Source organism: Mytilus galloprovincialis, chromosome 3, assembly GCF_965363235.1.
Source record: "Mytilus galloprovincialis chromosome 3, xbMytGall1.hap1.1, whole genome shotgun sequence".
Lineage (NCBI taxonomy): Eukaryota > Metazoa > Mollusca > Bivalvia > Mytilida > Mytilidae > Mytilus > Mytilus galloprovincialis.
This window is the reverse complement of record NC_134840.1, coordinates 73,203,310-73,332,113: the sequence shown is the minus strand read 5'-3', so window position 1 is coordinate 73,332,113 and position 128,804 is coordinate 73,203,310. Positions and strand designations below refer to the sequence as shown.

The 128,804-nt window shown below is 32.4% G+C and overlaps 6 protein-coding genes and 3 long non-coding RNA genes across 9 annotated transcripts; 4 read left to right on the top strand and 5 right to left on the bottom strand.

The window, feature by feature from the left end:
* Positions 1-31,231: 31,231 nt before the first annotated feature.
* Positions 31,232-33,744, bottom strand: LOC143068883 (uncharacterized). The gene is made up of 2 exons (XM_076243228.1): positions 33,601-33,744; positions 31,232-33,032 (listed from the first exon to the last, which is right to left on the bottom strand). The coding sequence occupies exons 1-2, from the start codon at positions 33,662-33,664 to the stop codon at positions 31,252-31,254; spliced, it is 1,845 nt and encodes a 614-aa protein (XP_076099343.1). The 5' UTR covers positions 33,665-33,744; the 3' UTR covers positions 31,232-31,251.
* A 3,611-nt stretch (positions 33,745-37,355) lies between these two features.
* On the bottom strand, positions 37,356-38,355 carry LOC143068884 (uncharacterized). Its single transcript, XR_012976267.1, has 2 exons — positions 38,223-38,355; positions 37,356-37,747 (listed from the first exon to the last, which is right to left on the bottom strand). It is a non-coding gene; the product is annotated as an uncharacterized LOC143068884 (long non-coding RNA).
* A 6,257-nt stretch (positions 38,356-44,612) lies between these two features.
* Positions 44,613-46,495, bottom strand: LOC143066562 (uncharacterized). Its single transcript, XR_012975670.1, has 2 exons — positions 46,349-46,495; positions 44,613-44,934 (listed from the first exon to the last, which is right to left on the bottom strand). It is a non-coding gene; the product is annotated as an uncharacterized LOC143066562 (long non-coding RNA).
* A 2,346-nt stretch (positions 46,496-48,841) lies between these two features.
* Positions 48,842-49,808, bottom strand: LOC143066561 (uncharacterized). The gene is made up of 2 exons (XM_076239449.1): positions 49,690-49,808; positions 48,842-49,272 (listed from the first exon to the last, which is right to left on the bottom strand). Exons 1-2 carry the CDS (start codon positions 49,748-49,750, stop codon positions 48,857-48,859), a joined length of 477 nt encoding a protein of 158 aa, XP_076095564.1. The 5' UTR covers positions 49,751-49,808; the 3' UTR covers positions 48,842-48,856.
* An 8,729-nt stretch (positions 49,809-58,537) lies between these two features.
* On the top strand, positions 58,538-62,342 carry LOC143068882 (uncharacterized). The gene is made up of 2 exons (XM_076243227.1): positions 58,538-58,634; positions 59,718-62,342. The coding sequence occupies exons 1-2, from the start codon at positions 58,595-58,597 to the stop codon at positions 62,315-62,317; spliced, it is 2,640 nt and encodes an 879-aa protein (XP_076099342.1). The 5' UTR covers positions 58,538-58,594; the 3' UTR covers positions 62,318-62,342.
* A 3,363-nt stretch (positions 62,343-65,705) lies between these two features.
* LOC143066796 (uncharacterized) lies at positions 65,706-73,977 on the top strand. Its single transcript, XM_076239604.1, has 6 exons — positions 65,706-65,718; positions 69,473-69,743; positions 70,032-70,282; positions 70,422-70,910; positions 71,993-72,011; positions 73,857-73,977. The coding sequence occupies exons 1-5, from the start codon at positions 65,706-65,708 to the stop codon at positions 71,998-72,000; spliced, it is 1,032 nt and encodes a 343-aa protein (XP_076095719.1). The 3' UTR covers positions 72,001-72,011; positions 73,857-73,977.
* A 3,426-nt stretch (positions 73,978-77,403) lies between these two features.
* On the top strand, positions 77,404-101,703 carry LOC143066795 (uncharacterized). Its single transcript, XM_076239603.1, has 17 exons — positions 77,404-77,502; positions 78,447-79,493; positions 80,002-80,046; positions 80,637-80,981; positions 81,426-81,497; positions 82,188-82,247; positions 82,779-82,829; positions 83,215-83,238; positions 94,018-94,080; positions 94,315-94,371; positions 95,435-95,563; positions 95,942-95,983; positions 96,371-96,421; positions 97,402-97,452; positions 98,045-98,095; positions 99,823-99,882; positions 101,515-101,703. Exons 1-17 carry the CDS (start codon positions 77,436-77,438, stop codon positions 101,604-101,606), a joined length of 2,307 nt encoding a protein of 768 aa, XP_076095718.1. The 5' UTR covers positions 77,404-77,435; the 3' UTR covers positions 101,607-101,703.
* Positions 101,704-103,365: 1,662 nt separating this feature from the next.
* LOC143066559 (complement C1q-like protein 3) lies at positions 103,366-105,832 on the bottom strand. Its single transcript, XM_076239448.1, has 3 exons — positions 105,760-105,832; positions 105,479-105,535; positions 103,366-103,790 (listed from the first exon to the last, which is right to left on the bottom strand). Exons 1-3 carry the CDS (start codon positions 105,830-105,832, stop codon positions 103,381-103,383), a joined length of 540 nt encoding a protein of 179 aa, XP_076095563.1. The 3' UTR covers positions 103,366-103,380.
* Positions 105,833-107,341: 1,509 nt separating this feature from the next.
* Positions 107,342-109,482, top strand: LOC143066558 (uncharacterized). The gene is made up of 2 exons (XR_012975669.1): positions 107,342-107,513; positions 109,120-109,482. It is a non-coding gene; the product is annotated as an uncharacterized LOC143066558 (long non-coding RNA).
* The last annotated feature ends 19,322 nt before the right edge of the window (positions 109,483-128,804 follow it).

Below are 128,804 nucleotides of genomic sequence, written 5' to 3'. Positions count from 1 at the left end.
TTATCACATAACTTTAAATATTTACGTTCAACGTATTTCTTTTTTCTTTCGAACAAAAAATTGCAGCAAAGGCACATTCTAGAAATATAAATAAATATATGCTAAGAGCAGTGAAATGGTAATGATTAGCGACTATGTCGTGAACCCTTTTCAGAAAATAGCGTTAACACGTCATTTCTTTAGATTGTAACATAATAGCTGGACATTAAAAAAATTCAGGTGTTCAGTCTGGACTATCGAATCATTCATATTTTGCAGATTATTTAAAACCTCTGGCTATGCACATTTGGAATACCAAGTTATTTAGAAAATAAAAAGATTACAATTACATATTTTTTCTTGTCGATTCTTCCATTTCGATTATTAGTCCTTCCAAATTACTACTTCTTACAAATAACGAAGATCATTCCAAACTTATCTACCATGATAGTTTTTGATTTTTAGACGATGAATTTCGTGTGGTGTCCGAGTCCGAATCCGAACAATTTTTTTGTACGAAAATGCAGAAAAATATGCTGAATTTGTTTAAGTTTTAGGTCAAAAACTCTAATTTATGCTTATTTAATGTTACATCGTCAATGGCTATAAAATGCACATTTTTACTGTCTTACATTTAAAAAAAAAAGGAAGTGTTGAGTTCTTCACTGGTAATAAACTGCATATTCAATGCACAGTTATATTTGATGTTTTATATTTTAAAACTTAGGCAGTGATCAAAGTTGTTTTAGAGCTGTTATTGTATAAACAAAAGTTAAATTTGAATATAGATAGTTGTAAAAATTTAAATAATTGGTTTTATCTTTCACTGTTTTATGTTCGTATTGCGTAATAACAATTTAAAAGTGAGTTTTAAACTTTCGTTTCCCTTCAAATTTCTGTTTTACTGCATCTTTTTTCTTGCAACTTGAAAATTTCCACAAAATTTGTTGAAATCTTTTGATTTTGAGCAAAGTGACTTTTAGCGCTTTATAATACTGTTGGTTACAATTTCAATACACTTTTTGGATTTTGATTTTTATGCCCCACCTACGATAGTAGAGGGGCATTATGTTTTCTGGTCTGTGCGTCCGTTCGTCCGTCCGTCCGTCCGTTCGTTCGTCCGTCTGTCCCGCTTCAGGTTTAAGTTTTTGGTCGAGGTAGTTTTTGATGAAGTTGAAGTCCAATCGACTTCAAACTTGGTACACATGTTCCCTATGATATGATCTTTCTAATTTTAATGCCAAATTAGAGATTTTACCCCAATTTCACGGTCCACTGAACATAGAAAATGATAATGCGAGTGGGGCATTCGTGTACTGAGGACACATTCTTGTTTGTAATATTTTGCATCGAAGTTCACCCATAATCAAAATCAATACATTGCTTTCTAAATGACAATAAATGGCGTTACATTCTCTAGGGCTGTGATTAAGAAATTATAATTTAATAAATGCTGGAAATTTGCTCAAATCTTTCTAATTTTTAGTTTTGATCCATCTTGAAACATGATTTCTTTTGGCTGCGTATTCAGAGATACGACATAATTTTTGTTACAACCAGAGGCTTCATACAAACGCACGAAAAGATTATATATATATTTTTTTATTTCTGTGCTAGCAAGACGGTCGTGATCAGAGACTAAGCTGTTGGTTATCGGTAGGTATCGGGAATTTGAAACATTCTGGTGTCAATACACACACGTGTGACCAAGACATTATACTTTGTTGTAAATATTGAGGATGGCTTTATATTCATAAATGAAACCATTGTTATAGTGAGATGTCTTCATTATATTCTTTGGTCAGGCTAAATGTAATATATCCCTTTTTTGAATCATGATCCAAAGGAATCAAACTGTTTTCAACGTTTTTTTTAAGTAAATTTCATTGGAAAATAAAGGCAACAGTAGTATACCGCTGTTCAAAACTCATAAATCCATGGACAAAAAACAAAATCGGGGTAACAAACTAAAACCGAGGGAAACGCATTAAATATAAGAGGAGAACAACGACACAACACTAAAATGTAACACACACAGAAACGGACCAAGCATCAAACAAAATCCCACGAGAATAACAAATATAACATCAAAACCAAATACATGAAAATGGGATAGACAAGTACCGTGACACGTCTTATCGAAATGTGAAATTACACTAAAAAATAAGAGAAAACAAACGACGCAACGTTAAAATGTAACACACACAGAAACGAACAATAATATAACAATGGCCATATTCCTGACTTGGTACAGGACATTTTTAAAGGAAAAAATGGTTGGTTGAACCTGGTTTTGTGGCATGCCAAACCTCGCACTTTAATGGCTATGTTAAATATAACATTGAAATGACAACATAATATTACAGGACTACAATACTAATAAATAGGAGAACATATTAGACAAAGAAACACATGATTAATGAATAACAAAAAGCATCAGGTTTAAAATTCAATACGTCAAAAACGCGCCTCGTCCACACAAGACTCACCAGTGACGCCCAGATATAAAAGATCGAAAGCGAAAAAAAAGTGCAAAGTTGTACAGCACTGAAAATCAAAAGTTGAAAAAGGCTGTGTCAAATACGGCTATGTTTTTATGCTTGGGATAAGAACATCCTTATTATTTAGAACAATTAATACTACTAGTATTGCAAACAGTAAATTTTATCAAATGAATATAACAGATATACATAATGAAACTGAAGTATTAACTCATTACAGAAAACAAACACGAATACATTATGCACAGACCAACACAGAATAGACACACCCGACTCAGTCCAGGCCTCAACGCAGTAAATCGTGAAAATGACGTCACATACGATTGTGAAAAGGCATTAAAAATTACGTCACATTTGAATTTATGAAATTTCTGAAACAGCAGAAGAATGACGTCCCTTATGAAAAACTATATCTCAAAAGTAGGTAGAATTAGGATTGATTAAAGATTATAATAGAACTAAATACTGATATTGCATTTAAACACAATGCATATTGCAATACTTATTAATAGCAATTAACTATAATATATATGTCCAGTTTGTTATGAATCCAACTTCAAACGTAAATTATCGTACAGATTACTTTGACCAAAATTAAATCTAATAAATGACGGCGGTGATTAATTTTTCTCTCCATAACACATTTTTCTCTCCATAAAACATGACATCAAAAGGTGTCTAATTCATTAAAAAAACAATAACCGGAGACTCATATACGCATGTTTTACGGAGTAGATTTAAACAAGTTTCTTACAGTACGTTTTATATACGGAACCATAATTTTAAAGGGGCTCATTGTTGCCCCAAACATGTCAACCGAAACCAATATTTCAAATACCGCCACTTCATTGTTTAAACGGACTTTGGTTTTGTTTCCTATTGGCAAGTTTGGATAAATTTTAGTGTAAACAAAATTTTATTATGAAAAATACAAGTAAAATTATAAACACATTCACAATTAGGATTCAGAAACAAGCAAAAATTGCTTATTTTAAAATAATATAAATTTTATCCATGCTTAAAAAGTTTGTGTGAGACCTGATGTCAACCAAATAAAAATATAAAATAAAATAAAGATCCAAGTTGAAAAGAAATATTCTTCAATATTATTTCCACTGAAACAAATATTACACTTTTCGTTCGTAACGAAATAAAGAGTATAGAATATTTGTTCCAACAGGAAACACATTATTGCATCGTTTAAACAAGTTTCCAGGGGACTTCTTGTTAGGCGGAACAGAGTGACATCGCCAATAGCTATAATCTGAATTTTTAATGTATTGTCGTTATAACTGTCTTTCATTTTAAAACAAAAAGGAAGTGTTGAGTTCTTCATTAGTAATAAAATGCAAAATTTATGCACAGTTGTTTTGATGTTTTACATTTTAAAACTTGGGGAGTGAGATTAAAGTTATTTTAGAGCCGTTATTGTATAAACAAAAGTTAGATTTAAATATTGACAATCGTAAAAAATTAATAATTGGTTTTACCCATCAGTATTTTATAAATCGTATTTTGTAATAACAAATTCAAAGTAAGTTTAAAACTTTTGTTTCCAATAAGATTTCTCTTTTATTGCATCATTTTTCTTGCAAATTGAAAAAAATGCATTTATTTTGATGAAATCTTTTGATCTTGAACATCAAAGAAGCTTAGTGGTATAAGATAATGAAATATATTAAGTACACATATTCATAAAAACAAAGGTGACTTTCAGATGTTCACATTATTACTGCTGAGTACAATTTCGATACACTATAAAAAAAAAAATGTATCCTTCTTGAAACATATATTGTTTTGGCTGCTATTCAGAGGTACGAAATGATTTGTTTTACAACCAGAGGCTCAAAGCAAACGCGTACATATGTACACTTAATTAAAATAACATAACTTGTAGAAATTTAATATTGTGTATACAAAGAAATACAGTTTGAACGTTACTTGTTATATATATTTTTTTAAAGTCCGTTACAATTTTTATTATCGTTCTATCCCGACGGATGAAATTGAATATACTTGTTCTAAAATCTTACGTCATTGTTGATGGCACAAAAACAAACATGACAAGAAGTTAACAGTTTTTCAAAATATATTGATAAATTATTATGAAAATAAAAATAAATATAAAGTAAAAAGAATAGTATTGAATTCTCAAACGAATCAACTGCGTACAATATAAAACAAAATACCCTTTGCATGGTCACAAATAGTAAGAGTGATATCAAAGCAACGTTAGAAAGATTTCAGAAATAATTTATAGGAGTCCTTGGTTTTTTTATTTTCTTCCGATTTTATCATGGGTAGGCGTACACCGAGTACAAAACATTATACCGATGATAACAAGTTCTATATATACTTTATCACAGTGTTTAAGAATACATTGTAAAGAACTTCATTGGTGTCTATTAAAATCCAAGTCAATAGTTTAATACTTTTATTGCAAAATGTAACTAAGAAAATTATAAGCAATGGCCGATTTGCTAATGGGTCGTTATCAAAAATTTTGCTTACTTGGTACCTTACGCAATTAAGCGTTACACATTTTTGAATGAGTGACCAAACTGAATGCTTACAGATATTAAAATTCATTTCAATGAATTTCTTGTAAATCGTATCTTTGTATAATTGAAATATATTCCAAATTTTATAACTATTTCATTTTTTTCAAACAAATTTTAAAAACACAATATCCGTATTTTCATGCAAAAAGCAAAGCACTGGCAAATGGGTGGGTGATACTCTTCTTGACTAACAGTTCACCAGCAGACGTGTCGACCTATAGTGGTCGTGGGAATATTAACGATACAAATTTCCTGCACCAGATGTGCATATGTCTTCAGTGATGTTTAAGGTCAAAATACGGGACAATTCAAAACAGAAGAACAGCTATTTAAAACGGCGGACAACGAAAGAAACTTTTTCATGATGGAGATATATTTCTTAATTTCAAAAACTTTGTAACAGAAAATGTCAAAAACACAATATTCGTATTTTTATACCAATACTTACGTACTGGCTACTGGCTTAGTCCTTCTCTAACCTTGGACAGAGGTGTAAAAACATAACATCTAAACCATCTGTAAAAATAAGTACATATAAAGAAACAAAAAGACTGAAGACAAAAAGTACTGAATTTGTTATCCTCAATGCTCTTCAACTTCGTACTATATCTTTTGTAAAGACGAAACGCGCGTCTGGCGCAAATGCAAAGCTTCAATCCTGGTATCTATGATGAGTTTATTTTATATTCAATTGTGTATAACTTCTCCAGAGTTTACACATAGCCGATTCTGTTGATTCTTTAATTTCTATTTCTGGTGAATATATAAATGATCATAAATGAAACCCAATCAGAAAAGTTTGGATTGTTATGTTCAACATCATCAATGTATCTGAATGTGGAATTAAATGATCTGGCTCCTTTGATTTTCTTGTTTTTGACAAGTGTCTGAGGGAACGCCGACTCATATGAAAATAAGAAGATGTCGAAAAAGAGAGGCGCATAGTTCATCCCATAGGAATGCCGACAATTTGTCGAAAGAAAAAAAAAGATTCACTCGTTTCTTTTTTTTTTATTCGGTCGTAATTTTACTGTTGTTCTATTCCGACAGAGGAAATTCTATTTTAATTTACCTCTTCAAAATCTAACGTAATTGTTGGTGGTTTAAAACAAATAGAACAGAAAGATGAATGGTTTTGAAAATTAAACAAAAAATCGTTTATATATAGTTATAAAACGTATTTAATTCTAAAACGAATGGATTGCGTACAATATGAAACATTATATCCTCTGCAGGGTTACACATGGTAAGAGTAATACTAAAGCAACGTTAAACAGAATTAAGAAATAATTTATTTATGTCAGTCCTTTGGTTTTTTGGAGATTTCATCAAGGGTAAGCTATATTTTCATGAAAATGTTACCCATGATAGTACAAAACAATCTAACCATGATTAAATTTCTGTACTTTATGAATACATTGTAAAGAACTTCATCGGTGTCTATTAAAATTGAAGTCAATAGTTTAATACTTTTATTGCTAAAAGTAACTAAGAAAAATAAGCGACGGCCGATTTGCTCAAGGGTCGGTTTCCCAAAAAATTGCTTAATTCGCAACTTGAGCAGTTTAGTATTATACATTTATGAATGATAACAGGTGACATTAAACTTCATTTCAATAATATCTTATAAATCAGATCTTTGTATTAAGGAAATATATTCCTAAGTTTTATATAATATCCATATTTTTACGCCAGTGCCGATGAACTGGAAACATGACTGGTGATACTAAGCAACAGTCCATCAGCAGAGGTATCGACCTTAACTGTACAAATTTTACTATACCAGATGCGCACAAGTCTTCAGTGATAAGATCAAAATAGAGGGAAATTCAAAATAGCACAAAAGGTACATCAAAAGGCGGGCAAGGAACGAAACCTTTGTATGATGGAGATATATTTCTTAAGGAGGTTCCTGGGTACAACAATTTCAGCAAAACATTAAACCTTTATTTTTTCATTGCAAATTTTATTTATTACACTATTAGTTATTACTTTATGATATGGTACAAAAATCAACCAAAACATCGATTCGGTTTGGCCCAAGATGACTTTTAAAATGTTTATATCATTGAAAAAGCTCCAAATTATCTCCCTTTGGTGCAAACAATGTCATTTTTATGCCCCACCTACGATAGTAGAGGGGCATTATGTTTTCTGGTCTGTGGCTCCGTTCGTCCGTCCGTCCGTCTGTGGTTCCGTTCGTCCGTCCAGGTTAAAGTTTTTGGTCAAGGTAGTTTTTGATGAAGCTGAAGTCCAATCAACTTGAAACTTAGTACACTTGTTGCTTATGAGATGATCTTTCTAATTTTTAAGCCAAATTAGATAATCACCCAATTTCACGGTCCACTGAACATAGAAAATGAAAGTGGGAGTTTCAGGTTAAAGTTTTTGGTCAAGGTAGTTTTTGATGAAGCTGAAGTCCAATCAACTTGAAACTTAGTACACTTGTTGCTTATGATATGATCTTTCTAATTTTAATGCCAAATTAGATAATCACCCAATTTCACGGTCCATGGAACATGGAAAATGATAGTGCGAGGGTGCATCCGTGTACTTTGGACACATTCTTGTTTGGCAATACATTTTAATTATCTTTTTGAACTCATCGGTGACCTATATTTTTTATTATTGTTTACAAATAAGCTGTACATAAACTAAATAATTGTAAAATTTAAGCGATTTCTGTAATTAGGTTATTTTTTTTATTTCGATATTACCTCTATTTCTCTTATTAGTTCAACAGAAAAAAGGACATTAACAAAACTGTATGCTTCTTCCGGAGGCAGATTGTGAGCTGAAATGAACGGTGACACAATTTTTTTATTTCATTTTTCTATTAAGTATCGGATAAAGTTCATTTATAAAAAAAATATAGCGAAATCCTATATTAGAGAAAGGAAAAAAAATTATACCCAGAAGCCCCCTTAAGTTAAAAAAAAATCAAAATCTTTGTAACACAAATGTCAACAACACAATATCCGTATTTTCAAACCAATAACTAAGTACGTGTTACTAGGCTAAGTTCTTCTCTAACCTTGGACAGAAATGTAACAACATTACATCAAAACTATCTGTAAAAATAAGTGCATGTAAAGAAACAAAAGGCCTTAAGACACAAACCACCGGCTCGGAGTATTTGCAGTTGCTAAAAGCTATAATTCAATGCCAATTTTCGACTTTATAACATAAAAAACACCAAAAAGCAACCACATGTTTTATTTGTAGTAAAGCATTATCAAGACAAAACGAAAACTGTAAAACAAAAATAGAAACATATCCACAACAAAATCAAACGAAAATAATGATCAGTATGCAATTTGAAAAAGTCTACATAAATAAATGAATAATTTTGATCTTGAGCATCAAAGAAGTTAAGCTATCAAATATATGAAGTACACATATTCATAAAATCAAAAGAGACGTTCAGCGCTACACATTACTGTGTAGTAAAATTTTGATACGTTATTTTTATTTTACAAATTTTGTTAGATTTTGCATCGACGGTTCGATGTTTGAAAGACAATACATAGCTACGTAGATTAGATAAGATTTTGCCTGTGGTAAAGAATGTCTTAAATTTTATTTAGAATAAATGCTCAAAGTTTGCCAAAATCTTTCATGGTTTTAGTTATGCATGATTTTAAAGGGGCACTAGCTGTCAAATTCATTGTAACCGATTTGACTCAAATTCTCATATTTGGTTTATAACAATGTAAAACATTTATCCAAACTATCAAAAGTCTAAAATAAACAGTTTACAGAGCATGGGGTAGATAATATATAGGTTCGTTTCGTGTGTATTTTAGTCCAGACGCCATCTAATTAACTATCGATTTGACCTCAGATGACCATATAAGCGATGTAAACAAAAATAAAGATACGAATAGATTAAACCAACACGTGCAATTGCATTTTTATAGGTCTGTTTGATTTTATTTTATAGATTAAAAATAGATGTTTCTCATTGTTTTTAACCATATAAGAATGATTTTATATGCATCGAATTAGTAATCAAATGATTTACCGTAGTTTCACTTTCATTGTTGACATTCTTTTTCTTTAAATAACCAGTACACGTACAATGCATGCGTTGTCAATCTCTAGCTAGGGGTTAACTTGAAGTTCACATGAATACCGGTTAGAATGATGATGACGTTTTCACTTGCAAGTGAATCAGTCAAAAATTATGTTAAATCGCTTATTTCAACAAAATTAAAGGAAATTGATTGCTAAAAGCAAATTATTATTTCATTATTCCAATTTGATTAATGATTGATCTAAAAAAAATCATACTTTATTTTTTTATATATATCGTAGCTAGTGCCCCTTTAAAGGATGCATCAACATTTGCTGCACATTCAGAGGTAAGACACGATTTTGTTTCAAACGGAAGCTCTAAGTACACGCATGAGGGGATTGTACAAGGTCAAGTTTCTGTGACAATATGACGGTCGTGATTCCATTGTTGTTTATCAAAAGATTACGGGAATTTGAAGCTTGCTGATATCTATTCGGATAACTCTTAAACGTAGTTTCAGTTGTGTATAACTTTTCCTGAATTTACATATAGTGAAGATCTTTTAGACTTCTGATGTATTTCATGTCGTTTAATAATGAAAGCAAAGCAAAATATGTTTGCATGTCGGTTTTGAAAGAAAATAATTTTCATTCGTTTTTTTTTTTTTATTATTTATTTTAATTTTTTTGAACTCAGTGGAAATTGAGTATAAATCTTTAAATATAACGTCATTGTTAGATTGTTGGTGGCACACAAAAAAGGGACAGAAAGTTAATAATGTTTCAAAATATATTGAAGAATTCTGAAAATTAAACAGAAGACGTTTAAAAAATAGTTGTGGAACGTATTTTATTCTTAAACGAATGGATGTGCGTGCGATATAAAACATAATACTCTCTGTCTAGCGACAGTATCACAGCAACGTTAAACAGAATAAAGATATAATTTATGTCAGTCCTTTGTTTTTTTCAGAGATCTCATTTTCATGAAAATGTTACCCCGAATTCAAAACATTCTACCCATGATGAAATGTTCTCTACTTTATGAACGCATTTAAATCAAAGTCAATAGTTTTATACTTTTTTTGCTAAAGGTAACTAAGAAAATTATGCGAAGGCTGGTTTGCTCCAAGGTCGTTTTAAAACAATTGCTGATTTCACCCCTTTAGAATTACACTTTTTAGAATGTTTAACCAAATTATGAATGCTTGCAGATGACATTAAACTTCATTTTAATAATGTTTTCGTAAATCGGATCTTTGTATTATGTAAATTAAAAAAAATATTGAAAGCAAATTTCAAAAACACTATCTCCATATTTCCATGCCAGTACGGTTTGTTGATACCTTCCGTGGCTGACAGTCCACCAGCAGAGGTATCGACCTATAGTAATCATGAGAATATTAACGATACCCATTTCCTGCACCAGATGTGGACATGGCTTCAGTGATGTTTAAGGTCAAAGAAGTGGAGTATTCACAACAGGAAAAAGGTATACCAAAAGTCGGGCAAGGAATGAGACCGTTGCATGACGAGAGATATTCCTTAATTTCAAATAATTCCAAAAACTTTGTAACAGCAAATGTCAAAAACACAATATACGTATTTTTCATACAAATACCAAAGTACCGGCTACTCGGTTCGGCCCTTTCCTATCCTTGAACAGGGATGTAACGACACAACATTAAAACCATCTGTAAAAATAAGTGCATTTAAATAAACAAAAAGACAAAAGACACACAGTACCGACTGAGAGTAACTGCAGTAGCTTACAGCTATAATTCAAAGCCCAATTCGACTTAATGATATAGAAGCAACACAAATCAACCGAATGTTTTATTTGGAGAGAACCATTATCAAGACAAAAGGAAAACTACAAAATCAAAAACATAAACATATCCACCACAAAAATCAAACGAATATAAAGATAAAGCAATTTGTAAAAGTCTACATAAAGGTATCGGTGAAGGTGAAAATATATAAAACTGCTTTAGCAATCTAAGATGTGTACAGGTAGAAATTCGAAGCTTTTTTGTCTGAACTCTCCTATATTTCGATTTGAAAATACATACGTCATTTCAAACCAAATGGGCTTTCTTTTGAAGTGCTTTCTAGCTTTCCTGTCTTAAACGGCCATTATGGGTTACTCCCATCACTAGGCGTCAGTCATGTGGGTTTTTGTTTACAACAGCATCTTTCCTGAAACTACTGGACTAACAGAACAAAATTTTGCCACAATCATCATGTGTCCGATGACCCAAACTGCCAACCAATATGGCGGACATGGATAACAATAGAACATAGAAGTTTGGAAGTATCTTGTTGGGTTTTTTTTGGGGGGTTTTTTTGTTGTTTTTTTTTTTGTTGTTTTTCTTTTGTTTTTTGTTTGGTTTTTTTTTCTTCATCTCTAACCGATATAGATGTTCAGAAAATTTTGAGCTCTACCTACTGTACTTTTACATGAAAAGTGTTGGACGACTTTTTATAGTTATTGCCCCTAAATGAAGAATTTGAACTTTCTTTTTGGCCTATTATCTTGAAAACTAAAATAGCAAGAGAGAACCTGTATGCTGCAACATTTACCAGAATGACAAGATTGACAAATAAGTAACCATGGCAGAGAACCTGATTGGGAGCAAAAGATTTGGCATCTTCAAACGCAGTAACATCAGGTGCATCGACTGGTCGTCATCTCTTGTTATGCATACATCTCTTATCCCTTACGGTCCTACATCCAGTCCATGCTATCGACTAGTATTTTGGCATAGCACAATGACATGCATTTTTGAAACTGTTAATGACCTCATTCCTGTACTCTTAGATCGGTACTTGATCACTTATATTTGTATGTTGGTAGTTTGTCGTGCTTCGTTCTTTTCAGTTCAGTTAAGCTGTTCCTCTATATTCCTATTCAGCGTAGAAAATACGAGTACAAAGGGAAATTATATACTAGTAAACTACTGGTATTGTAATATCGTATGGATAAGGGCAAGAACCCATTAAATGAGCGAAAATTAGTATAACATTTAAAGAGTATTTACTTAATACTCCAGCTTCTCAAAGAAAAATTTAAACGAACATAAAATAAAATAGGAGGACGATGCTCCTAGCGACCTTGACTAAAACAAGTACAAAAAGGGTACTTGCCTTCTTTATTCCATTACCAACGATGCGAATTAAAACTTTAATAAATTTTAAAGATAGGTATTTAGTATTAAAATGTTTATTAATCCAACACGTTCTTTTTATATTATTTCAAAATGGGATTGTAAAAATTTGACATATGAATTTTTGTTCTGTTATGCATGTATTCATAATTTTAGCGTAAACTGTTTTTTTCTTCTTGGTAATTTTGAAAGTGATAACGTTTTCAGAAAATAATTCATTAGAAAATACAAAATCCTTTCAAAATATGGCCATTTTTCCAAAAGTCAATAAAACCGCATCTTTACCTCATCAAAAGGCAGTAATTGTATAATATCGATGATAATAACTAATATCAAGTAATATCAATGATATCCATAGAAGCTAGCTAATATTGGCAATTATCTTACCTCCAATACATTTCTATGAATATGATTGGTTAAAAGCGTCCTCGTGGAAACCGTGTATATTTAATAGTAGGTTAGTTGGGAGGCGGGGCTTATTTCATACACGTTTAGTAGTGGAGTTAAGTACCTTTATATTCCATATAAGGTAATAAGGAGGCGGGGCTTATTTCATACACGGTTAGTAGTGGTGTTACGTCCCTTTAAGCCCCAGTCCCACTAGACCACGATCGCACCACGCTCAACGCGATCTAAAATAAATTCAGATCGTGGTGAGGTCGCAGTATGAGAAAATGTAAATTTCCATTGCTTTCACGACGCTACTACGTCCTCAGTATGCTTCTACAACGATCCCGCTACGATTATACGACGTTTTCACCACGCTTATTCTGCGACCTCACTACGCTTATCACGATCTTGAAGACCTCACCACGACCGTGCTACGACCTTACTGCGATCTACACGATCGTACTACGATCATCAAAATTTGCATTTTTTTCGCAGATCGTAGTGCGATCGTGGCCTAGTGGGACTGGGGTATTAGAAAAACAAAACAGTACCAAGTCAGACTCCTTACCTTAAGCCCCAGTCCCACTAGACCACGATCGCACCACGCTCACCGCGATCTAAAATAAATTTAGATCGTGGTGAGGTCGCGGTATGAGCGGCATGAAAATGTTAATTTTCGTTGCTTTCACGATGCTACTACGTCCTAATTACGCTTCTACAACGATCCCGCTACGATTAAACCACGTTCTCACCGCGCTTATTCTGCGACCTCACTACGATTATAAAGATCTTTCTACGCTCTTCACGTTCTCACTACGACCATACCACGAGTTTTCCGATTGCAACACGATCTTACTGCGATTATAGCACGTTCTTACCACGATTATACTACGTTCATACCGCGATCTTACTACGTTCTCAGCAATACCGTCAATATCGTGTTTCATATCAATATAGTTCCATTTCTTCTATTTCTGATTAAAAACGGAGATTTCTCGGAAACAATACAGTCATGCCACCAAAATCTACTAGAACACGTGGGCGTGGTGGTAGGGGTTGATGTAGAGGCAGAGGGAGCAAATTATGAACGCCACACTAAACTCCAAATAGTACACAAGAAACTAAAATTAAAGATAGTACAAGATTAACAAAAACAAGAGGCTCCTGACTTGGGACAGGCGCAAAAATAGTGGGGTTGCTAGAATCGTACTATGGGCGTGAACAGCGTGGTAAAGTCGTAGTGGAAGCGTAGTTGGGTCGCGGTGAGAACGTGATGGTCGTAGTAAGGTCGTGATAACGTCGGTGTGAGATTGTAGCGCAATCTCTCCGAATAGAATCACGCTTTCGCTACGCTCTCGCTACAATTGTACAGCGACCTTTGCGATCTTACTACAATCTTAGTGCGCTCTCACTACGCTTCTACTACGAACTTATTTCGCCACGACCGCACCACGATTGTTTTGAACATGTTCAAAGTTGGCCACGCTCTTCACGATCTTGAAGACCTCACCACGACCGTGGTACGACCTTACTGCGACCTACACGATCGTACCACGATCATCAAAATTTGCATTTTTTTTCACAGATCGTAGTCCGATCGTGGCCTAGTGGGACTGGGGTATTACATGAAATTCATAAGAAGAACAAATAAAAAGACTGAAAGTATTTTTTGCCCCTCCCTCAAACTCCTTTAGAAAAAAAAGCCGGACGAATAGCCACTGCCTATATTTAAAAAACAAGATATATACAGTACTAAAACGAATCATTAATATTCTCATGATTCAGACTATTGTACTACTTTCAACGGACAGTGACCCCTTTTACAAACCTCGCCATTTACGTACAGCTAAATGCATTGAGTTTGTAGGTAAAGGTAGTTAATATAGAATGAAATTCAAAACAGTGTGGCTGTGTCCATTGATTGACACATTAAATTCATCCATTGACTGGGACAATTTAGGTGAACGTTTGTATGTAACGACCACTGCTCACTATGTACTTTTTAAAGACACTTAAACTATGGGGTCACCAAAGGTTCTCAACACCTTAATAACGTAATTCGAAAAATTAATCAGAAATTACACGATGTTTTGATTGATATCAATTATATAAATCAAAACATAAAGGTTATTCCTGATTAATTTTTCGAATTATTTTATAATTAAAGGTGTTAAGAAACCTTTGGTGACCCCACAGTTTAAATGTCTATCGTAAGTACGTCGTGAACAGTGGTCGTTACAGACAAACGTTCACGTAAATTGTCCCAGTCAATGGATGAATTTAATGTGTCAATCAATGGCCACAGCCACACTGTTTTGAATTTCATTCTATTTGGCTAGCTTGCTTGTTAACTGAACTGTGAAGATTTTAAGGTTAATTATACTACCCTCCTTTAAGTATTGTCTAATTCTACAGACAGATAGGTCAAGCTAGCAAGCAAGCTAACTAAAGATATTATCTTTCCCTCCAATTAACTCAATGCATTTTGCTATAAGAGTATACAAGAAATCTTCTTGAATAAGCCCTATTGTATCGTAAACTAGTGAGTGCAGCCATGCAAGTTTGAATTTCACTCGAAATAGCTGTACTGGATTTGAAAAAAATATATATAAGGTTGTCATGGAAATTTCTTTAATCAAAAGAATGTCTTCCGATGATATATATCGTTGATACAATTTAAAAATGGTTTTAAACTTACACTAGTACTCGTTTTGTTATTATGAAGAATTATATGTGTTGTTGTTTTTTGGTATTGATGCTGGTTGTTTTTTTTTTAAATTTTATGTGAAACTGATGCGTTGGTTGTTGTTTGTAGATCATATTTTTCCGTTTGTTGTTTTTTTTACAAAGACCAGGCCATTGTCTTTTAGTTTGAAATGTTTTGTTATATTGTCATGGATAGAGCTTTTGTAGTTTGTACCTTCTAATAAGTGCGAATTGTGTTCATTGTTGAAGTCTAATAAAATTGAGAATGGAAATGGGGAATGTGTCAAAGAGACAACAACCCGACCAAATAAAAACTAACAGCAGAGGGTCACCAACAGGTCTTCAATGTAGCGAGAAATTCCCGCACCCGGAGGCGTCCTTCAACTGGCCCCTAAACAAATATATACTAGTCCAGTGATAATGAACGCCATACTAATTTCCAAATTGTACACAAGAAACTAAAATTAAAATAATACAAGACTAACAAAGGCCAGAGACTCCTGACTTGGGACAGGCGCAAAAATGCGGCGGGGTTAAACATGTTTGTGAGATCTCAACCCTCCCCCTATACCTCTAACCAATGTAGAAAAGTAAACGCATAACAATACGCACATTAAAATTCAGTTCAAGAGAAGTCCGAGTCTGATGTCAGAAGATGTAACCAAAGAAAATAAACAAAATGACAATAATACATAAATAACAACAGACTACTAGCAGTTAACTGACATGCCAGCTCCAGACTTCAATTAAACTGACTGAAAGATTATGATTTCATCATATGAACATCAGGCACAATCCTTCCCGTTAGGGGTTTATTATCATACCATCATAACATATATGAGAAGAACATAACCCGTGTCATGCCAACAACTGTTTTTAGAATAAATGTGTTTAGTTCCGATGCAAAGACCTTATCAGTGACTCAATATTAACGCCAAAATATGCAATCTTTAATGACTTGACAACAGTATCGTAATTATATCCCTTCTTAATAAGTCTATTCAAAGGTTTTGTAAGTTTCTGAGGTGAATACTGACACCTTTGTGCTTTATAAAGAATATTTCCATAAAAAATAGGATGTGAAATACCTGAACGTATTAGAAGTCTGCATGTTGAGCTATATTTACGAATGATGTCTTTATACCGATGAAAAAATTTAGTAAATGTTTTGACTAGTTTGTGATATCGAAAACCCTGGTGTAATAATTTTTCAGTAATACATAAATTTCTCTCGTTAAAATCTAAAACATTGTTACATACACGAGCGAATCGTACAAGTTGAGATATATAAACACCGTAAGATGGTGACAAGGGAACGTCACCATCTAAAAACGGATAATTAACGATAGGAAATGAAAAATCATCCCTTTTATCATAAATTTTAGTATTCAGCTTTCCATTAGTGATATAGATATCAAGATCGAGAAAAGGGCAGTGGTCATTGTTAGTATTAGCTTTATTTAAAGTAAGTTCAACAGGATAAATTTCATTAATATACATACTGAAGTCGTCATTATTGAGAGCCAAAATATCATCCAAATATCTAAAAGTATTATTAAATTTGTTTATCAGATGTTGTTTCGATGGATCTTTGCTTATTTTTGTCATAAAGTGTAACTCATAACAATACAAAAACAGGTCCGCAATAAGTGGTGCACAGTTAGTCCCCATTGGAATTCCGATAATCTGACGATATACGGAATCCCCAAAGCGAACAAAAATGTTATCTAGTAAAAATTTAAGGGCATATATAGTATCAAAGCATGTCCAATTAACATAGTTTTTTTGTTTATTGCTACTAAAAAATGACCTAAAAGAGTTTGAACATATATATTCACATTCTGATTTTTTGAATACCCATTTAATTAGGTGTGTGAATTTTTTCTTAATGAGAATGTGAGGCAATGTGGTATACAGTGTAGAAAAATCAAAACTTTGAACAGATTCAAAATCACCAATATAAGTATGCAATTTATCAAGTACTTCCAACGAGTTCTTGACACTCCAAAAGTAATTTATTCCACTATTTTCGAAGGCCTTATTTGAACAATTTATAATCAGGTTTTTAATTGTACCAAGTGTGCTGGTAAGAAGAACCTTGAACCCACAGTTGCCAACATCTCTATTGTTTAATTTCTGATGGATATATACTTTTCTAATTGGCAATCAAACTACATCTCTTTACTTGTTTTTAACGGAATTAAATTGGGACAAAGATAAACCATGGATTAAAATAAAACCCCAGAATTTTAGTGAATTTTGCCTCAAACATATATGTCGGGTATCGAAAAATGCAATCTCAGACTTGCGGGAACCGCCAGAATTTAACCAAGTATTGTTGTACACTGATTAAGTTAACACATTTGCCAGCTTAATTATTAAGAATTTAGTCGGTGAACTGGAATGTCGAACGTAGTAAAATTATATTTATATTGTAAAATAGGATTAATGAAATTATATAGGATAATGATATTTATAGAATGTCATTTGTTAAAAAGAACAATACTTGAATTTATGATTTATAATATAGATTTAAAATGAAAGTGTTTATATAAATTAATCTTAGCGACCGTATATACAAACAGTGAGCACATGACTACAGTAATTCCAATGTTTTTAAATTTTGCAAATATTTAAAGGAGTGAGCTTAAAATCTTTATCTGATGACCGAAAAAGGGTATCACTCACACCTGGGTACAGTATATATTACAAAGTCAATATATATGTTCCTGCTCACACATACCAACCAGATGAATATACACATTTTTAAAATCCTGTCAAAATTTACCATGATCTTCCGAAATTGAAAATAAAAATCATAAATAATACTGAACGTGTATAGTTTTTAACTTTTTCTGTTTATATATGTCTTTATGCGGTATCTGGTCTATCGGGGTCCGTCCTAGATTTCTTAAGTATTGATTTTGGTTTTTTAGTTGTACCTTCGTCCTCCAGTGGAACAGAACAATAGCCGAAAAATTCTGAACTGTTTCCCATCATTTTAAACGAATCAGTTTTCCTTAGAACATGATTTTTATCTGCATATTTTCTCTTTTGTTCATTCACTTTTGGTATTTTTGATTTTACATGTTCTGTATTTGAGATCTTGTTTTTTGCTTTGCTAATTTCTGATACATCACTTCTGTCCGTTTTTTGTGTATTGAACTTAGAATTTTTTTGTTTGGTTCTGTCGTCTGAAATTTTATTATTTTTTCTTCCATAAGTATTCCCTTCAACGTTATTATCTGTCGTTTTTGAAAATGAGTTTTCCAACGCCACTGTGTTATTTGATTTGGCGGCTTTTTGTTGTTTCTTTGTTGACGGCAACGAATCAGATTTAGCAGCATCGTTTAATTGAGAATTAGTTTGTTGTCGGCTGTCCCTTTTCTTCACTGGTACTTCACTTTCAGGTTTTGTTCTATCAGACACAACCATTGTATCAATTTGTTGTCGGCTATCCCTTCTCTTCACTGGTACTTCATTTTCAGGTTTTGTTCTATCAGACATAACCATAGTATCAGTAGTTTGAGCAGCTTCATCATCCTTTCCGGAACTCTTCTTGTTTACACGTTTCTTCGAACGATAATGTTTTAAAGCGGGAGATGCAGTTGTAGTAGAAGAAGGTACCGAGTGAACAGAAAGTGGTGTTTCGTTTTGTTTCCTTGAAATCTTGCTCATGGTAGACTGACGACTGTTGACCGTCGAGCTTTTCCTAGAAACTGTAAGGTTCGTATCACGCGATGGATGTCTTTCATGTGTGCGCGCCAAATTCATATTTTGGGCTAATTCTTCATAATTTATCTTGTCAATTTCATTTCCAGGTTCCTTGGGAGCAACTTTCAAAGATTGTTTAGATTTTCGTGACATCAATGGATGTTTCTTATCTTTTTCATTCACAATTAAGTCATCCAGAGTGATTTTTGAGTTTTTCTTGACCAACCGCCTACCGTTGTATGAAGCTTCCCTTTTATTGCTGTAAGTCTCCGTTTCATCTGGAATGTTCTCATGACCGTTATTTACCTTTTCTAGAATTTCACGATTTTCTGATCCTATGAAATTGTTCGGATCGACTGAATTTCGTTTCACTATATTGTTAGGAAAGCCCGTTTTTGCGTTGTAAGTTACGGGAATATTTTGACTCGCAAAAGATGGCGGTAAAACTAACGGATTTACGGTCTCCATGTGCATTTGTGATACATTTGATTGTTCATAGCTATTCAATCTGACTAGAGCATACCTTGCTTTACCCCTGGCGGTATCCAATGTTTCAGGGATCTGATAATCATGGTCGTTCCTATCCATGGGCATATCTTTCGGAACCCATACGTCCTCAGCATTGGGACCTCCATTTTGATAATTTCCCTGTCCTTTGTTGGATTTGTTATTCTGCTTACTAAACAAACTTGAATATGACTTTTGAGGTTTTTGAAAATCATTCACACTGTTATGCTTTGACATCACTTTGTCTTCTTTGTATTGTGTTTTCACAGCCTCGGTCTTGTGACGGCTGATGATGTTCTTTTGGATTCTCATCCTGTTTTCTAAATACAAGGCTTTGTCTAAATAATCATCTCCATACTGATTATACATCATCATCGGAGCCTTCTGAGAACCGTATGAGTCTCGGGCACTTAGTGGCATATATGGTTCATCGTGTAATATCCGAACGTCCGAATATGAATTGTGACGAGAATTCCGTAAATCCATTTTTAGTTATTTATTTATTTTCTTTAAATAATTATTCCTACGAATAATATTTTTCTTTAATCATTTTATAATTGTATATAATTCACGGTTGATTTTGACAATGTCCAGATTTCGAAAGATATAACCACAAAACACTATATTCGAAATGTCACATTAGACCTAATTATATGCACGATATTCGAAACGTTACATCCAATTCATTTCTTTCTATTGCTACTTTTTTAACAAGCTATGTAGGGGTATTACAGATTAATACTATAATACTCTACGTCAATCATATTAAAGTTATAAAGGAATTAAATGTATAATAATTTTGGCAAATATTATTTTTCTTCCTTTCATTAACAATAGAAATACCATGAGATTTAATTTATTGGGAGCATAATACTGTTTGTACACCCGAAGGTTAGAATTTCTTATGTCAAAAAGTAACATTTAAATTCAATCTAAAAGATAAATATGTTAATGTTGCAGTGTTGATAGAGGTCAAATTTCTTTTATTCCAAGTTTAAAAAACCTTTTTTTGACAAATTACTGTGATTACATACTAATACTGATAAGCCGCACTAGAGAAAAAGCAAATATAATATTGATCTTAACACTCATTCCCTTTCTCAGATTAGAAGTGATTGATTCGTCAGCACTTATGCAACTTTGCGTACACGTACTACGGTATCATAACAATTCCAAATTGTCAAAATATTAACTATTAAAAATATCTTATATATAGATATAAGAAGATGTGTTATGAGTGCCAATGAGACAACTCTCCATCCAAGTCACAATTTGTAAGTTAACCATTATAGATCAAAGTACGGCCTTCTGCATGGAGCCTTGTTAGAAGCGACTGTTGTATTTTAGCTAACACGAGATATCATAGATGCGACATTAACTGCATGATAAAACAATTTTTTTTTAAATTGTTCGAAACATAGAGGTTTTTACAATCTGTGGTCATAATCGTGCTGCTACTTTAAAAATATTTGGTTTTCAGTTTTCTTTAATTTCGTTATTTTATTCAGCTCTCCGATAGAGACGAAGAACGCTGTTCTACCGAGTTTTACATGATAAACCGACCTGGTAATTTTGATGGACAAAAAAAACCCCACATACTTAATAGTATGTTTAGTAATACTTGGCACGGAATGAAAAACGATAGAAGTAAAAGGACAAGGTTTTCCATAAAGCCAAACCAAACCAACAAAATCACGTGCACAGAATTCAATTTTAGCGTATTGGAGGAAGGATCCTAGATATTTCACTCCAGGACAGGATAATTTTGTAAGCTGTGTTGTTTATGGGTACAACGTGCATATGCTACTTTAATTTTAAGCATAGATATACAGGCTTCCCTTTCAACTATGTATATACCTGTAAGTCTTAAAAGACACGAGAAATCTATATGAATTTAACTTTATGTTTATTCAAAAGAAAATCTGACATTACAAATCAAAGGCAACAGTTTGAACGTTATTAATTTTCAATAATATCATAAATCCACTTTTAAAACACTGTACTGTATTAGATTATTTGAAATTAAACATGTACCCGTTCTGGTAAAATAACACTATCTTTGAAACAATTTCTTTTTTCATTAGTTATAAAACCCGCCATTTCATTGTAATGTAATTCCTGCTTTTACTAAACATTTGTCAATTTGTCAAAACAAAAACAGAAATCAAGGACAATCTATGAACCAACGGAGAAAACAAGAGACCTGAATGATATTTTGTGTATCAACATTCACAGGAAATGAAAATAAAATGTCTCTATGCATTATAATTGAAATTCAATTATGAAATTTAAATACAATCAGACAATGAAAACTATCGAAGAATGATACATTTTGCATGCACTCACCTGCAATACAAGTAATTCTTTTAACTTGCCTTAATGTGAGGACTAACGACAACATGTATTTTTGTCCATCTGATGAGTTAAGCCTTTTTCAACTGATTTTTATAGTTCGTTCTTATGTTGTACTGTTATACCACGGTCCCAGGTTAGGGGGAGGGTTGGGATCCCGCTAACATGTTTTAACCCGCCACATTATTTATGTATGTGCCTGTCCCAAGTCAGGAGCCTGTAATTCAGTGGTTGTCGTTTATTTATGTGTTACATATTTGTTTTTCGTTCATTTTTTTTATATAAATAAGGCCGTTAGTTTTCTCGTTTGAATTGTTTTACATTGTCTTATCGGGGCCTTTTATAGCTGACTATGCGGTATGGGATTTGCTCATTGTTGAAGGCCGTACGGTGACCTATAGTTGTTAATGTCTGTGTCATTTTGGTCTCTTGTGGACAGTTGTCTCATTGGCAATCATACCACATCTTCTTTTTTATATTGTATGTCCTAAAATATATGTTGCATTTAGCCCTGGGTGTTTATGAAGTAAAGTATTCAAAACTTATGAAATAACATCATTGCATTGTTATTCTTTTTCAGAAAAAAATATTTACTGTACGTTTTAGATATCGAGTTCTTTTTGTTTTAAGTTTTTAGAAACCAGGTTAAACTTTTTTCAACTGATTTTTATAGTTTGTTCTTTTGTTTACTGTTATACCACTGTCTCAGGTAAGGAGGAGGGTTAAAATCCCGCTAACAAGTTTAACCCCGCCACATTATTTATGTATGTGCCTGTCCCTAGTCAGGAGCCTGTAATTCAGTGGTTGTCGTTTGTTTATGTGTTACATATTTGTTTTTCGTTCATTTTTTTTATACAATTGAGGCCGTTAGTTTTCTAGTTTAAATTGTTTTACATTGTCATTTCGGGGTCTTTTATGCGGTATGGGCTTTGTTCATTGCTGAAGGCCGTACGGTTACCTATAGTTGTTAATTTCTGTGTCATTTTGGTCTTTTGTGAGAGTTATCTCATCGGCAATCATACCTCATCTTTATTTTTATAAATATACATACTGTGACATTTTGAATATCTTTAATGAGACAGACAACCAGACGCTTTATATAAATATATCCATGGGTCATTAAATAGATATATATTTACTTGTAAATCGTCTTTAACAATATACCAGTGTCTCTATACTAATACGTTAAGCTCTAAATCGCCACAGGCCTAAAAAGTTTTAAATTGATTTAACAGATACTAAAACAGAACGAGTCTTGATAAACCACATATTTAGAGGAAACTGTTTATCTAGACTATATCCTAATAAAAAGCAAATCATAAAATATCTCAAGATGACCTTGCGCCCGTCACTTTGACTGAAAAAAATATTAGCCATTGGTTGAAATCTATGAGAATATATAACCAATAAGAATATGTAACCACTTGTAAAATTACACAAGATTTTTATCAACGATTAAGCGAGTTACGATTCAAAAAGAATCGAATGGTTGCCAGATTTCAAAGATTAAAAAAAGAACACAAAATACCGCCCCCACCACCCTCACAGTATTAAATTCGCCCCCCCCCCCCAAAAAAAAAGGAAACAGGATCAATCAAAGGAATAATTGAATGATGACTGTCAAATTTCTACTGATTTGGAAAATGACGCCAAAAATAAAACAAAGGTTGAATAAAGAAACTAAAAACTTATTCTTTAAGTGCCGTCTCTCAAATGGCCTTTAACAAAGATGACAGATAGTGCATCATGTAATGAAAATTCTGCACCAGACTTAACCCGTAATTTTTATTCAAATATCCATAAACGTATTTTGTATGAATAGATTTGCATGTTTCATTGAAATACTTGATAATGGTAAAAATTGCTTGTTGAATGTTTTACCACATTTTAAATCAATATCAATTCTTTAATATTGGTATTTAAATTGTAATTAGATAGGATTTCTCAACTTAAACAATTAAACATCGATGCTGGGGACATTTATGCTGTGAATTAAACATTTGTGTTGATGAAGATTAAAGATTTTTCGCTAAAATTTTCCAGATACGAAACTCACTGCTCTTTTTAAACGCCTTTTTCTTCGATGTGATGTTGCCCTTTTGAAATATGCTATATTATATCCAAAACATGAAATGAAATATTTCGGAAGTTAAAAACGTTATACCACCTGGGAGATTATTAAACAAAAACATTCGTTTATTAGATAAACTCGTTGAACTTTTAATTTCAGTACACGCTTTGACAATTTTCACCGGAATGACTCGGCATACCATCTGGTATTTTATATACATAGTATACTTTAAACTTTTAATTTTCATATCATTTGTAAGAAAAACAATGACTCTTTAAAGGGAAACTTCGCAAAAAAATCAAAAATTGATATTATGTTCATTCTGTATAAAAATGCTCAAATTCATGAATATTAAAGTTTTATTCTGCTAGATAAGAGATCACCATCGATTTTAAATTTAGAGTATCAATTCTCTCCGGTCAGCCATTTTGTTACCTTCTCCGATTTGCACCCAAGATATGTCTAAGGACCAAAACTACAGTAACCCGATGTAGTCGGAATTGCGTGTCGATATCTTGTCAATCGTACGGTTGTTTTATCCGACTAGTTAACTATAACTAAGTTGATACGGAAAATTTTCTTATCTTTTTTTTTTAATAACCATGATCTGTTATTTTTAACAATAATGATAATATTGGAATTAGTTAAAAAGTAAAAATTTCAAATCATAAATAAGTGTTCCGTGAAACTTGAATTGTTTTCGGAAATCTAATTAGTTCATAATTCTTTTATGTAATAAACTTTATTCAAATAAATTAGTATCTTCGCTCCACTGATCACCTGCATGGCTAAAGGTATTACTCCCAAAGGTATTGCAGGGGGTGTGACACGTCCAGGTATTCAAGCGATTTCCTGTCGAGCTTGCAAATTCATGCATCGTTTCACTTCTTAGGGTATTGGTCAGGGTACACGGCCGATAACTTATAACTTTCCATTTTGAACTATTAGGTGTTTAATATGCATCTCTATCTTGCGTGTCCGAAAGTGATATTATATACTAGTCATTACTAAACTCGTACGCTTGTTTGTGAATAACATTTCTGATGCAAAGAAAATTATTTATAAAAATATAGATAATACCTAAAAATAAACTACAGATTTGATGAAATAAAAATCTATATACATATTTTTTGTCAATGGTGAAGGACAGATCGGACCATACCAGAAATTTTGATTTAAAAAAATGTACGCACTTGTCGACCATTTGTATATACGCCAGGATTAAAAGTAACGGAACTATAGCGAAAATTCAAATATATACATGTATACATTGTACATAAGAAAGAAACATGCATTTTTTGTAAATTGGGGTAAAAGTTTTGTTAGTAGACTAGTCCACGTATGCCAACAGTATGTAATCATCAAATGTCGAAAGACTATTGTATACCAAAAGAAGAAGAAGAAGAGATTTAAATACTGGTCGATATATAACTTTCTTTGGCTCATCGAAGTTATGGACATTTATATATCAATTAGATTGTTCTCGAATAAAGGAAGAAATTCATCATCACAATTGTTCCGACATGCATGTTATATGTACGCAACTGGACGTACACTAATAATCCCTAAGGGATGTGAATATTTTCCAGGAAATCTATAGAGTATCAAAGTTTCAAATCAATTTCGGGATTTATTTTCTTTCTTGATATTCAATGACAGCAATTTAAAGAACAAACTGCTTGTCCGCTTTATGGGTATTCTTGTCAGTTGAAACAGACTTATAACATTAAACAATAGGGAAAAATGACATTAAATTCGTTCTGGGTTTTTTTTATACATTGTTGGTCAAATAGCAAAAGTATTATATATATATAGTTGGGCCCGATATAGTTACGGTGTGAGACGAAGACTATTTTGCTAAGGACATTCCCGATTATGTATAAATTTTGATGATGTTTTTCACACTTCAAAAGCATATATGTTCGTAAATTTCGAGTCCATTCCAAAAAGATTCTTAAATTTTCTGTCAATTTTTTTTAAAAATTTATCAAATATTTGAAGTATTCGTGCGTTGTGAGATTTGAAATATTTTGATGAAAACATTAATTCCTATATAAATAGGTAATTAAAGATAACTTTGGATGGACTAAATTATATAATTGCAATTGTTAATGATCTGTTTGAAATATTTAAGGCCGATCCTAATCTAAGATAGTACAATTTTTAGTTCATACACTCGTGATTAGAAGGCTATTTTTATTTATGAATTTATACTTCAATTAAAATAATTAAGTATTTTATCGTTACTGAATTAATCAAAAGTCAAAATGTTAATTTTTTTTTTTTTTATACATTTCTGCAGGGACGTCTATATAAGTCCTTGATTTCTGTGTCTAAAACTTTGACTGACTCCCGTTTTCAATTCATACGAAATGTTGTTCACACCTTCAAGCCAGTAAACCGTGACGCCTAGATTTCACTGAATGAGGATCAAAGGATTAGAATTACATAATGCTAATCCTTTAATTACCTTGAGTTAACCGACGCACTCAACATTCTTTAGGTGTCACAAAACAATACACATATTATTTCCACCGTACAAGCAAGTGAAAATGTTTGCTGGAATGAAGCAAAAAGGTCAGAATACAAACGTGTATTTTTATTACACTACTGATCATGTCAATTTCATATGTTTGTTGAAAGTATTTGTAGAAAAAAATCATAAAAATGTTCTATTGTATGAATTAATTTTATTAATAAAATTCGTTTTAAAATATCCACACGATCTAATTTTAAAAGTTGCATGGCTATCACTTATTTTTCGTTGGTTAATAGCTACACCAAAAGTCGTCGATGCGCTTTAAATCGCGTTATTAGATGGTTAACGAACAAGACTTAAATGAGATATTTTCACTCCCGGCATGCATCAAAGACTTAAACTACGTCACATAAGTCAGGAAGTTTCAAGAAATAAAATTAATAATTCCCAATTTTCTCCTTTATTAGATTTCATATCAAAATAAAACTTTGTGAATATGTTTTTTATGGTATTATGAACATAATAAGATGAAAAGTGAAAAATCGCGAATTATCCCTTTAATGTTTGTGTAACCATAACGTTAAGTGTAAAACTCTTTCTTATATTATCTGTTTAACAAAGATTTAAAGCTATCTTTTCATAATCTTATAGAATCTTCGATACACCATTAATCTTCATCAAATTGCTTTTTAACAAATTAAAAAAGTAAGTCTAGGTATTTATTACATTCAATGATACTTGTTAAAAGATATCTCTACAATGAATCAATACGTAATAAGCTAGAGAAATAACGCCACCCTACGTTTCACTGATTTTAATAAAAATATATTCAATGAATTTCTGTTGATTCAGTCATAGTGTCGTACAAATATGTAATTATAAACCAACTGCGATCGAACAAGTGTAAACACAAAAATCTTCTCAGTTCGTCAATATTTGAACGGAAACTTCAAACTGCGAAAAGGCTTATTCCTTTTTATGAAAGACGGTTGACTTTTCAGAAGATTGTCTTTTATACAAATTTACATAAATTGTGATTCGAAGAGGAGACAAAATCATTACCGTTAGCATGACAATATTGATTTTAAATAACACAAAATGAAAATCTGCAGATTTCAAAATTGTTAGCGGAATTATGGAAGATTCGTTTTTAAATTCAGCAATATTTCAAGAAGGAGGTGGATTGACCGTTGCAGCGCCGCCTATAAACAATGCGTGCTTGCCGACTATTTATGATAAATTGGATGCTGAAGCGAGGTCAAAAGTCAAAGTGATAAATCGAATGTTAGACAAACAATTACGTGTTCAAGAAAAAATAATATACAAGCATAAACATGATGCTTTACGGATCGGTCAAAGTAGAAAAGACGTGGTGGAAAGGGACCTTGAACGAATTTTACGGAGATATCCAAATATGGACGAATTACCGTTTCTTTCTTTGAGACTGAATGTTACAAGGAAAAAAGAAACGCAAAGTTTGGGAAAGTTTAAAGCATATTCTACAGAAGCCATTGGGATAAAAGGAATACCATCAACTCGATCAGACGATCCATTCTGTGACCGCTACTATTGCCATCACCTGAAAGGATTCAGAGGTCGGAGAAATAGGAAACTAGCGCCGTTAGAACCACTACCTCAAACAGAGAAAGCAAAAACGCCACATATTTCAAGGTCATTAATTCTTTCAAAACGATTAAGTGTAAGTGACCATGTCCTACACAACAAACTTCAGATGTTTTATAAGCGTGAACCAATTGAAGAAGATGCCATGACGGTTTGAAATGAACATGCATATATATTTCATTGTTAGAAGTGGTGCTTTTTTCATTTAATGTTGTAAGGATATTGCTGAGAGACACAACCTTAGTTATTGCATTACGGCATATTGTTTGTGCGATTCTCGTAGTATTTTGACATACCGTCAATCTCCTATAAAGACTTATTTTGAAATGTTAAGATCAGCAAGTCGTATGTTCCGAGTAGCACAAGGCAATTATGGCACTTTTTGATGTTTTCGAAGGATACAATATTTAAGATATGCCAGACAACAGATATAGGAACTAGATTATAAAACATGTCGAAAAACTTGTTTAAATATGATCAGTGGATATATATGGAAACGCAATGACTAAAAGAAAATAGTAGAGAATAAGTATTATTCATTATAAAGGCGAATAACTCTTAAGTCTGAAAGTATTATTTGATATTCATGAAAACCATTTTTATGAATAAAAACAGGTATTATTTATAAGATGAAGCATCATATGGAAGGATAACGGCTTTTTAAATATGTGATTGATTGAAGTGAGCAATTAAATATATTTCATTTTAGCATTTATATTTGCAAATTAATTTAATTTATTTTATTTTAGCATTTATATTTGCAAATCAATTTTATTTATTTTATTTTAGCATTTATATTGGAAACCTACATTTTACTTATGTTTACGTCAAATAAAATTTTATCTTGATATATAAACTGAATTTATTTTCCATTTTATATGCGTACGTAGACTAGTTGTCAATGTCTGTCAAATCTTTAAAGGACGCATTAAGTTTTGCTCGCATTGTATCGCCAAGGCTGATAATATTCATCGAAAAGGATGACGTTTATAAATCATTTTACAACGATATATTGTATTATGAGTGTAAAATTACATGATGTCAGCAATTTAGCTTGTTTCCAGTAAAGGAAAGGCGAAAGATACCAACGTGACATTCAAACTCAAAAGTCGAAAATAGACTAACAACACAATGGCAAAAAAATAAAATACCAAAAGATAAGCAATAGTTCACGAAACATAAAAAAGAAGCAACACGAATCCCACCAAAATCCCAGGGTGATCTCATGAAGGGTAAGCAGATCCTGCTCCTCAGCATTCTTTGACATGCACGATGTAACTTTCAACTATTGTTTTTTTTTGTGTGTGTTTTTATTTGTATTTATTTTTGTCTTTTATGACTTCATTGCAGAGTAATTATTTATAAAAGGGGATAACATGAATTATTATAAAAGGGGATAACATGAACATCAAAAATACCACACATTACAACTGAACACATCAAAAACAACAACCGACCCTTTAGAGATAACAGACATATATAAGCAAATACGATCAACAACGTACACCACAGGGTTCAGATAGCCCGACTCATATACCACACACTGATATTCTTAAACCCGTTTTACGTTGGGACAAATCTCCCTCTTTTACCTTGCTAGACCATTTATCTTAAAACGAAAATATACAATAGGATAAAGGCACATTATTTCGAAACCGGTTCAGAGTATGTGCTAGGTACTGGATGCTAGACATAAGGAAATAAGATACCACCGCTCAAAATGCTTTTGGTCTAAATAATTCGTTGTATGTTTTTGTATGCATGTTGATGGTATGAATCATGTCTACATAAATGTATAGGGTTGATATCTTCAACATCTAGTTAATCCATACACATTCGATAATGCATGCCAGGATTTTTTTCAGAGGTTGTCTTGCAGTAAATCTTGACTTTTTTTGCCGTTTTTGGCATATGCAACTTTGATAGCTAATCTTCGATAGCTTTTTAAAAAAATATATAAATAATTTTTGAAAATTCGGTACGATTAAGCAGACTTTGATATATTATAGACACCTGTCTGAATTATAGGAACTTTAGGTGTCTTTTATATTCTTTTTTGTCGATGGGTGGTGTCATATTGACCGTATGTATGGAGTATATGGTCAATTAGACACCAACCATTTAATATGAATAAAAGGGGATATGGAGTATATGGAGTACATCTCCATTTTTCCATTTAAAGAACGCATTCAATGGCTAGAGTTAAATCACTCGGAAATTATAGTTTACTTTTTATCAAGTTAAAAAATATACATTGGAAATTTAATTTAGTTACATTAAAATTTTCACTGTTTTGCTTGTGACTGTGTATCGAGTTTTTATATTTTTCTACTAGTATTTGTCAGACGACCCAAAATCGAAACACTTTATTGCATAAATATAAATATTTCATTTCTATTGAACACACAAGTTTAGGTTTTCACAGCAAGCTGTTTATTAACAGTAAGTGTACGTTTTATGAAAATTTTTGATTGAAATCAAAATGAATTTTTAAATCCCAATATATTAAAGAATTATATAAAATGAAAAGTAAATTTATTTTACTGTTTAAAGGTCCTTTAAGAGACATGCACCAATAGTATACTTATCCTTATGATATATCCGATCTACATGTTCATTTAATGCCATTTAAAATGTAAACATGACATTTATTTGTCAATTATCAATGCAGACATATCATTTACATTTTGATCAACAAAAAAGCCTCTATTAAAATTGTCATTTACATATTATCGCATTTTGAAACGTATGTTTAAGATTATTTAGATACGGTATATGGAACACTGGGATTATATTTTTCACGATAACACCAATCGATTTTCTTCAAAATGACATTTGATTGATGAATTGATTGATTGTTGTTTAACGTAACGTGTGCACGGAACAGCATGTATCGCGACGAGAGACTACAATTTGACCGTCATGAATAATTTACAAATCTATATAACTATGAAGAAATAAGTTTTTTGTTACTGTAAGTGTCGCAGCAGATCGATCAGCTTGTTGGTAATTAGTTAACGAAATGTACTGCATGTGAGCTGACAAAATGGCATACAAGACATTTAATTTAATCTCAGCGACTTCGCAAATGACGTCTTTGTCACTCAGCAACGTTTTTAAACAATATATTCTCCACAAGTCAAATAATAATAAACCTAATACTATTAAATGTACTTTTAAAGTTTTATTTTCCAACAAATTTATTTGGATTAAACAGATTGTACTGAAGATCTTTTCCCATTGATCCGGAAGATGCTCCTGCATTTGTTCCACTCATAAACTGAGAAGGGTTCATCATATTTGATTGAGACATCATCTGTTGATTCAGCTTATTTGGGTCAAAACTTCCTGTCGATCCACCACTGGAACTTCCACTCTGAGAGCTACCGCTTGATGAACCCCCAGATCCGCCTGAACTTCCACTCTGAGAGCCACTGCTTGATGAACCCCCAGATCCGCCTGAACTTCCACTCTGAGAGCTACTGCTTGATGAACCACCAGACCCACCTGAACTCATCTGTGAACTTCCAGAAGCCATCTGCGACCCTCCAGATCCCATTTGTGATCCTCCAGAACTCGTCTGTGATCCCATTTGTGAACTACCAGAACCCATTTGTGAACCACCTGAACCCATCTGTGAACCACCCGAACCACCACCTGAACTCATTTGTGATCCTCCAGAGCCCATCTGTGAACTACCAGAACCCATCTGAGAACCTCCTGAACTCATTTGTGATCCACTGCTAGAACTTCCACTGGAACCTCCATTCATCTTATTTGTTAAAGCATTTGTTCCACCACTCATAAACATTGACGGATCTATCTTATTTTTTTCTGGACTGTTAAGTGCATTTGGATCAAATCCTCCTGATCCACCACTTGAACCACCACTCATAGAACTACCGCCGCTGCCCATGGAGCTACTACCACCACTGCCCATAGAACTACCTCCTCCACTACCCATAGAACTACTACCACCACTGCCCATAGAACTACCGCCACTACCCATAGAGCTACCGCCACTTCCCATTGAACTACTACCGCCACTACCCATAGAACTACCGCCACTGCCCATAGAACTACCACCACTTCCCATAGAACTGCCAGTTGGTTTACTGTTGGCGATTTGTTTCAGATTCTGTTGTAACATTTGATTGTTCAAAGCTGAAGGATCGAATCCACCACTACCCGAAGACTTTCCACCTCCACTACTACCTGAAGACATTCCACCTCCACCGGAACTTTGTGATTGTGCTCCTCCACTTCCAGCACTTTGCTGTTGCTGAGGCATCTGACTGTTCATGGCATTTGGATTAAATGTTCCTGTTGATCCGCCAGAACTTTGCGGTTGTGATCCACCAGAACTTTGTGCCTGTGCTCCACCACCATTAGCACTTTGCTGTTGCTGAGGCATCTGACTGTTCAGGGCATTGGGATTAAATGTTCCAGTTGAACCACTTCCTGACGACTGTTGTGATCCACCAGAACTTTGCGGTTGTGCTCCACCGCCACCAGCACTTTGTTGTTGCTGAGGGATCTTACTGTTCAAGGCATTTGGGTCAAATGTTCCCGTTGCAGCACTACCAGACTTCTGTCCGCTGATGGTCTGTGGGGACTTTTGTTGTGATGTCATTGTATTTACAGCATTCGGGTCAAAAGTTGCACTTCCGCCACTTGACTGTTGGCCTGATGAACTACCAGATGACTGTTGTGAACTACTTGATAATGCCTGACTTGTTTGTTGTGATTGCTGTTTGAATAAAGCATTTGGATCAAAAGTACCCATAGATCCACTACTTGACCCTCCTGATTGTCCAGAACCACCAGGTGATGCCACACTTCCGGAACCACCAGACGATGCTACATTTCCGGTACCCTTTAGGTACGATTGTACCGACTGTGACTGTTGTTGATAAAGTGCATTTGGGTCGAAATTTCCGAGATTAGTTGCTCGACGTGCATAGTCTGAAAGAAAGATAAAATTGAACATATTTACTTATAATAAAGGGAACGGTTATAGTAGCAATAGTCTTATATAGTCTGAAAGGCACACCATTAATAATAGTCTTACATATAAAAAAAAAAGATGTGATATGATTGACAATGAGACAAATCTCCACAAGAGACCAAAATGACACAGAAATTAACAACTAAAGGTCACCGTACGGCCTGCAACAACGAGCAAAGCCCATACCGCATAGTCAGCCATAAAAGGCCCCGAAATGACAATGAATTTTCTGATTCAGTAAATAACTGTGAGGTATCTTGCACCCATTAAGCTTTTATACCCTTTCTATCATAGACCAAAGTTCCAAATACATGCAGTTCGAAAAACCGGTGTCTCGGTTTAGTGAAATTGCAATTACACGTAGATAATGATGTACGTCTCCAAACTTTATAAAGTAAAACAACATCGGTTGTGTTTATTTCGTGGGGTTGTTATCTCATTGACATATACACTGGATCTCCTTTTATTAATCATCTATAACAAGCAGACATTACGAGAAGTATTGACTACAGTACAAAAACTCACCTCTATAAACTGGAGATCCTTGTGCGGTACATACTACCAGTAGTACAAATGTAGCCGTCTTCATGACGATAAAAGAGGGTGAACAATTTTAAACTTTGTCTTAAATTATATTAACCAAACATCTGTCATCCCACGGAACCCTAATCTTGGACGTATGACATTAAAATAAAGATAACTGATAGATGACCTTTCAGGACATGAAGATATAATTTAGTTAACACAGCAACAATTTGATTCCAATTTTCTATTTAAATTCAACAAAATCCAGTACAGATATTTATTTCAAAATCGTGATTCGGAAAGGAATGACGTATTGTATTCACATTTTTCTATTGCTGAAAACCATATGATGTATCTCATTTTTGTAACTCGCATGCTATTTTACTTGTTTTCTTTTTCCCATTTCTTCACTTGTAAATACGATCATATCTATGGCACGCCGTTATTATATTTATTCAATTTCGAGATATCTTATTTAGTTAAATAAGATATCTTATAAACTAATTGAGATATCTTAATAACAAAACGAGATATCTTGTATATTAATTGAGATATCTGATTTATTAAATAAGATATCTTATATATTAAATAAGATATCTTATTAAAATGTTTAAAAAGATATCTTATTAAATATATAAGATATCTTATTTAAAATATAAGATATCTCTATTAATTTATAAGATATCTTATTAACTATATAAGATATCTTTTATATAGTTAATAATAGAGATATCTTATTTACTTAATAAGATATCTCTATTAGTTTATAAGATATCTCTATTAATTAATACGATATCTCTATTAGTTTATAAGATATCTCTATTAATTAATAAGATATCTTATAAAGTATGTATTTAAAATATATCTTTATAAAGAAGTAAGATATCTTATATACTTCATAAGATATCTTATTAATTAATAGAGATATCTTATTAACTTATAGAGATATCTTATAAACTAATAGAGATATCTTATAAACTTTTAGAGAATTCTTATTAACTTATAGAGATATCTTATTAACTTATAGAGATATCTTATAAACTAATAGAGATATCTTATAAACTTTTAGAGATATCTTATTAACTTATAGAGATATCTTATTTAATTGGTTATAAAGATATCTTATTTAATATATAAGATATCTCCATAAGTTTATAAGATATCTCTATTAATTAATAAGATATCTTATAAAGTATGTATTTAAAAGATATCTTTATAAAGAAGTAAGATATCTTATATACTTTATAAGATATCTTATTAATAAATAGAGATATCTTATAAATAAATAGAGATATCTTATTAACTTATAGAGATATCTTATAAACTAATAGAGATATCTTATAAACTAATAGAGATATCTTATTTACTTTCAAATTAAATAAGATATCTTATAAAAATTAAAGATATCTTAATACTTAATAAGATATTTTGTTAAATAAATAAGATATCTTCAAATTTCAATAAATATAAAAACGGCGTGCCATACATATCATCAATCAACAAATTTTACCACACACGTGTAGGGCACGCCGTTTTTATATTTATTGAAATTTGAAGATATCTTATTTATTTAACAAGATATCTTATTAAGTATTAAGATATCTTTAATTTTTATAAGATATCTTATTTAATTTGAAAGTAAATAAGATATCTCTATTAGTTTATAAGATATCTCTATAAGTTAATAAGATATCTCTATTTATTAATAAGATATCTTATAAAGTATATAAGATATCTTACTTCTTTATAAAGATATCTTTTAAATACATACTTTATAAGATATCTTATTAATTAATAGAGATATCTTATAAACTTATGGAGATATCTTATATATTAAATAAGATATCTTTATAACCAATTAAATAAGATATCTCTATAAGTTAATAAGATATCTCTAAAAGTGTATAAGATATCTCTATTAGTTTATAAGATATCTCTATAAGTTAATAAGATATCTCTATAAGTTAATAAGAATTCTCTAAAAGTTTATAAGATATCTCTATTAGTTTATAAGATATCTCTATAAGTTAATAAGATATCTCTATTAATTAATAAGATATCTTATGAAGTATATAAGATATCTTACTTCTTTATAAAGATATCTTTTAAATACATACTTTATAAGATATCTTATTAATTAATAGAGATATCTTATAAACTAATAGAGATATCTTATTAATTAATAGAGATATCTTATAAACTAATAGAGATATCTTATTAAGTAAATAAGATATCTCTATTATTAACTATATAAAAGATATCTTATATAGTTAATAAGATATCTTATAAATTAATAGAGATATCTTATATTTTAAATAAGATATCTTATATATTTAATAAGATATCTTTATAAACATTTTAATAAGATATCTTATTTAATATATAAGATATCTTATTTAATAAATCAGATATCTCAATTAATATACAAGATATCTCGTTTTGTTATTAAGATATCTCAATAAGTTTATAAGATATCTTATTTAACTAAATAAGATATCTCGAAATTGAATAAATATAATAACGGCGTGCCATACACGTGAGGTCACACGTTATGAAGTAGTATATATCGTTTAACGTTGTTGTTTACGAAACTCCAGAAAATTCGCATATTTATAGATAAAAGTTACCTGTGTACCAATATCATGAATATTCATGATTATTGACCAGGCAAAATCTAATTGCTAAAATAGAGAGGACAAATCCGATACTCTACGGGATTGAAGGACATTTACTAGGTTTGGATTGTCCTAACCAATCAATAAACTTTGATTATTCACGTCTCGTAATATCTTCCAATCAGGTAGCAAGAAAAATTCACGCACTGATTGTCCATCGTTCAATTGTAATATCGACTCCTATGAGTCGATAACAAGAGATTAGGGTTATACGTAAATGAGGAAGCAACTCAAGTATATCAAACATAAACTTATAAGGATAACCGGATTCGCAAGAAAAACCACTCAGTACAACAGCCCTCATCAACCATCAGCACCCAACGGCTCCGTGAAATCAGATACTAGTATACAAACACCCACGACAGGCGCGGATCCAGGGGGGTCCGGGGGTTGGAACCCCCCCTGTTTTTGGACGATCAATGCATTTGAATGGGGACATGTAGTTGGAACCCCCCCCCTTTTTAAAATGGCTGGATCCGCCCCTGCACGAAGAACACACGTATGGTATAGAATTGGAACAGGTACACTATATGTGTGATTAGGTTAAACCAGATTAACGGGTGCAAAAAGGCCACCCTTTCCCCGCTATCTATACCATCGGTCATAAAACGAAAACACACTATAAGATACCTTCATAATGCAGCTACAAACAGGATGACCAGTAGCATAAACAAGAAAATAAAACAGCACATAATTTGGAATGCAGGGTCAAAATGTACTCGCTACTACAGACAATTAAGGTACCAACTTGAGAAGAAATCTAACTTCTGGAATCAATCCATTAATTCAATATTCTTCAACTTCGTACTTTATTTTGACTTTTATAGTTTTTGATTCGAACGTCACTGAAGAGTCCTTTGCAGACAAAATACACACCTGGTGTTCTTAAATCGTAAACTTGTTTGGCGTTTTTGAAGAGTGGTTCAATCGAAGCAGGTGAGTATCTTCCTATACATCTGTGGTTTACAATGGCCACTTGAATGCGAGTCTTGTTTAGTCCCTATGTTTAATTCATTATGGCCTAATTTAGAAAAAAAGAATATTTCAAAATGTTGATGTCGGTCAGTAAAAAGACAGTGGTCAGTATTTAGCTTTTTATTGACACACGATTGAATGATATCATTTAACTGTCCTTTTTCCGATAAACTTTCCGGGGTCAATGAAGCTAAAACTGGAACTATTTCCACCAGAACTGAATGGATTGATAAACTGCTGCGGAGAAAAAATACCACCGGAAGTTGATGAACTGTTCCCAGATGAACTACTACCACCGGTACCTCCGGTCCCTTTAAAGAACTGTGAAGGATCGATGAAACTTGGCATGAAATTTGGGTTGGTGTTGTTGCCATTCTGTTGGAATGATGGATTCAAGAATTGCTGTGGCTGAAAATTAGTTCCACTGGATGTAAAGTTTGGACTAATAAACTGGTTTGGTGATAGTTGTGGATTAGTGTTGGCAGTCAGTCTTTTTTCTGTGAATAAAACATGAAATACGTTGTTAGCTATTTTATTGGACTATTGTTTTCCTGGTTACTTTTAGCCATGTAAATGGCCTAAGTCGAAATCAACTGATCGATTATTATTCGAACGCCACTGTGAAGTCTTGTGGAAACGAATCTGTAACCAGTATTTATTGTTGTATATAGATATTGGAACAAGTGTTATGAGTGCCAATGAGACAACTCTCCATCCAAGTAACAATTTATAAAAAGTAAACCATTATAGGTCAAGGTACGGCCTTCAACATGGAGCCTTGGTTCACCGTTTATCTGAAAGTGTTACATATCAGTTCTTATTTTTTTATGCATCACATATACTTTGACAAAAGAAACATTTATTCATAATAGTTACAGTATTTGAAAAGTCCTTAAATGTTTTAATAGATATAGTCTACATGAGATCAATATAAAGTAGGAGTAAAAAATGTTTAAAATTATATCCACCTACCTACAGATGGTCTACCCGTTACCACAGAAAAAAACAGAAGGAACATTGCATAAGACGACATCTTCCAAGTCTATCCAGGGACAATAGTAAAAACATGAAAATACTAGTATCTTAACATGTTGTAAAATAATCTTTGCAGCTGTCAAAGCTGCTGGCCCAGTGGTCTATAATATCATTCATTTATATTTCAAACGTCAGGTCGTGCATTTGAAAAAAAAAGAAGTAAAATCGATTATCTCAGGACGCCAGAATTTTTCTCTTCATTTTTAAAACAGAAAAGAAGGAATGTGAGGTATAAATCCTAGATCCATGATACACAATCGCTAAATAGACTAGAGGTATGGGCTTTGCTCATTGTTGACGGCCGTACGGTGACCTATAGTTGTTTTAATTTAAAATTTCTGTGTCATTTTGGTATCTTGTGGATAGTCGTCTCATTAGCTATAATACCACATCTCAGTCTTTTTTTATAGGCACACACACACAAGCTTTCATTGTTGTTTTTTATAATAAGGTAACAATGATGTTTTCAACTCAGATCGAAATCATACACCGCGCTAAAACGTAAAGATTGTCCTTAATACCCCAGTCCCACTAGGCCACGATCGCACTACGATCTGCGAAAAAAATGCAAATTTTGATGATCGTAGTACGATCGTGTAGATCGCAGTAAGGTCGTAGCACGGTCGTGGTGAGGTCTTCAAGATCGTGATGAGCGTGGCCAACTTTAAACATGTTCAAAACAATCGTGGTGCGGTCGTGATGAAAACAGGTCGTAGTAGGAGCGTAGTGAGAGCGCACTAAGGTCGTGGAAAGATCGCAAAGGTCGCTGTGCCATCGTAGCGAGAGCGTAGCGAAAGTATGATTCTATTCGGAGAGACTGCGCTACGATCTCACAGCGACGTTATTACGACCTCACTACGACCATCACGTTCTCAACGCGACCCAACTACACTTCCACTATGACCATACCACGTTTACACCACGCTGTTCAAGACCACAGTACGATTCTAGCACGCCCTTGCCGTCCTCATCACGCTCTTCTTACGACCTCACTACGTTCATACTACGACTTTCATTCTTATTGTCTCAGTGGCGGATCCAGAAATTTTCATAAGTGGGGCCCCTGACTGACCTAAGAGGGGGCCTGCTCCAGTCACGCTTCAATGATTCCTTATATAAGCAACCAATTTTTTTCACAAAAAGGGGGGCCAGCCCCCCCCCCCCTAAATTCGCCTCTGATTTTCACATAAAATATATGAAATCTCTCAAGGTTTTGTTTGTCTGTTTGTAATAAGGACTTCTTGTCCATTTTCCCAACCATGATTCTCGTTTTTATATAGATTAGACCGTTGGGTTTCCCGTTTGAATGGTTTTACACTAGTAATTTTGGGGCCCTTTATAGTTTGCTGTTCGATGTGAGCCAATGTTCCTTGTTGAAGGCCGTACCTTGACCTAGAATGGTTTACTTTTATAAATTGTTACTTGGACGGAGAGTTGTCTCATTGACTCATACCACATCTTCCTATATCTACTAATATTGACACATGTGTGTCATCTCTGCTATCGTTCACTAAAATATCGTCATTTGAGCTTGACGAACCAGCAATAGGTTGTAATTTAGGTTGCCTTGATCGGTCCGTCATCTCTGCTGGATCAGGATTCGTTACTATCAGAACTCCCTTTGCCTCTACATCAACCCCTACCACCACGCCCACGTGTTCTAGTAGATTTTGGTGGCATGACTGTATTGTTTCAGAGAAATCTACGTATTAATCAGAAACAGAAGGAATGGAACTGTATTGATATGGAACACGATGTTGACGTTTTTGCTGAGAACGTAGTAAGATCGCAGTATGAACGTAGTATAATCGTGGTAAGAACGTGCTATAAACGCAGTAGAAACGTGGTAAGATCGTGTTGCAATCGGATAACTCGTGGTATGGTCGTAGTGAGAACGTGATGAGCGTAGAAAGATCTTGATAAGCGTAGTGAGGTCGCAGAATAAGCGCGGTGAAAACGTCGTATAATCGTAGCGGGATCGTTGTAGAAGCGTACTGAGGACGTAGTAGCATCGTGAAAGCAATGGAAATTTACATTTTCATGCCGCTCATACTGCGACCTCACCACGATCAAAATTTATTTTAGATCGCGGTGATCGTGGTGCGATCGTGGTCTAGTGGGACTGGGGCTTAAAACCAGTGGGGCAGGGCAGTAGTGCGAACCTTATTGCTTTTTTCTCTCTCGATAAAGCTACACATGTGCATTGGAGTCTGACACAGAAGCGTAGTAATAAGAGTAACTTTGTCATCGACTTTTAAGTCAGCATTTAGCAGGACCTGTGCTCAACACTACATTTTGTTCTTTGAACCCCTTCTCAAATTGCTTTCCCTAGTCATAAGAATTTAGACCGGATTTCTTTTTCGTCAGATATGCCCAATCTGAATCATCCACTATGATAAAACAAATTCTCATGATTATATTAACTTCTTGAAAAGAAATTCGCACGCACTATCTCTAAAGAGTGTCATTTCCTTTTTTTTTTTTTTAAATTACTACTGTAAAAGAAGATCTCTATAGAATGTATAAATGATATGTATGCACATACACTGTCAAACTGCAAATGACTTCTAAATACATAATAATTATTTAAATAATTGTAGAAGAATTTTAACCTAAATAACACCTTATTTATATTCAATTGTGATGAAACCTTTAACGTATAAACCTTCTATACGTTTAAGTACTTCGTTTTAGGTAAAGAAAATCAAAGTATAACGATTGTAATTTGAGTCATAGTTTAGATGCAATGGAAATTTTAAACTAACAACCTTTATACTTCGCGTAATGAAAGTGCTGCATAATTGATGATGTTCTCTCACTAAATAATTCAAAATTTGGTGACTATGTTGAACAAATCTATTTAGACGAACTTGAAATAAAGCCTTATGATACAGCAGATACAGTTAAGTCTGCCTCATATCTTGACTTACATCTAGAAATTGACTGTGTTGAATGCATCTACCCATCGAACTGGATAAAGGATACAGTTAAGTCTGCCTCAAATCTTGACCAACATCTGCAAATTGTAAAAAGGGTCGGAGGAAAACAATACTACGACACATGAGATGATTTTAGCTTCCAAATTGTGTACCGTGGTTTGTCTTACTGTCTTTTTCTTTTTTACAATGGTGTTGTCAGTTTATTGTCGATTGATGAGTTTGAATGTCCTTTTGTTATCTGTCACCTCGCTTTTCCTTAAGAGTAGTCACAAAGCATCTTACAATTGTACTCGATGAAATACAGCTTTAAAGTGTTGTTGCTTGTAGATACATTGCTAGAGATCAGGTTTCTGTGTGACGTGATTGCTTCCCTTTTTAGTAGATGCTTAGACAGTTTTGTTAGCAATTGAGCTTAGGAAGTACTTCTTTAGCTCATTCGGCTAAATCACTGCCTTGTAAGATTGACGTCAAGGTGGAAAGAAGGTTGATTTTGTGTTTAGAATCATGCTCTCCGGTTACACGTGTACATGCCTACGCCTTGGCAAAATAAAAATAAAAACGACAAATACAAACAGCAGTCTACAAAACAGAACATAGTAATCTGAAGACAAAGCAACAAAAACAACGCCCGGAAGGGTAAGCAAAGGTCCTGTTCCACTTGTTACACCCGTCGTGTTACTCCTATAACATAGATCAGCAGTAGGTACGGGGCGCCTTATGGGACTCTTGTGGTTTTGTACAAAATTCAATTCTGTCATAACAAAATCATTTTTGTCTTACAAAACTATGTGCTACAGACTTGTTTTGTGAGAACTTCAATTTTGTGATGATAAAATTCATTTGTGTAGACAAAATTCATTTTTGTCATGACAAAATTCATTTTTGTAGACAAAATTCATATTTGTCATGACAAAAGTCAATTTTGTCTAAAAGTAGCAAATATAAACATATTTGCATACAAAATTGACTTTTGTTACCTGATATGGAAATTAAATCACAAAAGTCAATTGTGTGAGGTAAGATTCAATTTTGTGAGACAAAATTGACTTTTGTGAGACAAAATTGACTTTTGTGAGACAAAATTGACTTTTGTGAGACAAAATTCAATTTTGTGAGACAAAATTCAATTTTGTCAATTTTGTTGAGACAAAAGTCAATTTTGTTAATTTTGTTGTGACAAAAGTCAATTCTGTCAATTTTGTTGAGACAAAAATCAATTTTGTTAATTTTGTTGAGACAAAAGTCAATTTTGTTAACTTTGTTGAGACAAAAGTCAATTTTGTTAATTTTGTTGAGACAAAAGTCAATTTTGTCAATTTTGTTGAGACAAAAGTCAATTTTGTGACGACAAAATTCATTTTTGTGACGACAAAATTCAATTTTGTAACAACAAAATTGACTTTTATGAGACAAAATTGACTTTCCTGAGACAAAATTGACTTTCGTGAGACAAAAATCAATTTTGTTGAGACAAAATTCAATTTTGTCAATTTTGTTCAGACAAAATTCAATTTTGTCAATTTTGTTGAGACAAAAGTCAATTTTGTCAATTTTGTCAATTTTGTTGAGACAAAAGTCAATTTTGTTGAGACAAAAGTCAATTTTGTCAATTTTGTTGAGACAAAATTCAATTTTGTCAATTTTGTTGAGACAAAAGTCAATTTTGTCAATTTTGTTGAGACAAAATTCATTTTTGTCAATTTTGTGTAACAAAAGTCAATTTTGTATGCAAATTAGTTCACAGAAACCAAACTAAACTAATTTGAATACAAAATTGACTTTTGTCGCCCAATTTTCAAATTAGGTAACAAAATTCAAGTCTGTGTAACAAAAATGAATTTTGTCATGACAAAAAGGAATTTTGTCCGCTGATAGATTATTTTGTATGACAAAATTTTAAATTTGTAGTATGATACAAATTTTGTTAAACTGAACTTATTTTTGTTGAACAAAAGTCACTTTTGTCCGTACAAAATTGAATTTTGAGTACAAAACCACAAGAGTCCCATTCGGCGCCCCGTAGTAGGCACCACATAATAGTGGATTGGTAATTGACTCTTATCGAGACATTGTCAAATTCGTAAACCAGCGTTCAGGTAAATTTTCTAACTCTGAAGTTTTGCCGAATATGAAATTTTAAAATTGAAACACCGTTTCCAAGACAATAGGATAGACTTGTTGATAACGGTATAAACAACAGACATTTAAAAATAAAAAATAAACATAAAAGAACAACAATTATAACTAAAGCAAGAGTTGCAAAATCCAATTACAAAATACAAGCGGTGACGTCACGTGCTCCTGCAGGATAAACATATCTTGCTTTACACGTGAAACCCATTGTGTTGCTAATGAAAGTACCCCTGCAATGTTTACTAGTAATTTTGTTAAGATTAAGATGTTATGGTTTTTTTTATGGGTTCGTGACATACTATGTAAGTATAAGTGTTACAGTGCACTTTGCCACTGGACACGAATCAACCAAAAATCAATCATATTACAGTACACGAAAAATACAATATTAAATAAACCAAACAAAGGTTTTATTATTTTATGATTAATATGAACAAAAGATGTCAAAAAATCCTTCTAGGTGAACTTTTGGGTAAAAAAAAAAGTCTCAATATGTTGGACCTACCTTTCCTAATATTTGTAAATATATAAACACAACTTCGCAGGTATGTCTTTCTATTTCTATCATCGCGTTTCCGCAATCCTTATCAGTTGGAAATGATTACCCTTTACGGTAACCTATATTTAAGTGAACTTTTGTCTGAAGTTTAATTAAATTCGAGTTATAAAACTTTCAGTTTGTTTCCATTTTCTTTATCATGTTTACATAAGCATGCAGATAACCAGCAAGCAGGAACAATTTAGTTCCACCATTTTGCTATTGTAATCAATGCAGCGAAACGGTACCTTTAAATGTAACGCTCTTGTCCCATTTTAAATCGTAAGATATTTGCCTAGTACAAGGTCACTCGATTTTAGGTTTTGATTCTTTCCCAAAGGTGGTTTCATGCAGGAAATAGTCTGTAAGGTTTACCTTTTAATATGGCCTGTAGTTTAGTGGTAGTCTTTAGTTCGTGTCTGACACATTCGTAAATTGTTTTGTTATAAATCAATTAATTTGTTCCATGTCGGGACCGTTTATAGCCGACTATATATACTGTTTGCATTTTTCTCATTGATGAAGGCAGCACGGTTGCTTATAATTGCCTACACCCATTGCATTTGATCCTTGGTGGATAGTTGTCTCATTGGTTTACATACCACATCACCTTACTATTGTATGACTGGTTTCTTTGAAAAACAATAATGGCAAAGAAACAGGACAACATAATTGAAATTATTTGGTTACAGTATACAGATAATTAAATAAGAAATGTTATATATGTAATGTTTTTATTTCTTTCCAAAGCTATTTGGATCAAAGTTTGCAGAAGGAGCCTTGTCCGGATCGAAGGTGCCTGATCCCATACTATTTGGGGAGAATGATCCCGCTCCCATGGAGCTTGGGTTGAAACTTCCGGATGGGACACTGTTTGGATTAAAACTTCCAGCTCCAAGACTACTTGGGTTGAAGGATCCAGCTCCTAATTTATTTGGGTCAAATGTTCCAGCTCCAGAGTTCGGGCTGAACTTACCAGCTGACATCTGATTAGGATTGAAACTTGCTGTGCCATTCGTATTGAACATGCTCAATGATGCTAAAAAAGAAAAATAGTTCATTTCAGTATATGGTACCATATAAATTGCGCCACCTTATGACAACTGCGTTGCAAGTGATCGGTTTCGATTTTATCTTGAAATAAATAAATATGCCACATCTACATGTAATCAGAATATTGGCATTTCAATATTAGCAGGAACTGGCCGTCTCAAATTGAGTTTCCTGGCGACAAGTAACTTCGTAAGGTGCAGAAGTTGTCGGATTATATATATCAAAAATATGTTCGTAAATCTTCAAATGAAATACCGTATCTCAATTATACACAACTGGTTTTCGTTTTCGTTTTTGTTTTCTTTGAATTTCATCTAAGGAACTACTGGTACATGTATATTGATTTCAATAATTATCATTTCTTAATAATTTCTAATCTGATTAGATCAGACCATTTGCAAATAGGTAAAGGAATTTAAAAAGGCAAATATACTAACTCCAACGGAATATAAGAAAACCGAAGTTGGGGAAAAAACAACTTTAAACGTTACACTAAATAGTAAAAACCACCAACAAAATAACGAACTCCAAGGTAAATCCATAAAGGGGGGGAGTCCAAAAAAAGTCCCCGACAAAATCAAACACTGACTTAATCAATCCACGAAACTAATGGAAATTAGCAGTCATATTTCTGACTTGGTACAGGCATTTTAAAAAAAAAAGAAAATGGTTGTTTAAACCTTGCTTGTAACTAGTTAAACTTCCCACTTGTATGACAGTTTATTACTCCATTACATCGATTAAAGATTGTCAAAGTTCTGTTTCGAGTCTACTAACTTAGATGAATTAGCTGTTGGGTGAAGTTTTATGCACATACTTCAGCTAATTTAAAATTTTCTTCCTTTTTATTTTCATTTTATAGAAGGAATACAAACTTTGGTTGATTTAGATGAATGTAAAGAGCAACCGTTTCAGCAGTGTAAAGTAAGTAAGTAAGTAAATTATTTATTATAGTGACATGTGTACATTATGTACAGATTAAAAACATATAATATATGATAAATATTAATACACCCGGCCCAATGGACCTATAAGTCACCTCTAATAAAATAAAAGTGTACATGTTGATTTCTGATAGGAATGTTCGGTTTTGAGGAATTTGAAATACTTGCATTTTGTTAATAAAGAGGAACGTTTTTATCAGAATATAATGGTACTAATCTATCAAATATAAAACTAATTTTGATGAAACTTGTAATTAAAAAAAAATGGTAAATTGCAAATAGCCTTTTGTAAAAATTTAAAAGATTGACGAGATTGTATATAACCGGAGAAATCACCGAATCACCCTTGTGCCTATACATTCCAAAAAGTAAAAAACTTTTGAATTTTAATCCGCCAACATTTTTGCTTTTTCATATGTGTTCATAAAATAAAGAAAGAAAAAAATAGATTCTTACCACAATAGCATGTAGGAATGAAAACTGTTAAAAATATTAACAAATTCATTTTAGCAAACATGTGTCGTCGTTCTATTCCACCTGCTGGTAGGATTGCCAGATAAGACAAAGAAATTATCATCAGGTCGCAGTCAAACACGTGGTCAACACTTTAAATTGTTTGTTATTTTTGTCTTTTATCAGTCGTTATTCAAGATTATCTGAAACTGGGGGAATTTTTATATTTCATCTGATATGCATTACTTAATGTCCAGCTTTTATTGAATAAATTCCTTATGGAAAGACAAAGGCGATAGTTTGTTTTAAATACGTATTGTAGAGGTACACATAGATGAATGTTTTGATCATGCCAGTCTCAAAGTACCCATCACTGATACCTACAAAAAGAGGGGCGAAACATACCAGAGGAACAGTCAAACTCATAAATGGAAAATAAACTGACAACGCCATGGCTAAAAAAAACTGACACACACAAAAATAATAGTACACAAGAAACAGCATAAAAAACTAACGACTGAGCAACACGAACCCCACCAAAAACAGGGCGTGATCTCAGGTGCTCAGGAAGGGTAAGCAGATCCTGCTCCACATGTGGGGCATCCGTCGTGTTATAGTCGATAGGTCACATTCATGGTAAGGGTAGGGAAATGTAGTTACGATAACTTTCTACGTTATGTGCCGATTCCTTAATCTTATTGATATTTTTTGTAGGTGAAAATAAATATGCCTGTCCTGACAAAAAAAAACTTCCTAAAAATTTAATGATCGATGCATTTCTAACCATAAATAAGCTGTACGTTGGCAAAAGACGTTTTCGTCTTTATACCTGTAACGCGAGAGGTCAATTGCGCTCCAAACACTATGGGATTATTGATTTTGAGCAGGGACTGCTTTACACCGCTTCACGAACACTATGAACATTTGCACTTCAAACTTCGATACACCAATACTACATTGACAGGACATTTGCGATGATACCTATAAAATCTAAATGATTTGTAATAATTGCGCAAATTGAACTTAACTTACATTTGTGCCATTCATTGATTTCAAGGTAATAATTAAGGAAACTACAATCCTCTTGTGGTAATTCTACTGCCTGGAAACGGTCCAAATAAATCTAACATATAAATTTAATTTTTTTGCAGATCAAAATCGATTTGTTATCAACGTCTATTTATACATATTTGTACATTTCTGGCTTTCAAATGTTTGAACTTGGTCATTCTTAGGCTAATGAAGTTCGATTCAGAAAAGCGCTTCGGATGTATACACGAAAATTATGAAGAGTTTTATTTTATGTACGTTTCATATTGAGACGCCATTTGGTCTGTTCTGGATGATTCAGTCTCATTGGTAATCATACCGCATATCTTTTTATCGTATCTTTTACTGTTTTGAATTTTGGGTCCCCAATGCTCTTCAACTTTGTACTTGTTTGGCTTTCTAACAGGGGCGTAGCTAGAAAGAAACGATGTGGAAGCAACTACCGCCGAGCGGAGCGAGGCGAAAACATTTTGGGACCCTATTATGCAGAATTTTTTTTTTCGGTTTTCGGTCATATGACGGTTAAAAGAGGAGCTATATGTAGATAAAAATTTATGAATGTAAAACTATTAATAAATCTTCTGAATATAGTAATACATAAACAACACATATTTGTGATACAGAATTTACTCAAAATTGTCCAAAATCTGCTCTTCGGGTCTGGGCAGAAACAAACTTCTCTATTACTTTGTCAACATTCACACTGAAATCCCGATGAAAATGCAGTAATGCTATGTAACTTTCGTTGTTGATTTTTGATTGTACATTTGTTTTTTTTTGTGAAAACGACGTGGATGCACGTGCTGTCGTGCCTCCGGGTAGCTACGCCCCTGTCTAACTATTAACTTTTGAGGTTAATACAGAATGAAGGTTGTTACAAGAGAATTTATTTCTTAGTTAAAAGGGGGAAAAACTGAATTCCGACAACATTAAAAAAATATTCAAAAAAGGAAAGTCCTTAATCAAAATTTCAAAATCAAAAGTTCAAACACATCAAACAAATGGAAAACAACTGCCATGTTCCTGACTTGGTATAGTCTTTTTTTTATGTAGAAAATGGTGGGATATACCTGGTTTTATAGCTAGAAATAAGATGGTAAGTATCATCAATACCTATAATTTAAACTTCAAGACCATCGTGTTATATATGCGAAGTTGGTACGGAATATTTATCATCAAGGTCTTCCGATTTTTTTTTTAAAAAGAGGGCGAGACGTTCTTTGACATACTCCTGGTTCATAAACTTTCTGCTCAGCATGACACGTTGACGTGTTTGAAAGTCGCATGATAGTTTGATAAACATGTGAAATGCTCACTCTGAGTCGGGTATTAAGTTATAATCGAGTTGGAAGCATGTATCAAATTAATGCTTCTTAACACTGAATAAATAATTATTTCGATGCATTCTGACAAAATTAAATAATCTTAAATGTAAATGTAACAACAATGATTTTAATTGATTTATTTTCCAAAACTATTAAGCTTGTTTGGATCAAAGGTACCACTCCCAGTACCGCCATTAAGTTTATTCGGGTCAAAGGTACCAGTTCCGCTTCCACCACTACCAAAACCAGTTCCAGAACCGAAACCTCCAGTTCCACTTCCACTTCCTCCAAATCCAGTTCCGCTTCCGAAGTTGTTTACTTTATTAGGATCAAATGTTTCAGTTGTCCCAGATGGAGCAACAGTCGATGCGGCAAATGTGGTCATGGAGCCGGCAAAAGTTGACATGGAGCCGAATCCACCTCCTCCAAAGTTTTGGTTCAAAGCGTTTGGATTAAAACTACCACCTGTGCCTGTTCCGAATCCACCACTACCAGCCGCGAAACCACCAGTACCAAAATCCTTGTTTAGAGCGTTCGGGTCAAATGTCCCATCTGAAAGGAACATATTTATACATTTAATGATAAACCTTTTCAAAATCTTCTTCACATACCATATTAGACAACCTAGGTTGAAGTATTCCCATCTCAAAGTAGGAATATCAGGCCATAAGTTCATATCATATATAGTCATGTAATGTATTCCAAATAAAATTTATGACAGGTAAGAATTATGATGATGAGTCAATTATCTTTTGCTCCGTTGCACTAAATTATATAATATCATACCTTGAATATTATTACTTGAATTTCAAATTTTATATTAATGACATTTATATCAAGTGTATAGTTGTTACACATGGATTTGCTTAATAACATAATGTTGTAGAAACCCAAGGCTTGTATTTTCACAAAAGTTTAATTCTATTCAATCTTTGACTTCTTTTCATCATATAAATTTGATATGCTTACCAGATAATGGAGCCGACAGACATGCCGGTAAGAGACAAAGAAGAGCTAACCAACCCTTCATTTTGACTTTCGATGATGATCTGATGAAAGCGTGTCTGGATCAGTCTTCTCCACTTAATTATCTTAAGTTACGATAAGACTTGACACAATTACTATATACAGTTGACTGTCAAAGATGGGACTTTCGATGTACAAGATACCGTATATTTCCATCAAGGTTAAATAGAAATTAAGACTTTTCAAGTTTCTTAAAAGATGTCATAACGATACTGACTATAGAAAAATAATAAAAGATTTTCATTTATTTTTCTATTGTCCGTTTTATTAGTTTCATAAATTTATATACCTACATTGGCTCTAAATAATGACGACTTCAGTATGTATACTAAAGAAATTTATCCTGTAGAACTTACTTTAAATAAAGCTAATGATAACAATGACCACTGCCCTTTCCTCGATCTTGATATCTATATCATAAACGGGAAGCTTAATACAAAAATTTATGATAAAAGAGATGATTTTTCATTTCCTATTGTTAATTATCCATTTTTAGATGGTGACGTTCCCTTGTCACCATCTTATGGTGTTTATATATCTCAACTTGTACGATTCGCTCGTGTATGTAACAATGTATTAGATTTTAGCGAGAGAAATTTATGTATTACTGAAAAATTATTACACCAGGGTTTTCGATATCACAAACTGGTCAAAACATTTACTAAATTTTATCACCGGTATAAGGAAATAATTCGTAAATATAACTCAACATGCAGACATCTTATACGTTCAGGTATTTCACATCCAAAATTTTATGGAAATATTCTTTATAAAGCACAAAAATGTCAGTATTCTCCTCAGAAACTAACAAAACCTTTAAATAGACTTATTAAAAGGGGATAATTATAGTTACGATACTGTTGTCAGGTCATTAAAGATTGCATATTTTGGCTTTAACATTGATTCACTGATAGGGTCTTTGCATCGGAACTAAACACATTTATTTCTAAAAAACAGTTGTTGGCATGACACGGGTTATGTTCTTCTCATATATTTTATGATAGTATGATACTAAACCCCTAACGGGAGGGATTGTACCTGATATTCATATGATGAAGACATAATCTTTCAATCAGTTTAATTGAGGTCTGGAGCTGGCATGTCAGTTAACTGCTAGTAGTCTGTTGTTATTTATGTATTATTGTCATTTTATTTATTTTCTTTTGTTACATCTTTTGACATCAGACTCGGACTTCTCTTGAACTGAATTTTAATGTGCGTATTGTTATTCTTTTACTTTTCTACATTGGCTAGAGGTATAGGGGGAGGGTTGAGATCTCATAAACATGTTTAACCCCGCCGCAATTTTGCGCCTGTCCCAAGTCAGGAGCCTCTGGCCTTTGTTAGTCTTGTATGATTTTAAATTTTAGTTTCTTGTGTATAATTCGGAGTTTAGTATGACGTCCATTATCACTGTACTATTATGCATATTTTAGGGGCCAGCTGAAGGACACCTACGGGTGCGGGAATTCTCGCTACATTGAAGACCCATTGGTTGCCTTCGGCTGTTGTTTGCTCTATGGTCGGGTGGTTGTCGCTTTGACATATTCACCATTTCCTTTCTCAATTCTACATATATAGTAAGAACTGTATAAGCTATTATAGATTTAAAAAAAACATTGACTATTCGAAATGGTTATGCAGGCATCCAATATATTAGTAAATTCACTAAGTTGTTTCATAACTTGAGTGGACGTCTTTGACGGTTGCATCTTTTGAATTAGGTAGTACATTAGTGCTCTGAATACTTAAAAAAATGTGCCCATTGAACATTTTAAGTTTTTAAATCTTTAGCTGTATCAAACATAGATGTGGAATTTTGGTATAAGATTTTGATATGTTTATTAAGCTTCTCATTTATCATGCAGAAAAGTGTGGTTCAATTACAGGGAATCCGTTCCAATTTCTGCACTTATAGCTGATCCAAACTTAACCAATAATCTTTAATTAGGATTTCTTTCCATTTACCTGAAATCAAGGTTGAAAAGATTAATATTTAAGTATTATTATTTGTGTTTATTATGTTCAATACAACAAACAAGATTTCATTCATAATGTGATTAACAAGATTTAAACATGCTATTCATTGAGTAAAAGACTTTTCAACAGGTCATGAACCTTTTTACATATATTTTTTTCATCGATCTGAATTATGACATATGGTATAATTTTTTCCCACTCAAATGGATGGATGATTTAATCCAAATTCTGACTGTTTACCGAGAGAGACTGTCATTTTCAAAATTGAACTTGAAATAATATAAAAAAAAAACATACTAGCCAACAGAATAATTTCTAAATCTCAAAAAGCCTGTCTGTCGGCCAACAATATGCTAAAATTCTCGCCCTTTGTACCGGTGAACTACCTAATGTCCATGTGGTATCTTTCGCCCCTCTTTTAATACAGGACCTACTAATTGTTTATTTGTTTTTGTCCTGAACATGAAATGATTTGGACGTAAAGCAAACAACAATTACTCGTTAATGGTTCGAAATTACACCTGTTTTAGCATTTGATATTTTTCTTAAAATGCAATTTGAATAAAAGTGTAGAATTTGTGATAACAAAACTATGACATTGTATGCAACAGCAATGACAATTAAGTCCACACCATTGACATCATCTAACTTTATCTGCCATAACTGCTTTTAATATAATGAAATTTTATTAGACTGTTAAACAGGTGAGAGGTTTATATAACATGGCTAAATCCAACATTGTCTACATAAGGTAATGCCTTAGTCCGCAATATGACAGTTGTTTTCCATTCGTTTGGTGTGTTTGAGTTGTTGATTTTGCCATTTTATAAAGGATTTTCCCTTTGAGGTATGTTTTTATTTTTTGTATCGTTTTTTTTATACAACCAAATGGTAAATGAGAACAGAACATTCAAATTCTCACAGTCCCCAAAATAATCAAATCGTACCTTTTGATAAAGGGTACATGGTATATGAACATGAAAACGCAAAAATAAACTGATAATCTAAAATGATTCCATGAAACACTGATAATCTAATATTGAAGTCATATATGAAGTTAGCTTTGATATAGAAAGTTCCTAGATGCTTCTGTTTCTCAATAGAGTTTAGTATTAAACATCTTGTAGCTACATGCTATATATGATTATTTTGAGCAAAGATGGTGCAAGTGTATAAAAGTGATGACGTCATAGAAGTGTTTACAGTATTTTGTTTTCTGAATCAGAACTAATTATTTCAAATGTAATTTATCGTTATGCGATTTTTCATCTGAATGCATAACGGCAAGAGTAGCATACCGCAGTTCATAAGACTAGTAATAAATAAATTAAGAGAAAACAATTCCGTGTTACAAACTAAAACTCAGGGAAACAAATCCACTACAAGAGGATTACGATGGAACAAATGTTGTTTAAACTAACAAAATGACCCAAAAAAATAAAAATATCACAAAATAACAAAACAATAAAAAGTCATTCAAAATTTTCTAAAAGCTTCTCGACCGAAATAAAATGAATTTTTCTTGCCATTATCATTTTACATTTTAAATAAATTTTAAAGTTTAATGCCAAAATAATTTCTACAAGACCATTTAGATCATGTGTATTGTGTATTGCTTAAAGCACACAAAGTCAGTCTCAGTCATGAGAAAAGAAAAATGCTTCACTTGTAAAAACAATTTGATGATTTGTTATATTGATTTCATATTAAGTTCAATAATTATAAATGTTTCAATTTGCAAAGTTTACAAGGTGCGTCAATTTCATAAATATTTATTTGGGCGTAAAAATATTATCTGAGTAAATGCCTTTTTTTAAAACAATTTCAACTTCCATTTCGGAGTGGTATAATGCAACCATGTTCATTATTATTATTATTGTATGCAAGGCTCCAAAAAGTTAGTATAGACGTCAACTTATATTAAGGATGATCGCTCCTCTATTTCATATCAGCAAGCTTTTCAAAAGACGGTTATTAATCCACTATTGGCTCCCATTTCAACCAAAAACTATGACAAAAATAACAAGGATTTCATAAGATTTTCACAAATGGCTATGTCATTAAATTATGAAAAGAAAAGAAAGGGTTACTAGTAGCCGTAATTTTTTTTATTGAAAAAAACTAGAGGATTCGTAATATCTGACAAGAGTAGCGAACATCATTAATAGGCAACAATAACAAAAACGATGTCATCTTGACTTTATAACTCTCCTGGCCCAAATGGCTCTAGTGGAATTCTTAACACTCTGATGTTAATAGGGTTCAATAACTATGATCCGTCCACATTTGCATCAGTCAGTCTTTTTCTACTAAATTTTAAATCAAGGTTGAAATGGTTTATATATTGAGTCTCTTTGTTATTTTGATTATTACTTTCATACGAACATTAAGATTTCATTAATAATGTGATACATAAGATTTAAGCATGTTTTTTTCTCTCTTGACAATGAATAGAAGCATTTCTTACTGGTCATGAACTTTTTACAGGTTAAGTAGATACGTCAATGGATTATGTATGTAATCATTATAGTTCCAAATTTTACCCGTGTTTAAGCATTTGATTTTTTTGAATATAAGAAATTCAGATAACTGCTTTACAGTTCGGTGTCATGGAGTTCACACTAGTTTTTAGTTTTCTGTGTAGTGTTGTAAGGTGGTAGGGCTTTTTATCTATCTTCCACTTTTTGATTTTTGTCATGTCTTTCTTTCCTCGATTTTCAGTTTTTAATTTCCTTATTTGATATAGTCATACTTTTTTGGCAACAGTTTCATTTTGAGACAACCTAGGAAAACGTAAAGCCCTAAATGTTCTTTTTCATATTTTGCAAGCAAATGCCACAATTATCATTCACACTTCATTTATACAGTTTAATCAATTGTGTAGAGAAGGCATATTTATACCATAATCTATATTTAGCAAACCTGTTTTGAATTGTGATGTGATCATGGACGTATAATCAAAACACCATAGCCAACAGAAAAAAAACCCCAAAAAAACATAAAGAGTTATTCACAATTTTCCAATAGACAAAATGAATTCCATTCAACATAAAATTTATCATTTTTGTATCATCACTATTGAAAATGCGTTTTCAACATTTAGATTAAATAGTTTCAACATATCTGTTTTGAACGGTTAGAGATGCATAGTAGTATATTGCATTGGAACAGTGATAACCATATATGTTTCAGTCACGAGATAAGGTTTCATTTGCAAAAAATATTAAAGAAATGATTTTCAGTAAAAAATCTGAATCTTATAATAATGGATTGCAAACGCATCTGTAATTTTTTTGGAAATGTTTTCATTTTTTTTAACTTTTAATTTCATTTTTAGGTGCCTATACGGACGAAAAATGGTATATGCTACTAATCCCTTATTACCATGTGTTTAAGACTATAAGTAGTTATAGTTATAGTATAAGACGGGCTTTAAGGTTAATGAAAGGGAATCCAACATGAAAATCAAATTATATGTTTCTTTTGTACTCTGCCCAAATGTAATTTTCCCTTACAAATATAATTAAAAAATAGAGGTATCGGAGCAATTTTAAGCTACAAGTTGTGCAATTTTTTTTAAAGGATTATACAAGGAAACTAATTTGTATAGCTAGCTAAACCTTTCACATGTATGACAGTGGCATCAAATTCCATTATATTTACAACGATGTGAGAACAAAACAAACAGATATAATAGGCTGCTACAGTGTTTTCCATTCAGCATTTAAGCCGGGTGTGCCGACCACCTTCTTTTGAAAGCCGACCACCTTTCGATTTTAGGAGGTGGTCGGCTTTTTTTTCAAAATCCGGATTTTTGTCGGTTCCGTACCGTTAAAATTTGAATACTAATCCCGCCTTGTTTTCATTGACAAAGATGGCGTCCAATCGTCAAATTTCAATGTTTTCATTAATCAATCGGGGGAAAAGAAAGGAAGATGACGATGATGATAAAGAAAATACTAGACCAAATAAGTTAAATAAAATTGATAGTAATGTTGAAGTTGTGGAAATTGAACAAAAATTAACCAAACAACGGAAAAGACACGCAAGTGAAGACAAATATGAGCAAGACTTCAAATGACTTATAGTCACAGAGGAAGGATACTACTGTTCTGTGTGCCAAAAATACGGCACAAAAGCAAGAAACAGAACAGAAAACTGGATCGAAAGGCCTTAAATCCATGCTGATGCATAAAATTGTAAATGAAAGAAGAGATAAAAGAGATAAATTTTTGAAAAAATAAAATCAAGGAATATTTGACAATTAATATGACTACTTCTATTTATGTTTGTTCAACTCCATAAAATGTGAATATTATACTAATCTTATTTCTGTGACCCCCACGTGCACCCACAGTAACTTAAAAAAGGTTGGACATTTAAAAAAAAACCACCCGGTTGCAAGTTATTTTTTTAAAACACCCACCTTACCTTAGTGAAAAAAGGAAAACACTGCTGCTATTTCAAAAATAGAGGTACAGCAGTCAACATTGTGTTATAATCTTAATCATTATAAAAACAAACAAATATGTAACAAAAAAGCACAAAAAGGCATATAGACAAAGCATATGACCAAGAATGAAAGACAAGAATACAAAAATTTACCATAGCTCGATAACACAATGAGGGGATGTAAACACGAAGAGACATATAGACAAACCACATTAGCAGAAATGAAAGACAAGAATACAAATATTTTACAATAGCACAATGACGGGATGTATAAGTACAGAGCCATGTCAAATGGATTCCACCAAAACAAAAGTAATAATCATAAAGACAAATAAAAGAATATTATAACACGTTATAAAGATGATAAACAACGTCAGTACCCAGAATCTATTATACTTCAAGACCATCTTTCATTATTTGTGAAGTTGATACGGAATATTTATCAACAAGGTCTTGGTACCTTCTTTTAGAAAAAGGACGAAACGTTGATTGACATACCCCTGGTTTATTAACTTTATGCTCAAACACTGGTTAGTGAAATTTAGTAAAATAAATAAGATTACTGAACATTTCATTATAAAAAAAACCTGAACTATATCTTGTCAAGGCAACAGTAGTATACCGCTGTTCAAACTCATAAATGGACAAAAAACAAAATCTGGGTAACAAACTAAAACTGAGGGAAACGCATTAAATATAAGAGGAGAACAATGAAACAACACTAAAATTGTCATATTGAATTTCTGTTTTACTTGCAATCATAAGATAAATAATAATCCGTTTCTTATAAGCTAAAAATCAATTTAACAAAATTCTAGACGAATCATTTGAAGCTATTTGCAAGCTAGACCCACGATGCACCCTGGCTGTTGATAACCCTCTTGGAAAGTGGGATTAAACAACCGCGATACCGTTCTGCATTTCGCGTCGAACACAGACCTACACATAACCATGATAACTTTCATTAACTACGATACAGCTCTTTCTATTAAATATGAAACCAAGGCCGAAAAGATTAATGTTTTAAAATATCTTATTTATGTTTTATTAACACACAAGATTTCACTGAAGCAATCATGGGTATGCCGTATGTGTGGCTGTTCGATCTATTTTACCCACTGCTCGATAAATGTAAAATAATCTAACAAATCTGTAGCTTGCATAAATCATCTTTTAACTAACCGCTAGAAAATAATGTCATTGATTCTTTTGATTTCATTCATAGTAATATTTAAGCATATTAGTTTTTATAACAGTGAATACGTGAATAGACGCATTTACATCAGGTCATTCCCCTTTTCACAGTGCACTTAAACTAATCACATTAACCACATGTGGTGTATCTTTTTTTCTACAATTTGTTTGACGGAAAGTTTTTAAAACTAGACCAAATAGCAGAAGATAGAAAACTAGTAAATGTAATTTTATTCATAATATATTTTATTTGTTTGGTTTTGTTTATACAGATTTGGGGTTTTCTTTTTGAATGTGTTATTTTTGGGGTCAAGGTGACTCACAAGGTCAAATTGTTTTAATTAAGGTCAAATGCGTGAAGGTCAAATTGTATGAATTTTTTTTGGGGTGAATATTTCCCCCAAAAAACTATCTTTTTGGTGAAATGATATCACAAATGAGACCCATTCGTTAAAGAAAACATATGTGTGATATAAAATCTAATGGAGTTCTGTAACTAGTATTTGAAAATACTAAATGTGAAAGCGGTTGTAGAGAAAACAAATTTACACGAAATCAATGCAAAACAGTTCACCAAAGGGATCATGTTCTTACACAATGTGTAAAACAAAGGCAACAGTAGTATTCCGGTGTTCAAAAGTCATAAATCGAATCATACAACTGAAGGAAGACCAATGCGATGAAGATGTTCTAAATATAAAATAAGGAGATATGGTGTGCTTGTAAATGATACATAAAGACATGGATATATACAACAATGGTCACGGTTCGGCCTTTAACCTGTCTAAATTATAGCAATTTTATGTTTTGTGCTTCATTGCATGAGCATCAAGGACAGTTTATCAGATATATCCAATAAGTGTAAAACTAAAGGTCACATCCTCCTTCCATTTGCATTGTTTCGTAAGATTTTCCGTAGATATGATGCAGTCATGTTGAATTCGGAAGTTTAGAATTGAAATTTGAGACCCACTCGTCAACATTGGTGCGATATGATTCATTATTATTTTTTTTTACAAATAAAAAAATAACTCGCGAGTAGAAATAGATGTTTTCGATGTATTTTTGTAATCTTTTTAATCAGTAATTAATAGTATTATTCATGATACCTGGTCATGTTTACAATACAATGACGGTGGTGTAAGATAGTGATGGTTTTATCCAACGACAGGTGCCCAGACCTCTTACATGGCGGAAGAAAGTTCAAGACGAAAGTGAGAAAATGACAGTTTTTACCATCTTTGTAGGAATTCTAGTATCGGGTATGTATTTCAGTGTTTTTTTTTAACACAGGATAATTTTGAGAAAACCATTTTTGTGTTATTGTGAATGACTAAAACAACTTTCATTTATATTGGTGAATAATTATTCACAAAAACACAAAACTTTTTACCACTTTAAGGCTATATTGAAAATTACTGGTTTACGACAATCGTTACGATCTATATTTTGTAAATGTATTATTTTTCCGAGAGAACACCTGGGAATACTCGCCGAACGAGCTGTGAAACCTCTCCCCTTGCAAAAGTGTTTGCTGGAATTCTACTGGATATATCGAATCCACAATCCTGATATTCCCACGATCAACATTCGTTAAAAAAAAAAACTCATTAAGGAACAATGCCGAAATTTTTACGCAATGTGGTTTGATTGCCAAAAGGACAACTACACAACAGAGTTCAAATAAAGCGTATTAAATCAACTATAGACTCAAACAGTGATCCTAACGCATACCTTGTAATAAAATTAACGGTACCAATTTTCTTGCACCAGATGCGCATTTCGACAATACATGTCTCTTCAGTGATGCTCGTGGCCAAAATATTTGAAATCCAAAACTTATATAAAAGATGAAGAGCTATAATCCAAAAGGTCCAAAAAGTATAGCCAAATCCGTGAAAGGAATCAGAGCTTTGCATGAGGGAGATACATTCCTTGTAGTCAGGTTTCCGACATGACAAAACATGAAACATTTTAATCGAAAAAAACCTCAATGGTCTGATTCACGTCGACACAATTCGAAAAACAAATATTACATACAGCAACCAACGACAACCCCTGTATAACTTTCTATATATTGTAATTTGCTGTCGAAATTGATTTTCATCTTGTGTCCGATCCTACCCTTTTTATGCTTATTTGATATCATCAATTTCAAGTAAAACGTATTGTTCTTTTAAGTTACTGGAGCGTTCCTAGTAATTCTAAGAAGTGAAAACAGTAAGTTAACATGTCGGCAACTCACTGATTGTAACTAGAAAAGAATCTAAATTGAAAAAAAACGTACTATGTTAAAATACTACATTTAAATGTATTTCACCGAATACAACTAATTATCTTTGCAGGATGTTATAGTTTTTCACTACCAGGTCTGCAAAATGTCCAGACAGATGATAATTTCACAAAAACTTTTGGAATTATACCAGGAAAAAGCACATACAAAAAGACAGATCCAAATCATTCAATCAACACAGAACAACTTGGGGAACATGTACTCTCATCCCAGGAAAAAGTTCCCACTTCCGTCTCAAATCACGGTAGTCTTGCAACAACGCTGAATCAACTATCTGGTATGTCTGCACTTCAGTTACTGAAAATTCTAGGAGTACAACTTGAAAGTAATGCGCCTCTCAACATCAATACAAACGCCATCATCCATCGCCTGCCACAGCAACAAAACAATGTTCCAAAGAAGCAACATTATACGGTAGAACCATTGAAACCAACAATGAAAACACTTTCAAACTATGGACACAAAACTGGAAGTTTTATGCCTACTGATAACAACGTCTTAAGTACACCCCGCCCACCACAGCAAATGAGCAATGCTGGAAAGTTCAATACTCAGCAACAATTGAGTCCAGTTTTCATGATGACGTCAGGAATGGGTGAACAAAGCTTCCCTGATACGTCTTCAATTCAACATCCATCTGGTTCTAATCATGAAGATAATAAAGCAAAATTGTTTGACCCTGATGCACTGATGCAAGAAATGATGAGCTCTTCTTCTTCATCACTAGGTGCTGGGAAATATATGGTAAAACAGAATGTTTCTCCACAAAATTGGGCACCTAATCAACAGAAAAATATTAAAACGAGTACCAAAAACAGTCCTGGCATGTTTAATCCTATGCATGGTCAAACATCTATCAACTTCAACCCTGATTCATTCAACAACGTAAAAATGAATTTTCAACCAGATGCACTCTTGGTTTCTGTTAATAAAGGGACACCGCATATTAGTAACAAACTTTCATATGATCCTGATAAACTTAACAACTACTATGGAAAGTTTAAACCTGGACAAATGTTCCAAGATGAAGATATGAATACACCGCTACCACCAGTACATCAAAGTTTATTCAATGCCGACACTTTAAACAAAAAGTTGATGAGCAGTGCCAAAAAGTCAGATGACCCAAATCCGAACAATGAAAACACATTAGCTTCATTGCAGTCCGAAATTGTCCCGCAACCGTCATTGAAGAAAATGTCAGGTTTTGTGCCTGGCTTACTTTTTCCTGGGTTTAAACCTGATATTGACGAGCTAGGGAATCACTTTTCGGAATATGACACAAACTTTGTAGAAAGAGCAGAGGAAAGTAAAAAAAGTATCAAGCATAGATATGCCTTTGAAGATATGTTTTCAGATTTACCAGCAGAGCCTGACCATTCAGTTAACCCGGGAAACCTTACAAATCAAACTGCGCTTGCACCAACTAGCCAATCACAGACAACCATTACAGCCACTATGGATACTACAACTCAAGGGACTACTTTTGTGTCCACAACTTCAACTGATAGCAATGAAAACCATAGTGAATCCAGTAAATTTATGCCTGCTCAGTCAAACCACCCAAATGGATTTGTTCCTGGGTCTTTGACAGGAGATGGGCGAACATTACAAATGATGGTAAATAAAGGAATGTATAACCCTAACGTGGTCAATCAGCAGGCTTTCTCAATGAATAATATTCAGAATACAGGATCATCAAATATCAACAATAACACAACGCATCAGACGTCGAATAGTTTTGGAATGACGTTTAATTTTAATCCTTCATCAGGTAACCAAGCAAAAATGAGTTTCAACACTAATCAGCAAATAGGAATGGATGGTTCAAGTGGGTCGACGTCAAACAACTACAATACATTTTATGATCCAAATAAAATAAATCAAAATTCATATATTAACCCATTCGACAAGGCCCAGACGAATATGAATAACATGTCAACAGGGCAGTTTGATAATTCACAATTCTTAGGAAATTTTGACGCAAACAAGGTTAATATGGGGATTATTGGAAATTCAAAAAATAGTACGCAAAATAGTATGAATTCTGGGTTTGGTGGACAATTTAACCCAACAGAAGTAAATAAAGCATATTTTAATCCAAATGTGGTAAATAAAGAGAGAATTAACTTTAACCCTTCTAAAATGTTGGAATCTAATGCTGGCTATGACAAGAAAACAGCCGAAAGTTATACATTTGATCCGAATAAAGTGAATGACATACATGTCAATTTTCTTCCTCCTTTTCTTCAAGACAATACAAACTCAACTGCAGGAAACAGTTCAGGTTCTGGATTTATCCCGGGTCTTCTGTCTGGAGGTAAAGATGATAGTGGTGTATTTGATCCTAGTAAAATGAAGGCTGGCATGTTGTTTAATCCAAACGCAATGATGAATACGAACAAAAATACGACAGAAAATGGCGGCATCTCAGATAAAAGTCAAACGAATATGATGTTTAGTCCTTCGGCTATGATCGGTAACATGAAGGGTTTGATATCGGGAGCAAGTTTTGATCCAAATGCAGTAAACAAAGTTAACATGCATTTCAGTCCTAATGAAATGATGAAACAAGTCCCTGGCAGCGTTGAAAGGACAGCCAAGACTGATAATCCTATAATTGGTCAAGGAAGCGATGAGAAAGTAAAATAAAGAAATTATCGAACAAACAAAAGGATAGATATTATGTTTTTTTCTGACTAAAACAATGTTTTTTTCTGCGAAGGCCAATATGGTTTATTGCAAGAGTAGACAGTTTAGCTATTGTTGGTATCGTTTGTTCTTAAATATACTGATATCTTTTTTTTTTTTTTGGATAAACTTGCATGTAAATCAGGCTTGAAAGATTTTGACCCCTTATGTTCATGCATTTTCTACCTCTTAATGTTTATTAATTCTCTTTGTATCAAGGTAAATCTAATATGCAGATTGACTATTTCACTTTTGTTATTTTTGCTCCATTTTGCGTTCAGTAATTTGAACAAATGTGCATTCACGTCGGGAACGTTAAAAAAAAATAAAAATATGTGTATAAATATGACTTCTTCACTTGCTCTCTCCCACAGAGGAATGTTTATATAAGGTGGTCTTCGTAAAACTAATTTCGATTAAGCATGAATGCTTAACGAACGTTTGATGGCAAATATTTCATGCATATTTAAGGCGAGAATGTTAACAAACTTGCTTTGTGAGTCCACAAGATTAAAAAAAAAAAATAAAAATGTAATTCACATATTAACATGCGATAATTGTATTCCTAAAAGTTGTACACTTACATTGAATTATTATTGGTAAAACGAAGGTTGGATATTTTATTTAGATATAGAAAGATGTGTAATGATTGCCAATGAGACAACTCTCCATCCAAGTCCAATTTGTAAAAGTAAACCATCATAGGTCAAATTACGGCCTTTAACACGGAGCCTTGGCTCATACCGAACAACAAGCTATAAAGGGTCCTACAAATTACTAGTGTAAAACCATTCAAACGAGAAAACCAACGATCTGATCTATATAAAAAACGAGAAACGAGAAACACTTATGAACTACATTCGCTAACTTGATATGGAATATATATGTTACAGTAAATAGATGAAATTAGGAATTACATGTAATTACTAAAATTTAGGAATTACATGTAATTCCCGATGCACACAGTAAATACAAGTAATTCCTAAAACTGCCTAGTAATTACCAGTAATTACTGATTTTAAAATGAATTTTTACACCTATTTACTAACTGTTAAAACAATGTTGTAATATGGTCAACTGATCAAAAGTTATGGTAATACTAATTAGAAAATCAGTGAGTATTCAGCTATCGAAATTTTAAGATTTTGCAGAACCCAGTGTCTCGCCTACTTTTGCTGTGAGTCGCAGGCCCAACAAAAATAGGGAAAAAAGTATTTATAATTTTCCTCTAGATACTATCTTTTGACTAGTTCTATAAGAATCTTCTATCAAAATTTGTTAAAAATTCAGGATGGTTTATTAAATGTAAACTTTAAACTGCAGGGTGTATATTATGTTAACTGGAAAAAAATAGTCCGTTTAAATAAGTAATATACGAAAAAGTATAGTTTTTTTTACAAACTTTATTTCTAGATATTATCTTATGATCATAAACAAGCTTCTGTCCAATTTTGGTAGAAATCCAGGATATTATGAGAAAGTAATTAAAATTTAAAACAATTGGCATACAAACTAAGTCCCTTTATAAGTAAAATACGGAAAAACTTGATTTTATTTTTACAAAATTTACTTCTTGAAATTTATCTTTTGATCATAAACAACTGAAGCTTCTGTTCATGTTTGGGAGAAATCCGGGATAATTTGAGAAACTTATCAAAATTTAAAAAATATAACCACAGAGGGAATATTTGTGGACGGCGCTGGCGATGGAATTATTAGACTGGTTCGCTATAATGTCTCGCTTTTGTGACAAAAAACGCAGGCTCGAAAAGGAAAAGAATGTCAACATTGAAAGTAAAACAAAAGGGATGGACCATTTAGTTGACTTTTTCAATCCACAAAAAGATCATTCTTATACAGGAAGAAACGATGATAAAATTTTATTGGAGGTATATAAGCTTAAGTTTGGAGGACTTGAAGAACTCATAAAAACACGGAAATATGAAAATGTGACTCTTAACGCCATCAATTTGTATAAATTTGTTTGTGAAGAATGTCAGCTTCATCGCAAATGTCTGACAAAAGAAGTCGCGTAGTAAAACCTATTTTGTAAAAGGAATTTAACTCATGCTATTAGCCAAGTTGATATGGAGAGTATGCCTGATGGAGATTTTAATATAACAAAAGTATGAGATTTTAAGAATTATCAAGATCATTTAACCAAGTTTGCCATAATCTAATGTCTATCTAAAAAAATAGCTGGCTAAGTTGCCTATAAATTTCTCAAAAATGTTTTTCTCAATTTTAAATTGATATCATTGTCTTGCATGCCCAAAATGATTTTTAGGGAGTTTCAAAACTTATAAAACAACCATTTTCCAGTTTCAATTCACAAACACTGAAGAGTATGCACTTTTAATGTGCCTTATAATCCTTGATCCTTAAGTAAGCCCTAAAAATCCCTACCCCTTACTTTCTTATTTGATATCTTGAATTACATGTCTTTAATTTTTAAACAAAAATATCAAGTTAGTAAATAGCTGTAAAAATGACAAAAAAAATCAGTAAATACCTGTAATCACTGAAACAACTAGTAAATACATGTAATTACTAAATTAACTAGTGATTACAGGTATTTACTGAAATGTTTAGTAATTACGTGTAATTCCTAATTTCACCTATTTACTGTAACATATATACTTCGGCAACTTCCATGAATGGTTTAATTGATTAAATTGTCAAACTGAATAAATGTAAAAGAGGGAAGAAAGATACCAGAGGTGTAGTCAAACTCATAGATTATAAACAAACTGAAATCGCCATGGCTAAAAATATAAAGACAAGGATTTCCGCAATTTTATAAAAGTATCCCTTTTTGCATTATATGTCAGACTCAAAATTGCCACACTTCACCAAAAGGTATGAACAAATTTAAAAGAGACTATACGTGCACGATCCGGCATCAACCCTACGTTTTCTTAAAATAAAAAAAAATAAAAAAACCAGCTACTGGTGAGGTGTTTTGCTTGGGATAAGGTACATGGACTGATGTCTAGTTAATATAAAAAAGAAGAAGTGGTATTATTGCCAATGAGACAACTATCCACAAAAGACCAAAATGACCCAGACATTAACAACTATAGGTCACCGTACGGCCTTCAACAATGAGCAAAGCCCATACCGCATAGTCAGCTATAAAAGGCCTCGATAAAACAATGTAAAACAATTCAAACGAAAAAACTAACGGCCTTATTTATGTAAAAAAAGAACGAAAAACAAATAGTTAAACTTTTTCTGACCAATAAACTAGGGTTTTATCGTTTCAAAGTTTTCCTCACTCGATGATGAGTATAAACAGGTGCAAAAATATTTAAGTTCCTATAATCTGATCTCGCCCCACAACTGCATAATGGTAGAAGATGGTGAATTTTAAAATTGAACATCAAATATATAGATATTTTTTTTCGTGCCTAAGAAAACGGCAACCTAAGTCTTTTTGCAAAATAATATGATTCGGGAACTTAACTTTAATGGTAATACCGAATTATTTCTGCCTCCCAAAATCACGATTTTGTAGAATGAAATTTAGAAAATGCCGAGCCCTCTCACCAAACCCAGGTATCGTTTGTTAAAGTATCCATTTCGGATGAAAATAAAATAAAATATTTTCCTCGCTCTCTCTTTGAACATAAACAAATAGGACAGAACATATTGACATTGACAACACTTTCTGAACATCCGTAACTTGCTTTTGTAAACTTGTGAAATATATCTTGTCTGATGCACAACAGGTATATAATGCACAACTGGTATGTGCTTATAAATCCAAAAACACAATAAGTGGTTACACAAAGAATGTACAAAAATGTGATTACATACACACTCCGTACTACAAGGATAAGCAGTGAATATATCATGACTTAGGGTTTGGCTATATACAAAGTATTATATAACTTTTTTTGTCTTTAAAAAAATCACCACACACTATATTCTATACGGCAACTTTTATAACAATTTCCAGTATTTGCTGAAAAGATGTTGGTAATTTTTCATTACCAACTTCATTGTCAATGACACCTGTAATTGGCTTTTAGAATAACATAAATTTGATGAGATTTCTCATGCTGAATCTTATCAATGGAATGGTCAATCCTAGGAACAAGATATAACCTTGTTTTGAAACCGAATTTACTTGTCTGAAATCAGTTACAAACAACGTTATCTTGTTTAGATACTAGGACATAGGAACAGCTCCAGTCACTGTTACTGCCAATTACATTATCGTCTAACTGTTTTCATCAATTAAGTTTCAGTAATTTTACCCGTTAAAAGGTTGTACCTCAATTTAAGGTGAAACCTCACACTTTGACTAAAACGTATTTGGCTCGTTTACAAAATATTTACTTTGACCCTTTGACAAAAATATAAAGATTTCAAAATCTTTGCACCTCACATTCTCTCGGAAAACTTTCATTGGATACATAGCAATTTTACAAACACTATTTTTTTTTTATCATTGGGAAGCGTAATATTTCTTTATCAATACAACGTGATTAAAACGTTTATATGATTTTTACAGAGTTATCTCCCTGTGGTGTTGGGTACCACCTTAAGAAGCATCGTTTGCATCAATATCGTGGCAAGCACCAGTGGCTTTATTTGAAATGTGACAAATACTTAACTCTTACATTTTGAACCTTCATTAATTGTTTTCTTTTAGGTTTTTTTATGATACAATTCAAATAAATTATTTTGCTCCTTATCTTACAAAGTCAAATTCAAATTCAAATATATTTTATTGCTAATCAAAGCGCCCACAAGGAGCAGAACAATCAACATTAATTACATACAAATGATTACAAGTGATTCAATATGATTAATACACAAGCACAGTGTTTAATAATATAACTAGGTTAAAAAAGGGTGGTCACTGGGCATTACTATATCTATATATCATTTAAAAAAAATTGTCTATATGAGGATAAATTTTCCAATAATTCTCCGAGTTTCTGAAGTATGAAAATATCTTTAGAGGACATTAGCCAAATAAATTGTGATTTAATATCTAAACCACCAATCATTTTTTACATGACCAGATTCAAAACTACCCGACATCCTTACCATATGATAATTTTAAGTTGCAAAACATAATACAAATCCCGAACATCAACCTAGAAAATAAAATTTGTATAGCTAAACATTTAAGTCAGGAGTTTTGCATTGTAATTGAAATCGGTTTGAATAATTTGGTAGAAATCAAAACTTGGTTTCCAGTATAATCGTATTAAAAGTTTTGTCAACAGTTCCCGTATTGTACCACTTAAAGCAGGTATTCATATGCTACATTCTGATGCAAGCCTTACCCATTCGTTATAAATTTTACTAGCATAGTTTTCCGATTGGTCTAATGCGCTGAAGACGGTGCATGTTGTGTTACAGTTTGTGAAAACGATTTTAAATTACAAGTGAAAAAAAAAATATAATTTTTCCATCGTTACCTAATTATTACATATTTCATTATCTCTATATATTTTTATTTGCCGTAAAAAAACTTGGTTTATAAAATTTAGATACACCATCCTTTTAACGAATATAATGACTTCGCGCTCCAAGATCAGACAACTTTTGTGCAAACGAAGTAGTGATTAGTGAAAACATGAAATACAAGTTTGATAGCCGATTTCATGATTTTGTGACATGAAGAAATCTTCAGTTTTCACATAAATTTCTTTGTGAAGATAAGTAAGGGTTGAATGATCCCATATCAATTCCACCTGCCGAAAGTATGTTATCGAAGACATGAACTTTTGATACGAGTTCTCACCTGCGACCTTCAAATATCAAAATAATTCTAAAATTTCATTCATAATTCACACCGAATATGGCGTGGACAACGGTGATATTGTCGACATTATTGGTCAGCCATGCATTCGCCATTAGTGGTAAGTTTATATTTTTGGAAGGAAATTTCATGCTGAACGTAAACAAAAGGGAAAACCCCAAAGTCTTTAAACAAAAATTTATTAAAAAAAGTTCATTGTTTGTATTAGATTTTTGTGACCATTCCCTTACCTTTGAAATTAATTTAATTTAATACGAATTCGCCTGTACATGATTTAAAAAAATCACATAACTTCTTGGATTCACAGTCTCTAAGTGAAGATTCATCGTTATACATTTACATGAAGCACAGGCACTTGTCTCAAAAAAAAAAAAATCCTATATAGGAAATTTTTTTTTTGAGACAAGTGCCTGTGACATGAAGTCATAGTAGTATTTATTTGTTCAGTTCATTACTAAATTATGTTTTTGCTATTCTAAATTTTAATTGTTCTAACTAATTTTAGTCTTCCTTATTTCAATTAAATTTTTTTTTTTTTTTTTATCAAAGTTTAGATCAAAATAGGCTCAAATGACAGATAAAAAACAGAAACGGGTTCGGATAAAAGAACATGGTTACGTAAATATGCCACAACATATTAAATCCATAATAATCGAATTAAAAAAATCGTAATAAAAAATTAAATTTATAATGAGACTCAGTGAGATTACATGGTAAAAGCAATTAGAAAATGCAAAAAACAAAACATATACGATATGTTGACGAATGACAAATGCGTTTTTAAACCGTTGGTTTTCCCGTTTGAATGGTTTTACACTAGTAATTTTGGGGCCCTTTATAGCTTTTTGTTCGGTTACAGCCAAGGCTCCGTCTTGAAGGCCGTACATGGACCTATAATGGTTTACTTTTATAAATTGTTAATTGGATGGATGGTTGTCTCATTGGCACTCACACCACATCTTCCCATATCTATTAAATAGCAAAATACAAAAAAATATAAAACATGTATAATACTAGACTAACTTTAACCATGGAAGTATTTTTTTTATTTTTATGCTTTAAATCATTATAATAGGTACGAAAAGACTTCCCGAAATCGCATGATTTTTCGCTAGTTTATACAAGTTTTTTTTTTATTTTCACGGAAATTTGAATTAGAGTTAAAATGTCATGTCAGGTGGTAATCTTGCAAGTTCTAATTAAAGCTTTAAGTTTATGCCCTTCATTTTCATTGTGTACGTACTTTCAAAATGCCTAGACCTTGCTAAAAAAACAACCTAGAAGGATACATTCTTTTTAACAGAAATGTTATCAATATTTTCATTTCTTTTCAGTGCGACAAGCAAACAGCACATCCGGGGGAACATCAGGTGGGGGTTCTGGAGGAGTGACTCAGACTGGTGGAGGTTCTGGTGGAGTGATACCAAGCAGTGGAGGTTCCGGTGGAGTTACCCAGAGCGGTGGAGTTACTCAGAGTGGAGGAAGTTCTGGTGGTACACCAGGAGGTTCCGGTGGTAGCTCCAGTGGATCAGCATCACAGAATATTCAACCTCCTCAGTTTTTGTTAAATCCATCACAGTTTCTTGGCGGCGGAAGTCAGCAAAGGTATTTAGATACCGAGATTTTCTTACCAAACACATGGGTCTGGCAATAGTGCATTTGATCAATAGAACATAATGACTTGCTATGTTGTCATATTTTCTCAAATCAAAATATAGTAGTCTAATATTTATGGTGCCACACGTGGAGCAGAATCTTCTTAACTTTCCGGAGCACAGGATATCACCCCTACTATAAATGAGTTAGAATAACCCTTCGATGTCTTTCGACACTCAATTATAGAATTGAACGAACTGAATAAGAACTATCATTTATTATACTGTTGTATTTCAGTTCTAGCGGAGGAGGGTCTAACAGCAGTGGTAGTGGTTCCAGTAGTAGTTCTGGTGGCGGTAGCAGCAGTGGCGGTGCCCAAATTCCAAATTTTGATCCAAACAAAGTCAACCAAATACAAGCCAGTTTTCTAGATCCATCAAAACTACAGCTAGGATCAGGCGGAGGAGGGGGCAGTGGTTTTAACCCCGACCAGATCAACAGCATGTTATTTAATTTCCTGAACCCTAGTCAAATGACAGCAGGGAGGCGTATGTATTCCATTTTTATTTATGTTTTTGTAAATTTTAATCCAAAAAAATAACTCAATTACACATCTAATTCCTGATTCAATATTATACGATAGCTGTAATGCGCAATTTACTGTATTATTTAATTTTTATTAAACAGGTAGACGACAGACAAGTCAAAGTAGTTCCGGCGGAAGTAGTGGTGCTAGTTCCGGCGCAAGTAGTGGTGCTAGTTCCGGCGGAAGTAGCGGTGGAAGTTCAAGCAGTGGAAGTCAGCCACCAAACTTCGACCCTAATAAGGTAAACCAGATACAATCCAGTATGTTAGATCCTTCCAAGTCACAGCTGGGTTCTGGTGGCGGTGGCGGAGCTATGTTTAACCCAGACCAGTTCAACACAATGAAGTTTAATTTCTTTAACCCAAAAGCACAAACTAGTGGCGGAGGTGGTAGCAGCGGTAGCAGTAGTGGAGGAAGCCAACCACCAAAATTCGACGCAAATAAAGTTAACCAATTACAAGCCAACATGTTGGACCCATCCTCATCAAAATTGGGTCAAAGTGGGGGAAGCGCCGGTGGATTTGATCCAGATCAATTCAACTCCAAAACATTCAACTTCTTTAATCCACAAAACCAATTAGGAAAGAGAGGTATTATGTCATTTATATAATCAATAAAATTTCATAGAAAGGAAAATGTTTCGAACATGTAAGTTAAAATTACAAGTAAATACATAATCAGAAGGAAGAAATTCAAATTCTTTATTATAAATAGTGTGATGTGTTGCTATGCATTTCATTTCAATGCACTGCTGTCACTTAGATATATAAGAAAAGAACAGTACCTCAAATCTTTCAAAAAACAAAACATATTCAAAACATTGGTATCCAGAAATGCTCCTGGCATCCAGAAATGCTCCAAACATCGATGTTGTCTTTATTTTACATGTATTATATACTTATGAGTTGAATTGTAATAGCTATCCCGTTATGCTTCTTTTTGTTTCATTTTGAATAGAAATTTAGGTCTCGATAAAAAATCGTTTTGTATTTTCTGTTCAATTGATTCGTAACTTGTCTATACTCAAATGATTTTGAACCTGAGATATGATATGGATGCTTCCATCATTTAAAATATGAGAATGGCATCAAGATTTTTTTCTATATGTATCGCTAGGTTTTCTCTCGTTTACGTATGTATGGTATATCGAATGTTTAATTGTATTCAGATTATATAGGAAAATGAACAAATTTACAGACATGGATCTAGTACTTTTGCAATCACACCTAATCAATACTTTATACTTCTCTATGATATGTAACTAACTTATTATCAGAATGCTCAAATTGAAAGATTTATCATTTGGAGAACGTTTACTCATTTCACAATTTTCTTGTCGGAAATCTGTTTCAGAATTTACAAAAAAGGTAGAAGATTTAAGAACGTAGATGGTGTTTAGCCCTTTTCGCGCACATTTCACCGCCTGTTTTCAAATTTGATGTACCCATTGACATGTCTTCGTTACCAAACAAATAAAAGTGTAAAATAAAAATTCGTTAATTATCCGATTAAAAATTTCAAAACAAATTTTAACCTATGTGGTTGGTCCTTATTGACTTGCTCGTATAATTTATATACTAATGCTTAAATCTATGTTTATAATCTTTATTTTAAGTACTTAATTTTTTTAGTCCTTTATAGGATTGTAACTTTTACTTTCTGTCTTTAATAGGGTTATAATATTTACAAGTGTAAGTACTTTAAAAGGTCAATGAAACAAGGTTTTGCACGTGTTGGTAAAAGTTATTTGTGCGTGCATTAATGGAAGCAGGCGTGCACATGTTGGGAATAAGTAATTTGAACATAATGGCTAAGGGATAACTTATATGCACGTGTTGGTAATTATTGATTGATTTATTGTTGTGTAAGTCCAGCAGCAAATATTTCGTGCATCATTATGGACAACGTATTGGTAATGAGTGATTATATGCGCAAAGGATAACTCATATGCAAATGTTGGTAAAGGGTAGCTTATTTGCACGTGATGGTGAAGGGTTATTTGTAGTGGCATACATTTTTGATGGTTGAACTTCAAATCATGTTTATTTTTATTTTTTTAAATTGTGGTGCTAAATCTATGGCTGCAACTTCCTAAGGGGTTGGCAAACTTCTATAGTTTTAAGTGTTAACACCGAAACATGTGTTACCTAGTCTACTGAAAGGCTATTTTGCTTTGAAGTCAAGATAGAACTTTGAAAAATGGCTGCTTTTGCATTGTATTGATATTGTATGATACTTATTTAAGTGCACGCGACACTTGTTTCTGTTTTGAAAAAATAAATATGCATAAGAAGTTTGAAAGCATCAAAACCAGGAATGCTGTAACACACGTGTCAACACTGTTTAAGGTCAATTACATACATTCTGACACCAGTAAGACTTTAATACCTTTCATAAGAACAGCGGTTTTTTTTAATTCGACAATAGGCGTTTCGATTCAACAACATTTAATTTAGAGAGGTGTGGCCAATGTTTGCTTCACTAAGAAGCTCGAAATCTGGAAGATGATGGAGCCTAGAAGAATACAAAAAAGAAAAGAATATATGATGCAATTTTAAAACGATTTTGCATTACTTCGGCTGTTTTCTGCTCTTTGGTCGGGTTTGTTGACTCTTTGACACATTCCCCTTTTCCATTCTCAATTTAAGTAGGATAAAAAGTCAAATGAGAAAAAAATCATTTTTGATCCCAACAGCTGTGATGTGAAGTCGTGGTTACTATTTAACTGTTGAAATTTTAAAACCTTGTACAATCCTGAACCTGAAATAAGTGTTTTAATTACTAGTATTACTGCAATATTACTAAGTTGCTAACTACTTTTTATTTTTTTCAAGGTATTGATAAGTTTATACCGGGGTCGCAATTTTCAATTTTTCAATTAAAATCAATGTTCTTTCGTCATAAATTTTACTGTGACAATTTGTATAACACCCCCGCCACAAAAATACCAAAACAAACAAACTCTAGCAATTTAAAAGAAAACAAAATTCACAGATAAGCAAATATCTCAACGCCCTTAAAAAATACTAGGATGAAAAATTTTGTCCTGCATTTTTTTGTAGCTGTAATCTCTGTCCTGCCTTTTTATTATTCACTCTGTTCGGTCCTGCCTTTTTTTTTTAGTTTATCCAGACTTTTTTTTACCTACATTGTCGTCCTGACTTTTTTTTTGCAAGTGTCTCATCCTGCTTTTTTTTTTACTCAAAACTCCTGTCCTGCCTATTTTTTCAAATTTCATCCTAGCCCCCCCCCCCCCCCCCCCCCTAAAAATCAAATGGTAGCTCCCTTAAAAACTTGACATTTTCCATCATTCCCCTAAAGCTAATATTTATTAAATCGTTATTTTTATTGAATCAAGTTAAACCTGGAATATGCAGAAAGTTTGACAGGATTATCGATATAGATTTAAACAAAAAAATCGACATTGATACCAATCGGTGCATAGAAATAAATGGTTCATCCCCTATAACTTGCAATAGATAACAAAACGAGTGCATGGTAAACTAATTTCAATATTCTCTTTTATTTACTTACAGATGCAGTTAACTATGCTACAGAAACCAAAAAAGAGCTATCATATGATATTAAACATAATTCAGGAATCATAAAATGTATTTTGTACAAAAATTTGTTTTTAATAAACACAAATCCTAATAATTTGTTTTGTCTTAGATGTGTCAATATTTCTTTTATGGTTTACATGATCTTTTTTTTAATGATATTCTTCTTTTAATCTAGATACTGCGTCATGATGTTAAGAGTTTGCTATCTCTCATGAGCGGCGCTGGTCATGGTTTCGATCCTTTGTAAATTATGATTGTAATTCTTCTTTTTGTCTTTATGCTGTTGTTAAAATAATGGAACATTTTCATCTTCTTAAATTTTGATCATATATGTAATGGTTTTTTTTTTTACTGAGACCATATTATATAGTCATCATAGATACAAGGATTTGTAGGCCAGAAGCGCGTTTCGTCTACAAAAGACTCATGTTACGCTTGAGTGAGAAAAAAAGTTTAAAAAGCCAAATTAAGAACGAAGTCGAAGAGCATTTAGGGCAAAAGTTCCAAAAGGTTTTGTCAAATACATTTAAGGTAATCTACACCTGCCTTAGTAAATGGAAGATTCAAAGTGTTATAAACAGGTTAATTTATGTCAACACAGACTATAGTAGGCTGGATACCGTGATACACTGGGAGAAGAAACTTCCACTAGCAGTGACATTGACGATGGAAACACTCATCATAGATATTTGACAGTAAAAAATTTTGAACGTCAGGCGCATATATTGTTAAGATAGCTATCGTAAAATTTTCCTTCATATAGTTGCGGTCTCGCTCAACCTTCTCATATGCTATGTGCATTTTATTCTGCTAAACCCTATCATTGGGTGGTTCATCATTTGTGTAAAGGCGCAATTCATCGTTGATTCTTAACAAAATTCAATTTGCGAGTGTCAAAGCAAAAACAAATAAATGACCAATGCTAAGGCTCATAAAGTTGCTGCTGCTATTTAATATAAGATTATCTAGATACTGTATAAATTACTTATTGTAATCACTCGGGGTATGTCGTCTGTGTGTGTCTGCTAAAAAAACTAAAACGAATTGGTCAATTGTAATTGATTTGGACCTAGATAAGATAAGACATAGCTAAATGTGAAAACAATAAAGAATATTAACTACTGTTACTGGCGAAAACATACTCAAAGAGATCATTTTAGAATTATTTTCAGTTCAATATAGAAAAGATTAATACATGTTTAGAACTGTTTTCAGGTTTAAATGGTCATCTTTAGTTTAAACATATATATTTATAGTGGATTGGTAAACAAATTATCGCATCTTATATTAATTCCTATCCACTTTGAGGGTGCGAGTGCTGCCTTGTAGCGGCATGAGCCTGCTCTTTTCCTAAATTTACACGGGTGTCTTTTAAGTGCAAGAGATATGGCTCTCTCTTAACACGGGTCTGCCATTTATCGTCCCCATCCGACGGACTATTATTGTTTCTCAAGACCATTCTCACAAATGGCATCTTTAGGATAATAATTAAGATAGATTTAACACGAAGAATATGGAATTTATAAGCTTAATTACACTCCATTTAAGAAATTGTATCGTAAAATATCATAGAACTAAACAAAGGCGACAGAACAATCAAAATTCACAAAATGGAAACCCGACAATACCATGGCATGAAAACGAAAAAAAAAAAAATAAAAAATCGAGAGAAGACAATAGGTGCAATAAGCATTTCACATAACACTACACTGAGTTACACGAGCCTCCCTGAAACAAGGAATAATTCTTATGTGTTATTGAACATTAGGCAACTAACAATAAATCAGAAACTCATCAACAATAAAAATAGATTCAAAGGAATAACCCCAACACCATACATCAGATCTAGCTGTGATGCCAGCTAACTCCTGGGAGACATAAACATGAGTGAAAATTTAAATAAATAAACAGCTGCGTCATGAGTGCATGATACGCCAGTCGTCTTGTGTGGAAGTTTTATGGAATAATCATAAATAGTTTCTGTGAAAGTTTTAAGTAATAACCATTTATTGTTTCTGAGACACAGCGGGACATGTGAAACCCCCCACCCTGTTGTTTTTTTTACAAATATCACTAAAATAAAATTTTGAATCAAACCAAAAAGTATATAGATCTTTAGATTAATATAACAAAGAAGTGTGTACAGTTTCAAGCAATAATCATAAATTGTTTTTGAGATACGGCGCGACATGTAAAAAACCCCTCCCCCTTTTTTTACAAAATACTCAATAACTCAAAAATGGAATTTTGAATCATCACCAAAAAGTATACAGATATTAAGATTAATATAACTAAGAAGTGTGTAAAGTTTTAAGCAATAATCAAGAATCGTTTTTGAGATACGGTGCGACATGTGAAAAAAACACACCCCTGTTTTAGTTACAAAGTGCCGTAACTCAAAAAGTTTAAATCTTATTTTCACCAAAAAGTATACATATCAATAGACCATCATAAAAAACAACTATATTAAGTTTCATAGAAATTTAGATAAGTCGTTCTCAAGTTACAGTGCGACATGTTTACGCCGGACAGACGGACGGACGGACACCGGACATTTGTATACCATAATACGTCCCGTCAAAATTTTGACGGGCGTATAAAAACAAAACAAAACAAAGGATATATAGAGTATCAATTCAATCTATGAGAAAACAATAGCACCTTCACAACAAAAAAACACACAATAAGCAAAGGGATAGAGCTTTTATTGCTGTTTTATCTCATCAAGAGAGGAATTCGTTACAAAATAACTCCGGTAAATTTTGTAAGAGCAAGTAACACAACAAAATCTTTTATTTTTGAAAGAAGCGTTTAAGTATAAAGTATGAACTGCAATATGTACACACCGAAGCCAGTGTGTTGGTGGTATGTTGTAATGGTATCATTGATTTTATTACTCAGAAATGGTATGTTGACAATGGGGAAATTATGACCACTTCGTATGTAATATAACTTAGTTTTGAGTACAAATTAATGATCATCGGGTACTTTTAGTATTCTTAATTCTGAGTTTAATATACTGATTGAAAGACACGTTTGATATACCAGTAAATTAAATTGAGGTGTTTTAATAGTGTTTTTGTATGTAATATTATCATTCAAAAAACATTACAGATGTTTTGATATATTTCGTTTCAAACGCTTTAAAAAAAACTTCTAAACTAACATGTATGCTGAATATTAGAAAAGTCAGAAAAACGATATAACAGTCAGAAACAACCATTATAAGCACAGATCACAAGCTTATTTTGCTAGAGGAGTCTAAAAACTTGTTTTATTGTTTTAATATTATCAAACCATACATAAGTCGGTTCATGATGGCTATTATTGTACAGTCACGCAGTGAAGTACGATTGAAATATTACATTAATATTTTTGTTTTCATTTGTCATACAGGAATGATTGCGATTTGTGTGAACTTACGTTGAAATTAGACCATTCATGATAATAGGATATAGTTTAGTAACGATCAAGGTCAACTAGATCACTATCCTTATCTTATACTGATAAAATAATTCTATTTACCTTTATGTAGGACTAAATATATTTATCATGGCACCGTTAAATACAATATTTACATTTTTGTGTATGGTCAGTTTTGGTGAAACTGACCGAAATGGTGAGTCTGAATTTGTCACCTTCAACAATTTCGCGATGAAATTCTAGACAAAAATCTTATTTTACGTATTTATAATTTATGTAAATTGGTTATTGAGAAAACAAGCGTCACGGATGATATACCAAGGCAAACAAACCACTGTTCAACTCCCAAACACTCTTTAATATGCATAATCAAATCTCTAAATGGTGGGCTTTGATTACGTGAGCAAAATGCATATCAATCTAATATTTATAACCTTTCAGATCACGTTTTAAATAAATATAGTCAATATTTATATTTTTTATGAAAAAGAGAAGAGAAGGGAAATATCAAACAATTGCAATCTATACCATAAGTCCACCAAACACAATACATAAAACTAAACACCTAAAACATTATATTAAAGCACGAAGAATAGGAGGAAAATACTAAGGGAACATTCATAAGATGGAAATAAACAAACCGACAATGCCATGGCAATACTTGAAGAAAAAACGACGAATATCCGACAAATCAACACATAGAAATAGACATAAAAATAAAGATGTGGTATGATTGCCAATGAGACAACTCTCCACAAGAAACCAAAAATGACACAGACATTAACAACCATAGGTCACCGTACGACCTTCAACAATGAGCAAAGCTAATACCGCATAGGCAGCTATAAAAGGCCCCGAAATGACAATGTTAAACAATCCAAACGAGAAACCAACGGCCTTATTTATGTAAAGTCTACGCAACACGAACTCACTAAAGAACTCAGAACATAGATGTCCCGAACGTATGCGAAACTTTAATAATCAAGAATGCTTAAGTTGCATCTCGTAATGTCAAATCAACACAAAAGCTCCTAGGTTAAATATATTTTATATTTTATATTTAAATTTACTTATTTCTAGATAGTATTTATTCAATGTTGCTGGATCATCTTATATTATTTTTCAATACAATTTTTACAGTCCGACAAAGTTTTAATCCTAATTCAATGATGGGAAGTTTTCTTGGTGGATCATCGTCCTCGTCTTCTTTGTATGGAAGCTTCAACCCTAATAAAATGATGTCACAATATACAGGCGGGGGTTCTAGTGGAAGCATGTTTAACCCTAATGCCGCGATTGGAGGAGGTCAACAGCCACAGCAACCTGCAAACAGTGGTCAAAGTTCACAGCAGAGTCAGTCATCCCAATCTACAAATAGTCCTCCACAATCAGGAGGAAGTCAGTCATCTGGAACTGGAACGTTTGACCCGAATGCTCAGATGTCATCGGGTAGTTCCGGTGGCACCTCTGGTGGAAGTCAATTTGGAGGCATGTCTCAGTCATCAGGGGGATCCGGTGGCACCTCTAGTGGAAGTCAATTTGGAGGCATGTCTCAGTCATCAGGGGGATCCGGTGGCACCTCTAGTGGAAGTCAATTTGGAGGTATGTCTCAGTCATCAGGTGGCTCTAGCGGAAGTATGTTTAATCCGAATGCCATGATAGGTGGTCAGCAACAACCAATGAACAGTGGGCAAAAATCACAACAGAGTAGCAGTTCAAACACAAATCCAAAGTACGACCCGAACAATGCTGTAAATACTGGCGCCAAGTATGACCCTAATGCTGCAAACAGTGGAATGAGTGGTTCTTCTGGTGGAGCAAAACCATCTTTTGCCAACGGAATGGGGTTTAATGCAAAACAACAAACGCCTGGTGGGCAACAGACTTCGAGTCAACAAAGCCAAAAATCCGGATCACAATCCGCGTCTAGTTTTGGTCAAGCATCTGGTCAGCAACAACAATCGGCAGCATCTAGCTTTGGACAAGCTTCAGGTCAACCATCACAGTCTTCAGCATCAAGTTTTGGTCAAGCTTCGGGTCAACAGTCGGGTTCTGGAAGTCAACAGCCTCAATCTGGCTCCGGTAGTCAGCAGCCTCAATCAAATTGTGGACAGCAAGGCTCTTTTGATCCAGTAGCAGCCAATACAGGAGGAACTTCTGGTTTTAATCCTCTTAACCCACTTTTAGGTATGATTGATGTCAATAAGCTAATAATTATGCAGATTAGACAACTAATGGTTTCGGTAAAACTATAACTGACAAGATAAGTCAAATTTAAAAAAAAAATTATGCAAACTTTTCCATAAATACTTAGATATTTAATTTCTGACAAAAAGTAAAACAACATAAATACTGAACTCAAAACGGAAAGTTCGTCATCGAATGGCAAAATCAAATGCTAAACACACCAAAGAATCGAACACAAATGTCTTTTCCTGAGTTCGTACAGGCATTCAATTGTGGATTGAACCTGGTTTATAGCGCTAAAGCTCTCACTTGTAAAGGAATTTTTGTATTTCAACATACTAAGCTGTAATTACATGCTGTAACGCAAATGAATTTCATGAACGTTAACTTTCAGTTGAGAAAATATAAATGAATAAATATTTTTTCCTTAACATTTTTTTTCCTTTACATATATCTAATACATGATGCACACTTAGGCTTGTTTAGTTGATTTTCTTATATTTTATAGGAGGAAATACTATGAGTAAAATCATGGGACCGAAAACAGGATGTGGTAAATATATACAATAACATTATCTGATAAATACAGACTGCATGGTTCATCTGATTTCGACAGTATCTAATCGTATGTAATAGATGACCAAATTCATTCAAAATATCAGTTTTTGGAGGATAAAAAATTGTCTGACTGGGAAGCCAATTTTCTCAGAATTTCATAGCACGGCCATTTTAAAAATTGGTCTTTATCAAATAGGTTTCGTGTTTAGGTTTACCCAAGATTGGTAATACAGATACCGTCAGAATTATCACTATTGTTGTTACTAGATTTGATATATAAAGAGTAAAATCACAAAAATACTGAACTTAAAGAAAATCAATTCGGAAAGTCCATAATCACATGGCAAAATCAAATAACAAAACGCATCAAAAACGAATGGACAAGAACTGTCATATTCCTGACTTGGTACAGGCATTTTCAAATGTAGAAAATGGTGGATTAAACATGGTTTTGTAGCGTTAACTCTCTCACTTTGATGACAGTCTCATCAACTTCCGTTATATTTACATTGATGCGTTAACTAAACAGACACAATAAATAAAATGGTCAAAAGATAGGTACATCAGTCATCATAAATGTTACAGGTAAAAGTAATGGTGGCTTTGATCCTGGCTCCGTCAATATGCAACAAGCCAAGCTAGGAACCAGCTTAAACATGTTTGGCGGCGCTAAAGGAGGAGACCCAAGTAAAATGGATGCAAGTTCGTTAATGGGTGGATCCTCTGGAATGACGAGTGGAACTAATTCAGTGATGACTCCAGGTGGAAGCAGTGGTGGGAGCACTGGGGCCAGTAGTGGAGGAGGAATGAATTTGAATCCAATGAATATGATGAGCAGTATGACGGGAGGATCCGGAAGCGGAAGTGGGAGTGGTACGAATCCCATGAACGCAATTATGGGAGGAACATCTGCTACATCTAGAGGCGGAAGTAAGAGTTTTGATCTCTTAATATTCTAAAGGTTACAACTAAAAAAAGGAAATTTTAAATGAATGTATTTGCTTAATTTTCGCTCAATGCTTTGCGCTTTGGATTTTTCGGTATATTTTTATATGGTTGAATGATTATAAAATGCTTCATGCAGCTTGGTGTTTTAATTAGTCTTATAAAATATGCCTTGGCATTATCTTTTCAATATTCAAATCTTTTATGCAGATATATTCCTTACTTGTTTTTGGTGCACATTAATAGTAAAAGAAAATGAAAAAAAAAAAAACCAAACAAAAAACAAAAAAACATCATAAACAGCAAAATAAGTAAACAGAGAATATAAAAAATAAAAGATAATGCCCCCTAAGTCATATGTTATAGGACTAGCTTGTTTTGTGGTTTGCCATCGCTTCTTTTAAAACTTTTCGACACTATTTATTATAGACAGTGGCTCTACAAGTCAAAGCGGAGGACAGACGGGTGGTAATCCGTTGGATCCTTTAGGGGCGATGATGGGTAGGTAGAACACTAATCTATATCAGCCGGTATCTGGCATATCAAATTGCAAAATATCAAATTGTCAGTTTGTATATAGGTTTTTGGTAAAATTGAATACGAGCAACATTAACATCAAATGTATACTATGGTGCAGTTGCCAGATAAAATTTAGTTTACTTATCTCTTTGTTTCAAAATAAATTTAAAGACCTAAATTCAAGTAATCTGTCAAAATATTGTCGTGTTAACAATTTTATGCATTTTTATGCATTTTTAATGCATTTTTAATGCATTTTTATACTTATATATATTATTTTTTAACTTATCTGTAACCTTTGTACTTGCATGGTTTTATGAGAATAAACTATCTATCTAACATTTGAACCACTTTATTTGAAAAAAAAACCAACGTATTTTCGATTTTTTTAAAAGCTCTACCATGCCTCTCCACCTATTAACCAATTAACCATACGTTTTGTTGCAGCCCTGAACTTTTGAAACTTTCTATTAATCAAATGACAGCTGTTATAGCAGACCATTGAAGTTTTATTTTCATTGAAATTTATAATTCTGTTTTATTTTCAATTCACCTTTACGCTTTATGACACTGTTTTTTTTTTGTATTTATTTTCATAGCACGAGGCTTGTTACGTATTAGATTCAACATCTTTTATATTTGTTTTATCTGATTGCATTTCTTTTGTAACAGGAGGTGCCCAGAGGTTTGCAGGAGGGAGTAATCTGATGGACCCCATGGGTTTTATGAATGGTAACTTAATGAAGATTGGCTTCTCTCTGCTTGATTTTTTATAAATCTAAAATATATGCAAATTTGTTTACCCAAAAAATATGATTCAAAGTCTTGTTTTGTTATAATTTCAGATCATTTATATTAAAGTATCACATATGTATACATGTACTTGAAAGTTTACTATTAAACGTTTGCTGCATTGATACAAAACTATACCTTTGGCGCAATATCGTAAAAAAATTAGACCCTGCTTGCCTTGTTTGCCCCCAAAACTGATCTAAAACATATAAAACATCGGTTTGGTAAACAGTTTGAAAAACCATGTGAGAAGACAATCTTTTGAAAATTTGAAGCAATCCTAAATCAGAGAAACAATTTATTGCTGTTCCTAATATACATATTTCTGATTGGTTTATGACAAAATCATATCGGATTATTTTCAAAAATACGTAAGCACACATCCAACACAATTTTGTCCAACAAGTTATTCTTCATGCAACACCTGACGTAGATTTAATTTTTAATCAATGAATGTTCTGTGTATTTCAGGAGGCGGACAAACTGGTAAATTTGGAAACCGGTTTTCCGTGCCGTTAACAGGTACGTACAATTTAACAATATCTGTTTACCATAGTTAAAATGTAAAAGATACAACATACTAAATAATTGCATCGATAGATATAATATAATAATTAATTTTATAAATTATAACTTTAAACATGAAGAAGACGAAGTTTTATGGATTGCAAAAAAATACGGTTGCACAATGAATATGCCACAACATTCTTGTGAAGTTTGGAAATAAAAATTATTTTTATAAAACTGATAATTTTCAAGATACAAGATATCTCTATCTCGTTTTGCAGACGTTAACTTATCAATATCGGGTTGATACTATATCGCCAGTGACGTAGCTCAGACAGGTGCAACTCGAATCCCAAGATGTCAACCAAGTTAATATTTTGTGTATATTTTGTTATTGCAGGAAGATCTTTGCAGACAGAAACGGGTAAGTAATCTTGTTTTTATTCAAACATTTACAAATATATAGATTAAAAAAACTAAGAGTCTGCAGATACCAAGAGCCAATCAAAATCCATAAGTGGAAGTAAAACAGACGCACGACTTAACGTTAAAACGACGTTAAAAAGAAAATACATAACAAATTGACTTAAATAGATTTGGATCGTTTTTATAAAATGTTAACAAAATAAAAAAAAAAATAATTTAAATGTAATTATTAAGAATGGAAAAGGGGAATGAACCACATAATTTACAGGATAATTTCATTTGACACATAACAGTTTGGCAAACACTAATTAGGATCATTGAGAAACTTGTTTTTGCCTTAGGTGTATTTAACCTTTTAAAACATACTGCAGCCCACACAACACATGACAGACGTATTTGATTAAATTGAAAATAAACTCGTCATAGATACAAGTATTAAAATTCTATATTTGCGCAAGATGCGCTTTTCGTCTACTAAATACTCATCATTAAAAAGTCAATTACTGTAACAGTTCGAAGTTGAAGAGCATCGAGAACTAAAGTTTCCTTAACATTTTGCCAAATACAGCTAAGTTAATCCATTCCTGAGTTAAAAAAGCATTTATATTTCAAAAATTCGAAATTTCGTAAACAGTTAATTCATAACTATGACCATATCAATGACAATTCATTTCAACACATGAATGCTGACTACTGGGCTGGTGATACCCTCGGGGAATAAAAAATCTCCACCAGTAGTGGCTTCGACCCAGTGGTTGTAAATAAACTCATCAAAGATACTGGGATCAGAATTTATATTTGCGCCAAACGCGCGTTTCGTCTTCAAAAGAATCACCAGTGACACTCGAATAAAAAAATGTAAAAAAAAAACAAATAAAATACGAAGTTGAAAAGCATTGAGGACCAAAATTCCTCCAAGTTTTGCAAAATACAACTAAGGTTATTCATTCATGAGTTAGAAAAGCCTTAGTATTTCAAAAATTCTAAGTTTTGTAAACAGTTAATTTTATTATAACCATACCAATGACAATTAATGTCTCCACAGGAGTGCTGACTACTGGGCTGGTGAACCCCACGGTGAATCAGTTGATAAACCGACTTTGAATATCAATAAGAAAATACTGCTATACAAGAAGATAAATATAGACTAAATTTGCATTATGTGATAAACTGCAAATTTATAAATAGAATACCTTTAATAGAATATCTTAAACAATAAAAGTCAACAATCACCATTATCATTACTTTTCTTTCTAGGGAAGGGTAGTTCCCTGATGTTGGCTAGAATTTTACAACACTCAGCACCGTAATCATCATTTGGTATAAGTAACAGAAATAAAGTGTTATTTATACATTAACTTTTGCATATTGTAACACATAGTTGCAGCCAATTCAGGGAATATTTTTTATGTTATGTACTGAAATGTCATTACTTCGATCCAAATAGTTCAACAAAAATAAAATGTTATTACACATTCTTGTTTGCGTATCATAAAACATAATTTGAAATTGCCTGTACCATTTCAGGAATATGACATTGTTGTCCATTCGTTTGATGTGTTTTATTGTTTGATTTTGTCATTTGATATGGGACTTTCCGTTTTGAATTTTCCTCCGAGTTCAGTATTTTTGTGATATTACTTTTTGCTGCCAATTTGCCGAGTGTGTGTATGTTCTATTCTAAAATTCTATAATTTCTGTATAAGAGTCGAATGTATGAGTCTCTACCGGGGTTTGTATGTATGAGTCTCTACCGGGGTTTGTTTGTATGTGCGATTGGTTACATTAGTTTATTTTACTCACGTAATTGGAAACGTTATGTAAATAGAAATTAAACTGTTGACTTCTTTTACTTTATTGTTTGAATACCATTTATGAGTCATTTATATGATAGCCATTTTCATTATCTTGTGAATATGTCATTTCCTAAAACACTTATCTGAGGCGTCGGGTGCGATTTGCTAAAGATACTAACTTTTCTGGCGTCTTTGATATTTCCCAATGCCACAAATTGTATGTTTATGTTTATTGTATCATTCAAGACCTGGATTTGGAAACATAACGAACCCAGAAGTTACTGTCTTGACACTAACTATAATTCTAAACATACAAAATACGCAATTAACTAATTTTTTACCAAAAAAAACCAACCAAAACTATTGTTCACTTTACCTCAGCTAGGTCAATTCCGACCTGATTGTCTGTGGCAAAAATTCCAGACAAGTGCTTCAGACGTAGCAAAACCTTTGATATGTTATTCTTTGATAAGTCAAAAAGCCTAAAAAATCATTGAAGAAAAATCGAATACCCAATGTATACAAAGAGGTCGTCATGAATTTGTTTCCTTGAATGTGTGTAAGAATTGTATGAATGTAACATATATAGTTATCAAAAGTACCAGGATTATAATTTAGTACGCCAGACGCGCGTTTCGTCTACATAAGACTCATCAGTGACGCTCTTATCAAAATATTTATAAAGCCAAACAAGTACAAAGTTGAAGAGCATTGAGGATCCAAAATTCCAAAAAGTTGTGCCAAATACGGCTAAGGTAATATATGTGGAGAACATATAATTAGAACGCAACTGAACGATACAAATAACATGCACAGGGAAAATTTCAGAATTAATATGCGTCTTGATAATAAATCAAGTTTTAAATGATATCATGGTCTTAAATTTTCAATGATTTATAAGCAGAGTGTATCAACACTTAATTCTACAAATGAGAAAAGTAAGTTCTAAAAAAGAGACAACTGCAGACGAAGTTGAAGCACATGAAGCTACGGCTTGGTTAGACCAGTTTATATCCAATATATTCAATCTCGATTGGTGCTATACCAGCAGTTACAGAGAAACATACTAAAGAAAACTAATACAGGAAGCAAATTAAAATCAATAATAATGTTTTAACTGGTAGAAAACCACAAGTACAAAAATGAACAAAAATAAAAACTGAATAAACATCTCTCGATGGTTTAAAACCAACGCATAAAAACTCAATTGGCATAAAACCACATGTACAAAAATAAAACAAAAATTAATATAAAAACTAAATAAATACCTGGCGATGGTTTAAAACCAGCACATAAACACTCTGCAAAAAACCTCATCATCTTATACACTTGTTTTAGTGTCTGTTAACACTCGAGTAGGTTTCATACAGCTAGAGTCATAAACAGAATGATTAGGTCATGTCCAGAACACCCCGTATATAATTTAATGAAGTGAAAACAAAATATCAAAGAAACTGTCTGTTCTTGCTTAGACGAGAAAAGTTTCATAAAAAAAATATGGTAGCCTAATTTCAAAACTGCTCTAATAAATCGAAATCAAGAACACGTTTGTTAATGTTCAAATATACTCCGTTGAAAAAGAAACGCATACTTGATTTTTTAAGATTTTAATACACGTATTTTGAATGGAAACTTTACAAGTCGTTATTCAAGAACTTGCAGCTGCTACTCAGACCTTTTTTAAACGTTTCTGGTGTCTGAGCAGAAAGTTGGTGAACCAGGATTATGTTAAAGAACGTCTCATCCTTTTTCTAAAAAAGAGTTCATCAGAAGACACATAGACCTTGCTGATAACTATTCTACATCAACTTCATAAATAATACTCATTGGTCTGGAAGTATAGATTCTACATACTGATGTTGGTTTATCATCTGAATGACGTGTACTATTATTTTTTTATATATAAATCTTTGTAATTTATTACTTTGACTGTTTTGGTAAACTTTTGTTAATATCCATCGCATGAGGCTCGTCCCGTTATTAAGTTATTGTGCTATGGTTATTTTGTGTATTCTTGTCTTTCGCTTTTGCTATTGTGCTTTGTCTATATGCCTTTTTGGTGTTTTTTATTGACATTTTTGTTTGTTTTAAAGTGATTACGATTATAACACAATATTGACTGATGTACCTCTATTTTTTTACATTTTTACCTATTGTGTCTGTTTGTTTTGTTTACACATTGTTGTCAATATAATAGAATTTTATGCAACTGTAATACAAAGTGAGAAGTTTAGCTTGCTATAAATTTAGGTTTAATCCACTCTTTTTTTACATAAAATCATGAATTTACTAAGTCAGGAGTATGACAGATATTCATTCTTTTGATGTGTTTGTACTTTTTGTTTTTGCCATTTGATAAGGGACTTGCCGTTATGAATTTTCCTCGGAGTTCGGTATTTTTGTTATTTTACTTTTTGAATGAGAAGGGGACGGTCAATATATCCCAATCAGAGTTACTTCAGATGCCATTACAGGTAGTACCATGTATGACTACCTCTCGCTGCTAACACTGCTATGCATATCTACGGCATGGATGTAATCAATGTTCTAACGTTATTGCGTGGAATTGCTCGCCATTCCTGTTGCAACATTTGTCGGAGCTGATCAAGGGCATTGCATTGTTCTGCTGTAATAACTACCTCTTTTGGTCAGGTTAGGTTGGTAAATTTCGTCTCTGTACCTTTGAGCCGATAAATTACCCTGAACATGTATCATTTCCGTTTTATATATAGAGATTAGAGATAGCTATCCACATCATGACACCTCCTCCACTGAGGCTGTCCAAATCTTGGATACACGAAAGAGGAAATGGTTCAAACATGTGCCAGTAGTCACGAGTTATTCTTTCACGTTTCAGAATCATATTAAAGAAATCATCACTGAACAATACTCCGTGCCAGTTGCCCTGTCCCTTGATATGTTGCACCATTATACTCTGTTCCCTCTGTGTAACGGCCTCAAAACTGGTTCAAAATGTGACCTCCTGTGTCCAATGTCATGCTGTCGCAGTCGATTGCGAACTGTTTGTGAGCTGATTCTTCAATTCTGGTATCCTTACTGCAGTGGCTGTTTCGGCAACGGTTCAATTCCATAGATGAAATACCCGAAATTATTGATTTTTTCTTGTAGTCGTTTGGCGAGGTCGTCCACACCTCGGGTGGTCATTGGTACAGCCAGTCTGTTGATATCTGTTCCAACGTCACATAATTGTGCTCTAGTTAGCTTTTTCAGCTCTGGCTTCTTCACGTTCGGAAACTCCGGCTCTACCTTGACATTGCAGCGTTTTAACGTTGTGATGAGTTACTCGGGTTTTATATGCATAAAAGTGTAACAAATGACAACAAGCTTTTATGAAAAACATTGGCAGAATTTCGCGGCGTAAAAGGTCATATGCACTTTTAGCGAGTCGCAAATGTCATGTGCCAGAGAGCCAAATAAAAAAAACGGACATTTAAAGTTTACAAATTACCTATTATAATTTGAAGATGCAATTGACCGTTCATTGTACCATGTAAAATATATTTTTTTCTATTTGAAAAATTCATCCAAAGTATGCGTTTCTTTTTTAACAAATTATTTTGTAATACAGGCATTTTTCCATGCATATTAGTACTGTGACAGATTAAGTTGAGTTCCTAGAATATTTCGTAATCTTAACCTTATCAACGTTCTAATATGATAAAGACACAAAACACACTGAGCACAACTGGTCGTGCGTATTAAAGGGAAACTTCGCAAAAAAATGTTCATTCTGTATAAAAATGCTCAAATTCATAGATATTAAAGTTTTATTCCGCTAGATAAGCGATCACCATCGATTTTAAATTTAGAGTATCAATTCTCTGCGATCCGCCATTTTGTCTTCTTTCCCGATTAATAAAAACGATATGTCTATAAACCACAAAGAAACAAAACTACAGTAACCGATGTAGTCGTAATTGCGTGTCGATATCTTGTCAATCGTACGGTTGTTTTATCCGACTAACTAACTTGATACGAAAAATATTCTTACTTTTTTTAAATTACCATGGTCTGTTGTTTTTAAACTGTTGATATTGGAATTAGGTGAAAAGTCAAAGTTGAAATCATAAATAAGTGTTCCGTGAAAATTGTTTTCGAAAATCTAATTTGTTCATAATTCTTTAAAGTAATAAACAAATATATTTTGATCTTCCCTCATCTGATCACCAGCATGGCTAAAGGTATTACTTCCAAAGGTATTGTGAGGGGTGTGAGGTGACACGTCCAGGTATTCAAGCGATTTCCTGTCGGGCTTGCAAGTTCATGCATTGTTTCACTTCTGCAGGTATTGATCAGTGTACACGGCTGATAACTTATAACTTATAACTTTCCATTTTGAACTATCAGATGAATAATATACAACTCTGTCTTACTTGTCATTACTAAACTCATACGCTTGTTTATAAATAACATTTCTGGTGTAAAGAATATAATTCATAAACATATAAATAATACCCAAAAAATAAGATTTGATGAAATTAAAATCTATTTAAATATTTTTTCCAAGGGTGAATTTGGAAAAATGTAATATATAGTCATTGTCAATAGTGAAGGACAGATTGGAACAGACCAGAAATATTGATTTAAAAAAATGTACGCACTTGCCGACGATTCGTTTATACGACTGGATAGAAAGTTACGGAACTATAGCGCAATTTAAAATATATACATGTATACATTGAACATAAGAAAAAAACATATTTTTTGAATAAATAGGGGTAAAAGTGTTGTAAATAGACTGGTCCACGTATGTCAACAGTATGTAATCATCGAATGTCGATAAACTATTGTATACCAGAAGAAGAAGAGAACCAATTTGATTTAAATACAGGTCGATGTATAACTTTTGCTTTGGTTCATTGAAGCTGTGGACCTAGTAAAATCACAGATTTATATTTCAATAAGATTGTTCTCGAACAAAGGAAGTAATTCGTCATCACAATTGTTATATATGCCACTGGACGAACACTAATTATCCCCAGGGAATGTGAATATTTTGCTGGGAAACTTTTGAGTATCAAAGTTTCAAATTAATTTCGGGATTTATTTTCTTTCTTGGTATTCAATAACAGAAAAAAGAATAAATTACTTGTTAGCTAAATAGGGGTATTCTTGTCAGATAAAAGACTTTTAGTTATATTTAAAAAATAGGGAAATATGACATTAAATTGGTTCTGTCTTTTTTTTAAACATCGTTAAAAAGATGTGTGTCTAAGGTGAACGCCACAAGAACCCTGTAATACTAGTACGAGAGTATAGCATGTAAACATTCCTTCTCAATAATATGGTTGTATTGGAAATCTTTTCATACAGATTGACAACTCATTGTCCGATATGCATGTAATATTTGCCACATGACGCCCATAGTTCTTTCTACCATCATCATCTTATTCTGTGATATTGCTGTAAACATCGATGGTTCACACCGGACCAAACAAAATGGGAGTAATGGACCTTCAGAGCTTCTCCGTGTTATACACTTGTGCAATATATAGACGAAATTTCTGTATTGAAATGAATCTACATCTCACAAACAGGATTTTCAAATAACGATTGTGAGTAATCACCTTACAAACCAATATAAACGTATGGCAAGATATAAGATTAAGAACAAGCGGTCGATGTCGATAGTCTGTTTTCTAACTGTTCAGAGTTAGACATGTCACTTGTTCATTCTTGGAAGCCTTCATATTCCCCGTCTAACGATGGGAACTCTTTCTGATTGTGTTGACTATAAATGCTTGTATGGTAATTCTGTCGTTTATCTGTACAAGCGGTTGCATTTCCTCTCCTTTCCCAACAAACAAACGAACGAAACGCCACTAGTCTGATTTCTCTGGAGCTCATCCTCAATGGCTCTTATACGTCAGGAAACTTACATGTATACTAATAATGATTGTTTCAAGAACAACGATGTATGGACGAACTATTATAAATTCGTCAATATCAGTTATGCATGACTAAAATATAACTTTTATTACAACTACTGTATTACTTATTTGGATTAATGACGGCTATCATGTTCAACATTGCACAAATATTATCATAGAATTTTAAAAAAAATCCTCAAAAATCCTCAAAAGAAATAATGCCTTAGCTTAGATAATTGATATTCTTTTCACAAAAAGTTCGTGTAAATGATTGTCAAATGATTTTATTTATGTAAGAATAAAATGTTAAAAAGAAACTAAAAAAAAATCATGCATGTTGTATGTTGTATTTTTTTGTCAATTAAAAACTTTAAAATTGCAATAGTTTTATTAGCATTTAAACACAGCCAGATTTGAATACAAGTTAGGAAATTCCGGTAAAGTCAATGATATCAAACAGATGTACAATGGTATATCAAATTGGGTAATATTGCATTTAGTTTTTATAAAAGATTAAAACTACTATTTTTTGCTTCATATTTGAATCTTTACGCCAATTGCCGCTAAGAAAGTAATCAAAAATTGTTTCCTTTTATTTTTATACACTTTCGGAATTACGAATCTGAATTTTATTTTCAATTAATTTAAACAATTTTATTATTGTATCTTTATTCTCATCGTGTATTAAATCTTAGTGTATTAACATCGTGACAGCATACTCTTTCTAATCCTTTCTGTTTATCCTTTCCAAATAACAACATTTATACCTGTGTACGCTTGAACTCACACCTGCGGCTAAATAGCTACAAGGTAAACGAATTGACCTCAAGCCGAGAAATATACAGTGACCTTTACAGAATAATATACACACTCTGCTCACACATTGCATTGAAATGATTATCAAAACAATAACGGTAAATAGAACTGAAATATTTTCAGTTCAATATCAGTAAAAATGTTCAATAAATATTTTATGAAAAAAATCTCAACAATAATTAATTAAATTTATTCAAAAACATTTACTAGAGATAATTTTATAGGAGTTTAATTCAATCAATACAAAACGGTATATGCATATTCATTTTCGTTCATTCTTATATTGTGGTTCATAACTTCGACCATTCGTCAGCTGTGCGCTTTTAATTACGTATATTGTCGATAAGCTATAAGAGTTAAACAGATTTTATTTTTTTCCCAGAATTCAATAAATCGGGCTAATACGTCACGACCCACTCGAGAAATCAACCAAAAAAGTTACAAATACTTGATTTTCTCCGTTATTAGAAGGAATATAAATTTAAAACTTTGCAAATGTGTTTTTCATGTTAAGATGAACATAATTAGATGATAAGTAAAAAATCGCGGAATTTCCCTTTAAGGGAGGGATGCTGATCGTCAAACAGTTTTTAATTTGCCGAATGTTTTTCTTAAATTATGACATATTATCCCGTTGTCAGTTAACTGCTGTAATTCTGAAAAGCCATAATAAAAAATTGTGATCGTCAGGAAGAAAAGAATCTCAATATAAATTTTATGGAACGGGGTTTGTAACGTAAACGACAAATTAACAAATGGTCAACCATTTACTTAAAAGTGCCCAAAGTAAATTTCTTAAACCATCGAAACTCAAAGTCAAACTCTATTAATTTAGTGTCTTCTTTTATGACAGAAATAAAGCAAATACAATTGATTGTGTATTACCAGTGTATGTATTAATTACTGTGGATTCATTTCAATTCGTTTGATACCAGTTTTCTTTAATTTCGTGGATTCAGTTTAACGACCGGCAAAATTTTCCATGGACATCGGAAAAAAACACCAAACTAAGTATCCACGAACATTTAAGTTTTTTTTAATCCACTAAAATTTGTACCCACTTAAAAGTAATCTTAGCATCACTGAAGGTACATTGCTTGTTCAAATGCACATCTGGTGCAGAAAAATGGTACTGTTTGTATAATTAGTAAATGTGAAGCCTTGTCTTCCGGCTACTAGCTGCTGACGAATATACTCTCTGTTAACGGCGGTAATTCAAACTGAGCTTTTATCTGTAAATATAGAATGAAGGACTTTCGATTTTTTTCGAAATACAAAAGATTTTATCTATTTCGCAAAGAACTTAAACGTTTTGGCTAACTTTTGTTTTTGTCAAAACAAGTTATAACAATGAGAAAAAAAGGTCATGTATAGATTGCATTTTTGAATGCAGATTTGCTTGATTGTGTTTGCGGAAGATAGTTTAAATAGAAATCCGTCGGAAAATACATAGACGAAAAAGTCAAAAGGCAACGCGACACATGTACAGTTGTATTCAACAGTATAATATACATCAGTAAAAGTTTGGTTTGTGAAAATTATGTGTTTCATGACCGATGTACTGACTATTTCCTATGGTAAATGAAATTGAACGAAACACAACGTAAAGGAAGATCTAGAGAGTATTACCAATAGTAGTGTATGGAGAACTGTTTTCATAAGTGAAATCAAAGTTCAACTGATTATTCGAATATTTTCTTTATATACTGCTAGTGTAATATCATTCCTTAACAGAATATTTGACAAATTTACTATCTTTTTCAAGTATTATCCTTCGGCTCCACCGTTTGAAATCATCCCTTTTCCCAAACCGTAAAAGGTGACCTTTTTAAATATTAGCTTTCTATTCCTGTGTGTATGTAATGTAAAAACATTGACAGAAAGGACTATGCCATTAAAGGAGTCTACTTTTCTAAATCTGTTAAAGAGAGACGAAAGAACCCAAAAAGACAGTGAACATAAACTGACAACGCCATGGCAAAAAAGAAGAAAAATACCAAAAAAAGACAAACAACAATACATAAACGACAACATAGAAAACTCTCGAATGGGCCACATAAAACCCAACTAAAAACTGGGGTGATCTCAATTATTTCAAAACTAGTATAGACTAAGACAAACGATTAAAAGGCTTTTTCCTAGATGAATATTTAGTTTTACTCTTAGTTGATATATATTGACTATTATTCGATATAAATTCAATTGGACGAATTAAAAGAAGTTCTCAAGATCTGAACATATTTGACTTTTTATAAATATTTCGTCTTTTTGTAGCGTTCGTTCCAGGAGATCTTGGATTTTTAGGAAAATTTGATCCAAACCAATACTTTCAAAACTGTAAGTAGTATTCATGTAATATTATTTTATCAATCTTTAGTCAGTCTGTTCAAATTTCAGTTGAATATTTCTGATACTTTACAATTTCGGTTTACAAATATGACTTTTTCTTATTCTTTATAGATAGGAAGATTTCATATTTAAAAAAAACATCTTCATTATAATAGAAAGGAGGTGCATTGAATAACAACCTGTGTTTTGCTATTTAAAACTAATACATTTCCCCCATTTCAGCAATAAATAACAAGAAAGCTTGGAAACAGACCTGGGATGGTTCTTGGCCAAACAAAGGTAAGACAAAACTATAATAAGACAATTAATTGTGAAGATGTTTTCGAATTATGAGTTTGACTGTCCCTCTGGTATCTTTCGTCCCTCTCTTAAATGATAATAAAATTTTGTAGTATTTTGTTATTTGTACGAGAAAACGTGTATGCTTAACCAATCTCTCTCAGCTAAAAAAAAAACCCTCATCAAATATACCAGACCTGTAAATTTGTGCGCTACACGTGCGTTCCTTCTACAAAAGATACTTCAGTGACGCTCAAATAAAACAAGTTTAAAGCCTAAATAGAGTACGAAGATGAAGAAATTTGATGATCCAAAATTCCGAAGGCTAAAAGACATTTGTTCATGCCGCCATTATCATAGACAATGATTTAAATCAACAGCAGTTTATCGATGTTCAAATCTCATTATCGATTAAGAATCGACATAAATGGATCAATTAATTGCGTTGGGAATAAATAAGCTTATCAAAAATTGAAAACAACACGTTTAATAATCTCTTGCGTCCGAAGCGCTTTTCTGGATTTACCTTCATCAGGCACACTCAAAGCCAAACATTTGAAATCCGAAGATGTATAAGTACCGAAACCGTTGAAGAGCTATATGTCAAAAATACCTAAAATAAATAGGCAAATCCATCTCAAGACAACTTTGCCTGAGGGAGTTGAAACCTTAGTTTCTTAATAATTTCAAAATGTATAAACGGACAATTTTAGTAAAGTTTGTTAAATCATGTCAATACCGAAAAACTGACTACTGAGCTGATGATACCATCGGGGACTGATAGTCCACCAGAAGAGGTATCAACCCAGTGGTGTAAACAATTGAAAGCAACACGTTTAATAATTTATTGCGTCCGAATCAAATCAAATTTTTAGTTCTCTCATCGTAATTAATGATCATTAATTATGATGATGATAATGATAATAACAGTGATAATGATAAATTTGAGATGTATAATTCTATTTTATGCTGCTGCTTATGTATTCAAGAAGTTCAAGACTGTTATAATTCGTCAAATTTAAACATATCTTTGAGATTTTTCTACACTAAGTATAATTCTCAGGTGGAAGCCAAAACGAACTGACGACGACTAAAGCAACGCCATCAGAAGTGGATATAGAATCGAGTTTAGGGAATACAGATATTAAGGAAGGATTAGTTCAAGCTGCTCAAGGGAACAATGACCACCATGGTATGTTCTTTTATTGTCAGTATGATGTATGTTTTTGTAAAAATTTCATCGTTTGAGTCTAGATTTAACATCTATATCAATACCGAGAAGATTTGCGTGTTTGCACCTTTCCCGTCAGAAAAAAATTATGAGAACATGCACTTCAGGCCACTCCATAAATACTATTAGTTTACAAAATATGAAGTGAAATTCAGTATATTTGTATATAATTCAAACACAGTACGATTTTGACACAGTGATGTATAAATCCACACTTGTGCAATGTCTGATGGATTTTCAAACATATGAATATAAATGAAAATAATAGACATGTCGAAAGGAATTTGAAAATTAAGAAACTCCATTAAATCTCATGCTAACTTTTATTATACATTCTAGAAGAGAGGGATAAAGTAAAGACATGGGACGGATCTTGGCCAGGTATTTATATGTTAATTAGATATGTTATCATAAATATAAACCACACACGAAAAAAAAGCCGAACAATAACTGTCGTAAAATGGTTAAATATGGGTGTTTACAGAAGGCACAGATCTATTTTATAATTTCGATAATGTATTGTGAAAATGAGATGATGACAGCCCTTTGGGATGGAAACTCTTTGCTTAGATAAACAAATTGAGGACATTGTTCATGTGTAAGACATTATTTTTTGTTCTAATAAAAAAATTTGAATGAAAGAAATATTAACTACAATATCAAAGAAAATACTAATAGTTTTGGTTTTATTTTGATATTATATTGAAACTTATACTTGTACAAACAACATTGTAGACTCATTTTTAAATGTTTATTTATTTGTTCCAGGCGGTGATACAGCAAAGTCCTGGGCTGGAGCGTGGAAACAGGAAAAATCTGGTATATTGATAATTAACATTTATTTTGTTGAATTTATAAAATAGTATTGTCGGAATTAATTTACGACTATGAATTGAATATAAAAAGTGCGGGAAGACTACTAGAGACAATAAAAAAGAGCGAAAGCCGAACAAAAAAGACAACACGTGATCAAAGGCAATTAAGTGATTTACCATTGTCACAACCACAAGAAAGATGACTGGACCATTGCTACAAGCAGAACTTATAAATGAATATTTGTTCCGATTTGGATAAACCAAATCATTCTGACGTCCGTAAACTTTGAGCGAGTGCCTTATACTCGGCGTTACTTCAAACTTGAAAAGTCTTCCTTGTTAACAACATCCCTATACCAAGTAAATCATGATAAGAATTCAAGACACAATATTTCTAATAATTAGGTGATTTATACTCCAAATGCAGGAGATGCTTGAATGATGTTACAAATAAACGGAAAGTTTATGAACAGGTAAATGCAAAAAAAAAATAAAAAATTATGACAAATAAGGTTACTAATCATTGTATAAAGATAGGGTCATACTCATAACATAAGGTGATTTATAAATTGTAAAAAGGGAAAGATGATGACAATTCCTTGGTAGAAATTTTTAGCTTGAATAAAGAAATTGCTCGTGTGATAGAATTTTACCGTATTTTTAGAAACTTTGGGTGTAGTAGCATAAATAGTATACATAACTTTTAAAATCAATTGATAGCATTTATTAATTAAAGAGCAAACAAAAAATGGAAAATAAAAATGGTAAAACGTACTAATCAAACAAAACAATGAATCACCTTAAAAAAATAAAACATAGTATTCTGTTTCATTTAATAATTGTACGATAGGAATGCTATCTACTAATTTCAGGGAAATAGTAAAATTTTATGTTTAAAATTGTAATTTTTAAAATTGATATTAATATATAAACAAACTACCATACCAGAGTCTTATTTACATAATTGTCATTCCTTTTCACTAGACAGTGATACAGCAAAGTCTTGGGCTGGAGCATGGAAACAGGAAAAACCTGGTATGTTGATAATTTACATTTTATAAAGAACTTTTAGAATTTATGAAAACGATGATACGAAATGAATTAACCGATTATGAACTGAAAAGTCAAAAGGGGAGACAATCACAAGGGAACATAACAAAGAGCTGAGGTCGAATAAAAAAGACAATACCATGATCAAAAGGGAAAAAGATCGTTCAGTTATTTAAAATTGTCACAACTGCAACAAAGTGGATTTTTACACAATCAGTTGGTAAATGTTTTAATCAAGGCTATCAAATACACACACACAAAAAAAAACTCGATAATATGTATTTTTAAAAAACTGTACAATGAATCACTTAGTCAAAAGGTTAGATAGCTTGTTGTTCGGTGTGAGCCAAGGCCGTACATTGACCTATAATGATTTACTTTTATAAATTGTTATTTGGATGGAGAGTTGTCTCATTGGCACTCACACCACATCTTCCTATATCTATAGACTAAGTATTCTGTTTTTTATAACGTTTGTAAGGTACAACCGAATTGCAAAACAAAATAGCATTGTTTAACGTTTTACAATTGTATGAAATAAATGCTATAAACCATTTCATATATTAATTTTCATCAGGCGGTGATATCGCAAAGTCTTGGACTGAAGCATTGAAACAAGAAAGACCTGGTAATGTTATACTAAACATTGTGAAGAATTTCTTATGATAAACATTTTTTTTATTTTTTTTATTCTGTACAAATTTTGCAAAAAATATGTTTATCATAAACTGATAAATAAATAAGTCCATGAAAAACTGACAACCTCATGGCCAAAAGTGAAAAACAACACAAAGACACACAACAGTGCAAAAGCAAAACAAACCCCCTAATCTTGTTTGGGATTAAGGGCTCAGGAAAATCATCAATTAATGCCCTACTAGTGTCACCCATCATGCTGTAATGGCTAAACTAAATTGTTGGTAAATTGCAAGGGACAATAAAAAAAGAATAAGTCTAAGAAAAACTGACAACATCATGAGCAAGAGCAAAAAAAAAATAATGAAACAACAGTCACAGAGCAATACCTCCTCAAAAAATCTTGAAGAAATTGTGTGCTACGGAAAAACAATCAGTTCATGTTCCATTAATTGAAACAGTAATGCTTTAATGGCAATATAAATTGAAACAGAAATGCTTTAATGGCAATATAAATTGAAACAGAAATGCTTTAATGGCAATATAATAGAAACAGTAATGCTTTAATGGCAATATAAATTGAATATACCCATATAAATCTGAGACAGTAATCCAAATCAGTATTCGTCCGTAAAACAGTCTAAGGGATTACTTTTACTGGATGTATTCAAAGTCTGCCTTGTTACAAGCAACCCAATATCAAATATACCAGAATACAACATACACGACATGAATAATCGTGTCAACTAGGAGATATATACTTCGTCTGCAGGCGCTGCTCAATTGATGTTACAAAATATGACACAGACATTAACAACTATCGGTCACCGTACGGCCTGCAACATTGAGCAAAGCCCATACCGCATAGTCAGCTATAATAGGCCCCGATAGGCAATGTAAAACAATTCAAACGAGAAAACTAACGGCCTTATTTATGTAAAAAAAATGAACGAAAAACAAATATGTAACACATAAACAAACAACAACCACTGAATAACAGGCTCCTTACTTGGGACCGGCACATACATAAATAATGTGGCGGGGTTAAACAAGAAGTCCACAAAACCTAACAAAATCAAACGCTTGACTATAACAACGAAAAGAATGGAAAACAATCGTAAAATTTCTCTCTTTGTACCAGCATTGTTTGGATTCAGACATAAATCGTTAAAACTCTCTCAGTGAAAATAATTTAAAAACACTTCGACATTTAATCGTCAAAGATCTTAAAGATAGGAAAACAAAATAAATCACTATTATAGTATTCGCAAAACCGCAATTCATTAGAACGACGAATGAAGACAGAGGTAAACGCAGATCTACAGTTCATGTTTGACATTTATTTTTTAATGATGGAAATAAGACAACTGATATGTAACGTTTGTATTGAGTATAAAGAATTTCATAAATTAGATATGGTTCAAATGAAAGGTAATATTTTGATTTATCTTAAAGTCTTAATGTAAAGCGTTTAAATATCATTTATTTCAAATTCACTGGAATGATTAGTTGCATAATCTAAAATGTGGATTATCAATTTAAGTAACATCATGAATATTTCTAACAATGCATTCAAATTGGGATATATGGTTATAAAATAATTTTGATATTATTCTGTTTTTCCCTTCCTACAAAAATGTATTAGTCAATTTTATGTTCAAAAGTATTTTGGTTATCTTAAATATTCCAGTATTTTTATTCTCTACTTATCATCGAAAGGTATACCAGAAAGTAAAGCTTCCATTACCGACAGGGAAGAAAAAATGACACAAGAAACAGGTACGTTTATTCTATATTCTACATTAATTTTTAAGAGGAAAAATGTTCAAAGTTAGACGTGTAAAATTTGCTAGTCTACGTTCGGAAACTATGTCTGGTTTCACCTCAAAACAGAAACAAAAAATAATTAAAAATGGACGAGTGAATAAAACATGGGTTGCTATATAACAATACCAAGGTCTATCAAAATTGCCAAAAATAAACAAAAATCAACGATGAGCATTAGGACACAGAGTTGTAAATAACTTTGGAGAATATATCGTTTGGAATTTATAATTATACACTTTTTGCCCAGATAATATTTTCTGTTCAGTGCTTTTTGAGAATTATTAAAAAACATATGTTGGTCTTTGAGTATACATTTATACAATCTTGTATTGTAAGAAATGCATATATTTACTTAGATCTATAATTGTGAATTACCGAATCAAAAATGATTTATTACTTAAAAAAGAATTGAGACAAATATAAACAAACGTAAATGTATCACACCATATGTGACACAAAAACAATTATAAAAATACAGTTATTTTTTATAGGTGAATTTATACCATATTTTATCAAACCAAACACGATTGTCTTAAGGATCTATTTTTCTGACGTTTCAGTCACATGCAGTCTCATTGAAATCTCGTTCTGGAATTATTTCCAAAATATGTGATACAAGTGGAAAATATCAATGAATTTGATAATTATCATAATCAAACAGAACTCTGTGAAATAATTGTGTATTTCCAATAAGTAGTTTTTGAGTAATGAAATTTTCAAAATTTTATTACTAACCAAGTCAGTCTTTTTAGCTGAAATTTTTAGAGAAATGGGTAAGGGGAACAAAAAATTATTTTACAAGAAACATAAACATCCCATATCACTTTTTCTTTTCAAATTTTAATCATTTATAACAAGGAAGTTGAAATAATATGCATTTTATTCATTGAATAGAGAAAAATCACAAATTTCCAAAATAGACAACATGGTAAATTTGACACGAAAAAGCATCAAATATGATAAAACTTAATTATATTAACACCTACCTATATTTTTGTTAGTTGAATTTATTCAGATTGATCTACTTCATCTTTATTGAGAATATGAAAAAAAGTTTAATTGTGGAACTGTGATTTTTTTCACGATAATAGCCCAAAAATGGGTAAAAATTGATGAAAATGGGAAAATCATCAAAAAGAAGCACACCACCATATGATTTTTTCTTCACCAATTATTATTTACAGTCATATAAACCCAAAAAATCAGGTTTAGAAAAAAGTTTAGTTCCAGAAATTTTTGGCTTCTTAGAGGTGTACATCCTTAAGATCAGATTAATTTTTACTACTAATAAGATTCCGAGTTTAAATATTTTTAAAATAAAGTGAAGTTTGATCTTCTAAATAACCTGAAAGTTAAGGCAATAGTAGTATACCGCTGTTCAACATTAATCACTCCATCGTTTTCAGCTTAAAAAAAATTACTGCACCAACTGGTCAATTAATCGCACTGAAATAAAAAATAATACAACAAAACGCTAAATTAATTTTACTATTTTGCTATGTTTATGATTTTGATATCTCACTGCATGCTATTTTCTCTCTTGTTTTTAGTTCAACATTTTTGAAAATTCTTATGTATTTTTAGATGAAAACAGCTTTCCCCACTCCTCTAGAGTTCTGTCAGAGATAATTGCAATGTTACAGAAGTTGAGGAAATCATACAGCAATAAAAAATAGCTTCCTCACTGACTAGTATTTCGTTAGGCCAAGAAGATTTTTTTATAGTATTATATACAGATTAACGTCTACCAAATATATTAAATATTTGTAAAAATTGTTCTTGCCACGATATGACTTAAACTCCGACGAGAAAGTTAATCAAATACTTTATTACGTGCGTCTGCCGTATTAAATTATAATCCTGGTATCTTTGATAACTTTTTTGATTAGAGTATTGCTCATACTTTATTTTACAAAAAACTGACTAAAAACGGATATTTGATTTTCAAAAACATAATATGTAACAATTTACCAAAAATTTATGACAGACACGAACCAACAACAACCCATTAACTGTAGGCTCCTGACTAGGGACATAGATATTAGAAGATCTGGTATGAATGCCAATGAAACAAGTCTCCATCCAAGTCACAATGTATAAAAGTAAACTTTTTTTATGTCAACACGTAGCCTTGGTTCACACCGAACAGCAAGCTATAAAGGGCCCTAACAAATACAATTGTAAAATCATTCAAACGGAAACACCAGAAATGTCTTAACTCAATCAAAAGACATTATAAGACAAGCGGACATACACAGAACGAAGAAACTTGATATATGATACAATGTACATACAAAATCAAAATACACATAAAGGTATATCCCATATGCAGTTGAGTTTGTATATTGCTACTTAGTTTTGGGAAATTGATAATTTCAAAATAAAAATCGTTTCGTTTGTCATAGATTCTTGTACGCTTATGTCAAATTCGAAATATTAGATATAGGAAGATGTAGTATGAGTGCCAATGAGACAACTCTCCATCCAAGTTACTATTTATAAAAATAAACCATTATAGGTTAAGGTATTAGTCTTAAAATTAGGCAGAGGAAGCCGCGTCTGCTGTTTCCTTAATTTCTAGTAGTGGAGGATATACTAGTTGAACCCAATCAGAAAAGATTAGATTTGTAATGAAAAGAACATTATCAATATATGTGAATGTGAAATTAAATGATCTGGCTTCCTTGGTCGTCTTGATTTTGACAGGTGTCAGAAAAAAATCCTATAAACCTTAAAGTATATAGAATTTTTTTCTTTCTGAGACAAGTGCCAGTGCATAGGAAACATAATTTATCGTATCGATTGGGAGATGAATGCCTCATACACAAGTGCTGCTGAAATATTGCTACTTAGAAATAGAACGTTTACATTTAGGAACTTGAAATCATTTCATTCGTCGTAAAGTTTTGTTCCTGACCGACTTCTATTTACAGTTTTTAGATGGAAGTCAAGATGTGAAGCAGGCTTATCTGTATATATTGTATCCTTTATTTCAAGTACGATGGGATACGTTTAGCATAGTCACAACGCATTGAATTGTTTAGTAAGAGGCATCATCTATATAGCGGAACGTGAAGTTAAAGGATAATGCTAGTTTCTTTTCATGATTCAAGAAGCCTCATATAAATGAAAGATACGTCTGCAACAAGAGGATCACAATTGTTTTTTTTCCTAAGATATCGGTTGTTTATTGAATACACGTCTTTCAAATTTAAGAAACACTAAAGCTACACTCATGAAGACAGATCAATCGAAAAACTAATTAACAATATAGCTGAGAGTTTGTATATTAATAAAACAACGTGTTGGGTATACACCAAAGAGACTGCAACCGAAAGACCTTATCAACACAACTGCATCAAGAGGTGTACATATTTTTTCTCTCAACATAATATACTTTTGAAAAGAAAAGTCATAATGAAGTCCTGTTTTTATTTGTAAGTGTATTTATTATGCTATAAGATAAGCGGAGAACACACTGTAGTAGTCATTACTGCTGTACAGATCAGATTGGCCACCACTTCTCACTGTAACTTTGTCGCCTTTCTTTAAATTTAATACCATGTTAGCAGTAGCCTCGCTGTAGCCAGTGCCAGGGTATAATCCAACCGTCCGTTTCTCATTCTGCCAAATGTGAGCATAAACAAGTTTTCCGGATGCTGACATGAGTGTGGTGGATACATAATACAGTCCTTCTCGTGGAGCTTGAAATATTCCCGTGTTAGGATCGTAGTGGTTTCCATTGTTAGTCCAAACTTTATCAAACTTCACTACACCTTTAGCATTTATACGTTTCTGAGAAGTTGATACGGATGCAGTAAAGGCAGGAATATCTCTTAATTTTCTGTAGTTTCTGAATTCTATTAAAAACTTTCAATTTAGAATAAACACTTTTTATTATGTACAATTTAATATGTTTAATAGAGAATACCACTTTTAGTTCGTATATTAGTGTGTTTACATTTTATGTATATGTTGTGTCTCAAACATGGAATATTTTTGACCCTATTTCCAGGTAATTAAAAAAGATTGCACGAAGCAAGAGTAAAATGTCTTTTAGCAAACTCTCAACATAAGTGGAAACAAATAAAAAAGAACATCAGATTTAGCTATGTTATACTGATGTTAATAGTGTTAAGAAATAAAATGAAAATTAGGAGGGACAACCATTAGGATTTATAATTTATACATGCTCTCCTCATTCTATGTTTGGACGTTGTCCTAGAAATTTTGCCGATTATCTCACCAAAACATGCGTTGTTTATGACATTGTTTTATGAAACAAATAATAATAAAGTGTATCTGCTCAAGAAAATAACATTTACATTGAATTTAAAACAAACCAACATTGAGTGTAATAAAAGTCTTGTTTCCAGTCTTAAAGTCATATGAAACGAGTGAGTGGTGAAAAATAATGTTTATCCAATTCTTGAACCAATGCATGTATATATCATACACTTAGTCCTCTGTGCACGATTTTTTTTTCATTTTTTACGCAAATATATCGTATAATCGTCAATTTTTTTCTCTCTGTCTGTTATGATTTAACAAATATGGCTGCTCATTAAATGCCGTGTATTAAAGCCGATGTTTACCGATTGTCACCTTATAGTAAACAAATAACAAAAAGCATGGGCATTGAGCACGTGTTTTACATGTACAATCAGATAATTGTTTATTTTAATGACAGATTCATGCGTATTGCGATCACCGGATTTTTAGGAGGAGGGTTACGCTCAGGTCACTATGCATACGGAAAAAATGTGGACAAATTGAAGAATTTTTCTCAGAAAAAAAGTATATGTACACAAGTTGTATAGTGAAAACTATCCATTTAGTTATAAAAAACATTGTCATATTTTTTTTTAATTTGAGGTTTCTTATGACTTTAGAGTATAATGACTCCAACATTTAATTTTCTCGGGAATAGCTGTATGGGTTGTGAAGTTTTGCTTATTCATACACATTGCGTTAATGCATGAATGTAGTTAAGGTTTCAAACTTCGACAATTGATTTGAATAATGACCAAATATTTCATATAACAAAAATAGATATCAAACTGCTGGTCAAAATGTTAAGGATCATTGAACCAAAAGGACCCCATACAATCTATAAAACTGTTCGTCTTAATGAATGCTTCTTGGACAAAAGTATTCATTGCGTTAATGCATGAATGTAGTTAAGGTTTCAAACTTCGACAATTGATTTGAATAATGACCAAATATTTCATATAACAAAAATAGATATCAAACTGCTGGTCAAAATGTTAAGGATCATTGAACCAAAAGGACCCCATACAATCTATAAAACTGTTCGTCTTAATGAATGCTTCTAGGACAAAAGTATTCATTTTGAATAGACAGCATCACATTCATTAAACTATAAACATAAGAATTGACAGTAATTTCTATAAGGTGTAAAACCAAATGAAATAACACAATCGAATTCAGCAAAACACTTGTTTTTATTTTTTCATACATGACAATATATATAGTCCATTTTTAAAGGCTACTACTGTGAAATGAACGATTTATATAAATAACTTACCAGATCCTCCTTTATATTTAATTAACATTGTTAAAAGATCTTCAATTACTGCATTATCTGGAAATCCAAAAGATTACCGAATAAAATTCTACTGATTAATTCTACTAACAATGAACTATAACAGTCTCCTTCCAACATGTATTTTTCATTCTAGAAATAAAATGTCTTAGAATTAATATAATCAAAATGACATATAAAACGTTCAATTACAAACACAAAAAATGTTGATTGTTGTATATTGTTTTAAAAGTAATATCGTAGAAGTTAGATTATGAACATACCAAGTTTTGGATTGCAGTCTGTTGTAGCAATAACCATAAGTTGACAAAAAACAAGACCAAATATAAACATCATTTTCTTTCTGAACAATGGGAAATGACTCCGTCTATAGCATTGAAACACATGGCACTTATTTTGTATGAATTCTTGAAACTGTTGTCACTAGCTTTTTTTCATTTAGATCGCATGCCAACGTTTCATTTGTAATTCAATATGATAAATTGCTTCTTGTCACGAAGTATATCATTTACCGACGAGATTGGGCTACAAACTTTTTCTTGGCAAGATCATATTTCAAGAAAATTTTACTCTGTTATGTGATGATATCTGCGCTTCATTATGGAACATATGTAAATCTAGTTGATGTAGGAAGAACTTGTACCCATGTATCGGTTTACCATCAATAGTTACAATGTTAAAGATATGAAGGGGTATAATTCACTATCATCATCAACTCTTTACATCATATGACTCTTTATCTTGACTCCACTTCAATGCATTATCGAGTATAGGTGGCAATTATCGATAACTGCACATATCAAAACCATTCTAACAACATATACAGCTACAAAATAAGATGTCATCAACAAAGTAAAATAGGACCACTGAATTATATAAGTTTAAAGTCGAGAGTACAACTCGTTGCACATATAAACACTACCACTCAGTAATTTACACATCATTGTGTAGGGCCGTTAAATAATATATTGAAACCAAAAACTTTAACCTGACTACTAACTTAAAGTCAAGTTATGTTACCAGGGATTGAATACATTTCTTGTTAAGATAATCGAAATAATTTTGTCCATTCGTTTTTTATGTGCTTTGTCATTTGATTTTGCCATGTGATTATGGACTTTCCGATTTGATTTTCCTCTGAGTTCAGTATTTTTGTGATTTTACTTTTTACATGCTACATTTTGTAGAGTTATCGTCTATGAATTGATTTACAGCAAAAACAAGAGTGCACACGCTTATATTTCCCAAACATACCAAAAAGATCCTACCAAAACCAAAATGGTGGCCGTCCTTTTAACTCCTCAAGCATGTAGATTATTGTCAACAAATAATTTAAACGTTCACCAAACGCATTCGATCACCGAGCTGACCGTGCGAGCGCTTTACAGCCAGTCAAGGTTGTTAAAAATCACCTAGATATATTAATTCTACAACCCCTTTGTCTCCGTGTAATACCACAAAAGAATGCACACATCCAGATGCCTACGAAAAAGGGTAGAAAAAAATGTTCCCGACAATTTGATATTGCAGGAATTCAATTCTACATTTCATTGCAGTAAAAAAAAGTCTTGGTCAAAAACTTGGGTGTTTTAACGCCATCATTTTGTTCATTTGATGTTCCGATAGAATATTTTGGAACCATGATTGCTTAAGCTTGTACAACATAAAACAATTGGTTAACTTCTTGTGGTGGTAATTTTCCTATATAAAATGAAATGTGAAAGTTTGTCAATAATACTGGACTGGGTAAAACATTACTCTTGCCAAGTATTTCTTTTTTTGAAACAAAGATGAATTCTGCAAATTTTTTTTTTGAAAAGTGCAAACTTAACAAAGGCTAATACAGTGCGTGAACTGGTGACAAAATATTATCGCCCCTGTAAACAGTGGGCTCTTCTGACTAGAGGTAATCGGTAAAGAATAGCGGAAAATGGTGTACATTGTTTACGAGCTTGAAATGAGCTAACACAGACGAACTGAGACGTGTTAACGTAATGTGAATATGATAATGCACCAGGTAAATTATTAATTGTTAAGTTTATCACATCATCGTATCTCCATATGATAGTTAGAACATACTCACCCCTTCTCGTCCAATGAAAGTCAGTTTTTCACCCTCTAATTTTCATAGTACATGGTTTTCCATGCACTATGAAATGCTATACATGAATGACTTTTCATTGTCAGTTAATTATGAAAGTGAACTCTTAATAACTGCACTAATGAAGTGTACAATCACCTGAGGCATTTTCCCTTGGAAAAGAGCCTACTGATTAAAGAGCAAAGATTAAAACAAATTATTTTGAATTTTGCAAATTTTCATTAATGTTCTAATGGTACACATATATAGAATAAACAAAAACAATGGGGGTAAGGATGTAAGTAAAATAATATTTATTTATTATAAACCGGGCATTTGAGGGATTTTTTTTTCTTTCAAGAAAACAATTTCAGGCTGCTGATATATAAAGCAAAGGATTTTTTTGCGGAGAAACACACAATACATATAAAGTTATCAATAAAAAAGTAAGCATTTAACGTTGAATGGTCTGGATTTAAATGCTTATACAGAGTTTTATATTTATAAAAAAAAATCAAATTTCAAAAAGGGGATTAATATAACATTTTGTTGATTTTTAAAATAAAAAAATCTCAAGATATATTAGTATTAAATTTTACCTGAAGCAAAAGAAAAACAATCTATCCGTTCGGTCCTCACAAACTATGTCAGTCCTATTTCATTCCATCCATTGAAATGATGATTACCTATGTTTTGGTTCATTATAAAATGTGAACTCTTTTTAAGGTTTGAATATTACAATGGGAAAGGCTAATTTTGTAAGGTCACTCGAAAGTGTGAATATGTTCTAAATTGGTCAGACAATACTTGATCATGTTTTATGAAGATTTAAGCCCTCGGCTTCGCCTTGGGCTTAAATCTTCATAAAACATGACCAAGTATTGTCTAACCTATAAGTAAATAAGTGAATTTTCGATTTTAAGTGTCGTCAGGGTTCAAACCTGGAATCATGCCAACCTTTCATTATTTTTTTTTAATACTAACCTATAGTCGGAACATCTTGATTTTCTCCCAATTTGTAAAGTTAATTATGCTGCTTGACATATATTTTTTTTGGGAAAAAAAATTGATATGCAGTCAAATGTGGCAGTTTTTAATATTTGTTGCTATGTGAAATAAAGGGAAGTAAATTAAAGTAAAAGAAGGCGCGCTTTTTCAAATAGTAAACAATTTAATTCAGATGCATAGTATTTTGTCAAATGAAAAAGAATATCGTAGAAACTTGCTAGAAATTCATCTAATTTATAAAAGATATAGAACATGACATACTGAAATCTGAAAAGGGGTAAAACCACCATACCTTGAACAAATTCAGTTAAAAAAAGGGGGGGGGGTAAAATGCTACGAAATTTAGATTTTATTTATTTTTTGTCGACAGCCAAAAGATGATTTGACATGTAACTAACTACTTTTTCAATTTCATTGTAAAGTAAAATTGGCTTTTTTGGGGTCTCTGTTTATTGTGGTCTGATGTTTTCAGGTTCTCTTTGGATTGCCAAATAATATTATAATCATCTAATTGAATGTTCAAATTATTTTGCAGCGATGGTGTGTATGGAAGGAAGACTGTCATAAAATCCAACAGTTCCGGATGGCCCTTTAAATAATTGCTTAACATCAATAGCGATGTAAGATTTAAGTGTTTGATTTAGCACAAGTTTAGCCAGGTTTTCCTTGTAATTGTGGCAGAAAAACCACTAGACAGTGTCATGCATTGAAAGGATATCAAACGGATATTTTATGGAATGATTCTCATACATATAAAATCATATGCATAGGAATGTGGAGCTAGTGTCTTTCATGCAGCAATTTTTAATTTCCAATATAAACTCTGAAAAGACAAGAGCATAGAAATGTATACCAATGAGAAACATTCTTTGTGAATAAAATCATTCCAAAACTTAAATGTGTCATTAGTGTTGCATTATTTATCAGTAGAGATAGTCAGATTCCAGTAAGATTGTCCAACTGATGGTTTTTGTTTGTAATCATTTTTGTAAATCTTAGTTGTTTTGACAATCCGGGCTGTGCATGTTGCCCGACTGCCCCTTTCAGTGTGAGACAATATTTTGTTTATGATAAACAAAATCACTGATTCAAGACTGGAGCGGACCCCTTTTTGGCAGTTAGTGCGAATCCTTTAGGTTTAAACCATTACATGTAATACGGGGGAGGGGGAAGATTTTTTTTTACAGAGTCAAACATTTTTCCTAATAATAATACATTGAGATTTAATATATACTTTGTTATATGTAGTGTGTATATTAAAGTATTGCTAACAAAATTCATCAAATTTGGGATCATAATATTGTTTAAGAAAAACCCTTAAATCATAAAAGTTCATAATCTTCTGTAACACACGTGCATGGTTAATTCGGATCACATATTTTCTATTCCGATGTTATAAGAATTCGAAGGTTCATATCATTTACAATATCATTCAAAAAAATTCTGGGATTTTTTTTTTTAACTATCAACGTTGAACCTCGAGGTTACATTGTAGTAAAAAAAAATCCAATAAAAACGTTGAATGTAAATGATATGCACCTTTAAATCTTATATTGTAGGACTCATGTTGTTCAAACATAATGTGTTGATCAATTATGTTATGATGATTTTGATAAACTTCACATTAGGTAATCTTTCACGTATATTGATTACATTATATCGAGTTGTCCCAACGATATACTTATCGGTGTGCTCGATCATACGAATTTACCGACATTCATATAGACAAAATGACACAACTTTGAAAAATTCTTGTGACGAAACTACATTTCGGAACACGTTAAAAATTGGATACCCAGAAAGCTACATTATTAAGGTTTGATATATATTTTTTTCAAAAAAAAAGAAAAATATGCAGTCAAATGTGGCAGTTTTTTACACACCCCTATGTTGAACAATAGGTTGTTCAATTAACAGCATGTTTGGCAATTAAAAAATCATATATTAACACATTTAGCTTTAACATATACTTTATTTATAGTGGTTGTATAAAAGTTATATAATGGTTTTGTGTTTTAAGAGATATTCATCCCTATGCATATCGGGTTTTATGCGTAAATTGTCTCTCCTGTTTTTAGACCTTTTCTATCTCTTTCATAAGAAGAGTGACTTTTCTATTGTTCTAGTGTCACTGGAAATCCCACTGAATAGGGGAAAAATAATATTGGTATTACCCCTCATATTCTATTTTAAAGACGACACAAAGAAAATTACCTTGAAATGCTTGACACCTTATAGCTGTATCATAAAAATATATACAAACATTGGGAATATGAAAGGAAAGTTGCTTCCTACTAGGATTATTCGATTCATCCTTCTTATTTGAAAAACAAAAAGCAGGAGGATAATTTCAATTTGACGTGAACAAACGTATGCGACTATTACATTTTTTGTTAGAGGGTAAACTAAATTATTATTCAACCTTGGTAATAAACTGAAAAGAAGCTTAAATAAACTAGTTTTTACGAAGAAAAGATTTTTTCCTTTTCTACAAAGAGGTATTTTTCGTTTCTAGCACACGTAATTGTATCTACATTGATAATTCTTTTTTTAAGTATCCAAGACAAAGTTATTCTTTCAATCTGTCTTTGGCTCTGTCTCTAAAGACCAAGCAACTCGATTATCACCGAAAACTGTGAATGATACAAATATCAATCATGTTTTTACTACTTCGAGAGGAATATAGATTGTTTTTACGCTAACAGATCTAGCGCGGTCATAGAAAATAAATGTTTAACGGAAGTAAGAGCTTTACACTGTGGATTGATTAGATGGTAATGATTTTGAAAAAAGATTTTATGTTGCATTTAGCAAACTCGCCTATTTCAGTATGAATAACTGAATAAGTGGCAAACGTTTATTATGCAAGAATCAAATGATATAAATTCCATACAGAACAGAAATCACTCATTATTCGGGGTTGTGAGGATTACAAGATCATGAAAATACTACGGATGTTTTCAAATTCTGTTTAATATAATTGATTATGCTGTATTTTTATGATATTCTTAAGCAAATAGTTATCAAAGGTACCAGGATTATAATTCAGCACGCCAGACGCGCGTTTCGTCTACATAAGACTCATCAGTGACGCTCAAATCAAAACATCTATAAAGCCAAACAAGTAAAAAGTTGGTGAGGTAATCTATGCCTGGGATAAGAAAATCCTTAGTTTTTCGAAAAATATAAAGTTTTGTCAACAGGAAATTTATAAAAATGACTACATTATTTATATTCATGTCAGCACCGAAGTGTTGACTACTGGGCTGGTGATACCATCGGGGACGAAACGTCCACCAGCAGTGGCATCGACCCAGTGGTGTAAATAGTTATCAAAGGTACCAGGATTATAATTCAGCACGCCAGACGCGCGTTTCGTCTACATAAGACTCATCAGTGACGCTCAAATCAAAACATCTATAAAGCCAAACAAGTAAAAAGTTGGTGAGCATTGAGGATCCAAAATTCCAAAAAGTTGTGCCAAATACGGCTAAGGTAATCTATGCTTTGGATAAGAAAATCCTTAGTTTTTCGAAAAATATAAAGTTTTGTCAACAGGAAATTTATAAAAATGACTACATTATTGATATTCATGTCAACACCGAAGTGTTGACTACTGGGCTGGTGAAATATATATTATATATGAAATGTACATTACCGAATTGTTTATTTTAATATTACAGTCTCTTATAGATATTTTAAGATTGACACATATTGTATTTTAAAATTTGTTGTTATGCATGTATGTTTTATGTGTGTTGCATTTTAGGGTTTCTGTTGTGTCCTTGTTCTCCTCTTATATTTGATGTGTTTCCCTCTGTTTTAGTTTGTAACCCGGATTTTTTTTTCTTCAATCGATTTAATAATTTCGAACAGTGGTATACTACTGTTGCCTTTATTCATGTACCTGTATGAAACTTTTTATTGTTTAAGTATATATAATTGTTCGTGGTGAGAATATAATTGTTTGTGGTGAGAATATAATAAAATCTTGAATTTCTTTATTTGTACACTGATGTATGTCAGTGGAAAGCTTAGAAAAGGTAGTCTTGCACAAATTTGTTCTGAATCATGACTACAAAAAGAGTTCATTAATCTAATTATTTAAATGCGTTTAAATTGTATCAATATCAATAAAAAGTATTTTTTTAAATCTTTATGTAAAAAATGTAAAACAGTATTTTTAAACATATCTTTATCAACAGGAATACAAACATTTCGACAACTAATATAATATGAATAAATAATTATTTAGTATCTCAGGAATAGATTACCGAAGCTGTATTTAGCAAATCCTTTCAAAAAATGTGTGTTCATCAATGCTCTTCGACTTCGTCCTTTATGTTTGACTTTTTGTTTGAGCGTCAGTGGTGATTCTTTCTAAGACAAAAAAAAAGCAACACGCGTTTGACGTATAAAATGTTACTCCTTGTATCTATGATGAGTTTAGATATAGATATCCTTACATGAACAAGGTTGAAGTCAAACAACTTCTACTTTAAAGACAATTTACTTCAGCAATTATTTAAAACTTTATAACTTCAAGAAATATACGAATCGTTCATATTATTACAGTTTTATCATAAAATAGATTTAAATGAGTGAATGAATGAATACTTAATTGCAGAGAGCATTAAATGCGCTATAGCAACGAAAGAATAGTTACAACTTGACAAATAATAAACATCATAGCCCTATAAATAAATGCATAATAAGAAAACAAACAATATTGATTAACAAAATATTATATCTGATTGACCATAAAAATTTCAGATGATTACAGAATGTATTTTAAAGGTAAAACAGGCGTTCATTTAAATAAAAACTGTAATTATTCATGATTGTCCAAGAAGAATAAATTTAGGCAATGTTTAAGCCCAATTGATCTGTTCACAGTGGATATTACTTTCAAAACGTGGTATTGTTTTCAACACTGCACAAAAACCTTTTGCAAGCACGTAAATACCTAGCCAGATTTGTACAACATCCTCTTTTAATGATCAGCTGAAGTGTACCACTACGCCATTTACTGAATTCTTATGAAGCTTGGAACGGGCATGCCAGTTTTGTTTCAACATGTAATAACAATCGATTGATGCGTTGTAAGGTTCATCAGAGCTGGTACTTTTTAGAAATAATAAAAATTATAGATTGGTATCATTTACTGACTTGATTTTAAAGTCTAACATCGTCATCTCTTCTATACTCTGTCTAAGTGCTTCATTTGCGTGCTTAGTGCTTCAAATATGTGCTTATAGTGCTTCAGTTATAAGCTTATAGTGCTTCAATTATGTGCTTAGTGCTTCAATTATGTGCATAGCGTTTCAGTTATGTGTTTAGTGCTTCAGTTATGTGTTTAGTGCTAAAAGTTACCATTGAGTTGTTTCGTACCCATTTAGTTGTTTACTTTGTTTTATTTTTTATCGTATATGTTTTATATTCGGTGAAAAACTCACCAGAGCTTATTGTTACCCATATCAATACTAAACATTCAATTATAACAAAATGAAACATTTTCAATATCGTACAAATTTATGTTGGAACCTTCTGTGAAAAAAATAGAAAACAGGAAGATAACCTCAAAATACAAATATTTTTTCATATTTTCTGAAACATTAAAGGCACACATTCATTTATTCAGTTCTTGTCATGCTTTAAAAACTTTACCAGGTTCACACGTTTGTCTGTACTTAATCTAGCTGAAAAAAATGCTTGTAATTGTAAATTTCTTTCTGATATTCAAGATTATGCCGCTTGGAAAAAAACATTTTTATCCTCTTATCATTTGATAAATAAAAGTAATATACTAATTGTGTTTAAATATATATTCAAATCAATTATTTTGTATTTTCAAAACTTAAACAAACACACATGTTCCATGGTCCTTCATTCAATGATACTAGTACTCGTAAATGACAGTGGAAATGAAAACGACGATTTTAACTTATTAATGGTAATTATTGCGACATATCAATAAATTAATTAATATCCGGAATCATAATTTTTTTTGGTCTGATTTGTTTTGGATTTTTTTTCTTCATTTGAACGCTAAAATAGATTATCTGCTTCACGGTCAGTATAAGTATAAATGAAACCAATTTAGTGACGCATAGTAACTGATAACATCAAGTTATTCTTTTTATCAACATTTAAGTTAAACTTTGGAACGGAGATAATTTGTCCCGTCACAAATACTTCCGTTATACCTTTCTAAATAAATCCGTGAATTTTAACCAGGTCACTTCATATCTCCTCAGTCCAAAGTTGCTTTGTAGAAAAATTTTATAACATAAGAAGTTAGGTTGCTAACATTTACCATACCAAAGAAAATAGTTCCCTCAAAATATTCAACTGTGTGTTGTGGTAATTGTGTAGGTGAATCGTTTTCGACAAATACCGTATTGCGATAGTAATTATATTGTTTCCATTGATCTTCGATGAACAAACTTAGAATGCTTCACAATTTAAAAGGGAAATATTTATATAGTTCCACTATTTTATACATTTGTTAACCGCTTCATTGTAACAGGAAAGCAAGCAATTGGAAGAGCTTGCACCGGTCTATTGAATACGACCTTAGCACTAGTTATTAATCTGGCTGCGTCTCTTATTACTTACTTGTATAGCAATCAGATAATAAAATAAAATGACAATGATCCATTTTACTACAAAATTGAAAAAAAGTACGAAACATTAATCTAAAGGTGGACTAATAAGGGAACCGTTGATAATATACTGGGTTGTTTTTTAATTAGAAATTATATGTTAACAAAATTTTGTGAGTATTGCATGGCAATATGTATGTAATATAGTCCTCTCCTGTTAAAAAATCATTGTATCTAAACACAATTATCTGATCTATTGCTTGTCATGATGTAAACAATCTTACAAATATCAAGTTAATATATTAAGACATGACGAAAAAATATATTGAAAACTGATTATTTAAGTGAAGTTTCTAAGTCATAGGCCCATAACTATTTATTCAGGAAAAAAAAAATCGAACTTGATCTGTAATTTATCATGATCAGCAAGCATGAAGAAAAAAAGTATGGAAAACAGATTTGCCGGACTGGTGGACAGACATTCAGTCAGACAAACAGACAGACAGATCTATATAGGGGACTAATAAGAAAATCTTATCGGTCTTGATTTTCGCGCTAATGTTGACTTGTAAGTGCCATTAAAGACCAAACAGCCTATTCAGTTCTACCAGTGATTGTTCCTTAAAATTGTGTATGCGGGTATTTTTGGGTACATAAGATACACCAATTGATCTAACGCTGTCATAGGTGTAACTTATAATTGTTTGTTATAATACAACGAGATCAATCTCATTAAGTAATGACTGTAATATTTTTTTCTGTCTATGACGAAATAACATAAAAAATGTGGTGCACACTGAATAACCCGTGTAGTGGGTTACTTTAAAGTGTGCACCACATTTTTATGCTATTTTGAATAGACAGAAAAAATATTAGTCATTTCTTATAATTTGAATCTTAATTTCATTTTAAACCGGAGTAAATCATGAAAAAACGTTGATGACGTCACGATCAAATGACAAATTTATGTCTGTGAGCTGAGAAACAAAACAACGTCAGTCAATCAGAAGACGCGTTACATAAGAAATTAAATTATTCACATTTAAAATTAAACATGTATCTACGCAAAAAGAAAAAAAACAGAACATTATATAACTATTTCACTTATCAAACAAGTATTACGTTTAGAGTTACCAATTATAAATAACTTAAATCTATGTTTGATGGTGCATGGGTAATAGTTATGTTTAGCGCAACTAAAACACTTTAGGTTGGCACAGATGAAATATGAGTGAAGAATGAAATGTCCATCGACGTTTTAATCTTATTTGAAATCGTTCAGCAAAAGTAGTAAATACTGATGTACTAAAATATATACCAACATAAATTTATGAGCCGAAGCACTTTTCAAATAAGCTTCTAAACAAGTTTTAGTAGTTTTGTCGTCAGGTGTATCGAAGTACATCAACAAAATTATATGTAACTATTTAGTCTATCGTTTCAGGAGGGCATCTGAGGTGTTGATATGTCGCTCATGTTCTAGACTGAAACAATCCACGGACGTCTTAAAGTTTTGCACAGATTGTGACGATGCACTTTGTTTAGACTGCTCTACTGCTCACAGTGCTCTAAAGTTTACTATTTAGCATAACGTTGTTGATGCGTCTGCATTAACTGGTCGTGCATTCAATTTGAAAAAATTCTGCAACGCTCATGAAGAATTGCCTTTAGAGTTTTTCTGTTCAGATCACGATTCCTTACTATGCCGATCATGTATGGCTAATACCCATCGTACTTGTGGTAAGATTCTACCATTAGATGTCGCGGCAAAAGGGATAAAGTCTTCAGTTATGTTTGATGATATTTGGAAAGATATTGGTGCTTTACGGAAGTCGATAAAGGAGTTAGTAGAAGATAGAGAGAAGAACAAGAAATACATAAGAAGGACCAAAGATTGGACACTACAAAATATAACACAGTTCAGAAAAGATATTAATAAGCATCTCGACAAATTGGAAAAGAAATTATCCTCTGATATTGATACTATGGAGAGAGAACTTGCTGAAAAGGCATCCACAGATCTATCCCAAGCGGCAACAAGAGATAAAAATATAGAAGATATATGGGAACAAGTCAATTTTCATTCAAAATATGGTTCCAAAAGTCAAATGTTTATCCTGCTGAATGAAGTAAGACCGGAAATTACCAAACAATTAATAAATTTTCAGGAGATAATTCTATCTCTAGAAATGAAAGGCTTGGATTTTGAACAGGTAGCTTTAATTTGATATCTTCCATAAGTTCCATGGGATTAGTGAAACCGACGTCTTCCCCATGTTCAGTGTCAAACCAGCCTCCTAAACATATGCAATCCCAGATACAACAAACACAAGTGAAGGTACCGATAGGGTTCGAGTTTGAAAAGAAAGATATCATAACCTCAGAATCTCATGTATAGCTGTAACTGACGACAATAGATTACTTCTTTGTAATAACATGGTGAGTCCCTTTAAAAATAATATAATAGCATGCACGGAGGAAGGTGAACAGGTTCAAGCGTGCACTATTTTCAAAAAGGTATATGGTATAGCTATAATACCACACACAGAAGAAGGAGTTATTAGTTTGGCTGATGTCAAGATTATTCAATTCGTCAATATAGTAAGCCTGTACCCTTGTAGACAAATTAAAGTTGTTATTGAGGACAATTCCATTTATGGTATTGATTCCATTATTGTCGGTGGTAGCTGTGGTAATGTGCATTTCATTGAGAAAATGAAAAGGGAAATGTCTTAAAACGATTAAAATCGGTCCAGGTGCTATATATTCCATGGTGCCATTTATTAGCTATAAAGATGACGTAATATACTGCTGTGAACATAGCGGTAACAAGAAAGTTCATAGATTGAAACTGGATGGAAGTTTAATTTCAAATTGTGAGCTAGAAATCCAATAGGAATGACATTAGATTCAAAAAGAAATGTTTACGACGGATTTTACGGCTTTGGTGAACTATACAATCCATTGGGTATTACACTAGACTCAAAAGGAAATGTGTGCGTCACGTGTTACGACTCTCATAGCTAACATCGTCTGTCTTTAGACTGTAAAATCGATGATATCTTGTTAAAGAAAGCGGATGGAATTGACCGACCAATGAATGTTGCTTTCAACAAGACATTTAGCAAGCTGTACATTTCAAACTCTGGTTCTGATAGAAGTGTTTTGATTTTCAATTGCAAATGAACAATAACAAAAATGACAGATTTAAAACAAAAAAATTATATTTAACATAAATATTAGTTTTTTAAGCATAAAAATTAATGCAAGTCACAAAAGATTGAAAGAAGACTACTAACCATAAAATCCAGCAAATAACTCCATTCAGTTTTCAAACTAAAATTTATCATGCAGGCGGTTGATAAATATTCTAGCATTTCCTTTTTTTATCTGTTCTAAATATTAAAATAACTTTGTCACAATGTTGTCACTCATCGAAGACTTAAAAGTTCTTGTCTATTGTACTCGCTTTATTTTTGTTGTAATAGTCCCATTGTTTGGATTTTTAACTATTAAAAGTAGTTTTTTCCCTAACTACAGCCGTGCATATTCTTGTTTTTGATAAGATGGATAACTTTGTCGTTTCGTTCTGCAATTATATATGTGATTGTCACATGGTTTGTCCGTAACTCATCGTACAAGTGTCAGGCTACAACTCATATAATTATGCAGACTAAGTGTACATTAGATATGATTTGGGTAATATGTTATCAAGATTTCGATTTGGACTTTTTTATTTCAGAATTTTCTCATTTTTTGTGTAATTATGCATGTAAGTTACATGGTTTGTCCGGGTAACATTTGCTTTTCAAGCTGTTTTGTACGGTGTTTGTGTATATATTAAAGGAGTTTATATGATCAGGACTCAGATGATTTTTTTAAATTTTACGCAAGAACTTAGCTGCAATCAACTTAACATGCATTTATGATAAATTTCATGTTTAGTTTGTGTTTTCACATCAGTACAAAATTAACCAATATCAATTTATTTTACTGGATGTGACACTTGCTGTTAACTTTGCAAATATTTAAGTAGTTAGAAATGAATATCAACAATACATTTGAAGGGAGTGAGCATCGCATCTCGGTGAAGCAAATCTAAACTAGGGCCATTTTGTTATTGTTGAATGTTTTACATTGTTATAAATCAAATATTTGATAAAATTGGTGAACATAAATTTGACAGCTAGTGCCCCTTTAAGCAACTATTTGTCACTTCAAGAAACATATGAATCGTTTATATTTATAGTTTTATCATAAGATAGATTTAAATGAGTAGATGAATGAATTAACACTTAAATGCAAGTAAGCATTAAATATCCTTTAGCAACAAAATAGAATTTTTACAACAAGACATATGATAAACATCATTGACCTATAGATTAATGCATAATAAGAAAACACACATTATTGATTAATAATATTCTATCTGATTGACCATGAAGGTTTCATATAATTACCAGTGTATATAAAGTGCGAATCCAGTCAGTTCATTTTCACTGTTGTATGCGAGTATGTTCATTGTAGAATAAAGGAGCGTGGATTATTTGTTTACGTTTTGAAAATTCCAAAATAATTGATTTGAAACTAAATTTTAACATATTTTCATTTTGATGTGTCTTTTTAATGTAAAATAACAGTATTAAAGTTCAAATATGTGTTATAAAAGCAACATAACATAGATTATCAGTTATTAAAAGCGACCCATTATCACTATAGAGGCGATGAATTATCACTGTATGCCATTCATTTCTGATGTAGAATTTTCGAAATTGCGATGAATTTTTATTGTAGATTAATGTAATAATTAGAATTGCAACAAATGAAAAACTTATTTGATTACTTAATATTTATATCTATTTATAACTTGTATATGTCTATAGAAAGTGGCTGGCCATTTATACGTTTTCCCAAAGTATTGACATGTAATTGTAAACTGAAATGTTTCCCCGCAATGTTTTTTTTTCCCGGTTCGTATATTGCTATGATGTCGTTATCGTCTGCGTCGTCCGAAGACCCATTTGGTTTCCGGACAACTTTAATTTAAGTGAATGGATTTATATAAATTTTAAAGAAGTTCCAATACCACAAAAGGAAGGTTAGGATAATGTTGGGGATGATGGTTCCAACCGTTAACGAAAAAGGGGCATAAAAGAAGCATGTTTTTAGTGTCAGGATAATTACTTGTGTATAAGAATTTTGATTGTTCTGAAATTGTACCACAGTGTTCAATACCACAAGCAGAATGTTAGGATTCATTTTGGGGTTATGGTACTAACAGTTTAGGAATGAAGGAACAAAAGAGGGACAAAAAAGAATCATGTTTGTAGTTTCCGGATAATTACTTGTGTGTACGTTTTCGGGTCTTTTTCGCATTATCACAAAGGGAAGACTGGGATTTAGTTCGGGGATAATTGCCCCAAACATGCAGAAATTAGGGGCAAAAGAAATGGCAAAACAAACATTTTTCTAGTTTCCAGACAATATCTTGTGTTCAAGTGTATGGACCTCTCTAAAATTGTACTACAAGGTTCATTACCAGAAAGGAAAGACTGGGATTTGGTTTGATGGTTATTTATCCTAGAAGGAAAACAAAATGTTATGGGCGGGAAGAAACATTCAGTTACACAGTATTGCGCATACGATAGGGGATAGAGTATCACTGAGGCATGACTTGAGCCCCCCCCCCCTTATGTCAGCCATCGGGCCCGCCTTACAAAAAGTTCTGGATCCGCCACTGCCCAGTTCTGCTTTTGAAGTGTTTGGAACAATGAGTACAAATCAGGCTTTTTCCACGCTATCAGTTGTTATGCTTATTGAGATGTCTTAAAATTTTAATTCACACTGGTCACATTTGTTTAACCCATTAGTGTGGATCTTCTTATGCCTGGGAAAACTAGCTACCCATTTTGTCTTGAAAGGACAATACGTGCATTGGTATGAAGACCCCTCCTTAACTTTAGTTCTTTTTTCTGTGATTCGTCTTCACTTGCCTCCCCTATTGTTGAGCCCCCAAATGCTTCAACATCCATATTCTGAAGGAAAGATAGTTTTTAGCTCGATTGTTGCTTGCATGTTCTTTACTGTATCAAATGAAACGACTATGTGACATATAATTTTCCAAAGTCATTAAAGCTTGAAATGCAAGTCAAGTTGTGTAGGGCAAACTTTGTCTGTCAAAAACGTATACTGATAAAGTTGCATTGGAACATGATATACGTGTTGTAGAGCACCCTTGATACTACCGCAGAGGTCGAACCCTGAACAGTTTGAGGTAACTATGTACACAACATTCAAGCTAGACTTCATTTTTGATGAAATAAAAAAAATGTTGAATTTCGGACTCTTTGAGCCTCAGTGTGGACCATTTCGATAACTTGGCCGGCCCAAAATGCCTAAATCCAAAATTTAAAAACATGAAATGGATGAATTCCTTGTTAAAGCATTTAAATTAACATTCCAAATTTTGTAGATTTATCTCCTATAAAATGTTTTACAGCGAAATAATAAGACATGTCTCGCCTGTTATACTGTTACCAAATAGTTCGTTTCTATGTACCGGTATGTTGCATTGGTGTTTGATTTTGTAAAACTTCGATGTTCTTGTTACACCGTCGTTTTACTCTTATAATTGATGTGTTTCCCTCGGTTTTAGTTTGTAACCCGGATTTATTTTCTCTTAATCTATTTATGACTTTTGAATGGAGGTATACTACTGTTGCCTTCATTTACTGATCGTGATTAAATTCATACGACAGCTATCCAAAACAAAACAAAAAAGGTTTTTAATGCTACAAGTATCGCATAAACTTATCGTTATAAATCGTTTGTGAACATGAGATACAGGGCAGATTAGTCTATACAAAACAAAGTGAACTTAAAGTGCCTGAGAAACTTATCTAAAAGTTACCACGGAATAAAACTATGACCGAGCAACCATGAAAATGAACACCTTGCAATCATTCCACACACTGCATATAGTTGACTTATTTATATACAGTATATGAGAAATGGAAAAATATCTTCGCAGTGACCAATAAACTATGAATCTGTCAGCAGAACATGTACATTTCACAAAGAAAATACCGAACATGCGTACGGGACCACGGAACTTAAACCTTGAATGCTGATCCATAAAATGAAGTCAAAATAATGTTAACCCAATCGAAATGACTACGAGGCCTTGCAAGTACCAATTATACCAAATAAAACTATTTTATTACTAATAATAAGTTGCATGTGACAACAAAACTATTGTTCCTTAAGCTGTCTCTTAACAATAAAAATATGAACATGAACAATGGACATAGACAGGCGGAAACTGCATTGAAGATTCCTGGTTATTTAATTTATCCTTTTTAATTGAAAAACAAGAGTGCACACGCTGAAATGTCTCGCCTTCTTTACTAATCATTGATATTATGTTGATAGTCCTAAACATAAAGCTTTATAAAAACTGTCACATAATAGTTATTAAAGGTACCAGGGTTATGAATTAATACTCCAGACGCGCGTTTCGCCTACATAAGACTCATCACTGATGCTCTGATCAAAATAGCTATAAAGCCAAACAAGTACAAAGTTGAAGAGCATTGAGGACCCAAAATTCCAAAAACGTTGTGCCAAAAACAGCTAAGGTAAGCTATACCTGGGATATGAAAATCCTTAGTTGTTCGAAAAATTCAAAGTTTTGTAAAGTTTTGTAACATTGACCAAAAAACTAAACATTGCTTATAGTTTAAGAAAAACGGACCAAAACACTAAAACTTAACATTGGTCAATGAACTGTGAAAGTGAGGTCAAGGTCAAATAAAACCTGTGCGACTGACATATAGATCATAAAATAATTCCATACACCAAATATAGTTGACCTATTGCATATAGTATTAAGAAAAAGACCATAACTCAAAAACTTAACTTTAACCACTGAACCATGAAAATGAGGTCAAGGTCAGATGACAACTGCCAGTTGGACATGTACACCTTACAGTGCTTCCATATACCAAATAAAGTAGACATATTGCATACAGTATAAGAAAAACAGACCAAAACACAAAAATTTAACTATAACCACTGAACCATGAAAAAGGTCAAGGTCAAATGACACTTGTCAGTTGGACATGTACACCTTACAGTGCTTCCATATACCGAATATACCAGACCTATTACTTATAGGATATGAGATATGGACTTGAACACAAAACTTTACCTTGTTCACTGATCTTTGAAATGAGGTTGAGGTCAAGTGAAAACTGTCTGACGGGCATGAGAACCTTGCAAGGTACGCACATGCTAATTATAGTTATCCTATTACTTATAATGAGAGAATTTAACATTACAAAAAATCTTTTTCAAGTAGTCACTGAACCATGAAAATGAGGTCAAGGACATTGGACATGTGACTGACTAAAACTTCGAAACATGAGGCATCCATATACAAAGTATGAAGCATCCAAGTCTGTCACCTTCTAAAATATAAAGCTTTTAAGAAGTTATCCCCGCCGCCGTATCACTATCCCTATGTCGAACTTTCTGCTACAAAAGTCGCAGGCTCGACAAAAAAATGCAGTAGGATAATTTCAATTTTATTATGGACAAACATATGCCACTGTTACATATTATGTGGGGAAGCAAACTTAATTATTCTAAAACCTTTGTAATAAACTGAAAAGTATCTTAAACAAAATATTCTTAACGTATAAATGTTTTGTCTTTCCTAAAAAGACGAATTTTGCCCTTCTAGTACACGATATTTGTATCTACTTTGACTATTCCTTTTTAAAACTACAAGTTAAACTTATTATCTTAGTCTGTCTTCAACTTTAGAATAATGAATACTTGTGTTAAGAGTAAAAGAGAGGCGAAAATACCGCAGGGACATGCAAACTCACAAGTCTGAAATAAGCAGACAACGCCATGGAACAGAACTTGGGAAAATATATATATATTTCACTTCCGATTCGTGCGCGGCCATAGAGACGGCTTTTTTTCATAGAAATAAGAACGTTACACTGTGGATAAGATTAGATGGTAATGATTTTGAAAAAAAAGATTTTATATGTTGCATTTGGTAAAATCGCCTATAGCAGAGTGATTAACCAGATATGATGGACAATTTTTTTATAATGCAAGAATCAATACATATAAATTTCCAACAGAACGGAAAAATCTACGATTATCCAGATATCATTCATTAGTCAGGGTTGTCAAGGTTACCATACAGAGGTTTTCGAATTGTTTATTTGTTCACTGATTTATGTCGCTGGAAAGCTCAGAAAAGCTAATTTTGCACGTATTTGTTCTGAATCATGACTGCAAATAAAGCTTAATATAATTTAAATCATTTAAATGAGTTTGAATTGCATCAATATAAAAAAAACAGTATAATGATTGAAAAAAAATCTGGATGTAAAAAGTCTTTCCAGACCTTTATTTTATCTGAAAAATAAACAGTAATTTTATACATGTCTTAATCAAAATGAATAAAAAAAATATCGAGAACTTATATAATATGAAATATCAATTATTTGTTTACCCCAAAATAAATTACCGTAGCTGTATTTAACAAAGCCTAAGGAACAATTGGTTTTTCAATGCTCTTCAACTTCTTACTTTATATGGCCTTTTTAAAATTTTGATCTGAGTGTCACCCATGATTCGTTTATAGAACAAATAAGCGTTTGACGTACAAAATTGTAGTCCTACTATCTTTGATGAATTTTGAAATAAATATCCTAACATGAAAAAGTTTCAGGTCAGACAACTTAGGCATAGCAAAAAAAACCTACTTATCAACTATGTATCACTTCAAAAAACGCATAACTCGTTCATATTAATAGAGTTTTAACATAATATAGTTTTAAATCTGTGAATGAATGAATGAATGAATGAATGAATGAATGAATGAATGAATGAATGAATGAATGAATGAATGAATACTAAATTGAATGCCAAAAACATTAAATATACTATAGCAACGAAAGCATTTTTACAACTTGACAAATGATAAACATCATAGACCCTGAATGACCATGCTGGTTTTATATGATTATAGGAACTTTTTTTATAAAGTAAAACCGACGTTAATTTAAATGCATACTGTAATTTAGTAATGCTTGATCAAGAAGAATAAAATTTCGGCAATTGTTGAGACCCAATTGATCTGTAGACAAGGGGCAGTACGTACCAAAAGTGGTATTTGTTTTCAAACTGCATAACAAACTTTTACAAATAAGCTCATCATAGATACCTGGATTGAAATTTTATATTTGCGCCAGACGCACGTTTCATCTATATAAGACTCATCAGTGACGTTCGCATCAACAAGTGTTAAGAAGGCAAAATAAAGTACGAAGTTGAAGAGTTTTGAGGACCAAAATCACTTAAAGTTTTGCCGAACATAGCTATTCATGTAATTTATTCCTGAGGTAGAAAAGCCTCAATATTTCTACAATTAAAAGTTGTGTAAACTATTTATTTATAATTATTACCATATCAATGATAATTCATGTCAACACAGTAGTGCTGCATGACTATACTAACACGTCGATATCTAGCCATTTTAGTATATCATCCTTTTTTATGTTCAGGTGAAGTGTACCACTACGCAATTATCAAAATCCTAATGAAACTTGGAAAGGCCATGTCAGTTTTTTATTTAACTTGTAGTAACAATAAACTAATCCGTTTTAATGTTCATCAGAGTTGGTTCTATTTAGAAATAATAAAAAAAATATAGATTGGTATCATTTACTGACTTGATTTTAAAGTCTGTAAAATCTTCTATTGTCTGTCGTAGTGCTTCATTTATGTGCTTAGTGCTAGCAGTCACCGTTGAGCTGTTTCGTACCTGTGGCATCTTATGCTACATATATATAAAGTAGAATCCAAGTAAATACTGATATTTATTATACAACTCAAACGATCGAACTACAGTAATTACAGAATGATTATAATCCTCTTAAAAGCCTGATTAAACTATGTGCAGATAAGGAACCCGTGTGTGGTCGAAGATAGATACATAGAAACTGTCACAGTATCAATTACCAGCGGATGTAACTGTTTAGATTAATGTCACTACAGTACCATCGACGAATTCTCAAGAAAACTTAGATGTCGATATCTCTATAATGATGGTAGAATTTACAAGAGACACCCTTTTTACATAAATTCGGGATATAAACCGCTGGATTCTTGTCCAGCAATTGAAAATTACATATTCGCAACAAAAATAGAACTTAGTAGAATGAAAATAAACAAACACACCAGAAATATATCCGCCGAGGAATTGTCAGCTATTCAGAATCTAAAGAAAAATAATAACATTATAATACGTAAAGCAGACAAAAACTCAACACTATGTATTCTTGACAAAGACAACTATTTACGTGAAGGGTTAAGACAATTACATAATATACATTACGAAGAAATTGTTGAATCCAACGTAAAGGAGATAGCTGAAACGGCATTTAGTATAATCAAAGACCTACATAATGATAATTATATTGATAATATAACATTCAAATATTTGAAAGAAAACGTCCATACAACTAAAATAGGAAAATTCTATTTGTTGCCTAAAATGCATAAACTATCCCAAAATATACCATCAGAAATGGAGAGAAATGAAACAGCTAGACGAGAAAATTTAATTCCAGGCAGACCAATTGTATCACTGTGTGGTACGCCCCTACACAATATTGGGCACTATATCGATTATTTTCTTGTTCCACTTGTTAAAAAACAATATACATATATAAAAGATACGTCAAGTTTTATTAATTCGATTGAAAATATAAAACCCCAAAGAGACTGCTATCTAGTAACATTCGATGCAAAAAACATGTACACTTGCTTTACATTTAATGAAATACTAGAAGCCACTAACGCGGCACTGACCTATATTGATCCAAGTGAGTATGCAATCAAAGTTCAACCAATGGACAGTATACTTCACCTATTAAGGCTTATTCTAGAAAACAATGAATTTATTTTTAACAATAAACTTTACCGTGAAACATTTGGCGTGCCTATGGGCGGATCGGCGTCTGCTGAATTGGCAGATCTTACAATGTTCGTCATTCTTGAAAACATTTCACAACGCTTTCAGCACAGAAACAAAATGATAATGACTTCCAGATTTAGGGATGATGGCTGGATTATATATTCCGGACCTATAGAAGAAATACACGAACTATTTACAATAGCTAATACTGCACACCCGCACTAGAAGTTCACCTACGAATTTTCCCGTAATGAAACAATATTCTTGGACACTGTCATATATAAAGGAGAAAGATTCTTTAACGAAGACATACTAGACATTAAAACCTATTTCAAACCAACTGAAACATTTCAATATCTACACAGATACAGCTCACACCCGAAAAATGTTTACAAAGGATTTATCAAGGGTGAAGTATTGAGATACATCAGAAACACCAGTAGCAAAACTGAACTTAAAAAACAGTTAGAAGCTTTTAAAACACGTCTCCTCAAACGAGGATATAAAATATCTGAAATCAACGAAATTTTTAATCAAACACAAAATATAGAAAGGAAAAACCTGCTTATACAACGCCAAACGAAACGGGAACAACCACTAGTTATGTTAACAAAATTCAACCCATCTATACAGAAACTGAAAAATATAATTACAAAACACTGGAACCTTATTTCATTAAACCCTAATTGTTTGAACATATTTAATCGCTGCCTATTATAGCTTATAAAAGACATACAAATTTACAAGAACTATTATCAAAGCATTAGTGGGTATAGTTTTCTCAACCTTTCACAACACAATATGATACTGATCTCACAAAAAATAAATCATAATTAACTAATATGTTATTCAAAGACAACCGGTGTATGGTCCAATATAATATACGAAATAAAACAAAAAACATAAATAATACGCCAATATACAACTTATTGAGTCGACCACTGATGAAGCCGGACTCAGGGATCTTTTCCCCAAACACGGCAGAAACACCGGGACTAACAGTCATGCTCATGGGTGAGCTCGGATGGGCTATTTAAATACAGTACCTATTTATTTAAATACTTTGTTTTATTTGTTATTGCATATTTTTTTGTATTCGGTGAAAAATGACAAAATTTTGGTCAAATATTTGTCAATATTCCGAATCAAAACAAAGTTTTACATACTTACTATTAGAACGAGCTGTCAAATGTAGACCTTCAGGTGGCACGGTAGTATTTGCATTCCAGAACTTAGGTTGCTCTTTTGTGTACCCTATGTAGTTAAATGTATCTAAACAATGTGATTGGACAAAAAATACAGTATCAACTGAACATACTTTCCCAAACTGAGGGATGAATCAGGTGTAGAAAAATATGAAATAATTTTACATACAGATGAAAATGAATTTTTGAGAATTTTTTTTAATTTTGTATTCACTGCACCATAAAAGACCTAAAAGTACTAGTGGCCTTAGGTTTTTGAAAATAGCAAAAAAAGTAAACGGTCATGATACATATTTAAATTCATTTTTGAATAGTAAAATGAAAGTACTTCAGTTAACTGTGAATGTAGAATTTTTTGCAGTGTTAGAAAGTGGTGCAAATTCTAAAAAGGCTATCATTATTCCTT

Coding starts and splice junctions, on each gene's coding strand:
- LOC143066795 (XM_076239603.1), top strand. CDS start 77,436: ATGGCACCGTTAAATACAATATTTACATTTTTGTGTATGGTCAGTTTT. Junction 81,498..82,187: donor TCCTTTAGGGGCGATGATGG/GTAGGTAGAACA, acceptor CTTTTGTAACAG/GAGGTGCCCAGAGGTTTGCA. Junction 99,883..101,514: donor AAAAATGACACAAGAAACAG/GTACGTTTATTC, acceptor ATGTATTTTTAG/ATGAAAACAGCTTTCCCCAC.
- LOC143066559 (XM_076239448.1), bottom strand. CDS start 105,832: ATGATGTTTATATTTGGTCTTGTTTTTTGTCAACTTATGGTTATTGCT. Junction 105,536..105,759: donor AGACTGCAATCCAAAACTTG/GTATGTTCATAA, acceptor TTGGATTTCCAG/ATAATGCAGTAATTGAAGAT. Junction 103,791..105,478: donor TAAATATAAAGGAGGATCTG/GTAAGTTATTTA, acceptor AGTTTTTAATAG/AATTCAGAAACTACAGAAAA.
- LOC143066561 (XM_076239449.1), bottom strand. CDS start 49,750: ATGAAGGGTTGGTTAGCTCTTCTTTGTCTCTTACCGGCATGTCTGTCG. Junction 49,273..49,689: donor TCTGTCGGCTCCATTATCTG/GTAAGCATATCA, acceptor TGTTCCTTTCAG/ATGGGACATTTGACCCGAAC.
- LOC143068883 (XM_076243228.1), bottom strand. CDS start 33,664: ATGAAGACGGCTACATTTGTACTACTGGTAGTATGTACCGCACAAGGA. Junction 33,033..33,600: donor AGGATCTCCAGTTTATAGAG/GTGAGTTTTTGT, acceptor TCTTTCTTTCAG/ACTATGCACGTCGAGCAACT.
- LOC143068882 (XM_076243227.1), top strand. CDS start 58,595: ATGACAGTTTTTACCATCTTTGTAGGAATTCTAGTATCGG. Junction 58,635..59,717: donor TGTAGGAATTCTAGTATCGG/GTATGTATTTCA, acceptor TTATCTTTGCAG/GATGTTATAGTTTTTCACTA.
- LOC143066796 (XM_076239604.1), top strand. Junction 69,744..70,031: donor GGCGGCGGAAGTCAGCAAAG/GTATTTAGATAC, acceptor GTTGTATTTCAG/TTCTAGCGGAGGAGGGTCTA. Junction 70,283..70,421: donor TCAAATGACAGCAGGGAGGC/GTATGTATTCCA, acceptor TTTATTAAACAG/GTAGACGACAGACAAGTCAA.